This window comes from Vanellus vanellus, assembly GCF_965231255.1.
Source record: "Vanellus vanellus genome assembly, chromosome: 6".
Classification (NCBI taxonomy): Eukaryota; Metazoa; Chordata; class Aves; order Charadriiformes; family Charadriidae; genus Vanellus; species Vanellus vanellus.
Window position 1 is genome coordinate 64,680,474 of NC_138911.1, and position 131,544 is coordinate 64,812,017.

The 131,544-nt window shown below is 43.0% G+C and overlaps 1 protein-coding gene across 1 annotated transcript; it reads left to right on the forward strand.

Moving 5' to 3' along the window:
* Positions 1-17,267: 17,267 nt before the first annotated feature.
* Positions 17,268-92,685, forward strand: CLMN (calmin; the record flags this gene model as incomplete). Its single annotated transcript, XM_082484946.1, has 13 exons — positions 17,268-17,349; positions 72,472-72,533; positions 75,124-75,219; positions 76,749-76,832; positions 79,644-79,736; positions 81,078-81,268; positions 83,104-83,297; positions 84,294-84,376; positions 85,832-87,151; positions 88,181-88,362; positions 89,901-89,961; positions 91,051-91,112; positions 92,532-92,685. The coding sequence occupies 13 exons, from the start codon at positions 17,268-17,270 to the stop codon at positions 92,683-92,685; spliced, it is 2,664 nt and encodes an 887-aa protein (XP_082341072.1).
* Between the last annotated feature and the right edge of the window lie 38,859 nt (positions 92,686-131,544).

The window sequence follows — 131,544 nt, forward strand, 5'->3', positions numbered from 1 at the left end:
CAGGAACAGACAATTCTGCTTATGGACGTGTTTCCACTTAGTGCTGAGCACCTCGCTGAAGACATCTATTTTTATCAGGCATTTATTTTACAATAGCGGTGGCACCTCTAAGCAAGCCTGGGCCACCAGAGTAGAGAACAACCCCAGCTCCCTACAAAGAGACTAAATCAACTGATGAGTTGAAAGGGTTTCTCAGACCTCATAGGATTTTTCTTTGCTTTTTTTTCCTGAGTGGAAACACAGAAAAGCACTCAAGTGGACGGCAAAGTGTCTCACAAATATCTTGTATAATTTGGCAACCGCCATGTTCCACATCTAATTTCATTACAGCACATTGAATGTTTTGGGGTTTTTTTACAATGGTTTTTGCACCTTTAACAACATGTTGATTATTGCGCTTTGAAATAACTCACTTACTTCTTTAAGAATAACTTAAGTGAAAATTTCATTTAGAATTGCAACACCTGGAGAAAATCAACATCATGTGACTTGTAGGCACTTCTAAACAGGAAATACTCCATTTATTTTTTTAGCTGTGTTTGTGTAATAAAGTCTAGCATCCAAGTGTGAGCAACACATTTTCTTGTTTTATTAAACAGCATGAAAGGATTTATTACTTCTCCAGTGAATGCACTTCTGGCACCAAATGGAGCTGGACAATAATTGTCAGGCACTGAGTTTAACATTACGAGAAAACACCTTTGGTGGAGTTCAGAGTTTATTGTGTAATGAAAAACACACCTAGACCGTGAGGCTTCCTTTGAGAATTTGCTTGGTGAGTGTAATCTCAGGTACTGCTGCTTAATAAATTGGATTCTTCGAAATAGAAATTAAAGTACTGAAATAACATCTAAGAAGGTTATTTTTCTTTTCCTCCTCCAGCTATGTGAAGTTCCTTGAGAAGGAAAATAAAAATACAGGGAACGGAGAACACTTCTTTTACCACTCAACAGGTTAGGGCTGTGAGATGCTCTCAGAGCAGTGTATCGCCTTTTCTCCCCCTCTCCTCTCATCTCCCTCAACTGCTGTGGCTGCCCCCGTCCCCGTGGTTCCACCCCAGGTCAGAGCAGGGCATGAATGACAGAATCACAGAATCTCCTAGATTGGAAAAGACCTGTAAAATCATCTAATCCAATCATGAACCTAACACTGACAAGCCCACCACTAAAGCATGTCCCTGAGCACTATATCTACACGACCCTTAAATACCTCCGGGGATGGGGACTCCACCACTGCCCTGGGTAACATGTGAAGGACTTTCCTCTCTGTTTTTATTCCTTGTATTGTGAGGGAAATGTGCCCTGGGCAGGGTAGGAGCCTTAAAGATGGGCTTGGCCGGAGAGAAGAAGTTGCAAGAAGTGTCTTGCAGGTGTGCAGCATTATTGCGCTCTCAGGAGTTCCCCAGATGGAGACTGATGAGCAAAGGGAGAGATGCGGTTAAAATCCAAGTGCTGCTCTTCAGGGGATGAGCAAAGGGGACCGATCCGCAGCACTCTGCTCGCGAGTCCCCTGCGCCTCGTACAGGCAAACGCACCCACGCAAACTTCTCTTGACGCTGTCACAAATGACTGTTCAAGGTCGAAATGAGGAAAAGACCCTTTATATCTCTATGGTGCTGGACTGACAAATTCTCCCCGAGGTCTCAGTGGAGCACCGCAACACTCCACATACGATTCACGTTCTGCCGAGACTGGCGACGCACGGGTTAGAGGTTTTGGGGTTAACTACAGGAATGGGAAAACGCTTTACACGATCTCCAAATTAGCGTTAGTTTTGACTAATGAGAAAGCCCTCCCATTAACCGCCTTGCTCGGTGCGGGATGGGAGGCTGCGGGCAGGGCACCCTCCGGCACCTCCGGGCCCCACTGCCCCGGGGGGGCAGGCAGGGAGATGGAGAGGGGAGCACGGGCGGGCCTGATCCCCCTCATGCAGGGAAACACTGACAAGCTTCTTTCTGTGAATTACCACAGTCTTTAACACCCACCCACCCTTCGCCCTTTAGTGATCTGTAAATGAGTAAGTTGGGTTATAACCACGAAACCTCACTTTTTTTTTTTTTTTTTTTTTTTTTTGGCGGGGGGGGGAGGAGGGTGGAAATAGGTCTGCATCCTGTATCCCTGCAGTGCGGGTTTAACACTCCCACCCCCCGAGCCCCACATCTAAAATTGCACCCAGGCCACCCGGAGCAAGGCGAGATGCTGGGAGGCGCCAGGAGAGGGCAGCGGTGCCCAGGGCTGGGCTGCCCGCGGGGGGGGACGCGCCCTGCCCGGCGGCGGCGGGGGGCGGCGGGGGGCTCCGCTCCGCTCGGCTCCGCTCGGCTCGGCTCCCCCCGCCCCGCTGCCACCCGCACTGCCACCCCCATCACGCCCTCCCCCCCAAAAAATAGGGAGGGTACGCACAGGCAGGCATCGAGGGTGATTTTCTGCGTCATCCGTAGGGGCTACCGGTTTGCTTCTTGGCTGAGGGTCAGTGTTTCCTTTGATGGTGCGTTACTCATCATAGGATCATCGAATCGTCTAGGTTGGGAGGGACCTTGAGATCATCAAGTCCAACCATCAACCCAACCCCGCCAAAACCACCGCTAAACCATGTCCCTCAGCACCACATCTACCTGTCTTTTAAATACCTCCAGGGATGGCGACTCCACCACTTCCCTGGGCAGCCTGTTCCAATCCTTAACAACCCCTTCTGTGATGCAATTTTTCCTAATATCCGTCCTAAACCTCCCCTGGCACAACCTGAGGCCATTTCCTCTTGTCCTATCGCTTCTTACTTGGGAGACATATAGAAAACCATCTTGCGATGGCCTGACTGCAGTACAGGCAATTTCTGGAGGAGTTGCAGGTTTTAAGGTCAGGTGAGACCTTTACAGTGTGAGACTTCGCGCTCCTGTCTGAAATGGGCCTTGCGTTGTGATCCCTGCAAACAGCACAGACCCCTGTGGAGTCCTCTGCTGTGTGTTTGGAACGCGGAGCATGGTGGATGTGCAGTGGGAAAGAGGGGTCCTCCTCTGCCGGGATCTCCTCTGGTCCCCACAGAGCTCCCACCAGCTTGGTCTGGCCCTTCCTACCCTGGGGATACATGTGCATGTGTATTGCAACAAAAGCAGCACCAGAGGAGGGAAGGAGAAGAAGAGTGGCCTTTAGCCAGCATGGAGACCACCCTCCCAGAAATGCTACCAGGCTGAGAGACAAAGGGGTATGGGGCAGACATAGCAAAGGCACCCACAGATCAGGACTGGGGCAGAAGAGGTGGCTTCTCCCCTTCTTGTAAGATCAGAAAAGAGGACCTTGCCTGAAAAGTGAAGGTGGTAAAATCAAATCAATTATTCATCTTCACACAGCCAGGAGGCACAAAGGCTGCTCCTAGGACAAATTCTAAAGTTCTCCATTGCCCAGTCTAACCTGTTATCAGATCTGCTCATAGGTAACATGAATACCCAGAATTGTTAGCATCGACCAAAAAAAATCAGAAGCAGCGTTAAGCAAATGTCAGTTTTTATACCGGTCTCAGTTTTTATACAGGTGCCAGGAAGGCTCCAAAAAAACCACAGGGGACAGACTAAGTCATGTCTGCTTAGCAAGAGGTTCTTGCATCTTTTGATTCTCCCAGTGCCAGTCGGTTCCAGGAGAGGACACCGGACAAGATGCCCCTCCTGGCTGACCCCGTCTGACCAACCCTGTGCTCCATAGTGAAGAAGAGCTGCCACGTATGTTTTCTTTAAATGCTGTTTATTGTTTACTTTCAGTTGCTTCTTATGAGTTTAAATGATCCTTTTCACTTGGGTGGACTGCAGATCTCGCTGGCAACGCAGGAGAACCACAGGTGGAGCAAACTGGAAAGAAAAGCAAAGCCTGTCTATGCGCCTATGCTCACTGAAGGAAATACAGAGAATCACAGCCAGTAAATATAGTTAAAAGTAAGATAAATCTCCAAAATTGTTTATGCTTTTACACACCAATGTCTTGATCCAGAAAACAGTTACACACATAATTAATGTCACCACCATGATAACCCCGTCCCGGCACATTTGCTGTGGGTATTTGTATTTTTAGACAACCAGAGGCCACAATAAGCTCTTTTAGTTCTACCTCAGTTATGCAAGTTGCAAGATATTACATCCTTATGAACATGTGGAAAAATGATATTTTGAGGAAAATTATTATAATTAATAGATATTATAGGCACAAGACCTGGTTATGAATAACAAGGTCATTGCTAAAATGGGGATACTTTCCAAGCAGCTTTAAAATTGGTCTGGCAAAAAATAGGTCAGGTCACCCTAAACAGCGTTTGCAGTATGGTTCCAGGCAGTTCTGAAATCAATTTGGAGGAATGGATTTAAAACCTATATGGGATATATCATACAAATTCCAACCTGAGAGAACTCGCATTTATGTGATTCTGCTCTGAGCATGAGACAGTGGTATCAAAAAAAGCAGAATAATACCTGAATCTAAGAAATCAAATGTGGGGGAGAGGTGTACAGAAAATGTCCTGAAAACAGCCTTTCCTTATCCTAAAGGTATGCATGGGAAATGAAGGGTGAACTTCTGAAGCAGTTCTTAGGGCCGTCCTCGCCACCTTCATAATCCTCACTCCTCACAGATCATAGGTGTCCCCTTGGGGTCAGGCCCTGGGAGTCACTGATCCAGGACATCAAGCCTTCATTTGGCCGGGAAATGACTCCTGAGTAGTGCCATTGCTCACACAAAGGCACACACTGCGTGAAGGGCTGTTCCTACGGAAAAATGCAGCTGGGATTCGAGCCATCGCTTATATTTATACTTGCTGTGTTTTTTTCATAAAAGGTCTATCCCGTGTGATACTGATGGTAATTCTTGGGTGACTGGACAGCCCCGTGCCTGGAGACTGGTTCCACAGACAGAAAAACCTACCCTGACAACTCATCTCGGTGAAACTGAAGTCTGGAAGGAGTGAAAATAGTTACAAATATTTTTTAAGCTGTGCCTGCTTCCAAGTTTCCACACAGAAGTCTAGAGCTGGCACCCTCATCTCATGTTAACAGACGGGACATCGCTCCTGTCTGACGATCCAGCAAAGCAGCTAAGCATGTGCCTGGACGCGAATGATGGCAGGGATGGAGGGAGAGGGAAAAACATGATCAAATCAAATGTAGCAGTTCTTCCTGGATGGGCCTGGACCTTGAAGGCGTCTTGGGATGAGGAGGTGGTCATTAGAAATCAGGTCATTACATCAGAATTAGCCAAAAAAGATCATCTCTCGAGAGGAGAGGGAATTGGGAAGACCCACATGGCGTCGATAAAATGTATGACAATCTAAAGCCAAGCCAATAAATACATAGCCAGCCTCCGAGTCAAGTCCTCTCCAGCATCACCCCCGTGAAACTCACGCACACGGCCATAATTCCATCACCCCCGTGTCTGTGCAGGAAGAGGTTAATTCCCTCTCGGGCTTTATGGCACAAAGTAAAAGCTCTTGTTATTTTTGTTTTGTTTTTGTAAAAATCCTGTGGAGAAAGAGGCAGGCTTCAAATATTTGCGTAGGCTGCTTGGCAACAAACTGCATGTGATCTTTATGAAAACAATGAGTTCTCATAGAATTTACATTGTGTTTGAACTGGGTGCTAATGGCTGCTGACCAGTGCCCAATGGCTGGTCTGTGGGAAGAGACAGCCGGAGCCCAGTTATATTGTGCATTGTGCGTCCCTACTCCACACAAGGGAGACGGAGCTGCCAAAAGTTGAGGACCAGGGCAGGAATAAAGCTGGGGCTTCTGGAGAACCTAAAATGCGTTAGGTGAGAGCTGTCACCGGCTGTGGCTGGGCACGTCAGGCCACTGCTGAGGGGCGTAATACGCACACACAGCACCCCAAATATAAGGGATGGCCGCAGGGACGTCTCCTTCCGTCTCGGGAAATTAGCTGCGTACCCACTATTTTTCCTTCAGAAGCGATATCTACTTGCCTGCGGTAAAGGTGCTATTAAACAGATCGCAAACCTTTCCCTGTCAGCTCAGAACTGATTTAAAACGGAGATACCGTCTGCTCGGCCGCGCAGGAAAGGCAGGGCATACCTGTGCTTGCAGCTGCTCAAAGATCATTGAAACCAGCTCAGAAATCATGAGATTTCTCACAACAGTAAGGACTGCTTACTTTTTTCATTCTTTTTCTTCTCCCCCCCTCCCGCCCCCCCCTTCCATTTTGTCCTTTTCACCTTTAGGATACAACTAAAGCGTGTTTTCTTAGGTTTCTTCCATTACTGCTGAAGCAAAAAACATACTTGACCCCCCCAAAAATTATCCTCCTGGCAGGAAGATAATGACCTTCTAAGCGAACATCATTTGCAAAAGCAGTGAGAAGAAACCAGTGATGATTTCTGGTATTGGGGTTGCAACCCCTCCCATAATCTGGGGAGGCGATACCATTTCCCTGCACGGATGGCCTTAGGTTAGGACCTTTTGGACCATTCCTGGTGAGGGTAGAGGGGACATGCGGTACCGAGGGAGTTGCTCTAAAAGAGGATGTAAAAAAAGAGCTGAACAGGGGTGTATCTGACAGCCTATCTCAAAGTGGGCACGAATAAAAACTCTGATCACTGTCGCTTCACTTTTACCAGCCAAAACCCAGCCATTGCTCTCCGCGTGCACAGGCAATAATAAACCACACGGCTTTCCCGAAACTTCCTCCATGTGAAGACACGCGAGTGTACCAGCTCACAAGAGCTGGGAGAAGTAGGGCACGGTAAGCAACAGCATCCAGGCCCGTAAATAAGAAAATATGATTTCAGAGAAGTTAAGTGACTTGCACACAATCACGTATGCCCTAAGCCAGAGCCAAAGCCAACCCAATGTCCAGATTTTCCAAATTCAGGTGCTCTGAATTCAGTGAATGATGGATGAGAACTTCTTGCAGGTGTGTACTATTTGTGTTTTAACTCTCAGAACACACCTCAGCGGGGAAAAGGAGCTCTCGAAAAGCGTCACCCCGTGGCGAGGCACCTACCGACTGACTGAGCCTCTCTCTGCAGATATCACGGGAATGTTGGGAGTCTTTGTGAAGTTGCACGATCGGATCATGAGGCAGCGGCTCCTTGTGCACGGATGTGTACGACTGGTAGAGACAGCACCGAATGAATGCAGACGTGTTCATGTGTTCATGTTCCACCACCAACACTTTTCTCTTTACTCCTATATTCATTAATTCCATATATACGTGTATGTATATGAACATACATAGATAATTTTATATTGACCCGTGGCAGAGGGGATGTACAGGCTACATACATACACAGGTATGAACTGTGCTATAACAAATATCTAGCAACACGTGATTTCAAATGTCGTGGCAATGATTTTGTCTATAAATTCAGGATAACCTTGCAAAAAATGGACAGCGTGTCTTAGTGATGTCTTGCTGAATTGATAGCGGAGGATTAAATTATGACGATCGAACCATTCACCTTTGTCAATGGATCTAATCGCAATCTGTTTGATAGTGACAAAAAAAATGCCGTCTGACGGCAGCTTTGTAGCTTTGTGAATGAGGGAATTAGTTCCCACTGGCTGAGCACTAACTGCAAACTGTTATCACTTCGCAGTTGCTGTTACTACTTTTGTTTTACTCAATGGCTTCATTTTCCAAGGTAGAAATCTGTAAGGAATGGAATTAAAACTCTTTGACCTAATCTCTGTAAGAGCTGGCAAAATGAAAAACAAAACAAAACAAAACAAAACAATACCCTTTTAAGATAAACCTTCACGAAACTAAAGGCAAAGGACCATTAGACAGATCCTCTGATCTGGCTTTTATATTACGGGCTGTTACACTTCGCACAATTAACCCACTTTTGAATAAACTGTACTGTGTTTGAGTATGGCACATCTTCTAGAAAGGCATGCTCTCTCTCTGAAGACAGTAAGAGTTGGCAAATCGTCATTTCTCTGGATGACTGACTCACTATTAAAATCTCCTCATTTGGATTCGTCTTGGCTTCAGCTTCTGGCCACTGGTTTTTGTCTTTCTCGTCCCCAGTGCATTTAAAACCCCCTTGATGCCTGGTGTTTTCTTCTTACGAAGAAAATTAACTGTATGTGTGACAAGCCCTGAACACTTTGGCCTCTTCGTGAAAGACTTCAACGGTATTTCAGCAATCTTCATTAGGATACCTATTTTTTAAATCAAATTGTGCAATAAAATGCAGCGAGATGTGTAAAAGCAGGTAAAAATCACTGAACGCAAAAGGCAGAACTCTCCAGCACAATGGCAGGTGGTCACACTTTCACCGCATCCCGCAATCTCAAAGAGCTCCCATAGAACTTACTTTGAATTAAATGGCATAAGCCATTGACTTGCATAAAAACACATGCGATATAGATCTATATTAAAAAATCCTTCATTGTTCAAGCTTTGGGCAACTGGGCAGCCTTACCAGATCTTACCAAAGCTAGGAGGTTTGGCAGATTTTTACACTGGCAGTTCTACGGTCTTGGAAACTGTTACTGCTACTGGGACTTCCATTCAAACCAATCACTCACTACTGCGTTGGTTTGGGGAGGCAGGAGATTGCATCAAATGTCTTTTTTTTTTTTTTTCACCAATTCTTCCCAGGGGAGAATTACAGAGTGTTTTCCATCCCCAAACTTTCTTTTCAAATCACAACAGTTGAATTTTGTACTATGAAATCATCTGCCAATTCAAGTCAAGGGAATTATAACAAAAATGTATGTAGTCCTGAGCCTTTCTCAGAAGCAAAGTACCAACATCTCCATCAAAGACGACTTGAGGATATTTGCCAAGTGGTGATGCCACATACTCTTGTCTTCCTCCTTAACTGCTGTTCATTTTCGCAAAGCCGTTACTAAACCAGGGAAAACAATGCCTAACTGCATACAAATCCATCAGTTTCTTGGCCCCTCAACACTCATCCCTGCGATCCAGGCGTGACTGGGCGATGCAGGGGGAGGTTGGACTTGGGGAGAGGCAACATCAATGAAATCCCCATGCGGAACCATTGGCAAGTTATCGCTTCAGCCCGCCTTCCTCTGCTCATGCACACACAAATACCTATAAACCGAGCACAGGAAGTTCTTTTTGGTACCCCACACCCCGCAGATACCACTGTTTGCTTTCTCTCCAGATTTTTCCATTTAAAGGATGTGTTTGAAAGCCAGAGCTTGATTTTCATCTATTCCTGTCCCCCTTTACCGAATGCACAGGGATGGGAAGCAGGCAGCCACCTCTCACTAGAAACACGTCCTAACTGGGGTGTTGCTTTCCAACCCAACATCAAGGGCCCTGCTGGCCCCAGCAAAGCAGGGATGTCAAAATTTGCTTAAGCAAACGCTCCACTGTGTGTTCTCTAACATGACTTTTAAAGGGATCAGTCCTTAACATCATTTTAGAGGTTGATAAACCCTGATAGATGCTGTGGTCAGGTGAAGTACCACCAACCATGACTTCTAAACTGCCATCTAGAGCAACCACAAGGACATGCCTGACATCGGTAGCACTCCTCAAGGTCATGCTTTGAAACATGGTAAAGAGAAACTTTCGAAATCATCAGCCTCCTTCTGCTAAGGAATCACTGCCGGGATTTTTTTTCTTCCCTATTTTCAGAGGCTTCTGGCAGAACTGTTACATTAAATATTCAGTGAAATACAAGTAAGGTTTGAAAACGCCTGCTCCGAAAGAGCTGGGAACCATTAGTGCATCTCATACTGAAAAAAAAAAAAAAAAAAAAAAAAAAATGCCTGGCAGGTTATGTATCAGTCATCCACTTTTTACCTCAAAAAATGCTCATCTTATTTATCAGCTACAGGGAACTGCCCCTCTATTTGAAACATTTCTATATTCCTGTTACTTGCAAGGCTAATGGTTTTTTGGGAAGGCCATGGAAGGAATCTCTTCTTGAATCTCTTTTGACAGTCAGGCTGACTTGACGTTGGATGTAAAATTGAAACCACCTCTCCAAATAGAAACAACCAAATAGCAGAAAGGTTGAAGTACTTCTGAAGGGAGCTGCATCGATGGGCGGTTTAGCTGAATGTCGCGTTTGGAGAATATTTGACATCTCCAGTGCCGTGAAAGAGGTCAGGCAGTTCAAAAGGAGCCTTCTTGCTTGCTTGCCTCTAAGAATCTAATTCATGTTGTTATTATGACGACGTACGCGGAATAGATCACACATAATTCATTCTTCCACAAACATTTTATTGCAAAAATATGCAGGTTGTTTTCAAGAATATAAAATATTCTTTCAGGGGCTCGTAGATTTTGTTGCAGGCAGGTTAAGCCAGGAAATTACAAAAAAGTGCAATATACAAGAGATTTGAGATCTGCAGATGGAAAGCTGCGTCTAAAAGCCTGCAATGTTATCATTATTTTTATAGCATCTGCGACTGGGGTGCTTAACGCCGTAATAGCTACCTGCTGCCCCGCTTCCAGTCCTAGCATTCACGGGGGAACAAAACAGACCATCCAATCTCCATTTGCTACTTGAAGCATTTACTTCTGGTCGGTGTTGGAGACAGCTGATTTATAATTTACACTGTGTTAAATATTTGTAGCTTTGTCCAGAAATAGCCTTTGCCAGTGAATATTACTGCAGAGGCCTTGACTTGTAGCTGTTGTGTATCCAGTAAAAATACCCCGAGTGTCTCTAATTAAGGTAATTCAGGCCGAAGGAGGTAACCTGGCTAGCGAGGGTCACCTGAAGCTGAACGTTGTGCAGCAGAGTGAGTTGGCCTGCCCAGAGCAACGTTCAGCTGTGGTTGGATTCCTTCTTCCTGCACAACTTCGCCAGCTTATATAGCTCTACGGGATCTTACCGTCGGCCATCACCATCTACAGAAATATCCACCGCACCAAATCACTGCTGTGTTGTCCCCCTCTCCGTCATGAAGGAAGCCCCTACATGGCGTAGGCTCCTCTGTTTCTTGGGTCATTGTTCAAGCTGCTGCTTGCACCAGGCTGGCATCTCTACCTTTGCTCTAGGATCAGATAGGACGAAACAATGAAACTTATGTTATGGGAGAGGGTTGTGAAAGAGCTGGAAACTCCTAAGAGACATCCAGACGCTCTCAAGGTGAATGCCTTGCTTCATGGGTCTTTTTCCCGGCCTTTAGGGTGCTAGACAACATCTACACCTGGAAAAATGGTCCCCTTACTGCTACACATTGCAAACTTTGTTCAGTATCTACGGGGGCAACAAATCTTCATAGCGTGCTGGAGTGTACAGAAAGGAACCTGAAGGTCCTGAATTCAGTTGGTCACACACGACTGAGAGCAAGCCAGGCTGAAAGGGGCAGAATTGCACAGTACTGTCACATGGATGAGACGGACCGCATCCTGTATCCATCAGAAACAAAGGAAAACTAGGAAGGGGAAAAAAGGGAAAAATAACAAACAAGTTTCCAAAAACTAGATGGAGTTGTACTGTGTCAAGTCTTCTCTGAATCAAAGAAGTGTTTTGCCCTAGTAAAGGGGGAGAGTTTGAATTAAAAGCCCATGGCAACAGAAACAAATCAGCTCCACCAGTACATAATATTCAAATGAGTTTTACATAACTACCCTCCTTTTCTTCCAACCTTCAGACTGCATGAAAGAACAGCAGAAAACCAAACTGAATGTAAGAAAACCCGCCTGCAGGCCAGGGAAGGACCTTTCCCATTGCCTCTGTCAAATAAAGCACGCATGTTCTCAATAAATCACACCTTAAAATAAACCCCACTCACCAATGCAAATGAAAAAACAGCAGAGGAAGGACTGCGAGTGACCCACACAACCCTGCTCCCACCACACCGGCTGCCCTGGTGAAGAATCCGAAGGACCTCACCTGCACAGCTCTTCCATGTCCCTGATGTGAGACCATCACCCAAAAAGACCTGGTCTTGAAAATACCACTGCTCACAGGAAAATGCATTTTGCTACTGTTGGTACAAACTTCGTCTTGGTAGCAAGCAAATAAAACAAATTCAGCCGAACCCATCCAAGTTAGAAGCCACCAGAACTCCTGGCATTTTTTTGGAGGCTGTGTGGTAAAAATTATTTACAGCACATAGAGACCTTCTAGCAAATCCCATAGTCTACTTATTGCCATTACGTGGCAAGAGTTGTCATGGTTCATCAGTGTGGCCTAAGGGGTGGACTTCGGGGGGTCAATGAAGGAGGAGACGCGACAGAGCAGAAGATGGGAAGCCAGTCAACGTCCAGAGTTTCTACATGTGCTCAGCGGTACATTGAGGCAGGACCAACAGTCACCACACCTCCTCCTCTGCTGGCATCTGAAAGGCACCAAGATGAGGACTGGTTGAGTGAGGCACACCACTTCTGTTCCTAAGCCGGTATTCATTTTGTTGATTATATCAATTTATCAGTTAATTCATTGCTTGTTGTCAAACTTTGGTTGGAGAAGCAGAACACACATTTTAGCGCACCCTCCCTTGCCTTTAAAGAAAACGTCATAAAGTACAGTTTTTATCTTATTTCTTTTTTTTTGCGTATGACCTCACTTCCTCCAGTTGCTTAATCCTCTTATTACAATATCTCTCATTCCTTTTGCACCTTTTCCTGAGTGTCTCCTGTGTAGTTGGTTAAATTTGACTGTCTTTTTTCGCCTGACTTTTCTAGTGTTTTGCTTTGAAAGTCTGTTTTACATGGTACCCCTCCCGTTGTTTACATGTGTGTGGGCAGAGGAGCCAGACTAAGGGCTGGCTGCTGTCGGATGGGGTAATAGAAACGAAATCTTCGCTTAGCTATTCATCTGGCGCAGCTAATGAGTTTTTTCTCATGGTTGGCACTCCTTGGTGTTTCAGATACGGGCTAAACATGGAAAATGAGGTGTTGATGAGACCTACGGTGGCACGATTATTGCCTTGAAATGGAGTCATCATTCAGGTCAGGTTGTACTGCATCTGTAAAACATGAGAGTTAAATAAGAATCTGGATTACTTTCCTGTGTCACAGACTTCAACATTCTTCCCTTTTCCTCATTCAGCTATAGGGTAAGAACGCCTCCCTTTGCAGTCGTCTTCCAGGAAGACTTCAGAAAAATTCAACAGATTAAAAATTGGGTGAGATCCTCACCTTCTCTGGAGCCCCTTTGTAAGGAGCCAGGAGAGAGAGAGCAAAGACTCGAGGGCTACGCCAGTAATGTAGGGGCAGGACCCAAATGCCCACCGCCTTTCCAGAAACACCATTTGTCGTGGGCAGAGGAGCACCTCGCAGACCTGCGGCGTGCAACAAGGGTGTTTCGGGAGCGTGGGGCAGAGGGAGGTCCGGCAGGAATCTGTGTGGTGACATTTCTGCAGCTCTTTGACCAGAGCAGCCAGGGATGGGCAAGGCGTGTCTGCATAAGAAGTTACACTTCTGTGAGGTTTGGGGTGAATAGATACGATGTCCTCACACGGACGTACCTATTGCAAGACAGACAGCATCTTTTTCTAGTTACCGTTGGTCTGGAAGCCAAAAAAGAAGCCATTCCTGGAATGATTGTTCATACGGGGAACTCCGTTTATAAAGCCAAAGCAATTTAGCTACAATAGCATAAATATCTTCCTTAATTCTATAAATAGCTTCCTTTGCGTCAGACACCTTCCCCTGCCATTTTAGCAGGAGCCACAAGGCACCCTCCATCTGGACAGGCACAAAGCCTAGCTGTGGGATTTGAGGCTTTTGTTGCTACTATCTGACAATCTTCCAGTATAAAATTTCTTCTCAAACTGAGAACTCAACCCACTGAATCACTCCCAGGTAAGCTATGCAAAGGACGGTAAACGAAAAGCTTTTTAACGTCTTTATTCTGCATACACTAAAAAGAAAAAAGATGAAGGTGATGTAGAAGAGTGGTAAGTTCCCCATGACCTTCCTATTAGACTCCCTGCCTTCTCATATGTGACCAAAATCTTTTTCTAATAAACCTGTTATTATAGTTCAGAGTCTCTGCCAAGTGTTTACCGTGTTGCCCCGAGTAACGAGTCTGAGCCAAGGGACTTAATTAAATGTAACCTGCTTTTTCAGTTATAGAATTGTCCTTAAACATCAAAAGGCAAGTGAACTTTAATAATAAAATCTGCAATCACTTTTTGTTTAAGAGAAGCCCTTTACTCCTCACTGTATATAATCAGTTACTTCTTAGAAGGCATATAGTCTTTTCACAAATAATTTCCCATAAGCATTTACAGATTTTATGACAAGTAACATAACGTTTGGCGTTCTGGCTTTACGTGAGAATCTCAGATTTCATACTTTCTTCCCGAGCTGATTCATAGACCTCATGGTTGCAGGGAAGGATGTAAAAACTTAAAGAAAAGCGTTTATAAAGTATGTCCCTTTTGATCTCACAGTTTTTTAGTGTCCTCACAATTTTAGAGGCTCGGCTTTTCATTTTGGAGCACTTAAGTTCTGCACATATTGTGATTTATTTTTTTTTTTTTACAACCAGCTCAGAGGAGGTTCTACCTAGGAGGGCTTCTGCTAACCGCAAAGCTGGTTTGGGGAAGGTGCTGAAGAGCTATCGGAAAGTCTCAGGTGGCCAAACGCAGGAGACCACGGCTGCTGCCAACCTGGACAGAGCTGCACACCTGCTAAGCGAAGCCGGACCAGAGTTTTCATTCACAGTAGCTCACGGCCCAGCGAATTAACGTAAGGCGAGGTCAGAGCGGCTTTGTATGGATGTGCTGGGCTAGCAACCAGGGCCACCAAACCTGCCAGATGGACCTGGACCCCAGGTTGAGGTCCCACCTGACTCACCGGCAGGAGAAGGGCAGGCTGTGATGTTGATGCTCTTGCCTCCCGCTGGTGTCGGACGAGCGGGCAGTCCCAGCCTGCGCTGCCTGCTGGACCACTCTACCCAGTGCCATTTTGCCAGGCCGTTCTCCTTCGGAGGATGGGGACGCAGAGAGCAGATGCTTTCCCAGGTAAGAGAGGTTAAATGCCTTTCTCCTGCCCCTCCGTGGAAGTTTTAACTTCCCTGTGCCCACAGCGTTAATCATTTACAACATCCTAAACCCAACCTGACCCTGAGACCCAGACTGCGCAGGTCGAACGCCGCTACGCGGCAGGACTGGAGATGTCAGAGGCGCTGGAGTTGTGGTGGAGCTGGGCGGCTCTCACATAGGGGCAGGGGGCAGGCTGAGGGCGGTAATTAGCCCCAGAAAAATATGCAGCGAGCAATGAATCACAGCTGTACCATCACACGTCAGGTGGGGCTGGCAGCCAGGAGTTAACCGGATTGCTTCCTCTGACCTTTGCTCCTTCTGCTGCTGAAGGTTGCCCACTGTTTCACTTCTCCTCGTTCATTTACCCGCGCGGCATACCAACTCCCATCCTCCAGCTGGCATACCGACCACGGCACGCGGTGACTGGGAGGTCTCGCAAGCAGGCCAGTGCAGACTGGGACAGGCTATCTAGAGAGCTCACCAAAGCGCAGCCCCTGCAGCGTGCCCGCACATGATGAGAGAAAGCCTCAGCTGACCCCATCCACGCTTCGGGCAGCAGCGTGGACCAGAGACCTCCAGTCGTCCCTTCCGGACAGTATCTCACCAAGGCTGTGAAGGCATTCCCCTGCTTTTCCCACAGCCACACCGGCTCAGTTTCCAGCTCCACCTCTAAACGCAGTACTGATGCATTCAGCCCGCTCGGATACCTCCTGCAAAAACCAGGTCGTCCCAGCGCATAAAAGAAGCGATTTGTGCAGGTCTGGCTGATTTCAGACGCATTTTCCTTTTCACAAGCTGCTTCTTCCGCTCCTTGAATTCAGGCTCATAAACTCTTTGGTGTGGCATTCATCTGTCTTTACATTCGTGCAAAACTTTTAAGCCTTGATGTGGAAGCAGCAATAAAGCTGAAGTTCGCCCCAGACTCTTGGAAATCAGGTTGTGGGATAATTGCCTGGTGGGACAGTTGTCTGGTGCATGTTATAGCGGTGACGAATAGTTCACCTATCAGATGCTTTACGGATGGCTTTGCCTTCTCACCATCTCCATCTGATTTTGAGCCGTAACAGAGAAATCACCGGAGTGGGCTGTGGGAAGAGCGCCGCATTCCTGACTTGGGTGAAACAACTGGTTGTGCGGAGCAAGCGTTTGCTCGGGATCCCATTAACACTTCCAACTTGAAAGAGCCACAATCTCTACATCCCAGTTTGTTTATATTTAACTTTGTAGATCTTGGCTTGTGTGTTTTGCCGGTCTAACGAATGATGCCATACTAGTCGGACTGGATTGTGTCAAAATTTTCTGTTTACATTATACAGTCTTCACAGTTTGAAAACAGGCCCAAGAGTACAAATAGTGGTGTGTTGCAGTGAAATGCCTTATACGTAAAGGAAACGCTTGTGCCATTCACCAAGTTTGTAGAGCGCAGATCTTAGCGATACCGAAGAGCCCTTGGTAAGAGTTACTGCCCAATTTTGATGAAAAATGGTGTAAATGAAGATAGTCGACGTGCAAATTCGCCACAAAGGGAACCTGACAGCCTAACCGGGCGAGCGAGAGCAGGCTGAGGGAGTATGCAAACGGCTCGTTAGTGGTTTCATTCATAGTGGCGCTTGTTCCATCGACACGAGAACCCCTCTGCCCTTCAGACTTCCCCCTTCCCTTTCCGCCGCGGGTGGGTGACACTCAAGCCGGGGGAGGACACTTCTCCCCCCGCCCCCCCCCCCGGCCCAGTCCGGAGCCCGATGTTGTTTGCAGCCCCCCTTGCTGCCTCAGCAAGAGAACCGGTGTTTATTCCCGGTGCCCAGCGGGCCGGTCCCCGCCGGGATGGGGCGAGGGGCGACGGGGCTGGTGCTCCCGTGGGGGCTCCGCAGCGCCGGCGCCGCCCGAGGGGGCGGCCGGTGCGGGTGGCGCGCTGCCGCCCGCCCCGTTCTCCGGGGAGGCGATGCGGGGGTGTCCCCCACCGCCACCGCCGGTGAGAGAAGGAAAGGGGTGGTGGGGATGGACGGGACGACAGGCGGAGAGCTGCCCGCGGCGAGGGGGGGGTGTGCGGCCGGACCCGCGCCCCGCTCCGCCCCGCAGCGCGCCCGCGCTCCGCCACCCCCGTCCGTGCGGAGGGAGGGAGGGAGGCGGGCGGGAGGGGAGGGGAAGGGAGGGAGGGCCGCGGGGCGGGGCGGAGAGGGGCCGCCCCCCCGCTCCGCTCCGTTCCGCTCCGCGCCCGCCGTCGGTGCCGGTGAAGGCGGCGGTGGCGGTGTCACCGGCTCCCACCGTTTCCCCCCTCCCCCTCTTCCCTTCCCCCTCCCCCCTCACCGCGTCCCGACCCCCGGAGCGGGCGGGCGGCCCCCGCCGTCCCCATGGCCGGGCAGGAGTGGGACTGGTTCCAACGCGAGGAGCTCATCGGGCACATCAGCGACATCCGAGTGCAGAACCTGCAAGGTAACCCCCCCACCCCCCCGGGAGAAACCCCTCCCTCCGCCCCCGCGCCGCCCCGCTCCCCTTCCTCTCCTTCTCCTCCCGGTGCCGGTCCTGCCTCCCCCGCCTCTCCCCGTGCCCTCCCGCGGGCTCCCCACACCCCGGGCCGTCCGCTGCGGGCTCCCGGGAGCGGGGGTGGAGGAGCCAAAGTTCCCCCCCCCGCAGCGGGAGGGACGGGGGCGCGGGGGCTCCGCGGGGCGCGGGGGATGCTGCGGCGGCACAGCCGGTGTCCCCGCCCCCGGGGACACACACACACACATACACACACACACCCCCTTCCCCCACGCTGCCACCCACAGCCTCCTCCTGAGGGCCGTCGGGGAGGGGGCTGCGGGCTCCGGCTGACCGTCGGGGGGGACCTCTCCGTCTGGGCGGTGCGGAGCAAGCGGTGCCGGGGGTCGGCAAGGGCAGCTTTGCCTTTTGTGTCCCCCCCGGAGGGTGGGAAAGGCTGAGGGTGGGGGGTGGGGTGGGGTGGGGTGGGGTGGGGGGATAGAGGGGCAGAGCCCGTCCCGCCGCTCCGACCGACCCAGAGATTTGGGGGGAGGTCCTCGGCCGCAGTGAGGATGCGGCTCTGGGTCCAACCCGGAGGGAAGCCGGTGGCTGTCCGGGTACTCAATTTAACGTCCCTTCTCACAAGCTGCTGTTGAATAAACACGGGCAGAGCTTTTGGATAAAATCATCTAGGAGATGCTCTCCTAGTCCGGCCACAGGCTGTGCTGGAGGAAAGGATGCAAATAGCATGGGTTTGATGGTAGTTTGGTACCTATCTGGTAGTTCCTCCGAAGTTGTGTTTGCCCCTCACCAGCTAACTCTTGGTGGTGGGCGAGGGCAGCAAGAAAGAAGCAGCAGCAGCAGCAGCGGTGTTTTATGGGAGAACAGTTCGTTTAATGTACCGTACCGATCTTAATCAACAGCTCACATTATACGGCGATGCATCTTCATGTTCCGTAAAAATAATAAACTTGAATTATAGGTCATTATCTCTTCCTGTTTATGCATAATGATATTAAAGCACTGTCTACTGGCAAAGGCAGTGCAGTTGCTGGAAATTAGTTATGGTTTGGCTTGATTATAGAAGATGTATAATTTATCAGAAAAGAGACCCAAATTAGTAATCCTGTCAGCTCTGATGTTGTATTAATGCAGTTAACTGCTGGTGGGGTCACTCCACAACGTTTTGACCTGCATCGTCATAACCTCTGAAATTCAGATTTTGCTTACAGGCAGGGCTGTTGATTCCAGGGTGAACTCCCCTTGGGTTTTGACAGTCTCTCATTACAGCGTAATTCTACATTTCTGACTCCTGGCTCTGTCTCTTTCGATTCTGTGTGTTAGCATGGATGGCCTGCCTCTGATCTCTTGTTGCTCAAAACTGTAGCGATTAAAGCAGGTTTAATCCTTAATTCATGGGTTTCTTTTTTTTTTTTTTTTTGGAAAAGGAATAGAAATCTGTTCTTTAAAAAAAAATACATGTTTTTGGCTTTGCCTCTCAGTCATTTGTGTAAGAAGGAGTTAAACTAATTTCCCTTTCTGCAACTTAAAATGCATTTATACAGATGCACACAGCCTTGTCTAAAATTCCTATAGGCCTGTAGGAGAATGTCATCCTACAGGGCAAATTCCTTTGAATAACGCTACGTTCATGAAAAAAACCCTTCTGTTCCCTTCTTACCATACAGGAGGAAATTTGAGAGATGTATTAGTTGTCACCTCACTTGTACAACTAAATAGGGGTTTAAGAAGTTTTATGCCCCGTGTGGGCTATCGTAGGGGAGAACGGGCATTTTTTCTACGGTGCTGCTCCACAGCAAGCGATAATATCTATCACTTACGGTATATATGATTTGTAACACATACTTCTCACATTATCTTCTAGAGATGAAAAACATTTTACAGATGGTGAGTCTGATACTCGGGAGAGTGTGATTTTTGTCACTCGGGAGCTCGGTGGCAAAGCATGGTGCTTCTCTTCAGTATCGTTTCTTGCAAAATGGCAGCATATGCTCTGTGTTCGTATGTAGTAATTAAACTTGCTCCTGCTTTATAACTCAAAATTCATTCTCTCAAAACAATGCGGTCTGAATCACCGCTAGTATCATTGTCTATCAGCTGCAGAATCAGTACGGGTTTGGATGTGCTAGAAAGTCGTGAGTCTAGGGTGAAAACCTAGCCAAGCATGACGCAGAGTTTCCAGCAGCACCAGCAGAGCTCCTGGTGGCCAGGGCCACATGAAGGACCTCAGGTGCTGCTGCGTCTCCTGCTCTCTTGCAAGACCAGCTGTGTTTAGCGTAGGTGCTATGAAGTTGATGGTTTGCCTTATTCCAGAACGCTTCCTTTCAGTGGGACATTTTACATTGGTGAGGGTGCTTCCTGGTCTCTGGGGACCCCGTGAGACGAGTTTAGACCCGAGTGGTGTCTGCGAAGCACAGGGAGTGTGTTGTAAGAGGAGAGGATGGGAGGTAGCAGCTAAATATTTGCAGATATGAATGACACCTGAAAACACCATCATGTCTGTGTGCAGAGCCGGAGACTGACCGCCGCCTTCGGCTGATGCACGGAGCCAGCCAAATACGAGCTCTTTCAGGTCTGGAAGGCAGATAGAGGCGTTACTGGCAGGCTGCGTCCGAGCCATCCTGCCCAGCAGCTGATGGAAGAGCCCAAGGAGGTGAGCCCAAGTGGTGATGGCCATGAGAAACGGTCCCGCTAGCACCTGAGCAGCCTCACTGGCGTTAAAGTTTCTGCAGGCATCATACAGCCATCTGCTGTAGCAGTTTTCCATACCCTTTTTGCCTCCTTTTTTAAAAGCCAAAATTATTCATTTCACTTGGAAAGTTCTTCGTTATGTCTTAGCTAAGCTGTAGAGCGCCGCTGACGTAAAATACTATTTGAAGGTGGCATATGCTGTTTCAGTCTGTTGCATCTTCCCTCTCTAGTTTGGTAGTTCCACATGCGGGAAGGATCCAGGATGCCGGTTACTGGGAAGTGTCTGCTCTCACGGGGCTGCTTTTGCAGTGGTACGATCCCTCCGAATGCAGGGGTTGTTCTAGGTGCCTGTGCTGGGTGCAGAAGTAGCCTCAGGAGCTGTACATTCTGTCATGTAAGTGGTGGGTGAAATTCTGGCATGTGTGGGGTTTTCGGCTTTTTCACAGAGAGACTAACGCCCACAGCCAGGGGTGAAGTTTGCTAAACTGACTGGACACAGGGGGAGAAAAAGATGGTTTTAAAAATGGAATTACAGCTGGATGCTTAGACACGGGCATATGATGATGGGCTTCTGTTTTCCCTTTCCATCGAGATCTGAGATTTTCCATTTTATTTTTCTAAATGAAGGAAGTGATAGTTCAAAGCTGTTGCAGGTAAGTGATGCTAAAAGCCAGGCGTGCTGCTTCCGTTCTCGACAGAGGTAATTTCGGGGAACAGATGCAAAAGTGACAGTCTGATGGAGAAGAGGAGAGGGGGATGTAAAGAGGGAATAAGCATCAGGTGTGGTGATGCACAAACCAAGTTCCTCACTCCAGGTCTGTTCGGTTTCTAAAGACACTTAATAAACTGGTATTCTTGGGCTCTTTGTTCTGTTTGTATATTCTCCATAGTGAATTTCTCCACATAGTGAAAGAGAAAAATGGAAAGCCTGCACAGAATGTGGGAGCGCATCATCAAGCAGTGGAATGCTCAATAATTAATTTCCTGCCAGGAGATGTGTTGTTTTTTTTTTTTTTTCTCTTTCTTTCTTTCTTTCTTTCATTACAACACCAGCGGGAACATTTTGTTACAACACAAGAATATTTTAAAATCTTCCCTACTGGAAGCTTGATTTAGGATCATCAAAAATATACTCCCTTGTGTGGTGAATTGCACGAGCTAGAAAGAGGCAGCATCCTCAGCAGGAATTACTCTCTTTTAGATGGTATTTTGGCCCCGAATTCAGTGCTTTGCAATAGTCTGAATGTATATTTAGTAGTATGTATCTTTCCTTAAATTCCTTGGAGATTAATCCTTGTACAGTCAGATGTTTTGTCCATCTCTGGCAAACAAGTGCTATTACCGCCATTTAAAAATAATTATGGTTTGAATGTTCATTTCATATATTTATAATAGAGCACATGGGCTGGGTTGGTAGAACTCTACCATTCTTCTACCAGAGGAGCAGACAAGGAGCCCAAAGTCCTGCTACTCGCCGTTTTGCTGCTCGCTCCGGGTTTGATCCAGAACCCACAGAAATGGAGGGCTACACAGGAATATATTGCAGCGTTGCCAGAGATAATGCAAAAAAAAAAAAAAAAAAAAGTGATGACAGGCTGAAGGAAATAAAACAAGCGATACCAGCCCCAGCGGCTCCCCATCCTTGCCCTAGTTTGTACCTTTGGGTGAATCACTTAGTCATAAACTCAACAGCACTCTCTGATTTTGCTCCTCTTCCCCTTTGGATCCTTAAGATCTAGACTTTTATAAGCTTTGAACAGTGTTACTATAGTTGTTCCCAATATGAACCTCGGCTTCCTTTGAGATAACAGGGCCCAAACCCTGTGTCTTAAGAGGTAACAACGGGGGCTTAACTCATAATAGTTAACTCTTTCAGTAAGAGCCTCTACATATCCTTACTTTGGGGGGCTTATGCATCTCTGATGGACAACCAAAAGCAGGTGCTCGCGGTTGCTCAGGAACTCTTGAAAATGTTTTTTTTTGTTTATCCATTTATGTATGAAGCGTAATTCTTATGACTGCTGCACTTAACTACCGAGAGTAGCCTTTTCTTTTTTAATTACAAGATACAGCAGCATTCAACCTGGTTGGTATAGTTTGACGTGCCTTTCAAACACATGCAAATTCTGTCCGTGGAAGGGAACTTTTTTTAATGTATCCATTCACTCTGACAAAAGTAAGGTGCTGTAACTGCTCATTACTTTAACTCTTCCATAACTTGTCGCCATATTCGGCAGGATTTCACAGAATCACAGAATCACAGAATCACAGAATCATCAGAGTTGGAAGGGACCTCTAGAGATCATCTAGCCCAACTCCCCTGCTAAAGCAGGATTGCCCGGAGCACATTACTCAGGACTGCATCCAGGCGGGTCTTGAAAATCTCCAGAGAAGGGGACTCCACCACCTCCCTGGGCAGCCTGTGCCACTGCTCTGTCACCTGAACCGTAAAGAAGTGTTTCCGTGTATTTGAACGGAACTTCCTGTGTTCTAACTTGTGCCCATTGCCCCTCGTCCTGTCACTGGGAACCATTGAAAAGAGCCTGGCTCCATCCTCCTTCAACCCACCCTTTAGATATTTGTACGCCATAATAAGGTCATTCTGCCTATAGACATGTTCGTTTCACTGGAGCTCTTTGTCTATTAAGGTGACATTTGGAAAGATTAAATTGCCTGGAGAACCTTAGACAAAGCCCTGTAGAAGCACAGAGTGGCCCTATTCTATGAAAAAGTGCAGTTGAATAGGCCTGAGAGTTATCGGTGGGAAGCCCCAAAGTAAAGATTCGGATTCAGGTGTAAGAAACCCAAGGTAATGCTGGAAACGTAAGTCTCCTGGTGGAGGTGGTCTTCATAAGGGCGCGCTCATGCCTGACGGTATTTGTCAGTGACGGAAGGCAGACTTACCTGCTCCAGCTGGAGGAAACCCTGGCAGGGAAATAAAGGAGCAGCGAGAGGTAAGGCAAAGCACAGATTGCATGTTCCAGCGCGCAGTTCTAACACGGTCAGTGCCTAATTTCTCTAACAAATTAGTAGTCTGGGCTCTCTGTCCCATTGCGTGGATGAAATTACAGCGAATTCAAATCATGCCCGGTAGCTCCGCAGTCAAATGAACTCTTACGCCCGTGTATGAACACTTCCTCGTAAGAGGGACTGTTTGTGTTTGGCATCGAAGCATGGACTTGACTGGAGGTATGGGGTTGATCCGCTGTCCCGTGCCAACATCGCCTTCCGTCTTCCCCGGGCGAGCTGCTGCTCGAGCACCGGCCAGCCTCGGCCTCAGCTGAGCTGGTGACATCTCAGACCACGTCTCTTGCCTGAAGTTGAATGGCATTAGTTTAAAAACGAGGGTCTTCAAAGCACTGTGGTAAAACCGGTGCCGATTTAAAAATATAACGTACTTCTCCTAGGTTTTTTTCTGCTTGTTTTTTGTTTTGTCCACTCAGCTCAGACACAAATGCAAACAATTTTATTTCTCCTAAAGACGCTTTCAAGGTTATGTCACTTGCATCCTGCAGTATTTGTAGCCTTTACTTTGAAAGTAGTACAAAGGAATGACTTTGTTTCCTTTATCCTTTTTAAAGACCGCTTCCTATTGGTCTAGAAGGAGCAACCTTGGGCATTTTGGCTTGTCAGTGTGCGTTTAAACGTTATTTGTTTGTGTCCTGCGCTGTTTAAAATTACTGTTATTGCAGAATGATTGGTAAGGGGATGTGTTTAAAGGGGAAGAACCCGATGTTATCTGCCTCTTCGTGTAGGAGTCAAAAAGATTCTGAAGATTCTGTATTCAGGAGAAGAAATTACCAGATGAGCAGTCACATCTGTGTCAGTGAGGAGGTGGTGAAGGGCGTCACAGCACCTTTTAAGAAATAAGTGTCTTTTTCTACGTGTCCCTTTACCTGCTCTTCTATTTTTATCTCTCCCCCACCAGTTAAATACAGGGACTGTAGGTGGAGGACTGCAGGATGGATTTTACTTCATCGTAATTGCTGCATATTTCTGGGCAAAGAGCTGAGCTGCGTGTTAGCTGCAGTTTGAGGCTTTATAGCCACGAGCACAAGTTTAAATCGGCATCTTCTAAGGAGGCTCGTAACAGCCACAGCCTGGATGGGTAGGGTGTGAACGCCTGCGGACGTGTAACCTGCAAGCAGAGAGGGTTTGTTTCTAAAACCGGAAATCCCACTAAATCTGCAAAGATGTTATCAAAAAACACTTGAAAGATAACTCTGATCTCTATGCCCATTACTTAATTTGATGGGGCGATTCAAGATATAATTGTTAAAACAGTGTAATACTTTGAGGGATTCTGTTAATTATTTTCCACTAATTCAGACATATATGAAAACATATTTTATGCTGTAGTATCTTGAAAGTTACTCCTGGTATATATTTACCTAATTCAGACCTGGTGAATCTATGGAGAAGTTACCCTGTTTTTTATACTGTTTAGGTTAGCATCTTTTACTGTTTGTAGTCAGAAATGAGATCTTTCTAGATCTCTTTGCCCCGGTGAGGCCACATCTGGAGTATTGTGTCCAGTTCTGGGCTCCCCGGTTCAAGAAGGACAGGGAACTGCTGGAGAGGGTCCAGCAAAGGGCTACTGAGATGATGAGGGGACTGGAGCATCTTTCTTACGAGGAAAGGGTGAGGGACTTGGGGCTTTTTAGTCTGGAGAGAAGAAGACTGAGGGGGGATCTTATTAATACTTATAAATACTTAAAGGGAGGGTGCCAGGGGGATGGGGACAGTCTTTTTTCAGTGGTGCCCACTGATAGAACAAGAGGTGACAAGCACAAACTTGAACATAGGAAGTTCCATCTTAACATGAGGAGGGACTTCTTTCCTTTGAGGGTGGCAGAGCACTGGCACAGGCTGCCCAGAGAGGTTGTGGAGTCTCCCACTCTGGAGACATTCAAAACCCTCCTGGACACTGCCCTGTGCAACTGCTGCAGGTGACCCTGCTCTGGCCATGGGGGTTGGACTAGGTGATCTCCAGATGTCCCTTCCAACCCTGACCATTCTGTAATTCTTTGATCAGTGTTGGTGATTTGCTTCATTATGGAGATTTTTATGTTTTTCTCTTTTGGTAGTATAATTCTAGTTGCTTACAGAATAAATGCTCACTAAATATGTGCCACAGGATTAATTTCTAATAGCAACATTCATATTCCAGACCTTGTTGTCTGTAATGCATGTATCCCTTTGGATCTTCATCCCATGCTAATTAAGGTGGGATGAGTGCTGGTGTCCCAAGCTGGGCAAAGAAGCCTCTGCTCTTGCGCGGTGTCCATTACCGGCTGTTGGGTGGCATGTTCAGATGTACACAGCAGCCAGACCCCAGTCCTGCAACGCGGATCCCGCAGGCTGCGGGGCTGCCTCCCTCGCTCCAGTGATGCTCCATATGTCTGAGTCTATCCAGAGCCCTGCTAACGTCAGGGATGCTCTACCCATACCCACGGAATGGCCCAGATAGAGCAGACTGCGGTACCAGTGCCTTCATGTGCACAGGGATTTTAAGTAGAAGACCAAATCTTCTCTGAAGGCAGTAAATCATGTTCCACTTGTCCATACTGGTGGGTTTGTGGGTTTTTGGGCAACTGGACTTCTCAGTTTTCTGTTTCATGGTTGGGTTGAGTTGGAGGCTCTTGTAGTTACCTGGTTGTGAAACAAGTCTCGAGGGTCTAGTTAACCTCCATCACCGGGATGCCGTGGTGCTCCTGTTCTTATACTGGGGCCCCCAGGGCAGGTGCTCCACGCTTTAGCCAGACATATATGGAAGCTCAGATTTAGGTCTTGCACCTGGGATTATCCCTCAGAGGGACAGAAACTCTCTCAACCGGTGGTTGTCCACAGCGGCACAGCAGTTGCAGTCTCCAGGTTAACGAAGAGCTCTTAAAAGAAAGGCATTTTGTATGAAAAGAAAAGCATTTTGTATGTTGGACCAGGAAGAAGGTACTTACAGGAGAGAAAATGAACTTCAAATAAACTGCCTACGTGCATACTTTCCCTCCCCGCCCAGTTTACCCTCCCTGTCAGTGGTAACACGGCGGCTCTTACTGCTTTGGACCCGTCCCTCAGGGTAACTCATTTGTTGGTACTTCTGAAATCTGTGAAAGGTCTCTGATGTGCACTAATCTGGCTGGTGCCTCATAACTCTTAAGTGCTTATGGTAAAGCTACATTTTAATTCTTCCAGCCTGTTTTGCCTAGGTTTTCTTAAAGAAATTGAAATAACAGTACGGTAAACCCTTCGGTGATCAGGCGGCCGTGAGTTACGCGTGCGTTGCGAGAGCCGTATCGCAGCCTGAACCGTCCGTTTCAAGGGACTCCAGCTGAAGCTCTGAATTTTTGCCAAAGCACAGGGACTGGCTGCGTGCACGGGCCGTCCTTCTGTTGTGCACTAATGGTCAGAAGTACTTTGCCATTTTGCTTTCCTCTTTGCAAAGACCCCCCCCCCCCCTAATGTATATCAATAGTTGTTTTGCATATGCAGTCAGAGTAGTTCACAACTAAGGGCTGATTATGCTTCTCTTGGCTCAGTGAAAAATGGGAAGGGCGAGAGAGCCCTGGCACCACGACAAATGAGAGCAATGCCAACGAAGATAACTTTGTTAAAAACTGATCCTTCATATGACTGCGTCTGGGCACGTGGTTAAAGCTTTCTGGCTCTTACTGATGTTCGTGATAACCGTGAACTGCAGTTATAACTTAATAAAGATGGAGTCTTTATAAATAACTTAATATGCAATGTCAGACTTATTCTGACTTATTGTCTGGGTTATATGTAAGGAAAGAAACAGAAACCTTTCTGGGCTCTTTGCCCAGGGAGAGCAACCAGGCAAACAGAGGTGGGCAAATGGGGAAGAGCCACGGAAGAGCGGGGCGCCCGATCCCAGCTGCGTGGTCCTCAGGAACCCAACGATAGCGCAGGAAGGGCTGCGGCCAGCACCGTCAGGGGATACTTAAAATCAGTGAATCATGCAAATCCTGCCCAAATGAGAAGACGAGCTTTCAGAGGCAAAATTCCCATTGAGTCTCCCTTTTTGAGCAGGCACCTGGTAGGGCTGTTTCTGTTACAAATCCGGAGCGATTCCGGTAGGTACTGTTTAGAGTAGCTGGGAGGAGTTTGGTGTCTGTCCTTCTTCTCCGGTTCCGCGCCAGGTCGGGGACTTCCCGGCACTGGTTATTAATGCCACTGAACAGCATTTAGTTCCTGTTCTTTCAGGTTTTTTTTTTTTCTTTGGTTTTTTTTTTTTTTTTTTTAAGCTCTCCCAGGATATAGGGCAAGGAGTGATTTGAAGTTATAAGGACTCCTGCGTGAGCTTTTCCATTTCTGCCTGCTATACAGAAAAAAGTTTTTAAGGGACCTAACGTTAGTTAAAAAGAACTTGTGCTCAGCCTTCTTTCAGAAGTTAATATGATTATTGACCTTGGCTGCAAGGTATGAACCTTTGCTGGCTAAGCTGCATTTCTTCTTTTGAAGGTAGCTGGTCTTTTTGATGTATTCAATGTTGGCCTTTCAAAACTTTAAAACATTGTGTGTTTATCAGAAGGATCAAAGAAAATAGGAGATGTAATTGTCTTCAAAAACTGTGTATCAAGAGGAAGCACCATGTTTTGGTTGCTAACACAGCTACGGGACGCTTTAAAACCCTTCGTGTGTAATGCTGCAGTTGACAGTATCACTCATCATGAGTTTATTTTAATTTAAGAACTTGGAGGTCGCACCAGTGTGACTACTCTGAAGTCAGGAAGCAGTTGTGACCCTGGTGATGGTAGCACGTGTCTGCAGGAGAAGTACAGCACATGCTTCCCATCCAGTCCCAGGCATCACCGAGAGGGACCATCCTCCCGCGCTGAGAGATCCAGATGTAGCTGCGGAGGTCTGGAAAGCTGATACCCATCTGTCTCTCAAGACTGGTTTGCAGGTCATTAACACAGCCAGTTCTTCCCCCTGGGCTGAGGCAACCCCCGGTATCAATACAGGCTGGGGGATGAAGGAGAGCAGCCCTGCTGAGAAGGACTTGGGGTTACTGGTGGGTGAAAAGCTGGATATGAGCCGACAATGTGCACTCGCAGCCCAGAAGGCCAACTGTATCCTGGGCTGCATCAAAAGCAGCGTGGCCAGCAGGGTGAGGGAGGGGATTCTGCCCCTCTACTCTGCGCTGGTGAGACCCCACCTGGAGTACTGTGTCCAGATCTGGAGCCTTCAGTACAGGAGAGACATGGACCTGTTGGAGTGGGTCCAAAGGAGGGCCACAAAAATGATCAGAGGGCTGGAGAACGTCTCTTGTGAGGACAGGCTGAGAGTTGGAGTTGTTCAGCCTGGAGAAGAGAAGGCTCTGGGGAGACCCTGTAGTGGCCTTTCAGTACTTATAGAGGTCTACAGGAAAAATGGGGACAAACTTTTTAGCAGGGCCTGTTCATAGAATCATAGAATGGTTTAGGTTGGAAGGGACCTTGAAGATCATCTAGTTCCAACCCCCCTGCCATGGGCAGGGACACCTCCCACTAGACCAGGTTGCTCAAAGCCCCTTCCAACTTGGCCTTGAACACCTCCAGGGATGGGGCATCCACAGCTTCTCTGGGCAATTTGTTCCAGTGCCTCACCACCCTCAGAGTGAAAAATTTCTTCCTAATATCTATTCTAAATCTCCCCTCTTCCAGTTTGAAGCCATTCCCCCTCGTCCTATCACTACATGCCCTTGTAAAACGTCCCTCTCCAGCTTTCTTGTAGGCCCCCTTCAGATACCCTCAGCTGATCAGATCTTGGGTGCCTTTCAAAACCTTGACTTCCTTGGGGGAGTGGGGGGTGTCAAAGCATTTTTTAATTATCTATCCCACAGCTAACTCTAGGGCACATTTTTTTCATGCATATTGAGTCCTTCACTTTTATGTTGAGACTGATGACGAAAGCCAGTTGCAGAGGTGGTCTGGATGCCTACAGCAAGCTCAGATGAGACCCCTAAGTGCGCCACTCAGGCCAGTAGACAGCTTTGTCATTCAGGCACTTAATTACGAACTAAATGTTCACTTGACCTCTTATATTCTCATTTCACTAATGAACCAAAACTTATAAAGAGTGACTGACAGCAGAGCTGCTGTGGTTTGGGCTCTACGAGCCAAAGTTTCCGCTCATTTAATTTATCACACTAATGATCAGTTTTGGAGCCTTAAACACAGGCCGCCTCTCAGGAGCTGCACTGAAAACACAGCTTAATGTGCTAACCTGACGTCCACGTGACAAAAAGATTGGCATGGGCTGCCGGCCGCAGTTTGGCTTGCTGGTCCTGTTACACGTGTATGGTCTTGCACGCTGTATCCTTCCAGAAGGTTGGGGCTGCTCTGGATGTGGAAGTAGCGTTGAATAACTCTGGTTGTTCAGAGAGGGTCCAAGCTTGAGTTCTGATACTGAGATAATTAATATTGGTGCATGTAGGCTTTGTGTTTGTCTTGACTAAAATGTTCCTAATACATTCTAGCAGGGATTTGTTTCTATTTCTTTAGTATTTGAGTGTCTGGTGGGTTTGATGTATTTCTCTGGATGACACCCTTATGTTAGGGTTGGAGATCGAAGCCACATGAAAGCCAGAGGATTTATTTCAAAGTTATCCAAACAGCCTAATAACATGCTTTCCTGTGTGTGAACATGGAAAGTGTCGGTGGAGCAGGTCTTGAACCTTGGTGTTCTCTTTCCAACGTGACCATTGTAGCTATCTGACCAAAGTCCTCTCCACATCTTCTTTTTCTCTCCCTCACTGTCTGGCAGCAAAAGCTAACAACGTCATCTATCAATTCACATGAACTGTAATATATATATATATTGCCTTGCCTATTGTAATTTTTTACAACTTGCTAATTCGCATGAAGTTACCAACTCAGCACATGGTGTTCCTGTGTTCAGTGGCAGGTGGTTTCCTTCTGGGTTTGCTGGTGCTTGTTGGTGTTCTCTCCGGCGCCCACCAGTTGGTGGGAAGGCTAACTGAGTGCAATCAGATTTCATTTTGGCTTGGCTTAGGGTTTTTTTAATGCAAAAACAACAAAATGTGGAATGGAGTCAACCTGCTTTCTTCTACATCTCCCTATTTGTGAAGATGTATTTTTTGAAGACTCGTGTTGATCATCGTTACGAGTTACTATTTTATCATCTTCAGGTAAAACCTTTTTTTCTCCAAGTGCTTTGGAATTCTCTCAGTCAAGATCCAAATCAGCTGTGCTCCCTCTGCCTCTCCTCACTATGCTTTCAGTTCACCCCGTTTGTTCCAGGAGTTTTGTTTGCTTTGGTTTGAGTATGTGTTGCTAGAAAGGAGATAAAGCGGAGCTGGGGAAGGAAGAAAACTTGCTACTAGAAGCTGGAAGAGGGTAATTCATGGTGAACATCTCCAGGAACTATGATTTGTTTTCTTTGAGGAATGTATGCTAATAAAAGCTTTCCGTTTGCATGCATAAATGAATCAGATTAAATTTTATCCCAGGCTGAACTTGCTGTCAAATCATACTTTTCAGTGCAGTTCTCAGAATCAGCCACATGTTATTTTAACAGAGAGCAGTGCCACATCCCCTGTCCTGAAACCCTGTCTGCCTTCTGCCTGGGTCTGGAAGAGCTCAGCGGGGTAGAGAGGAAGACCAAGGGAGAGCTTGCTTAGAGCATGGATGAGACACATTAATCCTGCACGAATGTAGAGAGGTATCTACCCAAAGGTGTCCGTCTGCCCTGGGTGATTGTAAGGATATGTTCTGCAAGAGAAGGAAGTCGGAGAGTTAACAGAAACACGATTGGAAATAGGAGAGCACTCAGATTCTGTTTTTCCTTTCTGCAAAGGTCATAGAGGAACGAGGCAATTAATTGCCTCACCTTGAAATGTGGTATACGGTGGAAGCTCTGCGATACCTGAGAGCGTAAGCTGCCTTGACTCGAAGCCAGTTGCAGCCGGTGTCTTGTGGAGTTACAGCTTGATAAATAAGCCATTCTGACCTGCACCTGGAAGACTCCGTTTCTTCTTCTCCCAGTTTCTCAAGCTGTTTTTTGGTATTTGGCTGGTGATCTCCATCTAGGCTTGGCTTCATGGCACGAGCAGAGGAAAGCATTGCTCTTTAATCTCATGATTCGTAGAGATGAGTTATTTAATACGTAAAGGAATGAACAGATGACAGGTGTTTTGCTGAGCCCTTTCCCCCCACTTTCTCAATCTTTCCTCCCACTGGGGCATGGGAAGTGCTGAGACCTGGTAACTCCTGAAATAGCCCAGAGTCTTCCCTGGGCAGGGCCTCCCCACTGCACGCGGGCGCTGACTTGTGATCGGCATGTGCGTAGGAGCTGATCCATTGCTTAAGGCTTCTTTGGGAACCCCAAAGAACAATAATATCCTGTTGACTAGGATTTTACTATTTATATCCATCAGCTGAGCAGCCGCCTCCTCTGCCTGCTCCCTAGTTACCAGTCGGTAAATCTCTCTTTGGACCACGTTGTCAGTTGCGTCGTTGACGATATGATTTTTTTTTTTTTTTCCAATTTTGAGACAGATGTGTTCGAGGCACTTAGAAAGGCAAATGCATTGGTGAAGAAAGGTGCCAGCTTTTCTCGCTTCGTTCACCCGTTAGCTTTTTGGACATCACGCAAAGAGACTGGTGGGAAGCTAACCTAAAAATGAGGGGTATCGTTAGATAACGGTACAAACCTATAGCAATGCAAAGAAGAAAACAGTTAGATCCCTTATAGATATTTTTGTGGAGACAGGCTGGCAGATTAAAGACTGAATCCTGCCACCCCCATCCCCTCCCCTCCCCTCCCCTCTCCTCTCCTTCTTTCCCTCTTTTTTTCCCCATTGTTTTCTGCAGCAGATTTTCAATCCACCTGGGTAGCAAAGGCGTCATCTTCTTCCAGAAAAAAAAAAATATAACCCTTCCCTGGCTTTGAAACATAGGGAAAAACATGTCAAATTTCCCCTGGTATTTTCTAGGCTGCATTTTAAAGGTGAGCCTTTTAAGAGAGGCTGTACAATTTACTTTGAAGAGAAAAAAATACAGTCAAACCTGTGGGAGTCTGCTAGTGTGAAGTGAAAAGAAAGCAATTATTTCACCATGACCTTTTTATGAAGATTTTTGAGGCTCCTACAAGAAATGAAAGCGTTTTAATAATGGACTTAGTTATGAAGTCCAATTGCTTCGGCTCCGGTATGGATAAACCCCCTGGAGGAGGGCGGGGGTTAAACCTGATCTGAATCAGAAGCAGCCGCCGCTCCTAGTTCGAGCTGGTTTTCGTGCTAGTTCCCTCGTTTTGCTTCGGGGCCACCCTGCACGCAGGTCTGTGGGCATGCCTTCCAGAGACCAGAGGTCTTTCCTGAAGACCCTGCTGGTGTATCCACCAGGGAAGCGCCATATAGCTCTTGGCTTCCCACTTCCTTCTTCTTCCCACGTTGGGGATGCGATGGTCCTGTAGAGCTCCCCTCTGCCCTGCTATCGCTGCCCCACTCTGCCTTTTGAGGTTTTTCTAGTGCACGCACATCCTCCTTGTTAAACCACTGCAAGCAAAATACAGGGCATGTTCAGCAGTTAGAAGTGAACTGGGAATACTCAGGGAAACCAGTATATTTTCTGAAACCATTTTTTAATTATAGTGAAAGCTTTGTGCTTATAGAAAGTTTTAGAGTATTTTTGGTACCATCTGGATACCTATGCTTGGTCAACAAATCACTTCTGACATAATGACGACAGTATATAATACCGTGTTCTTCTGACCCGTGTCTCATTAATGTGGAAGCACATGGATTTTCCTGCAAAATGTTGATTCACCATCTGTGCTAGTATTCTTTGTATGAAGTGAAAGACTGCCCTTTGTGTTGCGATTGCAATGGACCCATTCTGCTTTTAATGATTTCTCTCTCTTGGACTGAATGGGGAGGTCACAGCAAAATAAAACTACACCAAACAGTACTTACTGCTAATGGTTATTTACCTTACTTCTGATGTGGGAGCTGTCAAAATTTATTGAAGGTGGAACTTAAACTTTAAGTGACATTTTTCTGTTGTTCTCACTTTCCTTTTCCCATGCTTTGGCTTTCATTTGCTTTTTTGGGCCGTAAGCCCCTGGTCTTGGGGAGACTGTGATTTCCTTGTATGCCCCTTGTAGGGGTCAAAACCTAAATGGGAGAGTGTGTAAAGGACAGTAACGTTGCTAGAGTTAAAACGGTTCAGGTAGAGTTAAAATGGCATAGGTGAGAGTTGCTCATTGAATGGGTTGCAGCTTGGTCTGAGTGATGGTGCTTCTCAGTTATAAAGTAGTGTAGAGGTTATTTACCTTCACAGCTAGGAATTGGCATTTTGAGTGTGGTCTAGGTCTGGGGATCCTCAACTTCATCACGCTTCTCCACTGACTTTTGAACTGCTCTTTAAATTCTTCTGCCTTCATTGTGAGGCCTTTTATATTTACAGATTGATTGTTCAGATTCATATATAGAAGATGTTGCAAAGCAGTCTGTCTCTTCACCATCGTGTGAGTTGAAGTGTCACAAAAAAGATTTGTTACTTGCTCTGAAACATTATTCTCCTATCATATAATTGGTAACTTCATTCATGCTACTGAGTTTCACAAGCCAGAACTGATGGTTTCCAGATGAAACCCATCAAACCCAGGGATCTTTAACCATCTTATTTTTATTTCATCTCTCTCGAGTCCTTCTGCTTTTTCATATTCTCGACCTTGAGAAATAGATGGAACATCTTTAAATAAGTAAATGAGTAAATTAGCAGCAAAAATGTAATGTGTTTTAGTAAATTCATCAATGTAGTATGACTCAGACCAGTACAATTAAGGATCAGATTCTGTTTTCTTGTACTTTCAGTAGTTTTACTTCTGCGACGTCATGGAGATACGCTGCTTTATGAAAGATATTGATCTGCATTTTATTAATGAGGTTTTAAGGTAATTTTGATACATCAGTAAATAATACCACAGGGGAAGGAAAGGGCTTAAAAAGAGATTCTTCCTGATGCGTTGTGACATGGGATGCAGAGTATCAGTCGCAGGGCTGAGCTTCTCCAGGGACGCAGCAGGGGAAGACGGTTACAACAGGGCAGCAAGAAGAAGACTGCTCCGGAGGGGCTGGAGCCGGAGAAGCTGGTGGAGCAGGAAGGCTGCTGATCCCCCTGCTCTAGGGGCAAGTCCATCTCTCTTCAGAGACAGCGAGTGACTCTAAGTGGATTCTGTAACAAATTGGAAACAGCCATAGCGAAGCCTTCCTTAGCTGCTTGAGGCTAACTTCTGGTGAAGTCTAACAAAGTGAAAGCAGCAGTGGCTGGCGGCCATCGGCAGGATATTATCAGAGAATTGGCTGGAATAGCGTTTTCAGAAATGAGAGAATGTGAATAGGAGAGATTTGAACATGTAGGTAGATAAAAGGCGATGATTTTGCCTGCTGGGATGAGAAAATCCAAGGGTGTTTGCTGGGGACATGGAGGAGGAGGCGGTTATGGCATAGGAAGCTGAAAGATATTTTGATGTCCTGTTCACGACTTAGATCCACCACATTGTGCACATGCTCAAACCTCTGTAACGATAAGCTGCGACGCTTGCCTTCATCCTCCCTACCTGTCATGTTAATACCTTTGCCTGCAACCGGCATCTGATCTTGCACCCACGGGATGTTTCGCCATCGAGTTCAGTGGGGCTAAATCCGGCTGCGACGGCGGAGGGGCCGCTCGTCTCTGCTGGTCTCACCAGCACAGAGTTTCACGGTACGGCTCTGAGCACGCGTGGAGGGTCCTCCAAAGGGCTACGGCATGGCCGCAGGCGGTTCATGTACATCTAACTGCCTGCAGTCCAAAAAAGTGAATATACATACCAGAATTAGATCCGGCAGCACATCTGCGCCCCAGGAGTGATGTGGAAGCCCCTGGGTGGATGCTACACCAGCTTTCAGTATTTCAACAGTATTTGCCTGGGTGCAGGAGGCCTTATTACGGCTCCTGGCCTACTTCGCAGCACGGCAATTAGCAAGTCCGAAAGGTCTTGCCTCAAGGCTCTCACAAACCCATGAATTATGCATTTAATTCTGTACCCTGCCTTCCATTTCTCTAACAGGCTCTTTCAGAAGGTTGTGCAATGGCTTATTTCCCACCCCCCCCCACTCCACCCCCAAAATTTGACAGCCTGGTGCCCAGAGCAGGGCAATAGGAAAGCCTTTTTGTCATCTCTTTGCAACATACAACTTTTTTTTTTTTTTTTTTTTTTTTTTTTTTTTTTTTTTTACTTCAGGTGGTGTTTATGAAAGAAAATGCTTGTTGCCAGACAATAATATCTTTAGACTATTCAGTACCTTCCCTGATGAGAGTCCTGAGAGCAACAGCGATCTGCCGGGCGTTCGGCAGCTGCTGCCTGCCTGATACCGTTAAAACACGGATTTAGCATTTATTTACAGTACCACGGAGCAACGAACCTGGCCGCTGCCACTCTGATATGGCCTAGCTAAGGACTAACGTAGAGTGCGTCTACACGAGTATGCTCAAAAGTTAATCCAAATTAACTTTGCCAAAAGCCGATTAACGAAACCGCTCCGGACGCCGGTGCGGTGGCTCCTCCGCGGAAGGAAGGTGGCTCTGCCTCAGCTGTTTATAGTTAAATGTAAACTGAATTAAGGGTGCTTTTTTCTCCTCTGCTAGCGTTTCACTCGAGACGAGCTGTTAGCGGCGCGGGTCCGTCGCTGCCTGTTTGAAGCCCACCGCAGCCCTGGCGGCGGAGGTGGATGCGGATGTGGATGCGGAGCAAGCGGCGAAGGTGACAGAGGAGGGGACCCCGACCTCCCAGTTCGGACCGTCGGGCCGAGCGTGTGCTTTGTACTGGGATCAATACGTGTGGAGCTGGGCTGGGCCGCAGGCGGCGGGGCTGGAGGCTGTGCTGGGAGAGGCAAAGGGAGGAGCGGTGGAGCTGGAAAGGCTGAACGCGGCGCCCTGTCCTGCCGGAGCCGTGGGGCTGAGGCTAATTTGTGTGTAATTCCGGCTTTTGCTTTTGTCGTCGCCTTGAGGCAGTGAGGAGGAGTTGTGTGGCTACTCTAAACAAAAATAGGCTCGGAAAGAAATTAATGAGCGTTTCCCTGCATTTCTGTCCCAACAAGAAGCTCCCTGGGGATGCCCGAGCTCTTCTTGGTAGCAAGGATGCTGAAAAAGGGCCGTGTATCGGGGAGGAGGGAGTACGTTTACTGTGCAGCTGACAAGGCAGGGTTATATACCTTAATGTGCTTGGTTCCTGGAAGCAGTTTATTAGTCCTCTCCAGACTTTGGGATGCTGCAGGGAAAATTCCACTTCCCTAAGCTCTCCTGGGTATCCCTACGCTGCCCCATGGCTATACATTACCCTTTCCTCTGCTGATCCGTGGGATACAATTAGTTCCTCCAGCCTCACAGAAAATGCTCTCCTAATGCAGTGCCGTGACAGCGAAAGGAAAAATGGTTAAAAATGGTTTTCAGCCACTTCAGGAGCTTGTTGCCGCTGCCTCTCAGGAGTCCCTGAGGAATCTTGCATGCCTTCGAGGGAGCCAGCTCGTCTCTCAGATCAGTTATTTGGGATACAGGCCCACCCACGCTAGCAGTGGTAATTCCAGGCAGTGTCAACTGGGAGGTAATTTGGTCCCAGGCCCATCGTTTTGCTGGGATTGCAGCGTGTGGGGGTGAAGGAACTTGCAGATCCAGTGCCCACGCCGGCAAAATTACACAAGCTCCGTTTCCAGTACCGGTGTTCCCATGCTTTCTTTGCCCTTCTGCACTGAAAATCTTCTTTAGTTACAAAAGCCACTTATAAACCGAGGCTGGAAATCCCTGACTTCCAGCAAATGGAAAATTTAATTGTTAGGATGAGAAGTATTTGGGTAGTGAAGCTGCTGCCGTGATATAAGCAAGGCAAGGTTTGTAGGCAGAGGTAATGTCTTTTATTAGGCTGGCTGATAAGTTGCTTTGTTGTTTTTCCAAGTCCTGTTTGTTGGCCTAATAAAAGCTACTACCTCACCTCAGACTTTCTTTTTTTTTTTTTTTTTTTTTTTTTTTTTTTGTGGCGTGCTTATCCGAGTCATGGAAATCGTTGAAGCTAGCCTAGTGCAACCGGTCACGTTTCCAGCCTGGAAACTGTGAAACAAACAAATTCAAGGTTAATTTGTATGAATCCAGATTATTTATTGCCTTGCATATGTCACTTATGACCACTGAGGAAAAAATAAATCTCCTCTTTCATTTATACAAAGTAATCTCTTGAAAATACTTAATTGCTTCAGTAGCATGACTACAAATAAATAAATACAAATAAATAAAGTTACCGCAGTGAGTGAGTGAGAATGAGTAGTAAGCAAAAAGCCCACCCAGGGCCTGGCCTGACCGCAGTGGCAGAATGTGAAATTTTGGCCTTGTTAGGTAGCGAATGGGCGGATTAACGTTAAAATGCAGGCAGGAGAACATTGTATAGCTAAGCTGCCGGAACCTGAGTTTTCTGGGGTCTGCCTGGGCCCTGAGGAAGGTCACCCAGCAGTTTTTCACGGCGAAAAGTGATGCATGAAACGCAGCCACGTCTGGTTTGCAGGCTTGTTAGTATAGTGTATATCAAAACAAGAAGTTTAATTGCTTGAAATGTAAAGATTACAAATCATTCATACGTTTTGTTTGACTCTGCAGGGCGAGGTCTATGTGAAGTTCATCCTACCTTAGTTTACTCACGCATGGGGAAGCACTTGAGGAGTACTCCAGGGAGGGGACACGGGCGAAGGCTGGGAGATGCCGGAGTGTTTCCCGAGCCCTCGCCAGGCTGTCAGCGTTGTTCCAGGGTCGGATGTTCCTGGGAGCAGCCGCAGAGTTGAGTTCACCTTTTCTGTCCTTGCCATGGCCATCAGAGCAAAGTGGAAATGTGCTTTAATTTACTAAAGCGAGGCTCGATTTACTAACGAGAGCGTCGGTGCAAACAGTAGGGAGGTTGCTGGAACTGCTCGCTTCGAAACTATTTTGGCAAATGTTTCCTTGATAAAAATACAGTCTACTCCTATCTGCAGTCACCGTAACTGCTGGTATTATGCGCCTGGAGGGTCCCTCGTCTTGACTTAGTGCTCATTAAAGCTATGCGTTTCTCGTAGCTGTGACTCGTAATGACAAACGCGTTGAGTCGTGGCTCTTCATAGTGGCTGGATGCCATTCCCCCGCCTCGCTGTCCTGGCTCCTGAGACCCCTGGGACTCTCTTTACAATTTTGGCATAATGGGTGGCATTTCCCTCTCGTAAGCCCTCGCTGTCTGGAAGTTGGATCCCCTCAGCTAATCGCGCAGACTTCCTCTGGAGCTGTGATTTTTCCCTGGTTTTCATGGCTGTTTGCAGTACGTGCGAATGTGGAATGCTGAACGCCGGGCTGGGAAAGGACTCTCATTCGCGGTGGGAGAATTAGGCTCGATTTCTGCCTCCCCTGTGACTCTGCAGGCACAGGAAAAGATTTGGGACCGGTAATGTAAACATTGCCCGCTACGGCGTAAGCCCCGCTGCTCCTGGGATGGCAGGAGCGGCGAGGGGGGCAGAGGTCACCCCGATTTCTTTTTGGCAGAGTCAGCAAATGCTGATCCGGGGAAAGTTGCCCCACTCGCCGCCGTGGAGCCCTCGGTCACCTCAGCCCATGTTTATGCACCGCACAGGGCACGAGAGCAAATAAAAGAGCGGAGTGTTCTCTGCTGAGCCCCCCCACATCCTACATGAATGCCACCTTGTTTAGGCAGCTCGGCTAGTCATTTGTATTTCATTTTGCCGACATAGACTCCGTTCCTCTTTTTTTTTCTTGTGGTGTTTATAGAAGAGTGTGTCCATCTATTACTCACACGTGGTCCTTGCTCGCTGTGTCCGCCTTGGAAACCTCCAGGTTTGCATACCTGCACTGCTCTGGGTGAAGACCGTAGCGTTACTGGGGGGAGTCGAGTCGCCCCTCCACTCTGTGTTCTGAATTCAGCCTTATCTGCTTACCCACATTCCTTGTTCTCTTTCCTAATGCAGACTGAATATCAAGTGCATATCACAGAATCATAGAATTATCATCAAATTGTCTAGGTTGGAAGGGACCTTTAGGATCATCAAGTCCAACCATCAACCTAACACTGTCAACACCACCACTAAACCATGTCCCTCAGCACCACATCTACCCATCTTTTAAATACCTCCAGGGATGGTGACTCCACCACTTCCCTGGGCAGCCTGTTCCAATGCTTGACAACCCCTTCTGTGAAGAAATTTTTCCTAATATCCAATTTAAACCTCCCCTGGCTCAACTTGAGGCCATTTCCTCTTGTCCTATCACCTGTTACTTGGCAGAAGAGACAAACCCTCACCTCTCTACAACCTTTCAGGTAGTTGTAGAGAGCAATGAGGTCTCCCCGAGCCTCCTTTTCTCCGGCTGAACAACCCCAGTTCCCTCAGCTGCTCCTCATAAGACTTGTGCTCCAGACCCCTCATGCACAGGTAAAACTGTGTTTGTTAGAATTAACTCAATCAGGTTAATGCTGAATAAACGGGACAACTAAGTGAAAAAAAAAACTTGGGTATGGTTGGGATGTTCATCTCTGGAGCAAGGCAGGGTGCTCTGACTTACTTGGCAAACATCCATTCATGCCCAAAGAGCATTTTGCTGTGAATAAGAACTCTACCAAATCTTGAGTTTCTAAAAAAAGTCACTGGGTGATTTCAGATTTATTTTTTTTCCATGCTCTTACTTTGTTCCCTTGTCCTTCTCTTCCCTATCCCACCAGCCTGGAATCATCAAATACCGTTAAATAACTTCTAACAAAAATCGGAGCTCTGATGGTTACAAGCCTGTCCTTGCAGAGCTCATTGCTTTCCATAGCAAAGCATGCAAGTGTGGAGCAGAAGGCAACTCTAGTCCTTCCTTGCTGAAAAAAAAAAAATCTTTCCTAGGTCAAAGAGAGACTTTTCAAGTGCAGAATTTAAATAATACTCCAAACGTAACCTTCTGATGTTAACTGCTTTTAAGCAACGCTTAAAGTGGTACTGCAGAAATACCCAGTGGAAAGCCCCCTCAACACCCATCGCGTAGGTGCTAACCCTTTCCAAGAGCCACCTGGCTATGGTTTCCCTGTCACTTCTACCTTAGCGTGGTGTCCCACCTTGTACCTGTCTAAGCTATGTTGAACATGTCTGGAAAGAGACCGGAGGTGCTTCAGGGGAGCAGCTCTGTATGTGTGTGTGTATAGCTATGCAGTCTGGATCAAACTCTCTTTGATTTTAAGCTCTGCTAATAATTAACCCTCAGCTTGTAATAACTCTCCAGCATAATGATAACCACACCGCTGGCTCTTGTCCACAAGGTTATTGGTTACGTACTACCCAGCATAGCCCTTCCGCTCCGTGCCTGAGAGCTGATGTCTGGGAATGTGAATACATGCGAAATCATCTAAATTAGGGTCACTTTCCAGTATCTTTTTCCAAATTCTTTTCCTTTATAGGCAGGTCTCAGTTCACCTGTCCTTTGACCTGCTACGTCATGCTTGGGGAGCATTCTTCTTGTAGAGACTTCATTAAAGCTGTCGAGCGCACATTGTGGGCTATGCTCTCCTGTTTGCATTAGTGATGGTGCTTTTTCGTGTTAAACTGGTTTGACCGTAAACTGTGCGAGATTAAGTCCACATCTGTTTTATCTAGATAATTTTTTCCTACTTCCATGCTGCGTGAGGGTGGGTAAACAAAGCAGTAGTTGGGTCGCCGTGTTTCTAACCACTTTCTCTCCGACTCCTTGAGGTACGGGAGACGCAAAGAGGCAGCAAGCGCGTTTGTTGCTGCCGATCGCCCATGCTGTGGCAGCTCATGTAGAAAAAGCTACTCAGAGGCGCAGAAATTAATGTAATTTTTGCTTAAAATTTCATCCGCTTTAAATATCAGCTGCTCTTTCTTGTCGCATGGTTTCCTTTGCCTCTAGCTGCATTCCCTCGGCTGATGGTCATCAGAGCCGAAATCTGGGCACAGGGCATTCGGCTGCAGAGCTGCGGGGTTGACTCCCGTTCTGGCGGCTGAAACTCGGCGAGGAGAAACCAAAGGGAGCTCGCACCGGCCGGGAAGGAGGAAGGGGAGCAGAAAACTCATCTTCCTCCCCCTTGCCTGTGTCCTGCCCCGGTGCGGTGACCCCGCATCTCGCTCTGCAGGTGGCCTGTCCTGAGTCTCCCAAGTAGCCGATTTGCAGCCTCTCCTTAAGTGCCTGTGCCAAGGAAGGGGAAAAATGAGCTATAGTTAATCTCATGTTTCTAAGCAACCAGGTAATTCTCTGCAGCCGATCGCTAAAGGGAAATTCCCGTTTTCCTGCGCCTCTGCTCAGCTGCGGCGGAGGACACCTTCCTCTCTGCCATCTCCAGCTCCGGGGACCCGGGGCTTTCCAGCGTTTTTCCAAATGTCGTGAGGGAGGGCGAGGAAGCACAAAAAGGGAGCTTTGTTAAAGGTTTGGAACAGGTAAGGGATGTTGTTTGCAAAATCGGTAGAATAGAGGTGGGGCGAGAAGTTTAAATGTTTTACCCAGGGCTAAACTGAAAATCACAGCCCCGAGTGGGGGCTTCCTCCGCTCTGAAAAAAGCGTCAACATGTCTGAATAATGTATTGCAAGTCCTGCTTACACTGGTACCTCGGTTTGCTGTGAAGCTTTGGTGATAAAAATGACTGAATCCTGTTTTGAGTGTGTCGGAAGCCCTCGGAGTGGCTCTAAGAGATTAGCCTTTTGTTAATAAAAGATTGCTGAACTTGAGACTGTCGACATAAGCGTTGGAGGAAATAGAGATCAAATGAGATCGCTGAACGCTTCCACCATCTGAAGAACGTGGATGCCTGGTTGGGGCTCCAGAGTAACAATTTTTAGGCCTTTTTTTTAAGGAAGCTACATGAAAAATACACAAGCAGTTATACTACAGGGACCTAAATCTGCTCAGCTCCACTACTGAAGGTGATACGTGGTGGAGCCAGAGGTGTGCTGGAATGGTGTGGGAAACTGGGTGATTAACCCGAGTCCCGGGTCCAGCCTCAGAGGGGAACCTCAGCGCCTGCTCAGTGAAGCAGGGCTGGAGAACTTGAGAAATGTTCCTGTGGGTCCAGGGACATGTTTCTGTCTTGCTGAAGGCTGTCCGTTTGACCAAATATAAATGCTGGTTAGGCTGGGAAATAAAATGTGAAGGAATACAATGGTAGTCAGCAGGAGGGAATATAGTTAGGAGAAATGGGCACGCCTCGGCCATGTAGGACAGATACATCACTGATTCAGGGTTTGGCCTTTTTGACTTGCTTGGTGTTTGATAATCTGAAGCTCAACTGAGAACTGGTCCCCGTTGTCCTTTGTCCTGTGTATTGACAAATATGTGCTATCAGCAGATGAGATTCTGGGTCAGATGGACGTTTAGGTCTGATGCAGCCTTATCACTGTCCAGAAAAACACACGCTAAACCACCCTGCATGAGGGCTTTACAGCTTGGTTAATCAGATGCTGGGAGCACATTTCTTTAGAGTAAGTCTATGAGTCTGATGCAGTTAAGCCTCTAATAGGCATGTGCTTTTACAGGGTGGAGTAGTGGGGTAGGTAAACTTTTGACAATATTGCTTCAAAGTGCTTCGTTTTTTGAGTGGTAACCTGTGGGGAGGGTACCCATGAGATGGACGTGCCTTTGGCTAAGGTGCCGACCAGGCATGGCGCCTCATCCCGTGTACATCCTCACTGACCCCAGGAGAGCCATGCTTCTGTAGGGGCCGAGGAGCTTCTTCATCCCCCATCGCCCTGGCATTTCACTGGTTTGCTTACTTGTAGGGCAACTGGAGGTTGAACTAGACACGACCGATGGAAGGACTGCCCTGCACGGGCTCACCTTGCAGGGGGATACACGCAGCAACGCACCCAGGGCTGCCCGGAGCTGGATGGTTTTTATTTCAAGGCAGGAAATGTTGTCAGGGCCGATTATGTGAAATGGCCGGGAAATCTTCCAGCAAACTCATTTTAATCTCGAGTCTGCATATGTTTATCTGTTTTCGTGTAGCCGTAGCAGAGCGTGCATCGCAGGGCAGCGTGGTCCACAGGCTTCTGCTCCAAGTCCAGTTGTGTAACGGCGGGTCCCGTGCCATTACGTGAGGCCACGTGTAGGTAGGTGCCAAGGAGGAGCAGGGGCTGGCCGGTATCTGGCAGCGTGAGCGGAGTAATAGGAAGCTCAATGAGCTTCTTCCTCTCTCGTAGCTTTGTTGAAGATCTGACCATGGGCGAAGGGAAAGATTAATGGGTAGGAAGTGCCCGAGAAGACAGAGAGATTAAAGCTGTTGTAATTTTGGTTTGGGAACAGGGCAGAAATATTGTAGCTGACACCACCGGAGTTGCATTTGAGGTAGCTGTTTTCTGTCAGGCGTGTCTCCTCTCAGCACCAACGTGGGCTTTCATCTGTCCCGAAATTAGTGTTAATTACAAGTCATTAATTTTTTTTAAAAACAGCAAAATGCAGCTGAAAGCAATTACCTCTAATTGCTAATTTGTGTACATACACCCAAAACGGTAATCTCTTCATCTGAACACCCCGTTCTCACTGGAGTCAGTCAGTGTGTTTTTGCCACCATTTTTTTACTTCAAGTTTGGATGGCATGATAGTTACTTTTTTTTCCTAACTTCTCTGAGAGCTTCAGAATCTTTTTCTACAAGTGCTGGGATCTTCCTGAAAGCACGACCTTGTTAACTGTTAACAAGGCCAGGGTAAAGAGATGTTCTTTGGTTTTGGAAGTAAAGCTTAAACGGCAGTCATTGACCTTGGGAATTAACTCAACTGAATTCTTGCAAGTTCTGCCCAAAATGCACCTGAATTTCTGTTGGATCTCAAGTTCATCTGTGAACGACACCATCCTTTTTCAGTAAGCTAAAGGCCACACAGACTGCTGTTCTCGTGCTCATAAATTCATGGTACAGTTCAACGCTGACCTCTGCAATCCTAGGTCTCAGATTGTTTTGGACTTTAAAAAGTTAACTCCGAGATATCATGGCTTCTCTTTCCATCTGCGTATTTTCATCCCTTGCCAGTGTAGGAAAGATTCAAAGCTGCCAAATTCTGCCAGTGGGAAATGGCCTTTCTGATACTGCAGACACAATCTGGTGGAACAGATTGTTAGGTGGGTTGAAGACTGACGGAACCACCTTTGGCTGGACTCTGAAAGATCAAAGGGCTGACATCCAGCTGGCACCAAGCAGTGAGCAGAGTACTCTGGGCTTGGTGCTGCGGTCCATATTGCTCGACATTTTCATCAGCACGTTGGTGAAGACACAGAGTGTGCCTTCCCCAAATGTGTTGATGGCACTAAATTAGGGGGAGCAACTGACATGGCAAATGGGAGAACCTAAATCCAGAGGGATAAACCTGGGGATGAGGCCAACATGAAGCTCGTGGAGTTCAGTAAGAAAAAGTGAAATGGTCTTCACCTTGGCCAGAACAACTGCCTGCATTGGTGGAGGCTGGGAAGTGACTGGATGACTTCTGGCCCAGCTGATACCGACATGGGTGTTATTGTGGATGCCAAAAGATGCCAGTAGATATGAAAGTTGCAAACAACCCAACAGCGCACCCTGATTGTGAATAAGGCAAACCCTCTACCAGGCTACATTGAGAAGGTCATGGCCAGCAGACTGTGGGAAGTTACAATGCTCCTCTGGATGCTGGGGAGGCCACCATTGGAGTCCTGTGACCAGTTCCTCCCCCTGCCCTCCGGTCAAGAGGCATGTGGAGAGGGTCCAGTGCAGGACTAAAAAGATGGTTAGATGACTGGAGCACGTCCTAGGAAAAGATACTGTGGGCTATGGGCTTCCAGAGGTCCCTTCCATCCAGCATGCCTGTGACCGCGCAAGCAGTGACCCGATGTGCATTTGCGTGGTCTGTGGTTTCACACTGGTTGTTTTTTTTTAACTCTGCCTGTTTGCAGTTCCAAAGGAGACCTGAAAAAATATTCATATGCTAAGGCAGGAAAAATGTTAATGGGTAATTACAAATCGTTGAAACAAAGGCTTTTCTTTGTCTAAAATAGCCCAGCTTTTAAAAAGAACTGAAGGAGGAAATACAAGTGATTTTTATGCCATCTAATCTTAGTGATGTTACAGAACTGCTGGCAGTGTTTAGAAGAAATGCAGTGTTGGAAGCTCTCGGGAATTTCTTTCCAGAGGCCAAGACCTGCACCTGAGCCCAGTGCCCGCTCCGCACGCTGCCCGTGGGGCTGCCGTTCCCACAGCCGGCAAAGGCCAACCGCAGTGTCATCGCTCCTCGGAGGATACTGGTTGTGAGAGATGCTGAACAGCTTCGTCCTATGGTAGCGAGGGGGCAGACAGAGGACGCTTCCATGATCTGTCTTCAGGTGTTTCAGTTCAGATTAATAAGCTGAGTAGTCAAAGGGACTTTATCTTCAAAAGCTGTTCTCTGATTTTTCTTGTTTTCATGCCCTTGCCTCGAATGGTAGAATCATAGAATCATCGAATTGCTGAGGTTGGAAGGGACCTTTAAGATCATCAAGTCCAACCATTAACCTACCCTGACAAAACTTCTAAACCATGTCTCTAAGTACCACATCTACCCTTTTTTACAACACCTCCAGGGATGGCGAATCCACCACCTCCCCGGGCAGCCTGTTCCAATGCTTGATAACCCTTTCGGTGAAAAAACTTTTCCTAAGATCCAATCTAAACCTCGCCTGGCATAACCTGAACACATTTCCTCTCGCCCTATCACTTGTCACCAGGGAGAAGAGGTCAGCCCCCACCTCTCTACAACCTCCTTTCAGGTACTTGGAGAGGGTGATAAGGTCTCCCCTCAGCCTCCTCTTCTCCAGGCTAAACAGATCCACCTCTTAGCCTGAGGTACATCCGTAGTACTTTTCCTCCCACTAAGAAGGATTAGAGGACTTCTGACGGTGCCACTGGCACTTCAGAGCTGTCAGGCTGTTGAGGAGGACGGTGCAGCTGCCGGCTTTACTACAGACCGTGCACGTGTCTGTGGGCAGCAGAGCCAGCCTCCACCGCCGGGCTGTAACACGGACGTTTCTGGAGCGGAGAAGGATTTGTTCCACCCCTCGTCCTGCCTGGGAAGGTGTGGGTCACGCTGGTGTGCCCGGCCGATCTCCGTGAGCCCCAGCAGGGCTGGCAGCACCGAGCCCCTTTGGAGGGGCTGCCAGGGACGGCAGCTAGCGGCCAGCTTTGCTGCTTCAGTGGCAGCAGGGATTTTTGCGGGCTTCACCGATGGAAAGTGATTTTGCAGGCGTGGGCTATATTTAGCCAGCTTCTGTTTGTGCCGCATTAAGTCACTGGAACAAGATAAGTTTATTGTTTCGTTTCCACCGGTGTGGCATCTTGCGGCTAATGCAAGTCCAATCCCACACCGCGGGCGCAGCTCTTGTTTAACCCTGTGGCACATTTCATCTTGGAGCAGCTTGTGAAATTAAATGGAAAAAAGAGGGAATCTTGACAGAATCACAGAATGGTCAGGGTTGGGAGGGATCCCTGGAGATCACCTAGTCCACCCCCCCCGCCAGAGCAGGGTCACCTGCAGCAGTTGCACAGGGCGGCATCCAGGTGGATTTGGAATGTCTCCAGTGTGGGAGACTCTCCCACCTCTCTGGGCAGCCTGTGCTGCCACCCTCGAAGGAAGGAAGTCCCTCCTCACATTAAGATGGAACTTCCTATACTGAAGTTTGTGCCCGTTACCTCTTTTCCTATCAGTGGGCACCACTGAACAAAGACTGTTCCCATCCCCCTGGCACCCTCCCTTTGAGTATTTATAAGTATTGATAAGATCCCTCCTCAGTCTTCTTTTGAGAAGACTGAAGTCCTTTCCTCATAGGAAAGATGCTCCGACCCCCTAATCATCTTTGTAGCCCTGTAACGTGCCACCCAGCGTGGGGCAAACAGGGCAGTAGTGTGAGTGCTGCGCAGGGCAGGGCGATGCCGGAGCGATGAACGCGGTGCCCATCCGAGAGCCCCCATGGCTCAGCACCAGCGGGTGCTTTGCGTGTCAGAGCTGGGCGGCCAGCCGGCTCGGCAGACGTCAGAGCGACAGATCTTCAACTCTTTTTCGTACGTATCAAAGTCTTGATCTGTTAGGTGTAGTTCTGCTCCTAACTAAAGTTTTAATTCCTGTACAGAATACCTTGTGCTGTTTAATTATTCATTCCTTCAGATACGAAATAACCAATATAGAGGATCCTTTTATGGTTAGCTGGATTTAAAAGGCAGCAGCCCCTTGTGATTCCGATATTTAATGCATGAGCAGGAACCGAATCCTGCGATCAGGCCTCCTGAGATGGTGCATCAGCTGCTGCCTTTGGGCAGCGTAGTGCAGAGATGCCCGAGGGGCGTTTTGTTCATTTTGTCCTGACCTGAAATGTTATAGCTGGAGTGACTGGGTATGTGTAACGCTCCTCCGACCACAGCTATCTCGGAGCAGCATCGCTTCTGGTTTTCTAGCTTGTTTTCTGGTAAGGAAGGGAACTACCTCTGTAGGATCTGTGCCACCTTATCTGCTGTGAGACGGAAAGAGCGAACAGAGGAGGGAAGAGGAACAGATAACCGAGTACCAAGATTACAGACAAAGATCAAAGACCGAATGGGGAAATCAGCAGTAGTAAAACAGGGGGGTAGGAACGATAAATGCAAAGCAGGCGAGGAGGTTCTTGAGCCTGAGGTCTTCAGCCACTTGCGCAAAACAAGTTCCTCCATTTGCATCATTGGGAGTAGGACTGGGATGAGAAGCTGACAAAATGCGTTCTAAAACTGTTCTAAATCAACCGTATGTATACTTTACTCTGTGGCTTATCACAGAGTAGGTAGAGGTAAGGATTAGGGACAGGAGGGAGAGAGAAAATGAATGAACTCTTAAGGTAAGGACTTCTCTTGTAGTGCGGGCAGGGTGCCTCTGAGCAGCCCTGCAAATACACAGGAGAGAATGGACAGCCACCCTGTTAACATACATTACGCTTACTTGGTTTGTGGCACAGCGCTATGTTACATTTTTAAATGCTTTTAAGAATCTCAATAATCTGAAAGTTTTGTCAGCTGCTTTTTTATAGACACGCCGTCAAAAGATGAGTGTTCATCCCGAGGCCTTACAAAGTGCTTATGAAAGGTGGTGACACTGGCGAACGGAGACGAATTTCATAGCATCACAGAATCACAGAATGGTTTAGGTTGGAAGGGACCTTGAAGATCATCGAGTTCCACCCCCCTGCCATAGGCAAGGACACCTCCCACTAGAATTTGTTTGCTTTTCTCATGTTGGTGGTGTATCTTGGCAATCCGCTGCTCTCACTACCGGACTACAAATATTTCTGAAAATACAACCATTATATAAAGCCCTTGGATCACTGAATATTTGATTAGACATATCATAATTTTCCACCCTGTGTGAGGACTCAAGCTTTGTTTATGAAGTGTCTCCAGTCTGGACAGCAGCAAAAATCTGTGTGATGTATGTGTGACTCAGGAGACTAAATAAAATGGCTCAAGGGCTATTAAGACATACTTTTACATACAGTTTAAATAGAAATAAGCCAGTGCTGCTGCCAAGACAGGCAGAGCTGTAACACACCCTTTTCCCCCTTGGCTCGTTACAGGCACGGTGTTTGTGTGACTGTGCAGTGAATTGGATCGAGTGACCAAGTTAAAATAAACCCTTTTGTCCACCAGGTTAATTTTAGCTGACATCAAATCCTGCGTCTGGTTTCCCATAGAATCACAGAAGGATTTAGACCGCTCTTCCCTATCTGCCACTTTGCGCAGGCCGTTTGAGTTTGTGAGCTCCTGGAGAACATTAAGCAAATCTTTGCGCAAGGGCTATCCGCATGCCCTTGTCAGGTATGTAAACTGTCAATCCGTGATAAAGGCAGGGGAAACCAGATGTGGCACTCCGCGTCGAGTTTCGTCATGGAGCCCTAAAGGTCAAAAAAGAAAGCAAGTCGTCATTCTGTTGGGTCTTTTCTTCCTGATGAGATACCGGATTGGTGTTGCAGACTGGCAGTTGTGAAATGAGATACGTATTATGTGGCTGATGAAGCCTGTTGCAGGCAGTCAGTTCTCCATTTCTGCATTTCTGCTTTTGATGGCTTACCAGGATGAATGTTTGAATCCATCTACGTTAACGTTTCTAAGTTGGAGAGATAGTTTAATGTTTTAGTTACAACCGCTGTTTCCAAGTCCAGGTAATAATGAATGACGTGTGATTGAGTTATAAACCTATTCGAATATGATATTCGTATTAAAAGTAGGAGATAAAACTTCTTTGCTTTTACAGTCTCTCACTACCTTCCGTGAGAGCATCCCTTCCCTTGTGAGTAAGCTCTGATCCAGGCTCTCCCCAGCCAGTATATTTACAGGTGTGAGGGCTTTAGTTTGCTTCCAGACCTTCATGGGCAAGGAACGGAGGGCAAAGCGAGGGAGGCAGAATCTGCTCTTCTTGCTCTGCCCTGGGATACCCTGGGTGGGTATAAAAGGCAGCCTGAGGCTGTCCTGGGTTGGGGAGCAACTGGCCGTGCTAAAGCACCAGATGAACCAAGAGCAGATTTGACATTAAATTCTCCCCTCCTCCTGTTTGACGCCGGGACGTGGCGCACGGGCTAATGGGTGACAGCCTAACTCATGAAGGAATTGTTCCCTAATGCCCCAGCTCATTAAACCCGGGGGTTATTTTAACGCTACCTCGCCCAGAGCTGTTAATATTGAATGTAAGTTGCTACTGTACGATAAAGCAACACGGAGGTGATCCAGATCACACGTGGGCTTCACGTCTCTGCTGAAGCCACCAGAACGTGCCAGGGAGAGTTGGGCAGCTCTAGGCTTACACGCCGGCTGCAGGAGACCAGATAAGAACTGATGGCTTCTAGAACTTGGTGGTACAGAGTTAACGTGCAACTTGTTTTAAATAATAAAGCTGCTAGGTTATGTTTATATTAGTTCAGCATTTAGTATGATGTGGGTTTTAAAAAGAATCCGGTTCTACAAGCTTTAGGGTGGATTTACTGTACTGTTGAACTACAGTGTTGTTCTTTGCTGCTTATGTTATTAAGTTTATCTCTGAAGGTAATGAAAATGAACTCAAAATTGACTTTGCTTTGCAAAGCTTTTAGGAGGCAAACTCTTGGCTAGGGAGACCGGCCTCAATCCAGTGTTGAGAACACATTTTTGAATGCTTTTCTGCAAAAATTATAAAACCTGCATTTGGGATCCAAATTACTGTTGGGAATAGAGAAATTGAATGCATATGGGGAAAAATCACACTCTCTAATTGCTTTTCTTGTCATGTCTCTTGGAACATCAATAAATGTTAAAACAAAAGACATTTTTGTCAGGGTAGGGGGTGCATTTTTCGGAAAGCATTAAGCAAATACTTCAGCTGTTCTCTGAATGTAGCATAAAAACTAAGCTGGCAAAGGAATACAGGAAGATGGAAATAATCCTGTTAAAAAGAACATGTGCAGGAAACACTGGCGGCTTGCTAAAGAAATATCCAGTGAGTCATTTCAACAGTTTGTTAAACAACAGGTATATTGTTTGGGCTCCTAACATGCAGGTGACCTGAAATCTCCAAATAATGCTTCGAGCTCCTGAGGTGCGCAACTATCTGTCCTTTCCTGGGAACGCCACCACACTCTTCCTTTGGTACCATCTTATCTCATTCTTTTCCTGCTGGTGTGCCAGGAGAGGAGTGTAAGGTGTCTGGCTGCAAACGTGGCTGCAGGGCTTTTATACTAATCGCCATTTTAAAGATATTTTGCAACTAGCAGGATTAGACTTGGGGTTTTGTAATAAAAAAGTTCCTTCTGATAGGCAGAGAGAATGGACTAGTTAAAAAGTCAACAGATCTCTGCATTCCTTATGATTCGATAAAACTTAATACGCTTTGCATTTTTTTTTTTTAACGAAAATCAGAAATGCAGTATTAAGCTTAACCCAAACTTGCAGAAACTTAATGTTTCAGTAAATTGTGTCTGGATTGGATATTCATTCTTTGGAGCTGCAAAAATATCTGAGATGCTGACACTGATGCGAAGAGAAAATCTAGAGACGGGTATATACTTAATAATGTGCATAAATCCTTCCTTTTCTTCCTTCCTTCCATCCATCCATCCATCCATCCATCCATCCATCCAGAATCCGCTTGGCATGGAAAGTGTTATTTTCTGTCACTTTGCAATTGCACGGCCCTGTCTATGCATCACACTTCCACACTTTTTTCATTTGGGGGCAGAAACTCTGAGCTGCTCATTGATCTTATTAAGGAGTTGTACCCAAATTATACAAGAGGAGCCAGCGGTCCTTTTGGAAATCTTGATAAATGGTGTTTTGTCAGCTGAGGAGTACTGATGAGAGTGATGCTTTTTAAAAGAAGTGGCAGACGTAGCTGTTTCCTTATTGTTGAAAACATTTAAACTGAATGCAGTTTAAAACATAATGCTGCTTCTGTGGATGCTTCTGTAGAGGAACCTTTCACGTCCATGAATTATTTACAGTGCTGGTCTGCTGTGTTTGCTTTTCTATCTGCTTTTCACATGTGTGCAGAAAAAAAAAAAAAAGAAATATAAAATGCTTATGATTTGCATCCACATTTTTTCCTTGCCCTTGAATAAAAGGAGATGATTTTTTTGTCACAAGGGTGTAAAGGGGCGTTCCTACTGGAGGTCAAATTATCGAAGCTGAAGAAAGAGCCAGAGAATGCAGTATGCCTATGAGGAACCGCGAGAACTGCTGAAAAGCAAGATGGAGCAATTTACGTTCCGCTTCGAGGAAGAAACACAGGTTGCAGAGAGGAGGAATTTGGAGAGCACCAGCAAGACAGCCTGTGTGCACCTAGTGAGGTGCAAGCCATCCTTGCAGTGCTTCCATGAGCTGCTCTTGGAATTAACCCGCGTCCTTCTGAAGCCAGCCTTTTCTGATCTTCTCTGAAACTTGGTGTTTTCTGGTATGTGTGATAGAGCTGAAGTGGTCAACGTAGCAAATAAGGAATAGAAAGGCAAAGCAAAGTAACAATACAGAGAAAGACTGTACATCCAGCCCAAACTACCTGGAGAAATGGGCTTCTTGGCAAAAAATGCTTATGTGCACATGGAAGCAAGAACAGAGCCTGAGTGCCAATAGAACCATAGCAGAAAGCAAATCAAAATTAAAAGCTTTACTTAATTTTATCGGGTAGTGGTGGAATAGTAGAGGAGATGACAAGCTGGTGAATCTGCAGTACTTCTTTCTGCTGTTTGTTGCATGGGTTTTTAATGGGACGGAATGTACTTTTTGGGAAGAAAATGGTATGCAGGTTGTTTTTTCTTTCCTGACTTGATTCAAGAAGCAGAAGAGGGATGGATGGTGGGATAATCTGTGGAACATGTGACTTCATATCCCAGGAAAAATTTAAAGAAACAAATTCAACCCTAGAGAAATGCCTGTAAATAGCAAAGGCAGCTGAGCTCTTCGGGGAAAGGATAAAATAATACCAGTCACTAGTGTGGAAAAAGCTTCCAGGCTGCAATTAAAGGAGTTTAAAGAGATTAACAAAGGCAGGAAAAGTAGCATCTTATCCCCTGTGCGCATTTTAAACGGTGGCACGCAAAGTATGAAGTAAAATTCCTCATTGCCGGTTGGGGTGAAGGAGGGAAGGAGGGAGGGAAGGAGAAAGGGAGGACAGCACCACGCGTGTCCCAGGCTGGCAGAAACCCCCACAGGGCAGCGCTGGTTCTCTGCAGGGTCTGGGGAACTGGGCTCTGGGCAGGCACGGTGCTCCTCCAGGACATTGCCGCGCACGTGGGGCCTCCTGTCGGGGCTCGGCCATTGCGGTTCTACGGGTGGGTTAGCAAACGGGGATTGTTTCGACAGAACTGGGTTAGGAGTGAGTTTTCTCGGCAGTTTTGAGAAGAATTGGCAAGAGGGTACAAATCTGGGACGGCGATCTGGGACGCTGACGGTAGCGATGTGGAGCACAAGCGCATGGGTCGACGAACGGGCACCCAGAGGACATGGGGACAGCTGAATTAGGCCTCGCTGGGTTTGTAACTTCATAAGGAGGAAGAAACTTCTTTTTCTGTCTAAAATGACCGAGTAGAGGACAGAAATTATCCATTTTCAAGGACTGATGTGCCTGATACTACTCATAACGCCAACTATATTCAGGGCAGAGGGTTTCCCTGTTTTAACCCAGGACGGAGCGTATGGTTTGCAGAGCTAGCTGAAACACCTGATGTCACTTATGAGCCTCTTGAGTAGAGACAACTGCGGACATTAACTTGTTTCATGGATGTTTTGGTACAATTTGCAGCAAGAACTAGAAGGACATCTAAGGGAAAAGCCTGAGTTGGTGCTTCCAAACTGAAGGTGAAAATTCAGGTGTGCCATACTGGCCATTGACCTCTCGTTGATCCATGTTACAACCTGAGAAACTATAAGCTCTTAAAGAAATGTCTTCTCTAAAATATATGGATCGCTGACAGCATTCCTCAGTGTGGAACAATTCCACCTTCTCACCTCCATGTCTGAAGTGTATACGGAGTCTCAAAGCCATAGGAAACTGCTGATGAGTGTCTCCAGAGCAATGCAGATCATTTGAGGTTCAAGGACTACAGCATGAGATGTTCCTGCCCAGGAGCTGCAAGCGGTGGCAGGTACACTGAAGGGGACGTGTCCTTGGGAGTGCAGCGCAGGTGGCTTTGTGGCAAAAGTGCTTGGATATGCACCTTATCTGTAGGTCACGAGACAGGTAGTTGCAGCAGTTGGGGACTGAATTGCTTCTTCAGTAAGAACACAGAGTCCTTTTTGATAACTGTGGGGTTCTTCTCTTTTGCTCCAGGTGCAATTCCTGAAAAAATATCAGTTAAGAAATACTTTTTATTATTTTTTTCCCCCTCAGAAGAGAACAGAGGCAGCAATGAGATGCTTTGAATTAAAAAAAGCATTCTCATATAGCGCCACACCGGCAGAATTTGTCAGAGTCAAATTTTTAGCTTGGTATCTGACTGATAACTTCTCTGCCCAGAGCTTACTGCAAAGCCCCAGGATGCCCTCATGGCCCAAAGGCAAGTGCATTGGACAGTAGGTGCTGGCACTCCTGGAGCTGCAGGTTTCTTTAAAAGTGCTTCGTTGATATTGTAATGTTTCCATTTAAGGCGAGTAAATACAATGGTGAGCTTGACTGTCAAGAAATTTCATTGTTAGCAAAACCTTTAATAGCGGCGTATCCCTGGCTCTTCAGCAAATCACGGAATTTTCAGAGTTGGAAGGGACCTCTGGAGATCATCTAGTCCAACTCCCCTGCTAAAGCAGGATTGCCCAGAGCACATTACTCAGGACTGCATCCAGGCGGGTCTTGAAAATCTCCAGAGAAGGGGACTCCACAACCTCCCTGGGCAGCCTGTGCCAGTGCTCTGTCACCCTCACCGTAAAGAAGCGTTTCCGTGTATTTGAACGGAACTTCCTGTGTTCTAACTTGTGCCCATTACCCCTCGTCCTGTCACTGGGAACCATTGAAAAGAGCCTGGCTCCATCCTCCTTCAACCCAGCCCTCAGATACTTGTACGCCATAATAAGGTCTCCCCTCAGCCTTCTCTTCTCCAGGCTAAAGGGTCCCAGCTCTCTCAGCCTTTCCTCATAAGGCAGATGCTCCAAGCCCTTAATCATCTTAGTTGCCCTTCACTGGACTCGCTCCAGCAGTTCCCTGTCCCTCTTGAACTGGGGAGCCCAAAACTGGACACAGTATTCCAGTTGTGGCCTCACCAGTGCAGAGTAGAGGGGGAGAATGACCTCCCTCGACCTACTGGCCAAATCTCCACTTCAGTACAAGAATCTCTCCCGATGAAGGGCGGGGAAGAAGAGGGGCGTTCATACAGCCTTGTGAGCCCAAGGCAGAGCAGGGACAGCAAAAGTGGTATTTTCTGGTGTCCGAGGTGCAATTAGGGGGCAGGCTGAGCTAAACCGGTCTGCAAGGGGATGGAGACGCACACCTCCGGAGGATGCTGGCATCAGTGAACTAGCGCTCGCTGTGCGGGTAAGAGAAAGCAACTGCTCTTTGCATTTTAGTCCACATCAAGCAGGCTGTTTCTGGTCTAAAAATATGCTCTGTGGTGACCTGTCTGAGAATAATTTTGTATCACTTTCCCGACTTTATTTCTGGCGTTTAATTTCCCATGGAGATCTGGAGTCTGATGGATTAGACCCGGTTTCTGGGACTAATTGCGGCAGTCCTGTCTCGGCAAGGAAGGGCCCCGTGTCTGGAATGAGCTTTCCTTGGCAAGCGCTGGGTGGTGGCAACCTTCAGGCTGTGACAGGAGACCTATTTATTTACCTTGCTTCTTATGCTTACTGTAGGGGTTTTTCTCCGTGTGTCCAGCTTCGGATGCCAGTACTTCTCTCCCACCCGTGGGCTCAGCGGTAGCTATGCCCTGTAAGACATACACTGCGGAAATTTTTCACGGCTGTTTTGTTAACAGTCAGGCTGGTTTAACAAGGCCAGCTGTTTTATAACAGGGTAATATATTTTAAATTAATAAAGTAATTTGTTAAAGCAGTTGACTTTAACAAAGGGTGTTACTTTTTACCGGTAAATGTGAGTGAAACGCTCGTGGAGCAGGTAGCCAAAAGGGTTGTCTTATCCGGGTCCTTCCCCCCTCTCTGCTTTTTTTTTTTTAATGTTTCTATCCATCTAAGGGTGGAACCATCCAAGATCTCTCAAAGAAGACTGTAAATTGATGTCAAACATGGTAACGGTCATCTGCTTAATCTGCTTATCTGCAGTGGAGGAGGTCCTACTGTAGATTGAACAGAGCGGGCAATGGTAAGAAAGAAAACCAAACCCAAACCTCTCGCCTTCCCATGAGCACGTGGATTGCTATAGGAGCATGAAACGACAAAGGTTTCTCACTTCTTCTCTACCTCCCAGGGCCTTTTATCCAAAGTGATCTTTTGCTTCAGCCTGGGGATATGACAGAGTGCCTTCAGCCCAGGTTCTCTCTGGCTTAGCCCACAGCTGAGACTCGTCCACTATAATACCTGATAGAAGAACGTACTGGAGGCCATATAGTCACACCAGAGGTCTGTCTAGCCAAGTATCTCTATCTAACAGTGACCAAAAGGGGTTCCTAGTATAAGAACAGGGCAATCAGTTTTCACAATTTCCTCATCTAGTCTGCAACTGTTTGCAAACCGGGGACTTCCAGAGCCAGCAGGGAGTTCATTGTAGCTGATAACCATGGGTGGATTTCCCTTCTGTGAACGTGCCTCCCCGTAAGCCCTCACTAAATGTGTTGAATCCACAGTGTCTGGCTGTGAGGACTTCCACAATGCAACTATGTTCTGTGTGAAGAGGCAGTTCCCTTAATTTTGTTTCTAAATCTGCGTCCTGATGTTTTCATTGGATGTTCCCTAGTTCTTTTGCTGGGAGAGACAACAACAAATTAGTCTTTCTCAGTGCCGCTCATGATGTTACAAACCTTGCAGAAAGAAAAAAATATTCTGTCAAATCTTAAGTCTTCCTTTCTTTGGATCAAACTTGCTGCCTCTCTCGTATCAAAAGATAAAAGAATTGTTTGTCACCCAAAAAAATCCACCTGCCAGGTAGGTAGTCACAAGAAATTAGCGTGATGTCTTCCAGCACCTCTGTTCTGGTAGAGCATAAAGAAAAAAGGGCGAAGCCTGGTGACACCCACCTACTTGTTTTCAGAGCTGTCTCCTCCTAGGCAGAGACACAAACCAGCAAACACTCTGCCAAACCCACTGCAACTTGGAGATCTTGTTAGGAAACATGCCAGGACCCGTGCTGCCTCCTAGTTGTAGGTGGATATTGGCAAGAAGTTTGATGCAGGGTAACCAGAAAGGATGCTGGAAATATGCAGCTCCTTCTTCTTGTACTCTCACAGCATTTATGCTTTATCCTTGAAAATACTAAGCCTAATACTTACATTAGTGCCTGGGCAAGGACAGAACGCATCTCCTGTGACCAAGCAGCGCGGTGACTTCACCGATTTCACCCACTGGTTCCCAGGAGCTCCTCAGAAATGGGTGTTTCATCATGGCTTAGCTGGGGCAGCTCTGAATCCTTCTTTTGTTAAGTGATCGGTGCTGCAGTGTGCCAGGCGTGGTACGGAGTCAGGGGACAGTCCCTTCCCTGGCGTGCCCGCCGTGCCTGCTCAAGCATCAGCGGTCTCAGATTTGAAGAGAGCAGCGGTGCATCTCTGTTTTTATGCCAGAGGTCAAAAATGCAGTAGTGCTCTTCTGAATGCATGAGGACTTGCATCCGTTGACTTTTGGAAGTCACTTGGACCACAGGTTACTGTTACTGCTCTCTCAGTTATTAAAAATAGATGGATCCTGAGAAACGATGAGATTTGACTAGAGAGGGCAAGTTTCAGCACTGATTAGCCCATCTCTGTACTTGAAGAACAAACCGTTAGTACAAGAGATGAGTGGAGCAACTGTATTTAGAAACATGTTTCCAGGGAAACATTAGTTTCTCTGGAAGACAACCCCGAGACATGAAATTTTATGTGACTCTTGGGACAAATGTAAGTTTGAAGACTTTTTTTTTTTTCCCCTTACTTTTTATAGCGAGTACATTCTGCTCCAAATTTATCCGTTTCAGACCTGCATGGTAAAACCTATTTTAACCGTGGAGTCCAGTATCTCAGTGGATTTCATTAAGAAAAGGGCCCACACAAGCTGCAGCTTCAAAATCGGTGGCTTGCATAGCAACTGAAACCAAATCAGCGCTTTCTAACATATCCTTACATACCATGCAAAGTGTGACCTCAAGAGCAAGGCTCAGGTTGTAACTTGGCTTCTTGTGTGACATTAGACAAGTCGGTTAACCGTAACGCGTTCGTAAAATCAGTACAGTGATAATGTCTTACCTTTGGCCCTAAAATTGCAAGGATCAATTTATTAAGCTTCTAGAAAGCCAGAGAAAAGGGGCCAGTTTATACTGGCTGAAAGTTTTTCCTTTGATGAGCTCTTCCTCCTGAAACCAGACCCAGTTTCGTCTCTTAACCCCTTGGCACCTGCCTTACCAGGCAAGTTCTCTAGAAGACTGTTGGCGCTTGCTTAGCGAGCAAAGGTTATGTTGTTTGTACCGAGGAGGTTTCTGGTGAAATTGCAAATACTATGAACTTGTCGAAATGCTCTTTGTCGTAATTTTGTAAATTGTAATTTACTTATTCAGAAACTCAAAAGTTTCTTCTGGCCTGCATGTTGGCTGTGACAAAAACATATCTTTTGCGCTGTAATTGTACTTCTATACCCGATTGTATCTTTTTTAATTATTTTTTTTTTTCAAATGGAGAGAGTGGTCTGGAAGTATATAAGTGAAAAGAATCATATAATTAAGCTTTAAAATCCTCAGTGGATACAGAAGTAAATCAATTGCTTATTATTTTTCCAGCAGAGACATATGAGCCAATACTGGCATTTGTAAAAGTCAGCATTTATCTCTGTTTTTAGTTTTCTGGCCAAGGTAGGAGAGGGCAGATAAAGGTTTTCTTGGGATTCCGAAAGGCCCGTGGTCTTTCCTTCTCATCTGTTAATGTCCAAAAGTCTTTGTTTGCTTACACGTGTGAGGTTTCATGTCACCATCTGTAAAACAGCAATAAAATGAAACCTTTTCAGTGTTGAAAGAACAGAGGAGCTATTATTTATGTCGTAATAAAATGGACCACAGATTAAATCTGTTTGTTTTAGCAGACAAATAAAAGCTAAATCTGTCTTTAGCTGTGGGTACTGTCAAGGACGCGTCTCTGCGGGACGCCGCTGTGCCCAAAGCGCGGCAGCATCTGAGATGAGTGGAGGATGAAGGCTCTCCAGACCTTCGAGGTGTGCAGCATGTTGTGGTGTCATAGCATCAAATCCTGATTAAATTATGTGCTTAGGGATTTCTGACAAGCTTTTCCTACTTAATTGCCACCCACATGTTTCATCTGGCATAGAATTGCAAGTAATTATATTGCTGTCTTTGGTCCATACTTGCTTTCCTTGCTTTTATCACCGGCTCATCTCCAGCAAAGCAGGAAAAGCCCTCTTCTGACGACCTGTCTCCAGTCAGATGGTTCCCACCTACTCTGCCCCCACCACAGAACGTGAAAACGAAGAGTGTGCATGTTATTGGTATTGCTGTTGCTGACCGTTTGAAAACAAACAAAAAGTGAAATAACTGGTCTGGCGGCCAGACGCAGCTGCAGTCAATAGTGTGAGCTGACTGGCAGTAAAGCAACATGGAGTGAAGTTATTTTTCAATCAAGTTCGGCTTTGCCGTACTAATCCACTGAAACTGCAAAGGCTGTTTTCACTAAACTCGTCACTTTATTAAATGGGAGCCAAAGCCAAAGGAAATCCACTTAAGAAAGAAAAGTTAAACAATGTAATTCCGCAGCTGTAGAAATAAATTGAAACAGAGAAGGTATATTTTCAAAGCCGTTCTTACAGCTAAATTGCAGTCATTACTAGTAATGGAGACATAAACTAAGAGATAATAATGAAAACTTTCACCCTTTTCTTCCAAGGGAAGTTAGATCAAACAAAATTCCCATCCTGACTTTTCCGGTGACTTGCTTATGAACGTAATGTTGATGAGCGAGGGAAGGATGGTCTGCTGGTGAAGTTCAGTTCTAATTTTTTCCCCTCAGTTACTTCCAGCGTCATAGGGTTTAGCTTTTAAAAGGTGTTGCTGTCTTTGCAACTCTTCTGCCCTGGGATTGAATTTTATACAGGTGCAAACAAAACTAAGCCCAAGAGTGGGACGCTGTTGTATCCAGTCCCGTTGTCATTCCTTTCTTGGCAGGGTAAATGACGTTATCCATCAGCAGTTGGGATATTGTTAGACAGATGCATCACAGAAATCATCTTACGAACCGCTTATTTTCTAAACATTAGGGCCCGACAGGGCAGTTGTCACCAAAGTATCTGACTGCCTTTGCAGGCAGCGCTTGTGCGTTTAATTTCAAGATCCTTTCAAAGCATGAATGATTCCACTGTTTAAAATGAGAAGCACAGAGATCATGGAAATTTGCCCAAGGTCTGAAAGGGATTCCTTCAGTCATTTAAGACTTTGAGCCTCCTCCTCTCCGTCTTCTACCTAATACTTTTAAAAGAGGTCATACTCTGGTACCCGTGACCTCCCTAGCAATATGCTGTAGCAGAGTCTAAATGCTGTTTGGCGTTGAGAGTCCTTTTATTTTTTTTAATGATCCCTCAGTTTCAAAGTAGCATCTTTTGCTTAAAGACTTACTGTTTCCCCGTTGCCATGCAAAAGGCTGCAATCAGGTAGTTGCGTTCCTGATTTATTTATTTTTTTCTCTATGAAGATTTCATTGTGTTTCTAATCCTGAGGGGAGCTGACTGTACGATCATGTTTTAGTCATGATTACTCAATTCTCTGGTCTGACTTTGCTTCTAACCTGTGTGCTGGAAGTGCTTTGATGAAGCTCATTGCCATGCACGCTTCAAGCCTGCCAGAGTTCTTGGAATACTTAATAATGTCTTTCCATGACCCCAAAATGACAGACATGGGGGATGTATGGCTCTCGAAACCTGTGAGTCAGGTCTCATTTTCCTGAAACGTTTGGCTTGCCTTAGGTCATTTCATACAGCTGTAAAGAGTAGAAACTGTTTGCCAGAGTGAAGCTTCTCGCCTTAAAACCAGGCTCTCAAAATGAAGCAGTTGCCCAATGGTGTGGGCAAGACATGGCACTGAGTGCTGGGCAGGACCTTCACCATCTGCAGAAGCTTCTCAGCTTAAAGTCTCTTGGTCTAAGCATAGACATGGCCTTAGTGAGGAGAACGTCTCGTCATCCTCTGTCACCCAAAATTCAATGTCCATGGTTGTACTAGCTCGGGCGATCTCAATGTTGTTGACAAGCCATCAACATGTTGGTGATGTTGCTGACATCGGAGGCTGCGTGTAGGACAGCCTTCCTGGTGCTTTTGGTGTCTTCTGCTATTTTACTGGATTGTCCAGCTGAGTTGCCATAAGGAACTGGAATGTGTAGTCCTGCAAGCAGCAGTGTCCTTGCTATCCTCTTCCATTGCTCATCCACCCATCTCACATCCTGCAGATGAAGAAAAATGGAGGCCAAACAGTGATTTTTCTGCTGGAGAGCACTCACATTCCAGCTCTGTAAGTACCTGCAGGCCCAAAGAAGGTAGTTGTATCATCTATTAACCATATCCAGCGCATGCCAGCGGTCCTCGGTGGTGAAATTGGCAGGTGTGCCCATGACAGTGACAAAAAGAGGCAGAACAGGAGCTGGCTGATTAGAGCCCTTCTGACTCCCATGGAAGTAGGAATGCTGTCAGTCCTCATGCTCTGCGTTATTCCCATTGCACAACGTTCATGGTTTGATGTGGCAAATGGATAAAAAATGCGAGGAGCACACATTAAACCAGAATCCTGGCGTTCGGGCTTGAGGCGAGAGATGCAAGGCAGCGTGAAAGCAACGTGGGGCGTGGAGAGCGAGCTAATCTGATAGCGTTTAGATGTATGAGCACTCTCGGGCCAAGGGTTGATGTACACAGTAGGCCAGTTCTGCTGCCAAAACGCTGTTTGACACCCTCCTTTATGCTGGCCGAAGCGTTTGCTAAGCCTCATAGTGCCAGTTCAGAGCTGTACTGGGTTAAAGAGCATACGAAACTACGCTTCTGCGTGGTGCAATTTTGAAGTCCCACCAAACAGGGGGCTGTGACTGAATGGTTCCTTCTCTTCATCTCTCTAATAGTCTTGGGGAGTAGCCAAGAGCACCAGGAAGCTGGGGAAAAATCATTTTAATTGGCATTAAAAGAAAAATAAAAGTAGAGAACTGATTCAAAGGGCGTAGAAACCAGACCCTCTGACAGAAGCTCCCTCTCTTTCCAAAGTGCCTTTATTCCTCTAGAGCTATGGAATAGGACATATATTTGAAGGTCCACCTTTCTCTGGAACGTCTGATTACCATTCTTCTGAGTACAAGCTAACATAGCAAATAAAATGGCTTACGTCCTATTTTGAAGTATATCTCTTGAATCCATCTCAGGAGGGATCGTTATGCACGTTGAGCACAGTTCAAAGCAACAAAATACGTGTTCTTTCCATGAGTTTTTTTTTTTTTTTTAAACTTGCTGTTTGGAAAGGTGTGATGCTATATGAGCGCCATTGAGTGTATTAAAGGAAGGGCTTGTTGCTTGCATGAGAATTAGTTCCTGAAGTTCTCGGTGCTCCCATGTTCTCCTTTGTAATGGGAGACAATGCTAAGTCCTGTCCTTAAGGTTGGGAAAGCCTGATAAGGAGGATCACAGAGTTCATCGGGTTGAAGGTACTGTGCAAAGACAGAGTATAGCTATGTAGTAACGGGTTTTTGCTTGAAAGAAGATTGTCTGAGTAATACTGTACATGAGGAATGCTTCTCTGCTAAATTTTGTTTCTGGAAATGTCCGTAAATAACACAAATATTTGCTTGGCACTTAAGTCCAAATTCTTTCATGTTTGCTTTTTCTTCCGGGTGGATATTCCCTGTGGGCCATGAAGGACAAAGGGTGAGTTTTCATGGTTCCTGCCATGTTCTCGTTTGAATTTTGGAAGAGAGTTGCGAAAAATAGAGAAGTAGAAAGGTGGTTGTTGTCCTGGAGGTTACCGGTGAACTATTTGATGAGAGAGTCAGGAGGCATGACTGTCAGTGTTGAAGACGCCCACAGTGTCTACAGCTCATGGGGCTTTGGTCTTTTGGTGGCATTGGTTTAATGCCATAAAATGGTACTATTTTAGTGTTGGAGCCTCAGAAAAAGAGAACCTGTATACACATTTCTTTTCCTTGGGTTTTCCTCCTGGCAGATTTGCTGAAACCTGCCTTCAAGCATAAAGCTAAAACTGTGGAGGTCTATCAAGAGCTTCAGTCAGTCACTTGAGGACTGCATCGCCACATTCTGGGAGACTCTTAGGAAGAACTGGGATCCTGAGTGTTCCAGCAGGCCTCAGTCCAAGCCCAGTCCGAGATTTTGTCTGACACCTTCTAATTTTGATTAACTGGTAAGCTGTGCCAATGCTATTTCTGAACGATCTTCACATGTTGTAGCCTGGTTTCAAAGCCTGCTGGAGCAAAAGAAGTACTGCTGCTGACTTCAGGAAGATAATTTTTCTGCTGACTTTTAACAGCTGGATAGCATCACCCAGAACAATTCCCAGGGCTTCCAACGCATGGTTCCCTGTGCTACCTAAAGCAGCGCTCAGCAGCATGCAGAGGGGACCAGGCTGTGCTGCCCACGAAGCCTGCGTCGGGGTTAGAGGAGGCAGAGTTAGGGTCAGAGTCTCATGGAGGAGGCTGTATGATTGACTTAGCTGAGCACTCAGAAGTTTGCCATCCTTGATCTGCCCGTAACTTCTTCTGTGGCAGCTACCCTTTTCTCAGAAAAGCGGGTGTGACTCTCTTGAAGAGTACCTCCTAGAAGGTCATTTAAACCACATGGCAACTCCTCAGGGGTATCCACTGGTCTCTGCTAGGCTCTTGTGTTTTATAATGCATCTTTAAAAGGACCTCTACTGTAGTTCAGCTTTCTAGCCATTTTCATCTAACTTTGGCAGCTTATACTCTGCCTTCGTCCATTTTCAAATGGCAGTTGCCTCGCTCTGCGACCCAGCACCTTACAGCCTAGCTCCCATCCCTTAAGTTATGTTTTCGGTTTTGTTTTCCTCTCCATACCTCCAAGAATGATCTCGTACCCTCTACTTCAGATCACGTGTCTGGCCCACAATGGACAAAGCATCTGCTTATTCCTCCAAAGCCACAGGATTTTGCGCTAGTTAATATTAATCTCTGTAAATCTCTTCAGTCTTTTGCTCCTAGAGTTGTATGTGTTTCTGCACGTTTCTAATATTCATCTGACTACTGTGCGCCTCGCTCTGTTTCTTCTATCCTGCTTAGTGGCTTTGATAAGAGACATTAAAGGGATGGATAAATGGGAGAGCGGCAGAACACAGTGTGATTCTATATTTTTCACTAGGGAGACCCACCTGAGGCCCCTTCCTTTCTTGAGCATACCAGTAGGTTCTGGTAGAACATGCAGTGGGTTACTCTTTCTGGCTTTTAATACCATTTTTGCAGTACTGCACATGTATAATTAAGTTTTACTTCCGAACCTCTTCTGAATCTCTGTGGTATCCTGTTCAGAAGGCTTCATAAGCATTTCTTCGTTTGGTTATATACTGGTTGGGTAATGTCCCCGAGTTGTTTGAGGACAGTGAAGGAAGCAGAAAAGAGAAATCCAGAAGCCACAGGCACCCCAACAGGTAATTCTTTGTGATTTCATGGCTTCTGCAAGGTAGTTCTGTGTCACACCACGTTTGTGGTTGCCTTTCTTTACCTGATTTCAGAAAATGAAACTACTGTCTTCTAAGTACAAGTTTCCCACAGGTAAAGGCAAATTCCAAAGAAGATTATACGTCTCTGGCAGTTGTCTCCTCGGCCCTTCTGTACCATCCCGTAGTTCTTTGAAGGTCCTGGTTACTAATTGTGAGAGTTCAAATTTTGTGTTAAAGACTGACTCCTGTAAAGTAGCTCAGGAAGTTGCCCAGGACTTCTGCTGGAAGTGGATGTGTTGCCCGTCTCCTGCACCTGCATTTTCTTCCTTCTACAAGCAAATTCGGCTACAACATTTTCAAATGCATGAAAGTACAGTTAACCACCAACCTATTAACATTAACTGACGAATATAGGAAGCAGTGGGAATCTGGGCACACGCTAGTTCTCATCTGACTTGGAATGTCAAGAAATAACCCTGACACATAGTGTGGGTTTTGTTGGGCTTCGTTGCTCATCTCAAATTATTCAGGCTTTAGCACTGTTGTCAAAACTGATGTAAAGCAGAATATCTTGTTGCATTTCAGCTTTTGATGTCTCAACAAAATTAACCAGCCAAAAGGATATTTTTTTTTCCCCTCTGTCTCTGGAAGGGAAAACCACAAAATATAAGGAATGTTTCACAGTGTAGGCTTTCTAGGTTTGCCACGACAAGTGAGGGTAGGTGCAGAGCACTGGAGATGAAACGGCCTGGCCTTTGTGACTAGCCCTTACTTGGTAGGATGGCTTCTGGAAGCTGTAGTTCTTTTCTTCTTAGATACCACAGGATGGGCACTGAGATCTTCAGTTAGAAGTGATACATAGGTATTAGTGCAGATACTGGTATAGGTATGGGGCATTCTTCTCCATGTCGGTGGGAGGGAAAAGGCCGTGTTAGTGCTGGTGAAACCATGTCGGTGTGAAGTTGATTCAAGAGCCGTTCCTCTGACCAACAAGAAGATAGGGCTAAACGGTACCTGGCTGAAAGCAGTGACTACAGTTTTGTTATTTTCAGAAGGGCACTCCTGATTTTATTTTTGAGCAAGTGGAGAGAATCAGCCCTGACATACTCAAGTAGGTAGAAAAGGTGCAAGAATAGGTTGAAACTGAAGTTGTGCAGTGCCCTTTGAAGGGGAGTTCAGCACTCTGGCAACGGCAAGGGTTGGAGATTTGCCCACTGCGGAGCTGAGGACCGAGATACCTCCCAAGAAACACTGGCAGTCCCAGGAGGTGAACCGTTTGTAGAAACCAAGACTAGTGCAGCAAAACAAATTGGAACGCAGTGAATCCCGGAGCAACTCTTGAGTTGCGATGATGTAAAAGTGCATTGCTCCTTAATGGCCACTGCTGGTAACAGCAAACCCTGTTAATTTTCATGTACAGAAGGAGGTATTATGGTCCTTGTACAGCACGCAACACACCGCAAGAGGTGGTGCGCACAGTCTGAAAACCGCTTGCTGGGTCAACGCTTAAATCACTTGTTAAATCAATTCCAAAGCCATTGAGTTTAACCTAATTACTACTTGGTTGGGTCCAGTAACGTTCCCAGTAAACACCGACGTTTGTTTCATTCAAAGTGTTCAGAACAGAATTGTATCTCTGTTTTTTAAAATTGTCAAATTTTGTTTCACAGGAACATTCCTGGTATGTAAATGAGAAATTTAGTTGATCTGTTCGATAACATTTTCCATGTGTATAAAAAGTCATGAGAACAAAGATGTTTGCTTTGCGACTGAAGGGTACAGGAAGGGGAATCTTTACCATCTGCCACTACCAAATTACTTTTCAACTGGGAAAAATAAATCCCTCTCATTGGAAGCTATTTTGATCAGCTCTAACAGTAATATTTTATGTAGGTTTTCTCTTCCAGAGCCCAGTAGAATTTACAAGAAAATTCATCTCCTTAATGCTTTGGTAAGAGGAACATCTGTCTCAGACATTGTGAGGATTGAAGCATTAAGAGTTTTTTAGAAATCTCATATTCATCCTGAAATATTTGTCTGGTGTACATAATCCTAACATACCAATTGCAACAGTAAATATTTTTCTAAAACCAGACACTGAACTCCAAAAGAAACCTGTTTAGCTGCAGCTAATGAAAATGCAATGCCTGTGATCCAGCGATGTTTGTGTTCTGCAGCACCAACCTGAGTTTTAAAGAATTTTGAACCAGTAAGACTCAGACTCTGCAACTTTGATGGAATGTAAAAGCCTCAAGCTTTCAACACCTGCCATAGAAATTTAATAAGGACCCTAATAAATGGGTCGGTTTCAACAAACAATTAACTTAACAACTTCATCTGGAAGGCTTAGAGGCCCTTTTTCATAGGAGGTAACTTGAGAGCAGTCTCATGTTATATAGTGTAGTTAATGTTTCCTTTAGAAAACCAGAGTTTTTAAGATTTAATATTTCATGTGCTCCAAATTACATCAAATTGGCATATGGTACACAACAAAGCCTTCAACCCCTGTATAGATCAAAAAGAAAATTTATATTAATCTTCTAAGCTGTTTGGGAGTTTCTTAAGCACAAGGAAAATATACATTTCCCAGGAATTCAGAAGCTTATAAAATGAATTTTGTGGGCAATTTGGATAAAATTATTCCTTATACTTTGATTATGCCATTAAAATTCACACTCCTACAAATACTGAGATTTTCTTGTAAGTACCGAGTACTCACTGAGCAGCGTAGCTGGACTGCACCATATAGACTCAAAAGGAATGTGTTTTCCTACGTGTTGTCTTATGTTGTGAACTATTTTTTCAGCCTCTTGTAAAAATATATAACAGAGATTAAGTCTCTGAGGGTTCATTGTTGAGATGAAGCAAAAGGAGAAAATCTAATTGCACTTTTCCCTGTCTTACTTCCCACCTTTCATCTTAAACTCTCCATTTACTTTGGGGTCAGTTGCTACCCCCCACCCAGTCTCCCTTTCTCACACCCTCTTTTTGTTGTTGTTGGGTTTTTTGTTTGTTTGGGTGGTTTTTTTTGGTTTTTTTTTTTTTTGTTACAGCTCACCTCTAATCACCCTTCTCATGTCGGATGTGTTGCTTGCGTGTGCCCTGTCTTTTGTCTTCGCAGATGAACTTTGTCCCTCGTGTCGTGTTTGAACAGTAGAAGGTCTCGTGGAGAAGGGTCCCTCCATCTTTACAGCTGTTGATATCCCGTACCCGACACCAACATCCTGTACCTCACATCGGGCCTCTTATTGTAACTAATGGCATGGCCTTTATTTGCCTATATGGCATATGCAATTTCTGGCATCTATATAGGCCAAAAAAAAAAAAAAAAAAGATACGACCACCTAATTAAAAGAAAAATCTAAGAAGTTCTGTTTAGTCAATGGTATTGCTGGCAGCTGTGTCACGATCGGTAAGAACTGATGGGCTTTCATGTCTGGAAACGCACTCTTCAGTGTCTGAGACATAGTAGCAGAAGCTTGGAACATTGCGGGCAGCAAATGAGCAATTTTAGGTAAAATCCATTTTATAAGATGTCAGTCTGGCTTCGTTCATGAACATTAAATTTGCAGAGAAAACAGTATTCGGACTTGATAGTATGATGACTAGTAATCAGCAATACCTTGGCTGAGTCACAGTGCAGGAACTCCATGAAGCCCAGTTCAAAATCCAGTTCTCGTTTCATTTAGTGGCCTGGAGTTTGGGTAGTTCAAAAGTAGATTGTTCAGTGCGTTTTCGTTAGAGACTGACTGAAGGTTTGGCTGTGTCAACTGGGCTTTTGGGGTGAGGAAGGCAGAAGGAGAGGAATTTGCATTTCCTAAGACTTAAGGTGTCTGAACCTCATGTTTCATTTTGGAGTTAGGCTGCAGTGTTTAAATACCACACATTTGCCCATATATTTTTGTTGTGCAATAAGAAGCGCCGTTTCCTCCTGATCTGAGACTTTGGCAGATGCTCGGGTGCCTCCAGAGCCATACATGTTATGAGCTGGTTCTGCGGTGGCCATCGGTTACTGATGAATTGGATATGGGATGATTCTCCTGGCAAGTTACCGCCTCTGAAGCCAAGGGTAACCAAAGCATCCTCTTTCAGTTAGGTGGCCAACACCACCATATCTGTCTTGAACACTTCCTTAATGTTAATAACAGGTATATCTTGTATCTGTAGAGGTTATAACTGGCGGTAGAAACAAGGAAGCTGGCATTTGTGCGTGTTATAAAACTAGTAGTTAGCAAGCTGTCTTGAAGGTAAGTTGCAAGTGGATCTAAAAGCCAGCTTGGCCTGTTGTGAAGGTTTTAACATCATCTGATGATGATATCCTGGATGAAATGCTAATAGGTTTGGAAACAAATTTAAGTGACCTTCTGCTTTGCTTTCGGAATATCCATACATGCAAATCAAGCAGTTTTCTCAAGCTATGTAATTACACGCTGATGAGTGTCCCACTCAAATCAGCTTCCACGTTTCATAGTTCCTTCATGTGCCCAGCCCCGTGGTGGTGTGCCTCCGAGGATTACTCATAACTGGTTTGGCAACAACAGAATAAATAGTATTTAAAAGCAAATCAATATTTTCCATCTCCAATTTGCTGTTGAACCTGGAGGCTGTTAGGGGATTGGCTTCTTTGAGGTATTGCAACAGTGGTGACCTTTGAGGAGATCTGAAGGAGGAAGAATTGGCATTAGCAGTAAATGCCTGAGGAATTTCTGGGCTGGTGGGGAAGGAAATAGTGCCACAAAGGGAAGCAGCCGAACTCTCTTCCCCATTAACAGCTTAACCTTGAATTTTCCCAAGTGGTTTTTGAACTAGCTTAGTTTTACTCTGTGGCAACCTGGTTCAACCTGGTTGCCTTTGCCATAAGGTTTGACAAACCAGAGTATATATCTTTGTGAATATTCATTCGCAAACTGACTAGGGTGCAGACACTGTCTGAGCCAAATTCTGCCAAATTCCGCTGTCCTCGAGGACGCAGTTGTGGGGCAGAGAACTGTGTGAGTTCATCATCCTCCCGGTACACTTTTTCCTTCCCTGGAGGTTTCTTCCCTTCTAAAATATTGCAGCTACTGCCTGTCAGCGCCTCACCTGTGTACTTCGATATAAATACTGCGCCTCTGCAGCATCTTGGGCCCTACTGTGAAAGCACGTTGCAGTTGAGCTTACTGGAAGAGTGTGGAAGACCCAGCTTTTGTGTGGTGGTGCAAATTTCTCTTTCTAATCTTTCTCTTATGTCAAGGGCTGAGCTGAGCTGAACCCAAATGGCAATTCCTAACGTTTTACTACCTTCCAGCATTACATCTTTGAATCCAACCCGCACAGCAGGCATCCTTCTTTGCCAGCATAGGATTTGTGTGCAGGCCAGCCATATGGTGTGTGTAATTATAATTTTATAATGGTGTTATTGCTCTCTAGCTGCCCAGTAAACCCAGTGCAGTTTCAGTAAACTATATACATAAGCACAAGAACTTTGGACTTGAATGATTTGCTTCGCTTTTATACAATAGTAGGTGCAAAGGAGAAAAAAAGATTCCATTTAATTTATAGAAACTGTATAAAGTTTATAGAGTCTCTACAATCGTCTCAAATGAAAAGGTTGTGGAGAAGAGGGGCTGTACCGAAACTGGGAGGTCCACAAAGCTGGAGAAGAATAACAGTTAAAGGCACACATCAGTAAATACCTGTGCTGAACTTTCCCCATTAACTCTACCGTCGAGCATATGGACTGCATTAAGGGTTTGTCTGCCTTGGGGATTTTATAAACGCGTTTCCTCCCCTTTCCTCCTCCCCGTCCAGTTGCTATTGCTTTAAACTATTATGGAATGGCATAGTGTCCATGCTGGGGTCATCGTTCTTACTGGAAAGAGGCTGTTTGCTGTAGAAACATTCACTGATTAGTGTCAGAAACCTGTGTATATATGCAAGTGCTTTCCTGAATGTGCCTTTTTTATTTTCCTTTTCTTGGTGCGTGAGCTTCCTAAAGCAGTCGTACCAGCTTGGCTCGCCCCTCCTTTCGGGCATATGTGCAACTCCAATTTGCATCGATGGCAGAATTTTTGCAGCAAAATGAGGAGTCGATGTGTGCTCAGTTTTATGGATGGTCTGTAAATAAACACAGCTCTCTTCTGCATCCTTATTTACCCTGAAAATGAACGTTGCCGAAGTGACTGGGGAAAAACAGGACAAGAAACCAAGAAACCAAGCCGCCGATGAAATCAGAAAACATTCGTTTTGCTCCTGTGTACTTTTCTGTGTTTCCTCTTTGATTTTGGCCGACATTGGAAGTCTGTATATCCAGCCCATTTGATAAGGTCTCCCCGAAACCCGGCACTGCCCACCCGCGCATTCCTGGGCGTAAGAAAGAGGCGGCCCCCTTGCCTGCCGCTCGCTCCTGCGCCGGGTCTGCCTTCCCCTTGGCACCAACGCGTGGATTTAAACAAAAAGAAGCGTCTCTGGGAACAGATCTGGCTTAACGTTAACCTCCACTCCACCCTCAGAAGTTAATTTTAACAGGTCGATCGTGGAAGTTACACCCGAGGTGACACGTAGGACGCGTGGCGGGCCAGTGCTGCGGTCGAGGTGCTGAAGGAAGGGAAGGCCCAAGAAAGATGTGACACGGCTCTTGGTTTAGTGTACTTCGAGATTTGTAGGCGGTAAATGCTGTGGGGTTTTTTTACAGATATTCTGGAACCCTAATATAATTTACAGTTTCATTTGGAGAGAGCTGTTTCAAATCTGTGCGCATTCTTCTAAGATATGTTAAAGGAAAAGCCAACAGCAATAATTAGTTTGGCATTTTCCATGTTTTCTAAAGCACTTAAGGGGTAATGACTTTTTTTAACCAATCTTACATAAAATCAGGTTTTACAGGAATAAGAGGACTTAAAAGGCCCGAATGGCCGTCAGTGACATGTAATTCATGCTGAAAGCTCTATTCCAATACATCAAAATAAGGAAAACAATTCTACATATGATTAGAGGCTGCTGACCCTTCAGTTAAAATGATCAAAAAGAGCAATATTAAAATTTGATTTACGGAAGCTACTACTTAGCCTATAATTAGTCTGACCAATAAAAACAAACCAGACTTTTACAGAATGTGATTTCCCAGTAGGTAGGTTAGCTGTTTTTGTAGGGCTGAAGAAACACAAAATGGTTTTAAAATATATTTGATACGGTCTATGAGTAAATTGAAATACAGCATATAACTAGTTTTAATGGTTTTTTGTTCATAAATTGCCAGATTTCCTTAATTCAAGTGAAATTTGAGAACCACTTGAGAATAATTGTCTCTAAAATGAAATATTACTTCGTCAGTCCACTTCATTTATATTAAATATATGGTTTACTTTTTTATATTAGAAGGTAAATGAAAGTTGGTCAGTAATATGATTCCCCTTACACTTCTGCTGTAGTTCACTATGGAAATGGATTCAGGAAATGGCAGATGTGATTAAAAACTCTTCAGCTGGCCCGAGAGCTGTTTGTACAGCACCTAGCGTACAGCTCTTCTGGCAAGGAACAAGCACTCCTCGTCTTATTGCAATATAAATAAAATGATTCTTCAGTGTAGGGACTTGGAATTTCAATTTTAAATGCAGTAGTTAGGAGATTGGGAAGAGGAGATTTGGTGAGGCTTTTTCATTCGTAAGAATGAAGACAAAATTGTTGTGCTGGCTAATGCGGTCCTGTTTCCTTGTGCGTGCAAGTAAGTACATTGGAATCCACGCCGGCCCGATTTGCATGAGGGTGTCGGAGCAATCATCCTATAAATTGACATAGAAGGGTCAAGCTGCCTGCTCAGAGGCTAACATCACTGGGGAGCTGTGCACAACGCATAAGTGTTCATCTCTCAAATGCTACATTGGAGATCGCAAAACTACGAGAGACTTCTTCCTATGTCCTGTAGAATGCATCTATATGTGTAGAGCTCATGTCTGGGCAAAGAAATTGAATAAAACACCATACCTCCACTTTACATCTCCCGATTTGGAATGTATTTGTTTTATTCACGGGCCTCTCATTAATTCTGACTTTTTTGTGGATCAAATTTTGAAATTTCCTACCAGCTTTACCTCTTCTGGAAACTTAAGTGCTGTTTTTTATTTCTGATACTTCTAGTGGAACGGGAAAATGTACAGAAGAGGACCTTTACCAGATGGATAAACCTACATTTGGGAAAGGTAAGACTGACAAACAGTCTTGATACTGAGATACAAAGACGCAACCATAGACAGATTGCAGTTAATTCTTTTTAAAGTAGTTAAAATTTGGAAATAAAGTTGCATATGGGGACGTTTGGAGGAGAATGAGGGGAAGCTGAAAGCATGATTCTGGGTAAATGAAAATTGCTTGTCAGGTGCAATGAATGCTTGGCTGGTTTATCTCAGGTGGATTTCAGTCTTCAATGCTACTGACTGTTACCATGAGGCTAGAATCTTCCCATAGAATGTACCCACATAAAATCAGATGTGGTTGAGGCTGCTCTGATGTGGTGATGACTGTTTCTCCCCTGGACTTGAAGTTCGAACATCTGAGGCATCACGGCCAAAGACAGATGTTCTTCAGAACCTGACTTCATCTCAGATCTGCAGATGGGAAACATTAATTCCTTGTCAGTCATGTTTGTGAGATGGGGGCTGTATGATGGGATCTTTACACATCCACTTACATTAGAGAGCTAATTTTTGGACGTAATTTCATATTTTTAAGATGTAATTGTTTCTTAACCACGCCATAATATGGCTATTAAACCTAATACACTGTTCTTATTCATAGCAGGTAAGTACTAACTCTCCTGAGTAGTCTGCCATCCAGAGAATGGTTTTCCTGCTGTTGAGGCCGAAAAGAGAAAAAAAAAAAAAAAATCTTAATATTACTGAGACGGTCGCAATGCTTAGTGCAGGATCAAGGAATGAGACCAGCTTCCCGATCTAGACGAAGTCCTAACTCGGACTGGAGTTTGAGCTTCCCAGTGCTTTTAGTATCTGTTGCTAAATTTCATGAAGTACAGATTGGGACAAAGTTTGGGCTTCAAGCTGACTCTCAGTCTGGCTCCTGTAGTTCTTGGGAGCGATTGCATTTCAGACATAGTAAAGCAAAGGAGCTTTAGAAGAAAGGCATCACATATATGGTTGCTTAAGTCCAGTACTCTGCAGTGAGTGTTGCTGAAGGTATAAAGGGATCCTCTTAAATCTCACTGGAAAATCAGAATAAGGCTAGTTGCAAATGTTTTGACTAGCAATTGTTCCCAAGGGTCTCTCAGAACGAAGACAGTGTTACACGATTCCTTCGTGAATCAAGCTCTAGGGCTTTAAACTAACTACAGTTTTGGAAGTTGTCAAAAAGGGTTGTCAAATATGTGACTGTGGAGAAGGACTTTGATTTACAGAAGGAATTAGATCATGAAAAAGGCTATAGGGTGCTGTTAATTCTGCCATGCCAAGCATATGAAGTCTTAGAAACTTTGTGGGCAGGTGAACTGTTTTCTCTGGAGCACATACAAATTTTTTTTCCTCTCTGATTCAACCAAAAAAAAAAAAACGCTTTTCTGAAGAGAGGGCAAAAGTCTGCTGCTATTTTAATGTTTTTCCTGGAAGTGGCATAATAAACATACCCATGTAAATAATGAGAGCTTTGCTAAAGCTCTCTCTAATTACAGGTGATTCCCTGAGGACTCCTACTGAGGAAGGTGGCTTTTGCCTTTATCCTCAAAGAAGCACTTCTTGCAGAGTGGCTTCTTTCTTTTAAGGGCGGCAGTGAAGTCTTCTTGTACTTCTTCAGGAAACTTATGGTGTGGTGTCTCCTGTTTTGGAGCAGACCATCCCATTTGGGTCATCTTTTGAGAGGAGCTGGCTCTGCTGGTCACGGGATAGTTGGGAGTAGTCTGCATCTTCTGAGTTCTGGGGGTTCTTGTCTTAAGTACTGAAAGAACGAAAAAGGGTTGGGTTTGAGGCTTTCAGACAGGTTATTTAATCTTGAAATGAACAATATTTTTCTTTCTTTAAGTATGGAGCATTGTTTAGTACTCTTGGCTAGATTAAAGACTAGTAACAAAAATGTATGGATCCAGTTTGCCAGAAGCTGCTTAATTGAGCAGTAGGGCATTGCCCAACTGAAGATAAAAAGACTGGGCTCTTTAGGGACAAGAGAGCGAGTGACACCTGAACCGAGCGTAATTGCTGCAGCTGAGACTTCCCCTCGGGGCTGAGCTGACTTGGCTGTGTGCCTCACAGCGCGCTCCTCATCAGACACCTCGGTGAAGTGAGGAGATGGTTCCCTTTGGAGGAGTTTGCTGAGGAGAGTCACAACAGAAGAAATTGCTTTTTAAAAGTACGTAGAAAATACTGGGAAATAGGAATGGCACCACCAGAAACATTACAGAGGAGACAGGACACTGTGGCCAAGCTGGATCCTGGGCTTATTAAAGGGGGATTCACTTCTGCTGGGCTCGTCTTAGTCTGAGGGATCAGCACCCCACCCTGGGGTGGTTGCTTCCTGGGCAGAGTGTTTCGGGTGAGATTCCGTTATGGGAAATCTGGAATAAGTCCTTGTCTGATCTCAGTTACACGAGTACTGTATCTCAGTTTTAGCGCCGACACGCCTTGGGCAGAATTGCCACTGATGTGAAGAATAGTCAGCCCTTTCTTCCCGCAGGCTGAGATTTATTTCCAGTATCTGTGTCTTGTAAAATTCTCTTTCTTACTCTCTGAAATCATGGTGTCGTACCAAGCAGTACTGCTTTAAAGGCTACCTGGTTTCTTTTCTTCACAGTGCAAGCCTCCTCTGAAAGTGAAAGACTTGTTTATTGATATACAAGATGGCAAAATTTTGATGGCGCTACTGGAAATCCTGTCAGGACAAAAGCTGGTATGTATACAAGAGGGAGCAACCTCTGTAGGTATGGAACTATGTTACGAGCAATGATGTCTGGACATCCAAGGAATAAGGGTCAATTTGGTCCCGTGTCTTGGGTACAGTAATAAGAATTTCAGCAGCTCTGTTGTGATTTCCTTATATTACAGGCTGGTGTCCTGAGTTGTAGCTTAGATTTCAAGGAAATATATGACAATGAGGTGTAAATGGTGTGCAATCACTGTAAATGTTCCTACCCCTCAGGTTTTTGTAAGGTTTTAATACGTTAATGCTCACGTTTTCCATTTGGAGATCACCCAAGTCACATTACCAAGAAAAGATATATTTACTGTATTATTTTTGTAATCCATAAATTCTATTTTGTCTAAGATAATTATGACACTTAATAGATCTGCTGATGCTTGGTGTAGTTGTGAGTTTAGTTCCGGCCCCCTGGCTCAGGTTTCATTAGTCTGACTGATACGGTCTAAATCAGAAGGGCAAAGCTTCACTTATCAAAATCTTTTTCTCTCCTCCTTTCTTTGTAAGAGCTGTATAAAGTTCCACATACCAGAAATGGAAACACCCAGTGCAAATATAAATGACCAATTACAGTGGACCTTAATGTTTTCCTTCTACATCAGCCTTGTCAGCAAATACTCTCTTCCGTGTGGGTGTCACGCTTGGGTAAGAGGCGAGACCTGCCCTGCAGCTGTCCCACTGCTGCAGATGCACTTGTGGTCCCCTGGTGATGCTCTACAGCGACTGGACCATCTGCATACTGCAGCATGAATGTCCGCTGTGGTGACACATTCAGAACCACCTATTTTTTAATATTCTTGCAGTTTTGGGGAGCTGTAGCAGAAGCAGCAGCGTTTGTGTGTATTCAGACAGATTGCATTGAGAGCCGGGCTGGAAAGGAATTGATGGGGAAATCACATCCCCAGGCTGTGCCTCGGGAGGTCAGGGAGAAGGGCAGGGAAGGAGGTAAGGTCAGCCGGCCAAACTTGTTGCGATGGCAGTTAGGTGTTCCTGCACACGCGTGGTAAAAGCAGCGTGCCAAAGTGGTATCACAGGGAGACAGACGTGCAACAAATCTGTTCCATCTCTGCCAAAGTTAAAGGTTTCTGCCTCCCACCTGCCTTTGCCTACTACAAAAACTGCTCTCGCTTCATAATTAGGATCATTTAATTTAATTCAAGACTAAAAAAAAAAAAAATCCGTTATTACACGTTTTCAGGTAAATTTGATCCTGTGACTGAACGTGGTTGGGGAGTGACTACATAAATTATCAACGTGGCAGGTCCAAGAGAGCGATAACATCTAGAGAGCCGGGAAGCTGGTTGCTAGCCCTGGTTTGCTACAGCAAGGGCAGATCATGTAGTTGAAGCACTTTACCGATCAGAGAAGATGGCAATAATTTTATATAGGTAGATTTCCTCAGCTGTATTTTGCCTCTGTGTTTGTAGGTTTTCTAAGCTTTGCATGTAGTGGTGAATAACTCCACCGTTTCTAAAAACAGCGCGGCTCTTCTTTATTTTTAGATGCACGAGTACAAATCTTCAACCCATCGCATTTTTCGTTTGAACAACATAGCCAAAGCACTGAAGTTCTTGGAGGACAGTAACGTGAGTATTTTCAGAGGCTGGTCTTAATATCTTCGCTTGATGTATATGGCAAATTGTAATTGTTGTAATTGTAACTAGTCTGTGTGCTGCGTGCGCGTCAGAGGAATGTACCGCTCAAAGGCACTGGGACTTACCTTAGCAGCAAGGCTGAAAAGCCACATAAAACTGCCCAATGAGAACACCTACAGAGTCTAAACCAAGGATTATTTGTTCATTTTATAATGTAAAAGTTCAACAGGATTAAAGGATCAGGAAGCCAATATTAAAAGAAAATAAAAAGAAATGCGAGTAATCTTTATGAACTGGGTCTTAGCGGCATTACTTCAGTTATGCTGAAGGTAGATGACTTTCTTTCATCAGAAATATTTTCAGTATTATAAATCGTGTATTTTATCTGGTAAACTGCTGCAGCAGCTGATCATGAGTCAAAGGCAAGAGAAAATTAAATCTGGGAACATGACATAAATGCATAATTCCAGGAATCAAAACCTTATAAGGATGTAACTTCCCGCATAGTCCATGTGGCCCGACTGCAACGTGACTTCCTAAACTTCTTGGTGACTGAGCAAGATCGGACCCTGTAGCTTGAAATGATTCATTCCTTTTTTTATTTCTCCCATTAGGGCTTTATTCCAAAGCCCTACGGATGTGGCCTGTGTCTTGAAAACTCTCTGCTTTTGGAAAATGTTGAGAAGTAATGGGGTCAAGAGAAGTCCCAGCCACGTAACAACTCATATCCACAGTCTACCTCAATCTTTCAGAAAGAAAGAGGACCGTGTCCTATAAAGGACCAAAGTCCTATAAAGGGCTGCAGCATTCTTGCTGTACTGAAAGATTTTTTTATCGAGTACCTGAAAGAACGTTTTGCAACTCCTCCACTATACCAATGGTCTGGGAAGGAAATGCAATTGATGATCCTGTTGGCTCCAGGGTGCGAGTACTCTATAGGGTTTAAACTTTACAGGGTTTAAACTTTATGGGTGAGGAGGGATCCGGTGTGTGCACAGGGGCAAAACCCTGCCTTGCATGGAATGCCACAGCAGCAACTGATGTCACTTTGCTGCTTCCCTGCAATGAGCTCAGCTCTTGCCCCAGAGATGCTGCAGCAGGACTAGTCATGCGGCAGAGTCTCTGCAACCCCAGCGCAGGAACGAGCGTGCAGTGAGGCCTTAGCACATCAATTAAGGACCTGGTAGGTGTGGGAGGCTTGACCTCCTCTGCCTTTTTCCCCAGGAGATGATGGGAAAGGTCAAGAAGTTGTCCAGTAACTTCCAGCTGTTCCAGTCTCCTTTTGGAGTCTCCACCAGTAGGGGCTGCTCTGGCCCTAAATGTGTATGTCTACATGTTCTGGTATAGAACTGCTAAGGAATATTTTACAGGTTCTCAGATTTCTGAACAGTTTCCCAATTGATGATTTCTACCCAAATCCAGCTAAGGCCTACTGGCAGATGAGGTGTTTTTCTCTCTGTCGATAACAAATGCACTGCAGAGCTGCAGCAGAAGCACAGCTGGTGGCCAGGAGCTCACCAGGGAACAACCTGGACCCTCAATGAGCAAGGCCAGGCAGGAGGAACCTTGGACATGGGCAGCCTTTTAATTAGTTGTGCTAAAACACCTACTTTTCTATGGATTTCTCGTTTTCTTAAGAGTAAGCAGCCAATATGTTATAGCCAGGTATCTCTGCTGGGCTGGGTGGCAACCGTAGGCAGTGGTAAGAGGACAGAGCTGACACCGAGAGCGGTCTAATGGTAAATGCCACTTGCTCCCTGTTTTGGAGAAACTGCTATTCAAATGTACTAGGTCTTGAAGGTTTACCCATGCCCAATACCTTGGAGCTAGCAAGAAGCCTGAGCCTTGAAATAGGACAGAGCTCTATGAAATATGACAGCTAGAGGTGTCTCCTTGCTAAGACTGAAAACTGTTGCACGAACCACTAGATAGAAAAGTTATTTTGCTTTCCTTTTTCCAGTTTAACCAAACCGGCTAGTGAAGGGTGGTGATGAAAGTGTTGGCAAAATGCCTGGGCTGCCAAGAGCTTCAGGGTTAAATATTAAACCACAATGGGTGGAACCCATCAGCGTATGCTTCTGTGGAACCGGGGCAGCAGGGTAAAGCACGGCTCAGTGATTCATCGTGTAGGAGATTTCTCAGTGATAAATGGGGCTGTGTGCTGGGCTTTAACTCGGGGTGGGTCTCATGTGCAGTACTGACAGCTGCCGTGCTTCCTCCCTCCCCTGTGACCTTTGCCAAAACCAAGTCTGTGTCCTCTAAGAGAATAACATCCTGGTCTTATCAGGTGGAAGAAACCACAGTGTGGGAAAGTCCAGAGTTTGCTTGGATTAGGCAGCGCTATCCTTTGCTAACTGATTTAATCAGGACCCTGGGACAAGCTGTGTGAGGTGAGATAAGCGAGGAGAAAGGAGATGAGTAGCAAAACAGAAGTAAGCAGATCTTATTAGGATTTTAATTTTTGTATGAGAATCGACTCTCTACTTTTTAAGAATAGGCTCCACTGGAGGGGGCACCATCTTGTTCCATTTTTGTATGGAGGAAACACGTTTGTGGCCCTGAGGATGCAGAACTGGGCTCACCACTGTTCTGCAGACCGTGCTGGGGCCTTGCGATAAGAGTTCCATGAGCAGGATGGTTGTGATTGGGGCAAATTCCCATTAACACAAGATTTCAGTCTTGGTTTTTGGCTGGCCTCTCGGTGGCAGAGGTGTTCTGGCCATATCCAGTAGTTTCAGTACATTTTTTGCAGTTACCTTGCTGCATTGAATTCAGCCGCTGAATTTCTGATCTCTCCTACAGGTAAAGCTTGTTAGCATCGATGCAGCAGAAATAGCAGATGGAAATTCCTCGCTGGTACTTGGACTAATATGGAATATAATCTTGTTTTTTCAGGTAATAAAACTTGAATACTTTATTCATAAGTGAACAATCTTCATGGTATCAATCTATTCCAGCTGAATACCGATTTTTAAATTGATTTTTAATCCTAAAGAACATAATTACGCATGCTAAACCTGAGCTTTTCCCTCCTAATAGACGCTAATTTTATGCCTGCAGCTGCTTTCGTTTTACTTCATTGGACCTATTTTGGTGTAAATAGGAGATAATTTAAGCCCTTGTTTGACTTGGACTGGAATTAGAGCTTCAGATTTCTACTTTCCCTTCTCTCCTGTGCCTGCTCAGGGTTCTGCTCCAGATTCCCTGGACCTGAACCAACATCTTGGGTTTGGTTCCAGGTCACAGTTTATTTTCTATAACTTTTTCTGGATTTGGGCCAACGTGGTGGGAAATTCCATGTAGAATCACTGATGTCTGGAGACTTACTCAACATGGCAAAAATTTGCAAATGATGTGGAGGGCCAAATGAAAGATCTTGAGGGGCCTGGAACTGATAAAAGTCATTTGAGCCTGAAAATTGATTTAGCCCCAGGCTTAGATTAAAACTGCTCCCTAATCTACACATATCTTGAAAACGTCCTTCTAGACAATACCGAATTCTAATGAACAGAGAGAGACAGAGGGAGGGTTTCTGCAACTCTCGTAAGACTGTGAGGCTCTTTCGTTCTCCTGGACTCATTTCTAAAATGGGTAGCGGCTTAAAAAATAATCTCGAAGTTGCCCTGGGATTTCTCTTCCTGGCTGAGCTCCTCAAGCTGAGCAGCGGTGCACAGCACCGGTTTGGCCAGGCGGACTCGCAGGTGGAGATGGAGTGACCAGAATCTGTCACCCCAAGCAGCAGAGGGAGGACATGGGGGACCTAAAAGCAGCAGAGTGGATGATTGGACTCAAGTATGAACGCTGACCAGGAGAGCAGCGATGCTGCAGGTCATGATTCCTTGACTAAAAATATTTTGCTCAAGCGAAATATCCTCCTAATATATTCTCCTGGGAAGAGAAAGAACAATGTCAGTAAAAACAACTTTTCTTTCAAGGACATCTTTCTTTGCTTTTTGTTTAATACGAATTGGCTCCGTTCAGGCTGAAGTGATACTGAAGTGATGCTTCAGGCTGAAGAAATTGCCCTTTCTGTGTCCTGGGGCTGCCAGCGAGGCTGCTGCTGGCTCTCACGCCTGTGCAATACAAGTGGAGAGCTATAATGGACAAGTCTATAATTACCTCTTAAAATTCAGTTATGGCGCTGTTATCTTTCAAGTCTGCATGAAAACAAGCACTGGAGTTCTCCGTGCAGCCGGTGTTAAACCAAAGCGCTGAGTGTTTCGCCTTTTATTTCAGATTAAGGAGCTGACAGGTAACCTCAACAGGAACTCCTCCTCCTCCAGCCTGTCCTCCGGGCCCAGCGGTCCCGAGTCAGACACGTCCCACCCCAGCACACCCAGCGTGGAGAGAAACATGTCCATTACCGTGAAGGATCAGCGGAAAGCCATCAGAGCCCTTTTAATCTGGGTTCAGAGGAAAACCAGAAAGTAAGCTAGCAAACCCGCGTGGAAAAAATGTGTTTCGCCACCTGCCCTTTTGGATCTCTTTTTCTCCCTCCTCCCCCTGTCCCCTGGCTCCCCTGCAGTCTGTTTGGTACCTTTTGCTCATTAAAGGGTAGACGTAAACAAGGGGTGAACTGAAAAAAATAAATATCTTGAAAGACTTTAGCCTTTTGAATGAAGCAGCAGCCCCGAGGGAGCTTCTCTCTGTGCCGCAGAGTGCCTCGAAGGACAGAGCCCCCATTAGGCTCCCTCTTTCCTCAGAATTAAGGGGGGAGGGAGCGGATCTTGGGTTGCTTCTCATGAACTTGTAACATTTGGGCCCGTTTCCATTGCCCAACCCATCTCTCTCCTCTTTAATAAAAAAAGCAGTTCTTTTGCCACAGCATTTTGTCTAGTAATGCTTTCACCTGGCAGAGTTAAAAAACTTTAGGTTAAAAAACTTTAGTGTGAGATGCGTAGTACAGGTGTAAATGCTTGGAGTGTGTTTTACATATATTGTTACCCGAAGCGATGACTGCCGGAGAGTTTTAAAGAGGGCATGGGTCAAACTTACTTATACAAGTTGCATAGCTGAATATTGGGCATTTTTGTCTGTTGATGGATTTATAGCTGCCTGTGTACACCAACGTTCTGTGTCCAGTGTTGAAGATAAAAATTTACATGTTAAATACTCGGTCCTGTGAGCCACATCATCCCTTGGGTATCTCCAGTGAGGCTAAGGGTGCTTGTTATGCAGATATACTTGTCCCATTGAGATCTGTAGTTCCCTGCTGCCAGCGCAGCCCGCAGAGGAAGCACAGTTTTAGTGCCAAAATAATGCTGATAGTGTCATTAACAGAGAGGTGAGTGAGGACCAGAGAAGTACAGGCCATAGACTTTTCAGTCCAGTCAAAGAGTTCAAATTGAAAACATCTAAGAGGAGAAAATTGTTCTTGCAACTGCACTATTAAAAACATAATAGCGTAATTATGATCCTCTTATCCAATGACCTGTGCAGAATTTTCCGTTCTGGAGCTGCATTTCATTGCAAGTTTGATGGTTGTTTTTTCCTCCAAAACTTTGGGCATCTGACACACTTGTGGTTTATACATACACTGACACCATTTGCATTTGGCAAAGCACAATTTTCTGCTATAGAAGGCCAAGTACACAGGAATGTGAATCATTTATGCTTATGTTTTTAAATACTTAAGTGCTGGCAGTCTTCCCAAGCTATGGCATTAAAATGCTGGAGAGCAACAGAAACAGGAATCGCAGAGACATTTGGTTTTGCAAATGTTAAATGTGGTTGCCGAGTTCTTGAGGGCTTCGTTTTTACTAACTACTTCCTACAAGGAGGTTGGTGTCAGCTGTTGGCCACAGCAATCCAGTTTGTGAACCCTTGTGTTTTATGGATGTATTTTGTGCATTTCAAAATCCAAAAAGGTCGCAAACGTGACTAGTGCAACTCAGCAACCTTACTTTACAAGAGGAAACGGCTTCAAGTTGCACCAGGAGAAGTTTAGATTGGATATTAGAGAGAATTTCTTTACTGAACTGGTCATCAGGCATCGGAACGTGTTACCCAGGGCAGTGGTGGAGTCCTCATCCCCAGAGGTATTTAAGGGTCGTGTAGATATAGTGCTCTGGGACATGGTTTAGTGGTGGGCTTGTCAGTGTTAGGTTCATGATTGGACTAGATGATCTTACAGGTCTTCTCCAATCTAGGAGATTCTGTGATTCTGTGATTTTAACTTTCAGGAGCCCTTGAAAGCGCTGGTGCCTTTACTTTGTATTTTGTAACACAACCACCCATGTAAACTGTATGTAATTCTGTTCAGGTACGGTGTCGCAGTTCAGGACTTTGCCAGCAGTTGGAGGAGTGGCCTGGCTTTCTTAGCTATCATAAAAGCAATAGACTCTACTTTGGTAGACATGAAGCAAGCACTGGAGAAATCAGCTCGAGAAAACCTGGAGGATGCTTTCAGCACAGCACAAAATAAGCTGGGTGTTCCTCGGCTCCTCGAACCAGAAGGTAAAACGCCTACATCAGCTTTGTTGGGTAACATTCAAACTGTAATGAATTCATGAATATTGCATTGTGATACCTACCAAAAAACCTCCCAGTGACTCGGTTGGCGATGTGATCAGTAGGTTGGGCTGGTTGATAAGAAAAACACAAATGAATTGGTCAATGGCTTCCAGTCGTGATTGTAAGCTCCTCATGGGAAGAGATCTCACCATAGTTTTAGCTATGTATACTGGTCCTGGTTAATGTGTAGACACTCTGTGACATCCGCATTACTAGCGGGCATTCATCCCCACCCTGTTGTGCTGAGAGGTCTCTCCACGCATCAGCACTATTTCCGAACGCCCGCAGTCTGCAGAGACTAAATGTTGCTCCAGGATGAAGTGTGCCAGTCTGCCATACCAGCAAAATGGGTAGATAGCTATTCAAACGTATTATTGCATATCCCGGTTTTTCCTTTGAAATGCATATATACACAGATATATATTTATATATGTAAACATAAGCATATATGTGTGTGTGTATATACAAATGGAGCTGCTTCTTGCAGTCTGTTTTACTGCACTCTACCAGACAGGTATTAAGCCTTGATTTTACGACTGAAAGCACGGATTGGTTATTTGTGCTTTCATGGGTCACCTGTTAGAAGACCGGGCCATCCTGCTAAAAATAAAGCTCTGTGCTGTCACTCAACAAGAACACTGTCTAGTGACAACAGCATAAATGACAGTATGAAGGTGGATGAAAAGGGACCCTGATCAGGGTTTAGTATGTGTTTGGAAATAAGAAAAAATTAATGTGAATAAGATGTTGAGCACTCTTTCGAGTACCATCGAAAGTGAAAAGCATTCTACCACCCTCTCTGATCTGTCAGAGACAGAAAAGCCTTTGTAGCTGTTATGTCTGTCATCATAAAGGCAGGATAAATGTCTGACGATCTGTTCCTCTGCAAGAGCGTTTTAAAGCCGTGTGTGCTCAAGTTCCTTGCCTCTGTCCCCACAGATATCATGGTGGAATCACCCGATGAACAGTCAATTGTGACGTACGTGGCGCAATTTCTGGAACACTTCCCGGAGCTGGAAGGGGTATGTATTTACTCCTATGTCACGTCATTTTTTTAATTTGCTTTGGCATACTTAATAAAGTCAGATATTGCTGTATTTATCTTCTAGGTTTCTTTCTAAACTATTTAAAACAAACCACAAACTCAGTTTAAATTTTTCACATTTTTGTTAAATCCAGTCAAGTGGGCTTTCACTGGTGATCACTAAAATGCTTTAGGTAGAACTGTGCTTTTAAACATTTACGAGCAATTATAACTTTCAGAGGCTAGAACTGGTTACTACTTTGCTATATTAGTCTCAGAATAAGGCTGAAGTTTATCCCTTCATCTGTGATGATTCGCTGGACTTTGGAGTTCATTTTGACTTCTGTCTTCTCAAGTTGGAGAGCCACAGTCAACCTGAATTTAGCAGATATCATATCAGACGTAAGATACCAGAGGTTGAGTCCTGCCAATGGAGCAGTCAGAAGCACTCATTGTAAGCACGAAACAAACTACAGCTTAATGGGCCAGAACTGTAATGCAGACTTTATCAAAAAAATACAGAATTGAGGAGCAAGCAGGGACCGACAGTGCCAGGGATTGATGAAGGTCTTTTGGAGAAACAGAGGATAAACTTATAGAGGAATTAAAGGATAGGAGACAGAAAACTTGAGGAAAAATGTCCCAGGAACTGGAGAAGAGATCTGCGTTAAGTTGAAAAAACTGTTCTGGAGGCTGCTCGTACTTCCAGACAAACCTAGTTCAACACGGTCGTTTTGGTTTGAAAGGGTTCCCAAGGGACTCAGTGTTCCTCGAGTATCTGGGTAAGATTTTGTGCTGGAGGACCTGCACATAAATGATGGGTCCTACACAAAAGTCATTTCCTCTCATTTCTTGACTGAAGGTGCATTGGTTGGTATGCATTTTGTGGCTTATAAAATTGGTGGGCATTACTGAAGTCACTGGAATTAAAATTACTATAATAATCTAATTATGATTATTAGATTAGATGAGCATTAAGATTTGGTGGCAATAAGACTTGTGGGCATTTTAACGGACAAAGAAAAAGCCTACCTTTTTTTTTTTTTTACATAGTCTGTCGGAATGGAATAATCTAGTATATTAATATATTTCACAGTGGATTTAGTGGACTTGTTAGATTTATTTTATTCCCAGGGTTTGGGATTGTGTCAAAAAGCCAAGTCAGTTGTCTCCACAGGTTCAGCAGGGAGAGATGAATGCATTAACAACTGCGGAGTAGGCTTGTCTGCATTCTAATCACCCTGTACAAGTGGCTTCTTGACATTGAGCTTTGTTCAACTCACTTGACTTGCCAAATTGGTTTCCCTACTTCCAAAATAAGTGAGTCATTAATTGGCCATTCACAAGGTAATGAGGTGATGGGCTAGGTAGTTGCTCTTTCTGTAGTGTTTGGGAAAAGTAAAATGGTATCTGAGGTATGATTTGTCTTTTAATGGTGTGTCATCACTTATAGGAAGACTTTACAGATCCTGACAAGGAGCTTCCAATTGAGTCCACGTACGTCCACATCAAAGACACGCCTTCAGAAGAAGAAGGCAAAATCTTGATTTTAAGTGAAAGTGAAGAAAACATGTATACTGTTAATCACGAAAGGAGTCATCCTGCTCCTCCAAAGGTTCATATTCATGACACACCTGAGAGCATCCCATCAGAAACTGTTCCTGAAAAATGTAATGGGAAATTGAGTCACGTGTTCAGTGATGCACAGGAAACGTCTGAAGAGGAGCCTCAGAGGCCTACCTCACTGAAAATTACAGGATCTGTCAGTTTTGATTCCAATTCTTCTTGGGAGGTTCTAAGTGATAAATTCATGCCAGGTGAAGGGGGCATATCTAATGATCCACTGAAACAGAACGATGAGCTTTCTCCAGCTGTCCTGACAGATCAGAAAAATTCTGTTGACTCTTTTGAAGACTACTCTGAAGAATTAACTAAGGAAACCTCTACGGAATATGACAACGAAACTAAGAGCCTTTCAGCCAATACTTCTTCTTTGAGTCCATTATCCTGGACTTCAGGTATACTTACAGATGAATCTATAAATAAAGTAGAGGAGAGCAAACCCCAAACTTCAATTCTTTTACCAGAAGATACCTCAAAACAAGAAGATACACATAAGTATGTTCTTCATCTTCTAAATGAGGAACTATTGAAACTTCCAAAGAATGAACATACAAAGCAATCAGCTGTCTCTGAGACAACAGAAACTAACCATTGTTCACTGAATGGTTCTAATCTCAAAAGCCAAGAACTATCTACACAGCATGAAACATCTGATGACTCTCTCTCTGATGTACCTAAAAATCCAGAGGACCTGGACAGCTCTGATGAAGTCGAGCCTTCAGCTGAAGCGCTACCCAGTTCTTCAAAAGTATCTGTAATACCCCACGATCTCTTTTATTATCCACATTATAATGTTCCCATATCAGCAGTTTTGGACGCTTACCTTCAGCCTTGTATTGAAGGTTACGATACTGGAAATGACAAAGCTTCTTCTGAAACAGTAACGGATGTTTTAGATGAGAAGGGCTTACCAGAACAGAACTGCAAGGAAGATGCTCCAGAGCCAGACTTAGGGGATAAGCTAGGTGGTATCCCTCCATCAGAAATAGATACTGAGGACGGTGAGGAGGAAACAACAGATACTAAAAGTCACATGAATTCTTCTGATGAAAAAGAAGTGCCATTACTAGCAGGAGAAGAGTTAGAAATTGAAAAAGATGGCAAAAAGGCCACCAACCATCAAGATTCCATGATTCCACAACATCCTGAGGTATTTTATTTTTTTATTAGCAGCATTTCTTTGTGTATATATGGAGGATTAGCATCTGACCTCAACGGTTTTCATTTGCTTTCATTTTGCAATGCTTTGGCAAAATATGTAAAATGTATTTGGTTTCCTATCCAGTAATGCTGTTTGCCACAGCCCTCTACTGGAATGAATGGAATTGCAGATCCCTAAGAAGATCTGACATTAAAAGAGAGAATAAGCCCTAATACTAATAATACTGCAAAAATGTGATTTTTAATTATGTTTTAAAGTAGGTGAGGCTCCTGTATAATCCCTAGGCATAAAAGATTGTCACAGAGAGTATTTTAATAATTTGTAATGAGATGAAGAGAAAGTAGTACTGCTGATATAGAAAGGATAAAGGCAAAGGTAATTTTTGCCTGAATCTAAGTTTGCCTTCAAAAACTTAAACCAATTTCAGTCGGATAAGTTCCCTGGGTAAAATGAAGGCTTGTCTACACTGGAGGAGGAGAAAGAGGGGGGATTTTTGGTTATTATTCTGTGTATTGGATTTAGGCAATTTGCTACTGCATCTCTTCTTGCAGACACTGATTTTGAGTTGTCTTACATGTTTTCCAGCACAGTAATTTCAGACAATGTTTTTCAGGAACGCATGTCCGTTTAATGTTACTCTGCGTGTTGCTTAGACAGGTTGCTTAGACATGTTTTGGTCCTGACACTTAAGAGTAATGAAGTCAATTTGCTGTTAGCTTCAAAGACTAATTGGGGATAGATTAAAAAAGTTTTAGCAGATTACTTCAAAGAGCGATGACTTCTTATATAAAAAGAACTGGCAACTAATTGTGTGTATGGTGAACTAATGATACTTTATAGCTCAGTGTATCCAATATGATTTTTCAAGAAACTAATTGCTTTTTATTCTCTTCAGTGAGATTTTAAATCTTGTACTACATGCAATTTAGCATTTGAGTAGGCTACACCACTAAGAGATTTAGAAGGGTAGGGAAACAGTCTTGTTGTCTAATGCAAAATGTTTCTTAATTTCAACAGGCCATAGTAGACCATCTGGAGGATTTATCAATAGCCATAAAGAGACCAGAAAAAAGTAGTAATAGGGAGGAAGAAGGGGAAAATATGATCCAAGCAGAAGACTTGCAGATCTCAGAAGTTGCCACTACTGCTCTGTCACAAGATAAGCTGGAAGAAATTGCTGATTGTCAAGAATTATCCAGGTATTTCACATTAATTTTGTCTTAAATACACCTAACTGCTGTGAATGCCTGGTCTTTTGAAGTGTTCCCTGTCCATTGGATATTTCTTGTAGACTTCTTTTTGGAGCAATGTACTGGGACTCGTTGGCTTCTTCCTGGGTTTATCTTAAACATGAGTGATTCAGTGCCAATGGAACTTGATTTGACATTGCTATACAGACTTTGCTATGCAAAACCCAACTGGAACCCCAGCGCATTTTGAACATGGCAGTGTTATAACTTTTTCCAACAGAAAGAGTGTTTTGTAATGTATATGAAATAATCCATGCGCATTGTGACACTATGTGGAAGCATGACACTGCTTCATTCCAACAGATACTTGTTGGCCTTTTTTTCTGTCTATGAACAAGTGAACAAGACTGTGGTAGGTTGGCCTTTGCTGGCCACCAGGTGCCCACCAAGTGACTCTCTAACTCCCCATCCTCGGCAGGACGGGGAAGGAAAATAAGATGAGAAACTCACGAGTCGAGGTAAAGGCAGGTTAATGAAGAAAAGCAATGGCCATGTGTGAAAGCAAAGCAACAGGAGACCAAAAAAAAAAATAATATTTACTGTCTACTTGCCATCAGCAGGCAATGTCAACCCACTTCCTGGGAAATAGGGCCTCAGAAGGTGTAGTGACTGCTTCAGAAGACAAATGCCTTAATAATGAGTGTGAGTGTGTGTGTCCCTCTGCCAGCTTCCTCCTTTCTCTTAGTTTTTATTGCTGAGCTCAACACCATATGGTATGGAATATCCCTTTGGTCAGTTTGGATCAGCTGTCCCAGCTATGTCCACTCCCAACCTCTTGCCCACCCCCAGCCTTTGCAGGGGGTTGGAGAGACAGCCTTGGTGCTGCGTAAGCGCTGCTCAGCAATCACCAGAACACCGGTGTGTTATCAGCACTGTTCCAGCTACACATGCAAAGCACAGCGGTGTAGGGGCCACAATAGGGAAAGTTAACTGCACCTCACCAGCCCCAGCACAGAGACACTCAGCCAATCATACCTCATTCACTTCTGTTTCCTCGTACGTTCTCATTTAGTTCTTAGGTAATGTGGTTGAGTGGGACATGAACTGTAATTTGTTGATGCTTATCGCTGTAGCACTCTAATGAATTTGAAAGAATTTGCTTAGAAAAACCCATTGTCTCCATCAAGATTTCTGTACCCTGCAAGGTCTGTCAATTTTTTTATTTATACAGACAGCCATAAAACCTGGGGTGCACTCTCACTTAAATGTAAATGATGTCAAAGGTGCAAAAACCCCATCAGATACCATGTTTCAGAAAAGACTCCAATTTGAGCATATGGATGTTTTACTGTGGGTCAGGTTTTCCCAAAGCTATTTTTTATGAAGTTACTGAGAAATTCAAGTCCATGTTCTAATACATGCAACAATGCATATTTGTGGTTTTGCCTAACTTAAAACTAGCATGTGCAATTGCAGGGGCTTTCTTTGAAGTCAAACCAAAACTTAGCTTTATGAATTTTAAAAAAATGGTTTTACATCCATTTCAGAATCAGTGACAGTGATTCCAATATTCATCTCCGCAAAAGATTTCCTAATCCTTCTGAGGAGGTAAGTGTGTGGAAATTTACCTTTCTACCACTGTTTCTCTATTTCTCTTGAACTCTTCAAGTTCACGTAGTGTAAAAGGGTCTACTCTATGGATAAGCTCTGTGATAATCCAAAAGCCCTGTGGCTTCTAACAATTTTATTACCAAAACCAGGCATAGCTGAAAAGCTTTATTGAACTCTGCCAAATACATGGAACTGAACCTCACCGAACCTTGAACAAACCCACAAAGGAGTACCCCATACTACAATTAAATCTATTGTAACTGTGAATCTATTGTAACTGTGATGCTTACTTTGTCATAACAGTATAGCTGCAACATTTCTCCTCTTTGAAGCTGCCTTGATTTGCTGCTCCAGTTTATTTTAGTTTTTGAGTTCTCTGTATGTATGTCGGTGACCCACTCACTGCCCTGCAAAAACGCTGAGTGTCTCTTGAAATGCACTTTTTACAAAAGATTGGGCTCCTTCCCTCTCCTTCACCGTAGTAATGTATTATATTATCTCAATAGCAGCAGCTAACCCTAAAAGAATTTCAGTTGTAAAGTGAAACTGCATCCTTATTGGCAGATGTAATTCACATTGGTTTCTTGAGAGCACCGTGTACGACTGAGCTCTGGATTTTTGTTTTTTAACTCGGAAGGAAGGGACAGCAACAGGAGCCTGGGCATGCTGAGCAAGGACAGGATTATGGCTCTTTTCAGCACCAAATAAAATTCTGACCTTCTTGGAGTTCTAAAGAAATGCTGCCACCAATGTTCAATGAAATGGAGGTTTCACATAGATGCTGTAGTTTCGCAATGCTGTCAGAGCTACCAGAAATATGCATGAATGAGGGGAGCTTTATTCAACTGAAGGAAAGCAGCTGAAAGCAAAAACAATCTTCTTTTTTCACAACTTTTTTCCTTTTCTGTGTGCGTACCAGACTGCAGCAGCAGATGTGCAGGCAGGGAACAAATTTATAAGCACACTTCCACTTGATATGAGCAAACATTAGACATACTCTGCAAAGGATGCACACACAACTTCGCTCTTTGGGAGATGCTGAATTTTATTTGTTTATATAATCTATTCCTGCTTTGTTTGTTTAAGGAAACTCATGGTGAAAACAAGCAGAAGATGACAGATATGGGTGAAAATCCATTAATCATTAGGTGAGTCATTCTTATTCAGACAAAGCCTTTTGCAAGGAACCCATAACTTCTAGGTACTTCTAAGAATGTTGCAAAGGGAAATGAAAATTAACTTATAATGGTAGAGACTGACTGGACATTGTGTGTAAGAGCTAGGAGTCCTTATTTACCATAGGTGTAAGGTTCAAAACTTTTATTGCTAGATCTCCCCCTTGACTAAAATGCTTTTTCTTGACTTGAAAGATTCAGCTGCCTAAGCAAGACTGTAAGCACTGTCCCGACATGGTGGGTATTTCAGACCCAGAAAAGAGTGGGAGGACTTAAAAAATGAGGCCCTCCGGCACTGATGACTCTTTCCAAGTTTGGAAGACTGTCGAGACAATGTTTAGAGTAGTCAGTTCTAGGGAAAAATGTAGGGTCTACATACCTATAAGAAACAAGGATGGCTTTATGTTTTCCCTCTCAGTTGATACTGAATAGTATGTCCCGGAACTTTGAGTTCAAATGATGATTGCATTTAAATGCAGAAAACATGCAAAATATTATCAGGATCCAGGGACCTGGTCTCACTTATGCTTCTGTAAAAAAAAAAAAATATGAACAGCTGTCACAGTTATGTCTGTTTGCAGACTGCTGATAGTGAGCAAGTTTATACTTAAGATATATATCCAGTATAACATGTGAGCAAGCGGGATGCCCCAAGCCAGAAAAAGGACTCATTAAAACAGGCCAAAACCCAGTTTTCTCCAAAAGTAGATTACAAAAAAAAGTCTACCAGAGGGTGATTCATACAGTATCACAAAGTTATAAAATGAGTGTACCATCTTGTGTGTTTCTAAATAAGATCTTTTCTTGTCTTTGTGAGTTCTCAGTGGTGCTGGCAGAGTCCATCAGGCTTTGCCCTTATGAACCACAGCTGGAATTTTGGAAAGCTGGAATTTTGGAGTTGTCCTGTAAAACCCCAACTGCTACTTGGTTTCTGGAAGTCTGGGGCTTTTTCTGTTTAATATTCTGGTGTCTGACATGAGATGATCTGAAAGTAGATGATTTGGGGAAAGTATATCAAGTCAGATAGTGTCTAAGTAAAATCATGGAAGTGCGGTATGTGTTGCCCAGAGCTATGTTTACTGTTGTGAATATAAAAGGGCACCTTTTTGACTGGTGGAAATCACCTTACATCAAAGGACTGTACTGTAATGGCATGTATTTAAACTACCTGAGAATTTGTCCGGCATTTTCAGAGGATTAATTGCTATGCACCTTGGCTCCTAAGGAAACACACTGCTAAAGCCCATAGTCTAGTGTGCACTCCAACTGACGAGATTGAAATAGTTCATTAAAATGCTGTCTTTTAGTTTACCCTCTGATCTTGACAGTAGATGTTAACAGTGAGGTTTTCTTCTTTTTCCTGCCTCTTAGCAAATTCTCTTCTGTTTTCAGGAAGAAAAAGGACTTGGAAGCAAGTGAGACTCCAGCACCAACTCATGAGATTACAATTGCCGAGCAGCCAGAGCTGTTCTACTTCATCATTTTCTTCTGGGTGCTGGTCTACTGCCTTTTACTGCTTCCACAGCTTCTTAGCAACAAAGTTTGATCTCTGTGAGGTGCGGAAAAATAAAGGACGGTGGCTGGATTGCTTTGTTTATCTGCATATGAACATGTTCCTTCAGGTGAAGCACAAACAGAAATGTAGGACCTGGTATTTTTGTTTATTATCAGGTTGTCCTCAATTCCTCTACTGTTGTGCTATGACAGTGTCTAAGCACATTTTATATTATGATAATTGTGTAAATATATATAAAAATGATCTGATTTAGTAGATGCGATTTTGTACATTTGTGCCTTGCTTTATAAGATGCTAAATAAAACCAGATAATTATCAGTAGAAATATGAGCAGTTCAGAGCTCTAGTCTTCAAAAATTATTTTCCTGGCTTCATTTCCTTATGTAGGTCCTGACAGCTGTGGAAGAAGGGTGGTGTTGACTTGCCTATGAATCTGGCCCACCCGCAAGGGCAAGGCTAGAAATGCTTTTTCACGGAATGGAATTCCATGGAATTTCCATGGAATTCTTCAAGAGAGCTGGAGGCAGAGCAGAGCTGCAGGAGGTGGAACACACTGACCCCGGGAACTGATTACAATTCTAATGGCAATCTGGTGGAGTAACAAAATCAGGCTGAGGGTTTGTTTGGGTAGGGAGTTTGCTTTTCTAAGATTTAAATTCATTTTTATCCTGCACCTTTTGTTACGTTTAATTTGCAGGAATAAACTGGGAGTGGAGAAATGCAAAGAACATGCAGGCTGGCCGCTTCTTAGGAGGGATCATATGGGAAATCTTAGCCCAGAAACTTCTGTAGAGAATACCTGAAGAAATACACTTTTTGTTTGTTACTGATGGTGGCCATCTTTGCAAAGGTGTTCAAGAAGCTTAATAACTTTATCTGGAACAGATACCACGGTTTTGTGGTTTTTTGTTTTTTAAAAGTACCTCACTGCTTCTGAGGCTGCATCTGCTCCCTTTTCTCTGCTGCTTTTATTTACCTGATCATGTGAAGATTTCTCTTCTTTGAAGGTACAAAAAAATAATTGGTAACTTAATTTGCTGAGGCCACTGTTAAGGCACAAGTGCATGGTAAAAGGATTGGAAATATCCTTTAAGTGCCCAAATCAATAGAGAAAGAAATGACAGATGTGAAACTAAATACAGAGAAATGCTGACAGCCGGTATTGCCTTTCTAGTGCACCTGAAGAGGCTTCTGTGGCTTGTCAGGCACAGTTGAGCAACTTCTGCAGCTTGTAATTTTTGTCCACATCAGTGAATGCCTCAGGATACTCAATTTAGGATTCTTGACAGAGGAGGTGTACCCGTGCATTACAGGACAAAAAAGAATTCTTCAAATTCAGTTTAATAGCAGCAACTTTTCTCTGTGTGACTTTTAGTGTAGTCACTATTTTTCATTGGCACATTTTTAGTTTCATAGTATGCTTTATGAGAGTACATCGTGTTGCTGCTTCCTCTTGAAAATTCCTAAGGTTGACTGCAATGGGCTTCATAAAATGAGGGCTTTCACGATTTACATTGAGTGAAAATTACAACATGTGACTATAAGTTTTACATTATTTTGTTTTAGCCTAAGGTGTATCTCTGCCCTGGCATAGTTTTCAGCTGAACTAATAGTACCTGGGGTCAGGACAGATCAGAATATATAGCAATTTATTTGCAGGTATTTAAAACCTGTTTGTAGTGGGGTAATCCTGACTGTCCATCACACTTCATTCTTCTTTATAAGCTTTTTGTTTCCCTGGGATTTTTCTTATGAGCTGCAGTTAGAATTCAATAGCAGCAGTATGTGGTAGGAGATCTTAAAACATTGCAGGTAAAATTCTGAACCTCTTTCAGTCAACAGAAAGCTGAAATCTTTTCTATTCTGTCCTGTCACCATTGAATAGAGCTTGATTCACCCCATGAACCTAAAAATAAGATCCTTTGTGCTTGGTGAGGAACAGGTCCAAACTTTGCAACTTAATTCAGTGTAAACAGATATAAGTAAACAAAATAGTCTTTCATCTTGCTGATGAAAATGTTCAGCATTTTGAATCACCTGATTTTGTAATGTGTGAACCTGCTTGTGCTTGTTGATGAAAACAGTGATACTTTCTTCCAAAAGAAAACCTATGTTGGAATTTTTGAAGATGCTTTCTTGAAGTAGGCTAAAATATAACATTGAAGGGCTACTGCTTTTTCTCTGAAAGAATAAAACTTAATACAAGAAACTTAATACAAGAAACTTAATATCCTCATCCTGAAAACGAGTCAATACTGGGCTGGGGCATGGCAGCCATTTAATAGCAGCAAGTAGCAAAGTACATTAGTTTGGAGCAAAAGTGTTGACAGCTCTTCATTATGTGCCACTCTTCATAGGCTCCTTTGGTTTACGACAACTTTTTCTGAGCCTTTGTATCTTATTCTCTGGTTCTTCCGCGTTTCTTAGTCTTCAGCAGAGATTATCTGGAGTTGGATTACAGTATCTTCGCAGAACTTTACAGCTATCAAAGTTCAATCAAATAAGCTCCCTTCTTGCCTTCTCTCCTTCCTTCCATGAAAATTAATCAGAATGAGGGGGTCTTTGGATGTCTCATCTAAACAACTTGAATCCATCAAGAATGCACTGATGCTGGCAACTTCATTACATGGTATTTGCTTCCAAAAGGGAGAAAACCCAGAATTTTCTTTCTTGCCTTCCACCGATGGACAGTGACTGAAACAGTGAAGCGGGCAGTTGAAACGTCAAATGGCATCCAGCAATTGTCTTGATCATCTCACCCAATGTTTAAACTGATGTACGCTTTCCAGCCTATCCCATTAAGAGTTGGAGATTTTCTTCCACGCCCAATAGATGAAAAAAATACTAAATTAGTCCATGATACTTGGTATTAAGTCGCCTTCCATATTTGGGTTGGTTTGGTTGTGGTTTTGCTATAACAGAAACAGTCTCGGTGCACCTTACTCAGCCATGACATGGGTGAGAAGATCCAGGGTTAAGAGTTAAAAGTGATCATACTGGTATGGTCAACTGCGCATGAAAAGAGACTGAGCTCTTTAGGACTTTTGCCATTAGTTGGAATAGCAAAAAAATTACATCTGCATAAGCATCAGCTCCCCCCACTTAAATTGACTTGTAAGGCTGCATCTCTTCTTCCACAGCGCAAGATCCAATCCCTCAATGCAAGCGCGCTATTCTGAAAACATTGCTTGTTGTTAGACTTCGCATCCTATTCTGAGCTCACAGTCTTAAAGCCTGATTGGGAAGCAGTCACTATGGCAAAACCCATTTTAACTTGCTGGCTAGAGGACTGGTTTGAGGTGGCAGGACTGGTTTGAGGTGGCACAGGTTATAAAGGCTAGTGGGCAATCTATCATCCAACAGACACATGCTGTCTGAATAAGGAAGTTTTTCCTTAATTTTTGCCTGCGTGTACGAAAAATGCTAAACTTGAACTGACCGCATTTGGTATTTTGATTTAGCAGCAGAATTAAGATACACAAGGGTATTGATCTGTTAAAACTATTTCTAAAACCCGTTGTTGTTGAGAAAATGTGGGTAGCAGAGAAGTGTGAAGTGTAAGTGTCAGGAGGTGCTTGAGGGTCACTGGATAAAGGGTGTTTGGTGTTCACAGAAGCACCATTAAAGACTAAGAGACAACTGTAATAGGATGGTTCAATGTTATTGTAGTCATGTAACTGAACAGCAAAGTGTTTCATTGCAATTTTATAGAAAGTGCAAGTGCTATTCAAGACAGAACCCTGCTGAACATTTATGGGGCAGATGCCTTAGAGTTGAAGAAATGCGTTAAACAGTCACATAATCTACAAACTGAATTGAATATAGCCTTTGCCAAATTGTAGGAAATGATCAGTGCAAAGATAGGGCAAGCACAGATTACAGTAAAAAAATGACAATCACTTTTCAATGCCATGAATATTTTTGATGGATTGAGCTCTAAAATGTATTTTTATTGAGTTTCTAGATTGTAATGAATGTGTCTACAGAATTTTATGCAAAGCTTGAGAGTTCAGCTGTTTTAAAATGATTTTTTTATATAGCAGTGATTATTTTATCTATATATTTAATAGAACTGTAAAACCATTTTAAGAGTACCTGTAAAATTCTATGTATGTGATATGATTATTTATTAATTATGACTCATGAGAATGAACGTTAAGCTATGCATCAGTTGCATTATCCATTTGAAAACTGGAAACTGCAAACACGAGAAAAGTTTTTAATGAACAGTAGACTTGAAAAACATGGGAAATGATTGAATACAGTTGTGTGATTCTGAAAGCTGCATAGCAATATGTAATTTTGTGATGTTAAACTTTCAGCTAAAGTTACAAAATATACAGAGTGATTATGCTACTTTCTTCCATTAAAACTTCCTGAGGCTGAAATTTCTACATGTTGATATTTGGTGTCTAAACACACTTAAATCCTCTACATCTTCTGGAGACTGTCAATTTACTCCAGTGCAGTATGACTCTAACGTCTTTATCCAACTCCGTTGAGTTTACAGGGGTACTATGATACCCAGGGGTTTTTTTTTTTAGGGTTTTCTGCACCAATCCCCACAGAATCAGAGCTTTTGAAGATTAATTTGGCCATGTAACAAGATAATAGTTATACTAGTGCATTATCACTTATGCTAGCTTTAAGTACTTGGAGTCCCTTCTTGCCAAGCGCAAACTTGAATGCATCCAGTGATGTGTTCAGTTCCTCGACTTCTGTGGAAGTCAGTGCAACACAACTGTGTGCTAAGCACACACTGCAGGATCTGACCCTGAGGGGACTTAAATCAAGGTTAATCACATAGGCCAGGAAGTAGCTGAAGCCTATGCATTGCCCTTAGGCTGGATCCCCTCAAATCCAATGGTACACAAACAATCTCACTGACTTCAGTTAACCCCTCTGTACGCATAGTATTTGTTTGCCTAAATTCTGCAGGATCAATCCTCTCTTCCTTCTGGGAAGTTAACATCCATGTCCATTTTTTATTAAGAAAACAGCAGTGAGGGAACGAATGGCTGGAAGATGAGACTGATGTTACAGGCTGGAACTTGGCCATGAAAGTTCCCAAACCGTTACAGGTTGGCCACTGGTTTCCATTGAGCTAATACGTAGTGGATCTGAATGGAGGTAACAAAAAGGTTTTTGTTTTTCCACACCATGCAGTTTTTTGTCAGGTAAATAACATCAAATTCTTCCCCTCGGCATACCACTGATAACACTAATTTACAGCTGCCCAACTTATGATTGTTCACGTTCCAGGTTTATATCTCAACAGGACTTGCAGTGCGGCTTGTTGCCACCCCAAGATGGCGAAGCTATTCCTGCAGGAGAGTGTGAGGTATATACACATTAAATGATATGGAAAAGACATATTCTAAACGGGGTAGCTTGCTTATTCTTTCCACCGCTTCACACAACTCTGGAGCTCACAAAGGGTGAAAAATGAACCTTTTTACTCTCAAGTCCATTTCAGGGTTATCTTAACTGAAATTGGGCAACATCAGTATTTCTTTCCTCCTCTAACTGTGAGACATTGAAAGCTTCCTTCCACCTCAGTGGCACTTTTGATGACTTCCTTCCAGGCACCTGCTACTGCTGGTATTGGAAAACGAGACCTGTGTTATTTTCTCACCATGAGGGGAGTGTCCAAGTTTATGTCTCTGAAACATAAAATTGTCCCCTGGGTGATTAATGTACTTCTTTCTTCATGAAAAGGTTAGAAGGCGCAATAAAAATAATTCATTTTCCCTCAATGAGAATTACTAAAACCTACCATTCCAAGAAAGGCTAGATACTGGCCTTCGCTGCTGTGTTCAGGTCAGGTAATATTTTATTCTGAAGGTAGTTTCATGACTTTCACTGGGCCTTACTGGAATCTCTTTAATTGACAGAATAGATTTGCTCAGTGTCCAAGGACCAATTCGTACAGGGGGGTCCTGATCCACGGCCATTATTAGACTGTAACAGAAAATCACCAGTGTTCAGTTAGAAATGACTGGTCAAATTTAAACCACATAACTTTCAAATTACATGCTGCTTATTTTTTGAGAGAAATAATACAGTCATTTTTTAATGCCAAATAACTTTCACAAGTCAAATAAGTCTATTTTTATTATAATTTAAAAAAATCGACTTCTGCTTTTGTCTTGAACAAAACAAAAAATATTTTAGTAGGCATACCACTTTGTGCTATTTTACTCTTCTATGTATAAAGCTGAAGAAACTGTTTTACCCTTCTTGTTAAAGCTCTTTTAAGGTTTAAAACATAATCTGTAAAGTGCTAGTTTGCTAAAAAGTTAATGAGGGACTTTAAAGCTGAAGAAATCATTTGTAAGTAAGTAATGTAATATTTAAAATACATGTTTATCTTTGGCAAGCAGTAAGGAATAATGCTTATTTAAATGAGAAAAAATGCTGGGAGGACTTGACTGATACTGAAGGAGATGCATTTTTGTGTACTTTCAAATACATTTCTTCTGAATGCTTTCAATCAGTGCTTTGTATTGAATGTTTGCACTTGCTCAAAGCTATTTTTTGTGAGAAATATATTCTTGTGTATAGTTGGTACACTAGAAAAGAAAATGTTTTTAGAAACTGTTAAGCTGTAATAAGAATAGTATTTACTAGCAAATAGTTCCACTTTCTTTTATAAAATCTCAGATTTTGAAATAAATGGACAGGCTTCCTGGATATAATCTGTTAATCTGTGAGTTTGTCCTTTTCCTCCCAAGAAAATATCTTCAAACATCTCAGTTCAGGAGAGATCACCATTTTGTTCTCATTTATGTATTCATTATTACCATTACATTACATAATGCATATATTATATATTTATATGTAATATATAAATTATTTAATATTAATTTTACTTATTTATTCATTTTTATGTCCAGAAATGATACTCACTTTTTAGCTGGGAAGACCTCAGTAAACAGAGCAAATTCATAAAGTGTATTGTTTTCCCACATACCCAAAAAGTTACTTTTCATTTCAGAGGAAGAATCTAGACTTTTGTTCTAGTCAACAAACAGAATGAATTTTAATTTTTTATAAAGGTGGAAGATTTAGTAATTTATTAATGCATAGAAATTGGCATTATGAAAGCAAGCCATGGTAAAGCTTACAAAAACAGTTGTGCTGAATTATATACTGTTCAGTTTATCATCTGGCCTGTTTCTATGTAAATGTTTAGACTTGTGGATCAGTAAATTACTAGGTCCAGTACTGATTCATATTTACTATGTTCCTCCCCCTACACCTTAATTCCCTTTGCAGTGTATGAGAAAAGGAAAATAAAGTACAACAGAGATGCAACACAGTTCAGAATCAGCCCCACGATCTGTCTCCTGAAAAAGATATCTAAACTGGATAAACATAGAGAAAGAAAACAGTATTTGGGGAACAGAGTAGGAGTGCTTCTTCTCTAATTAGTTTGATGGGTATCACGCTTTAGGAATTGTAGATGTTCTCTCTTCTTTCTACAAAATCAAACGTGCTTCTCACCACCCCTGCAGTAGGTGATAGTTGTCTATCGGACCCTCCTCCCCCACACCTAATGCTTGGAGCTGCTAAGAGAATATTCAAAGTGCTGTTGAGAAAATGGGAGATTTGGTAAGTCAGTCTTGTTAGCAGTGCTGACTTCATTACCACAACTTTAAAATCTCTAGATACTATTTGAGACCAGTAGCTTTTACTAGTGTCATCAGTCATGATTAAGTGGAGAATAAAAAGTTTGTGGTTTGTTTTCTTTTTTTTTTTTTTAAATTGGGTTATTTTTTTGCAACTGACTGATTGGGAATTTGCAAGTGGACTGGGGAGATGATGAAATTCAAATATGCAAGATGGGTCCACTCAGAACATGGGAGTAGAGTAAGTTTTTACAAAACCATGAGATCCTAACTTTAGTTCAAACTCACACACAGTGTGAATAGGAATTGTTGGACTTGATTTCTTTTTACTCTTCTGGGATAAAAGTAATTCTGGTGGAAACTATAAAAATAATCTCCCTTATCACTGCTGTGTAAACACAATTTTTGTAGCTTAAAGTGCAAGTGCAGCACAGGAAACATACCCATCTGGATCACAGCAGCAACAAAGACAAGCACGGGGTTCACTTCAGATAAGGAATCATACGCAAGCATGCATCCCGAGTGTGCACGCTCTGGTTGTGCAGGAGCCCACACCTCCTGAGGATCACCTGTGGACATCATGCATATATTCCGCTTGCTAGTGTACATTGCAACCTTTGTTCTCCCTTCAGTGCTTCTTTTACCTGGTTGGTAAACAGAAGCCAGCAGGGGCAGGAGTACCTTCAAATCTGCAAGCAGGTATAACAAAACCTTAGCTTGAGCTGTGATTTCTATTAAGACACGGATATACAGTAATAATCTTTTCTTGAGTTGCTATTTCTATTGATGTTACAAGGATTATTTCCAGGAGAGTTAACTGCAATAATTTATGAAATGCCTTCTAGTGACTAACTCCATTCCTTGGTTAGACGGTACCACTGGCAGTTCTCTGTCCTTGCCAAACCGTACACTTTACCTGGGGATATCATGTAACATATGATCAAAGCAAAATGTATAGCTCCATCTGCTGTAAATACTTTGAATTGATTGTTTTTGCATTACTTTTTTATGGACTATCTGTACCCTGGGGAACAAATTTATCACTTTGCTGATACGTATTTTCTGCATGTTAGCAAGAACCAGCACAAATACAGCAAAGTACATTTATACATTGCAAAGTGATATCTCTCAGGCAAAAAGGAGCACAAAACAGTGTGTATTTCAAGGACATTAGGAACTTTTTTAAATTATTGTATGATAGATCTTTTGTACTGTGTCATTGCAGCTGCTTGTGAAATGCAGAAATTACATGACTTGCTTACATCAGTGATGGATGAGAAGAGATTCCCAATTACACTTCTGCTAAGTGATGGATTTTCACAATCAGGACCAGCAACATTTTTTTGGGCAGTAGTCATCAATGCTGAGTCCCTGCATAGGAAGAGCGAATGAGTTGATATCCCATTTTTTATTCTGATTTAAAAAGGTAAAGTAGCAGTTTAAAGTGTCAAAAAAGACACTAAAGCAGTTAAATTATTGACATTTCTCTTGCACTAGGGAAAACATCCTTATTTAGAGTTATGAAGTCTGGGTCACTGAAGTGTGAAAGCACACCAAAATCTTTTTTAAAATAGCATCTTAGGGGGAAACAGAAAGCTTGTGCAACCTAACACCTTTTTAAAATCTTAGCTCCAGTTTTAGGGATGGACTCTGTTCAAAATAGGTTCTTTCTTTCATCCAACTTCCTTCTCCATAACCATACCTGCAGCTTTTTCTCATAATATATTGCAGATGTTACTATTAGCACCATGGTTTAAAATGTTTGCAACTGCTCTTTTCGGCAGCGATTCACAGCTATGAACTGAAAAACCTGGTAGCCAGACTAGGGGCCGTTTAAGAGGAAAGTCTCAAGCTAAGTTTTTTCAAGTGGGGTGCAGAAAAGACACATCCTTTCTTGGTCAGAAACTTGAATGCAACACTTCAGCCCGTATTTTCTTGATAACTGCCAGCTTGTTTCAAAGCGCATTATTGAAATAGTGGGTGATGCAATGACAAAATAGCATCGTGGCTGGTATCAACAGGAGGGAACAACAGAGGTCACCATTGTCTCACGGGAAGGCATCTCCTCCGAGTCCATTTTAGAACCTGATGAGATGCGTAGAGCCAAAAAGCACAAAGCCTGATTTCTGCTGGCATGATTACACAGTTCTACAGCATGAACAAAGACAATTATGTGTGACGCAGTGATTTTTTTTTTAATTGCAATTTTGCTGTTTTCTAACCCAAACACATTTTTTTCTTACTCTTACCCAACAGGAAAAAAAAAAAAAAAACAGAAACACCCCACCTCATCCCTTACTGATATGATTTTTTAGAAAGGGGAAGGGAGATAAATGCCTCTGATTTCTTGTCTCACAACATCAGTATTTTCAGTACTAAAGATATGAGGAAAGCTGTAATTTGGTACACTATTGCTTATGCTGTTCTGGATTTTAATTAGTTGGGATACTTTATTCTTTTTGACCAACAGCCTGTTTGCTTTGGTTTTATGGTTGGTTGTGTGGTTTCTACCAAACATTGAATGCTGAGCCGTTTGAAATATGTGGAATTTTTTAGAGCTGTGTATCATATTGATGACTTCATCTTACTTTTTTTAAAAAATCTTTGTAAGAAATTTGTGAAATCAACATAAAAGTTGATTTTTTATTTGGACTTAAACGCTGAAGGTTAGCTGTCCTTATACAAGCATATGACATAAAATATCCATTTACAAAATGGATTACAAAATATCCTTACAAAGGAGAGAGGATAGTGATGATAGAATAATAAGGAATAGCGCAAATTTTATCCTAACTGTGCTTTTAAATCAAAACCGCCTGTCAGCAGGCAGGCTGCAGGAGGAAGTAGCTGTGAAGAAAGACACCCTTTTCTTTACATGAAAATAACTTCCAGAATTCTCATGGCATTCCTGTGTTTTGTTTCTGTGTTTTAAGTATTCTGCTTGCTTTCTCTTTGAACCTACTTGAATTGGATAAAATTCATTATTTAATCATGGCCTGCAGAGGATTAAGGAGGGTTTCTTTCTGCTCTATTTTACATTAGAAATAATCAAGAATGCCAATTTCCTTCGGTACTTCAGCTAAAATTGGAAAAATAGACCCATATGTTCTGACAGCTCCCACTGGATAAGACTGAACAGCTGCTCCTCTTCCTAAGCTTTTGTCATGGGATATAATTATTCTTCCATCCATAAAAAACGGAAGGATGCCCCTTCGATGCTATAAAAATACCTAATAATGTGATATTTAACAACATGAGCATTACAAAAGACTTGCTATAAATAGCAGCAGAGGTTTGAGCCAAGAAAACACTTAATTTGATAATGCACAAGGCCTCTATATCACTTCTAATCAGAAATAATTTTACTGAGATTGGTTTAAATCAACCTTAGAGTGCTCCAGTTAGCTTTATCTTCTCACACTGACTTTGTAGGCACAGTTATATTAAGGAAGATGGCAAGTGCCTGGTAGAATGCAGATGGAATGAGGGAGGCTGGACCGCTAGTGACAGATCTTCCGTTGCATACACACTGCCTTCAGCTCAACTTAAAAGGGGAGTGCCTGGCCAGGAGTGGCTTTGTATTGCATTTATGGTTCTTGTCTTCTTCTTTATTAGGCAATAAGGACGATCTCCAGTCCTTGTGTAAATATATGTGATCTTAGGAGACTCCAAACTTGGTCACCTGGCCTCACACAGGTGTAACTGGTGTTATACCTGCACATCCGACACATCTTGCAGGGTTTTGCAACAGGGCAAATAAGATCAGCAAAATACAGCACGCAACCAAATCCATCCACCATGGAAAGGAGGTGCCAGGAGGAGGCAGAATGGTGCCAGCAATGTATATTTACATTATTTAAGGATTTCCTTCCACAAGAGAGACCGCATTGCCCATATGTGGCTCTATTTTTACATTTTTGGTGTGGTGATTTGTATGACCAGTCAGTCCACAGATCTGACCACTCATTAGCACTATAGGTAAGCCTGTTCTTCTGAGCTTTAAGTGTGTGTATCCCACCACAATGGTAAATTATGGTAAAGTATAGTCTTTTGGGTTTTTTCTTACACAAAAAGTAAGAAAACTACTGAAAAGTAATAGAGCTTTTGGACATGTGTGTGAGTGAAGGACAGGAAGGATGAGTTCAGCTTCAACACTGAATTATGCATTTAGCAGTTAAAATGACACCAAAGCAAACTGTGGTCCCTAACAGTAAAGAGTTTCACCACTTATGCCCATCTTTTGGCACAGTTCTTTTTTCCGTGGTACAAAAATAAACAACCAACCAAAACCAACCTACAACCAAACCCTCTCTTTTTGGTCAACAATTTCATTTCTCCATAATGTAAATGAAACCCTGAGAAGGGCATCAAGGTAAAAAGGATGAGCTGGTAACTCCACGGAGAGTAATAGGGATAATCTTAACAGCTAAACATTGACACTGACAAACATCCACCGACATTGCAAAAGACAAGCACGATGTGTTGAGGAACAGGTAGGGTGATTTGAACCAGACACAGAGTTTTCATGGTCACTTCCAGACACAGCTCTTCAGGAGCAAAGCAGCAGTTTTGTGCTCCACCGCTATTGTAATTGATGACTAAATTGATTAATAAATTCAGCAGGATAGTTCCTGATTGCATAAAACTACCATGTATTTGGGGATGTGACCAGCTGCGAGTAGGATGTGATTATAGCCTTCAGTTCTACCATGATCCATCAGGACTAGGGCAAGGGACTTGCAAAGTCAAAATTTGAATTTACAAGAGTTATCCTTTTTTACCTCTTGCCCTAAGCATCTGTCTGTTCCAGACTGTGGCTGTGGATCTAAGTCATGCAGTAATCAAGGCTAGAGGTTTGGTTATCAGCTACACCTCTGTGAGAAGGGCTCAGTCTTCTCACTGGTCATAAAGAGAATGGTGTTGGTAAGTGATGACATGGGTAGTGGGAACTAGGGAATTAAAATTAATCGAGACTGGAATTAAAATAAACTGTACCATAGCTCCAAATGTGCTAGTTCTTGTAAACTGGTACACTTCAGTCCTATGTCCTACCTTACTGATCAGTTCTTCACACTTACAACTAAAACTTCTCCTACATCAGGCATTGTATGGCAGTCCTGTCATGCTACAGCCTAGTTTAGGTAGATAATTTGCTCAAACTTTTTCACTGTGTTACAAGTTTCCCCCCTGTTTTCCAGGGAAACCAGCCTGTCAATTTTTGTCAATTTTCATGGAAATAAAAGGTGGAAAATGAGGTGCAAGAGAAATTGTGTTCCCATGTTTCAGCACCATGCATTTCCCTTCAGTTCCTCATCTGTGGCTTAAGAGTTTTGATGGTGGAAGAAAGTTACCCTACATCAGCTGTTTAATCTAAGGAATTTCTGGACACTTTAAAAAAACGTAGTAGTAGCTAGTAACGTAAGTGAGTGTTGACAAGGAACTGGAGGGAGACCAGTGGTCCTGCTAGTTAACAATCTGGCTTAAACAATCACAAAAGGAGATACTGCTTAGGGAGTACACATAAACCCAACAACCTCCTGTGAGCCATTCTTCCACCTTCTGGGCCTCAGCAAGGGCTGAGGGCATCAACTCCCTGGTGGAAAAGCAGCACTTTGCCTTTGGCAGGAAGGACACTCCTGATGGAAGTGACTGCCTGTGTGTATGGAAAGGTGGGATCCTGCTACACAGAGATGAGAAAGCTCAGGGCCACTCCGGCCCACTAGCCAAAGCCAACCAGCCCTCTGTACAGCTGCCAAAGCGATCGCCTGTCTCCCAGAGCTTGCCTGGAGCACAACCCCATTCCCTCTGATCCGCTTTCTGTGACTGGTGCTGCCTCAGAGAGAAGAGCGGGGCGCTGGAAGCGGCCCGGGCACCTCCACACCCGCACCGCTCCCGCCGCCCTACCCCCCCCAAGATGGCGGCCACCGCCCTCGCCTCAGCGCTGCCGCCCACCGCCTCCCGCGCGCGCGGGACCCGCCCAAGCGAGTACGCGAGGGGGGCCGCGAGCCTCGTAGTCCTCCAGAGGGGGGAGGGGAGCGCGCACACACGTGAGCCCCTGGACCACCCGGCGACTCCCCGGCAGCTGCTGTATCCCGCTCTTCCATTGGCTGCCTTGTGAACCTTTCACCTTTTACCCGGCTTTCGCCGCCAATCGCCGAGTTCCTTTTATAGCGTGGGAATGTGGAGCGTGCGAGCTGCGCAGGGTGGAATTCTCGGAGTGGACTTGCGTTGTGGGCGTTGGGCCGCCCCCGTTGGTATGGGCGGGAGGGGTGGGGGAGGTGCTCCGTTTGCGTAGGGCCGGCAGCGCAGGGGGAAAGGAGGGGGAGGAGGAGGAGGAGGAGGCTGTCCCGGGCCCAGGTGAATGGAGGAACCTGACAGTTGGGGGGAGTGAGGCGGCGGCGGCGGGGAAATGGCGGCGGCGGCACAATGAGACGCGGCCTGTAGTGGGGGGAAGCGCCAGGCTGGGTCCCGTCCGAGCAGGTAGGAGATGGCGGCCCGGGCGCGCCTGCCCCTGGCCCTGGGGAGCTGCATGGCGGCCGAGTAGGGCTGCGGGAGCCCCTCCGCTCCGCGCCGGCCGGAGCTCCCTCAGCCCCCACCGCCGCCGAGCGGGGCGGGATGGCGGTGGTAGCTCCCTCCCGCCGATGGGGCCCGGTTAAGTCTGCCCCGCCTCCATCCCCGCGGGGGCCCCGCCGGTCCCGGGGCCGCTAGCACCGACCCGCGGGCTCCGACCCCGGCAGGGCCCGGGCTCCGCGTGTGGGGCGGCGGCAGGGCTCGCGGGGCGAGCCCCTCTCGGCTTTGTCTCCGCCGCCCTCCCAACCCTTCCCCGGGCGGCCGCGCTGGAGGCCTGCCGGGGTGGGCGCCCGGAGGGGCCTGGCTCTGCCGCCCGGGGCTGGGGAGGGGGGGGTGCCTCTGGAGCCCGCCCGCCGGGCTGTGAGGGGCTGGCGGTGGGGAAAGCAGTGAGGGGCGGTCAGAATTTCCACTCCGGAGCGCTCCTGTTAAAGGCGGTATCATAAACTCTTAGTTGTTCGCTTGGCTTCCTTGCCGTCCGCGTTCAGTTTTAAGTGAAGGCAGCGCATGGAGTGAGGAGACGTAGTGGCAGCGTGATTAAGGCAGACCTTGTGCTGTGTGGTCTGGAGTTGAAAAAACAAAAGGTTGAAAAAGGCCATTACTTTAGCACTGGAGTCTGTTGCTGTGTTAGATAACCTAAAAAAAAAAAAAACTCCGAACGAGTAAAAAATGGGCTGTGATAGTGATGCCTGAAAAAAAGAAAAGAAAAAAAAATTTGGTGTATTATCATTAATCAGAAATTATTGTTTCAAAAAAGTGAATCTCTTAGTGGTTCAGTTAACTTCAGCTGCTGAAAGTCTGGAGGATGTTTGGCACTTCAGATGATCAGTTAGGGGTATTTTTGATGTTAAGATTTTCAACTTCAAGTTATGTGGTGGGCTCAAGTGGTGAAAGTGTGTAGGGTGGGAGGTGATTACCACTTTTAGACAAACCAGACAAAATGGAAAATCAAAACAGAATTAACTTTGCAGACACTCAATTTACACTATGCTGTATTAAGTTTTATGCTTTCACTTTTTATAAGCCATTTTGGATGCTCTATTGAAGTGCAAAATGCAGGTATATGTTTAGTAAGTTGTGTGGTGGTGTTTGTTTTAACAAATTGATGTAGACACAAACTGAAATTGATTTCTATTATGCCATAATTATTCTCCTAAATCCTTCTCTTAAGAGAGTCTGTCCTATTGTCTGTGTCGACAAGATAAGCTGTAATCTATTAAAAAGGTTTGGAGACACTACTAGAAGTTTTCAGCTGGAAGATGCTTTCACATGTATAATCTTTGGATTGTTACTTCGTTATTTATTAATCTATAGGATTAAAAATATACATGTATGCATTCAGAAGTGCTGAACCCTGAATTAGCTACTGCTGTTCATGAAAGCATCTTGGTGATACGGTTTTGTGAAAGAGGCAGCTCAGTACTTGACAGTCAAAAAGTGAGTAGTGCTAGCATTAACAATTAATTAAGAAAATGGCATCAATTTGCCATTGTATAAATCCTTTCTGGGGCCATATATTTAATACTAAATGCAGTTTGGGTATATATCCCTTCATCTCCCCCATAACTCAGAGAGATGGCATTAGGCTAAGAGAAAGATGGATCGAAAACTGACTACAGCTTTTCACCAGAGGAAAGAGATACCAGTGGGGGTTAAGAGATGTTATGAAACTTAGAGTCATGAAGAAAGTAGTTAGGGAACTGGTTTGTGTTTTTGTTTGTTTCCCATGTCTTTGAAAGTTGTCTCTATTCTACAGATTCAAAACACATGAGATATTCCTTTATACCATGTGTAACTAAAATACCTGGTGCAGCAGCATATTGGGAATGCCAAAAGTTTACAAGGAAGTTGTAACAATTAATTTGTAGGGAAAATAATCAGAGATAATCAAAGGAGTATCTTCTCAGACTTAGCAAACATCGAGGTGACTGACCAGTGGAAGGCCCTGCTATTATACTCCTTCGTACATGTCCTCCATTGGTTACTAGTAGAGGGAAGCCAACAAGCTAGAAAGCTATTTTGTCTGACATAGTATTATACTAACATTTTTTCACCCATTGTCACTTTCAGTATGAACTGACTAAATGGGCATTGATCTGTAACTGAATGCAAATTACTGGCAAAACCAAATACAAAATCATGTCTGTTCTTCTTAGAAGAGCCAGGAGCCATTTAGGAAAATGGATATGGTAAACCTGGAGTTGAAATACTCTGATTTCTCTTTGGATAAGCTGTAGAATATAAGTGAGACCAAGAGCTCTGGAAGATTTTTGAAAAGCATTGTATGCTTTAGGAATGATGAGCGTTCCAGTAAATGCTAAGCCTACAGACAGGAGTTTTATTTCGGGGCATAATCTAGTCTATCAGGCAGCAGGTAGAACACAAAAATGTTCTTTGAGATGGGTTGTTCCATTATTCTGTAATTCTCTGTGAGGAAATCCAGTTGTTTTTTATCTCATGTAGGTGATACAAACTAGGGAGTATACTGAGCTTGATAGATTGTTGGCAGAACAGCAAGATGATTCCTATGCTCTGCTTCCCTCCTGTCCTAGTGCCTAGCTGTGTAACCACTGACCATCTGTATCCCATCACCTTCATATGTTCAACAGTCATTTCTTCAGACTGATAGCACAGAAGTTTGATTTTTATTTTTTTTTCCAGGAAGTGGCTGCCTTTAAAGAAAGTAAAAGTATAATTATGGTATTGTAGAGAACAGGAGCCTCTATATAACTGTGTGCAATATGCTTTTAGAACACTCTACCCTGAAGGCTAAGAATGATTGGAGTAGAGGAGTAAGCATGATTTTTCTTCACACCATCCAGGCATCTTTCCTCATCCATTAGCTTTTCATGACTTCCATATGTATCATGATAAACCAGAAGAGAATAAACGCGATATATAGTAAAAACTAAAAGTTCATTTTTTAGCTGAAGTTACTTCAGTCTTTGGTTGGGATTTGAAGGTTTGGTGTTCAAACTGTTGATCATTTGGGGGGATGGAAGGATACAGGAATGTCATTAAAATAACCATTCTAAAAGACTTAATTTACAGGACAAGGCAGTGCCCACATTAATGTATGCCATGTTATTATATTAGGTGAACTCTTGATTTTGGTAGTTTTTGCATGCTTTACCTAATAGTGTCACAATTTTTCAAGTTTGAATGTTGAGCAGTGTATCTCAAATTCCCTTGTTATTTCTCCTCTATATTGCAGACTGCATTAGTTAAGAAAATTTTCTGTGATGTTTGTCACCTTCAAATTCCTGCAGCTTTTGGAGTCATGAAGCAGAGAACTGAAACTAGCATCAGCGAATTTACTTGTATTGTTGAACAGCTGGAGGTGTTGAAATGTGTTTCTCTTGGGAAGAGAAGGAAGGGAAATATTCTCCAACTTCTCCTTGCATAAATACTCCTGAATCCAAGACACTTCAGTACCTCTTGTCATGGCTTTTACTTAAGTGTAACACACTCATGAATCTGTGATCCCTTTTTTGGTTGGCACAGGGAAAAGAACCAAAAACGTTCTTACTTGATACTTGCTAATACAGGATAGTATTGTAGAAAAACTGGTTTTGCTCTTTTTTTTTTTTCCTCTTTATGTCAGTGGCTCAATCTTTATGCTGTGTAAGCTGGCATGATCAGTTTCTGCCCATGTTTTACATCTTGTATTACTCTTCATAAAGGATCAGTTCCTTTGGGTTCACCAAATAAGTGTGAATTTATCTGAGATGCAGGAAAGGGGCTGCTGACTTGAGGGATTGGTTGCTGGAAACAGGTGGTCAGGTTGGGACTATTTTAGCTGGCACTGGAATGTTTTTTTTGTTGTTGTTGTTTTGTTTTAAATTGCTCATTAGTATCCTTGTGTTTGTTTGTTTGTTTTTTTTTTTCATTTGTACACAAAAAAAAAAAACACCTTAAACCTCTTACTGTTAATTATTAAAACCTGGTTTCCAGTGCCTCTGTTGTCTTTAGGAATCTGATTCCTGATAAATTATCAAGCCATGTACCAGCCTTTTCCTCAGCAGAGATGCTAATAAGTAGCTGGGTAGTGGTAAAAAAATTGGTCTCTTTGAAAACTTAAGAACTTAGGATTTTTTTTTTTTAATCTTTTATTTTCGAAAACTGGTTTGGTGTTTTAGATTTTCCCACATACTGGTAGCATAAATTTCCTTTCCTTAGGAAGTAAGGCAAATACAGCTTGCTTTTTAAAGTTAATTTGTTTGACTCCATTGAGATGATTTGGCTGTGCAAGCGTGTCTGGGCTGGCTAACTTTGCCATTCATGTTTCTCTTTTGTTTGCTAAGTCCGCTTTGTTTCTCATTTAGATCAAGTTTCTTAGAGCTTTCTTGCAACTGTTACTGGCTCTTTATGATGACTTTGGCTGTATATGTCCTTGTTCAAAAAGCAATGAACAAGGCTTACGTACCTAAAGGTAAAGTTGCTTTATAGTTGATAGTAAAAAAAGTCTAGAGGTGATCTAGTGGTTAAGATGTTGTCTAGGATTCAGAAGATGAAACTTCTCTTACTGAGTTTTGGCAAGTTAATTCAGTATCTCTCTTCTCACCCCCTCCTTTGAGTTTAACTTTCAAGTGCTTAAATCAAAGACAATTTTTAGGTGTTTATATTCTGCCTTTGTATATTAAGACATTTAGAAGTATTTAAGCTGACTTATTAAATGTGAATTCATAAAGCTACAGTGTTCATGCATTATATATTTGATCATCTTTAATCAGGATATTAGTGCCTGGGATCAATCTCAAGACTTTTAGTTCCTCAATTAAGCTTTGTATTTCTGGGCAGACAAACCTGTCTGTCTTGCTGTCTTCATGGTCAATGGCTACTAGGCTTTCCGTTTTAGAAGAGAACATAAAATGAAAGAAAGTGCTTACAATACAACTAAATGGTTTGGCCTCTCATTTTTTCAGTCCCACAACCTTTTGTCATCTTTGGACTAAAGCTAATTGCCTATATTGTCAATTTGCTATGTAAAGTTATAAAGAAGTGATATGAGGTCTGTGGAAAAAAAATTTTAGGAAAAAGAAGACATGCCCCCTCCCCCTCATGTTACTGAGGATCATTTTTAGTTATTCTTGCTTTCTAACATAGTCCTGTCTCAATGATCTCCAAGACCTTAGAAACCTAATGACTATTGGAGGTGGATAACGGGCATGAAAAAGTACACTACTTTTTTAAAAAAAAAAAAATAAATATTTGAACCTTTGTTTCTGCTGTATGTTCTATGAGTAGTCCCCCAGCAGATGTGTGTGTTCTTCATTTATTCTTCTTGTTACTTGTTCTTTTCTGTTTCTGTGAGGCAAAATAAGAGGAAAATTGACCCCATGAATTGAATAGTTTCTACCAGTATAGTGAAAGGAGTCAGCAGGAATGGCAGAGACTGTAAAAGGAAAGTGACAGAAGCATGTTACTAACCATGGGGTTATCATCTCTCTTTATCACTATTTCTACAGTTATTGTAAGCAAGATCTGCATTTTCTGTTTGCTTATGCAAATTAAACAAAATCCCATGGACCACCTTATAATTTTTTACCACTTGTAAAAAAAAAAAAAAAAAAAAAAAAAAAGTGGTGGTGGGGAAGCTTTTCCTTTTTGCATTGTTTCCAAAGAATATTGAACTCTGTCAGTCAACTCCTGAGTTAAGTTACATTAACACTAAAGAAACATAGCAAGCTGTAACTGATAGGGCAAGAGAAAGCTGTGTGTCTCTGTCCTTTCAGAAATTATAGATTAAGAAATTATATAATGATTAAGAAATGTATACCTAGGTATTTGAGGGCATAGGTTTATATGCTGAATAGATCAATTGATTTGTTTACTGTGTAATCAGAAAGACTATGATTTACTGAAGTCTTCCTCTGAAGAAGTGTGACTGTACCATGTACTGAGGAATTTGTCTTGGGATTTGAGAGGAAAGAGTTTGAGCTGTGACAGGTGACAAAGCTCCAGAGGAGGAGGAGGAGGTGTAGGTTTTGTGAAGGTAATGGGCAACGTAGGCCTGCGTTTTTACCTTGAAGTAGTTCATTGTAAAAGGACTGGGAGAACGCCAAAAACATTTATGAGCTCCCTGGGTCTTTGAAAGACACACGATCAACTTGAAGGAGATGAGTAGTTTTCCCTATGGTAATCTTTGCATAGTTAATACTCTGCTCTGTAGAAGTTGAAGTGAAACCTGCCTTGATTAATACTGAATTGTCTGCAAAATGGTTTTCTCAAGACTATGTGTTACCTAAACTGAAGGTGAGTCTTCAGTGACATAATTCCATCATTTGTTAAAGCTGTCTACTGACTGGTGGTTGTATCAGGGGATGAGGGTCTACAAGGAATTACTGGATGATTTTAGGGCGTGTAGTAACTGGCATAGTGATGAAGCAGGTGCTGATTTCGGGTAAGCTTTTTTAGTAGCATGCCAATAATGTTACTAATGTATACATTGCCACCTATTAACAGTTCTTAAAATCTTATGTGTTCATCCTGTTATTGCTGTCAGCTGCCAATAGGTGTTTCCTTTTGCTGCATCCAGTTAGATTTGGACTAGACAGCAAAAAGTTTTGTTTCTGCAATTTTTAGGTTTATTCTCACTAGTGTAACACAATTCAGCAACAGTTGGCAGTAGAGAGGAGAAGCTGATGTCTGGTTTTGAGTGACAGTCAAAAACATGTTGAACCTAATTTGCTTGTTTTCTGTAATGTAGGCAGTCTCGTGGCTGTCAGGATGGATGACAACTGTCTCCTCATGCCAGATCTAATACTCGTCTGATCCCCATCAACTACTTAATTCAGCTTGCTGAACGAGCAGAAAACTTGCCTAGGTCAAGAAAAAAAAATCACTTGGTTAGTGTGCTGAACTGTTTTTCTCCTGAAGAGTCATGCAAGTGTCAAAGCTGTTTAGAGAAGGGAAGGAGTAGCGAGAATGATGTTGCTTCATTTAGCACTAGGTTGCCATGGGATTGGATCTGCAGTCTTGTGAAATCTAATCCCAAAATATTACTTTCCACTTGGGTTGTCTTCCTTACTGTATGAATATTGATTTCTCGCCTATTAATTAAAATTTTCATATTTTTCTCAGCCTTCCACTTTCTCACTTATTGTTAATAGCTGCTGTTATAAACAGGTGTATTATTACAGTAATCCTGTGGCTTTCTTATATGAAAATAATCTGTGGTGAATCCAGGATACGAACCAAAGTGGAGGGGAAAAAGCTTTTGGTGTGTTATTCCTTTAGATTTAACTACATTTCTTTAGTGAGTAATATTCTGAGGCTTTAACAGCTTTTTAACAAAGGTAACAATCACCAGAAATTGCAGTAATCAAGATGGAACATGTAGACTCAAGCAATTAGCTTGGGAAATTCAGATCTGAAGTTATGCCTAGTTTAAACCCTCTCATTTCTATCTAGTGGTGATCTGTAGTCATGACTCCGTAATTAGGGAATTGTGCAAGAAACTGCTTAAAAGCTTAGGACATCTTTTCCAGTTTTCCTTAAGTGTAGTGATTATGTATTCCAAGATAGTAATATAATCAAATACAAATTGAAGCCTAGTAACCTAAAAAATGAATGTTTTCCCCTATCCAGTTTTCCATTCTTCTGAATGTGATAGGATGGGGTTTTTTTGTAATTGTGTGTTTAAGTTCTCAGGCATACTTTGATTAGCTTTAAAAGCTCTTGAAAGCAGAGTGGTTAGGCTTCAGTGAGGGAAAGGTAAATCATTGTCATGATTTAAACAAAAAAAAGAAAATAATCCCTACCAACCCAAAAAAAAAAAAACCACACAGAAACAAAACTCAAAACAAAACCAAACAACTCTAGATTGTTTACCATCAATGTTAGAGATTTGTAATCCATAATTTGAAATTGAAAGCTTTAGGACCCCATGTTATCCACAACAGCAGTCTTTAAATAATTGTGTGGCAAGTTCAACAGTAACAAGTTAAACTAGTTGAGAGAGGCAAGACACCTTTGTAAATCAGGAAAACATTCAGATTTTTCTTTTTTCTCCAACTTGAGTAGGGTTCTGTTTCTTCCCACCCCATAAATTTGTTTTCAGAGTAGAACTGGGGGTGGGGTTAGACTATACAAATTTTCCAGACTGTGGTGTTTTTGTTTTTCTTTTTTTTTTTTCTCAAATAGGCTAAACAGAGTTTTATGGTGAAAATTGTCTGCAGTTTTTGTTAAAACATGTAATTGAATGGTGATAGTACAGTTAAGATACATTAAATCCTTGAGCAAGAATATCCAAAATGTAAACAATGTACCTTTCAATGTTAGGAGTTCAGCACTTAAAATGTGGGATAAACTTTTGTATCCCATTGGATTTATGGGATAAACAATATTTACAAGTTTCCATTTACAGGCATACTTCTAAGAATATTGGTTGACTGTATGTATAATTTTATATGAAATAGTAGCCAATTCTTAAAGCAGGAGTATTTGCAATTGATGTTATGATAGTGTCTAGAGGGTTAATGAAAAAGACAAAGGCATATGTCTGATATAAAATACTGATATTCTTTACAAGTTTCCATTTTAATTAGGGGATATATGATCATGGAGGTGCTACTCAAAACAGTAAATCCCTTTTCCTTCCTGTTAGACATCCAAGGTGCATAGGCTGTATCTTGGGCTGTAGTTTGACCTGCATTTTAGATGGCATTTCTGCCTAGAAATACAATACCTGTGTATCTTCAGATAGTGGTAATTATTGTTAAGCTTTATTGGTGCAAGCATTTTTGAAGCTGTAAAGTGGATTAAGGAGACTAATTAATCTAAGAAACAATTTTATTCTCTGTGGTTTCTTTATTCTCTTGTGGTCTGCCTCCAGATGTGGTCACAAGTTGCGCTAATGTAAGCGAGGGTTGGAGATGGCATGTAGGTTGAAAAGTGAAGAAGAATCTCTCTTGTGTGTGTAGCAGTGCCATATTAAATGCATATTAAGCTGTGATTTGGGAGCCTTTATAATACAGCATTTTGTCTTGCTGCTGTTTGAAAACAAAAGTGATAAAATACAAAGTGACTTGCCTGTATTTTGTCTACAACAGAGATATTTCTTCTGTGATTATTTTAGAAAAGTTTTGACTATACAGCCAGACACAGATTTTTACGAGCATATTTGAGAGAGCTGAAGTGAAATGCCAATCTGGTGAAATTATGGTATGCTAAACCTCTACATATGATCTTGTTTAATCCTACTAGAAGAGGAATAGTAAGGTCACTCTTCTCAGTGACAGCTTGCCCATAAGGGCTTAATGCACTTTTACTTTTTGAATTAACTTCATTGCCTTAGTTGACTAGTCTCGGTTTCTCTAAGCTCTTGTCTGGGCAGCAAAGACAAACTTTTAAAAACAATATACCTTTAAAATTTCACTTCAAAACTGTTTCTATATTGCAAGTCTTAAAGGCTTAGACTTATAGCCTGGGATGTTGTTTGGTTTGGGTTTTTTTCCACCAGTTAGTTTTAGTATGTGTTTGAAAGATGGTGAAGTAGCTTGAATTGTAAATGATGAAAATGGCCATTTTTAAATGAATTATATGTAGTTGTGGAGAAAAGTTTTTGAGTGTCGAAATTTTATCCTGCTTTCTCTAAGCATCTGTCTATTCAGTCTTTAAAATGGTAAAAGCTAACTATTTATCCAAATAATAGTACTTTTGATTTTTGTTGTGCAAGAAAGGTGTTGTAATTATCTCTTAACTGAAGTTAGAGATTTCCTCTTGTTCAGGGTTGAGAAAGCAATGCTGAGGAAGAAGTGGGAAATCTTTCAAATGTCCATTGAAAGTTAGTCATGTAATCTGCTTATATCATTCTGAAAGTCACACCAGTCATCTGCTTCTTTAGGCATCTTAGTGCATCTGTTTATACCTACTCAAGTAAGTCGGCTCATTAACTATAGCTGATGTAAGCAAATGATTAGTCAATGAAATTGAAAGCCAGTTGTATTTAAATATTTATTTTGCATAATATAAAGTTTTATTTATTGTTATAACTTTAAGATATGTTTGCATTAGTTGAGTTTTAAATTCTTTCTAAACACACCTTAATATGCACAACAGGTGGGGGGAAAGTGTTCTACATAATGGATATACCAATTGGTAAGCTAAATGATGTAATTACTTGAATGTTAATAATGGGTGTGACACTACCCTTCTAATTGATCAGATGTGTGTATTTGATAGTTGCAAATCAAGGTAAATAATACTGATATGGAAGCATTTGTTTCTAAAGAAAACTAGAAAAACAATGTTTCTGATTGGTAGAAAGGTTAGTTATATAAAAAACCTTATGTATGGTTTTCCAATATAAATCAAGATTAATTTAAGGAGTATTAATACCTTCAATTTAATTAGACTTGCTGTATTGGGATGTTATGGTGGAGCAATTTACCTTAAAATGTTTGATTATTCCTCTGCTTTTAGAAGGAATTATTTGGTATTTTAAGACTTTTAGTAAGGTGGTTTTTTGTGTGTTGTTTTTTTTTTTTCTTTTTCTGTGTTTTTTTTGGTGTGGTGGGTTTTTTGGGGTTTTTTTGTTTGTTTGTTTTTTTTTTTTTAGCAGAAGTATTTCTACTTTTCCAAGGCTTTGATTGCCTTTGTGTTTTTCTGGTTTGCTTGTAGAAACTTGCTGCTTTCCTTCTCTTCCCTCGTAACTAGATTGTGTTTTTTGTCATTTAAATGCTGGCAGTATTTCTTCTGATCCTACTAAAAGGCTACGGATTCATTACAGCTGCTCTGCTGTCCTTCCCCCTCTGTGCTGCTCCATGGATCCCTTTGGAGAGTCTGGATTTGATTGACTTCTGGAGAGCTGCATTGGTCATTGCAGGGTACTGTGAGAATAAATGAGGGCAAAAAAGTACTCCTAATCCAATACTCATTGCTAAGTGAAAGTATTGAAGTATTTGCAGAGCTGCCCAACAAAAAGGTATCCAGGAATGTTTCCACAATGTACCTGCCCTAGAAAGAGTCATAGTATGTTGACCATTGGATTTTTTCAAGTTAACCCAGATTGGAAGAATGATGTAGTGATAACTGCAATAGATCTTGTGTGACTGTGTATTTTCTTTTTCCAAATTTAAAATGGTGGAGATGTGTTCTTGTGCTTATCTGATTTTTCCTGTTACCTCCCAGTCTAGTCTTGTCAGTCACCAGGATTTCTACAGTGAATGTACCTGCTAGGCTGTCACTTTTTTTTGTAGGTCCTAATGTATCCAGAGTAGAAGCTTAGGACCAGCAGAAAAGGGAGATAGTCCAGGATCTGCTGATGCAGCTGTCAGGTAGACATGGAATCTGGCCGCATTAATACATTAAAAGAAGTAAAAACTGTTAATTGACACAACCTCCTGAAGTCTTACATTAGTTTATTAAACTGTAAAGAAAGTAAAAGGATGATCATGTTCTATTCTAAATGCATATACTTACATGAAGAGAAATAACTGTATCTATAAAATGCTGTAGCTTTTTAACGTGGTGTTCATTTTATTCAACTAGGTATGTATTACTTAAGTACCTGCTTCCATGCTGAGGCCTAACACTTCAGTAGGATATAAAAGCCTCTGCCTTAAAAGATTGCAGTTTTTGTTAGTTTGACTCAAAAAGCATTAATTACTGCTGTTAAGTTAAAGTTTATTTAAATTTTTATAAGTAGAAAATTTAAAATACATGGAAACTATGTAAAGCGCTTCATGGTGCGTGAAGTTTTTTAGCATTAATGCTGCAGAATGCATTGCACTTGTTGATTTGAGATTATTGTCACACAAATAATTAACACTGGTGTCATTGAGTCTCAGCTCTTAAAACAAGAAATGACTCAACATAAAAGCCTTTTCTGGCTGCTCTGTACAGTAAGTTGGGTAGCCAGATGTGTATGTTAAGATACTAAGAATTTCCTTTTCTAATGACCTTTTCCATTTTTGGAATTAAATCAGATCATTTTACAATTGGACACGTGGATTCTTTTCTTGCAATCATAACATGTGAGATTCCTTCACATCTTGTGTGAGGGTCCTTGCAGCATTATTGCACAGACCATTTTCATCTATACCTTTAGACATTCTTACATATCCTGAGGGGAAAAAAATGATGGGCCTATGGAAATGTCTTACCAATGAGTCTTTTTTTTTTCTTCAATAAAATGAAAGAATAAATGAGGTATGTTTTGGGTTGTGTTGTATTTTTGTGTGTTGTTTTTTTTCCTCTGGTGTCATCCCTCTAGAGATTGGATTCTGTGGCACCTGAGCAGCTTTGAATGTCTGCTGAATTTGGGAGCAAAAATGGTCTCTTTATACTACATATTTTTATGAACTTAATATTGACTTCATCCCAGCTTCATGTAAAAGAAAATTCCAGGAGTGTGCTTACAAGTTCTTTGCACGGAAAGAACGCGTGGAGACATGTAGTGTAACTGGGGAGAAGTCTTTCCTTTTTAGGAAGACAGATTAAAAACTACAAAACCCAGAATGTAGTTGGACTAAATAATGTGCTAACCAGTACATAATACTTCTGTATTTTAAGGTTGCATTGGGATGAATTAGTTTGCACCTTTAATAATAAATACATTCTTTTTTGAAAATAAGCCAATTGTTTGTTCTCTGATTCTTGGGTGATACATAAATTGATGTTATGACCAACTGTAGGAGATTTGAACTGTCATTTTAGACTTGGTGGATATTCTTGAGGGTGACTTAAACCCTAAATATCTGCAGGTCTTGTATCACACGATTAACGGCTTCAGAGAAAGCCTTTTGTAATGTAGGACTCAGTAATTTTGGATGTTCTGGCACAGAGAGAAGAGAAAACTGTCAAACACCCATGTTTTGGGGAGCTTGACTTTTTGCCACATGGAGAGAAAGGATTTATGTTTATGCAAATAATGGGATTGAAATACCCACATGGGGTTGTATTCAGGGGGCAGCTGCTGCTTTTACTTATGATAAGCAAGAATAATTGGTGCTTTGGAACTGTACTTGCCTCACAGCTTGTGCCTGGACTGGGGCAGAGAGAAATCCCTGCCCTAACGTCTGCTTAATTGCTGCCTTGTCGAAAATCAGAGGTGCCTGAAAGACTTGAACGTAACCTTTAAATAAACTAAATAATCACAAGTAAGTAACTTGGTACCCAAGTAAAGGACCAAATGATAAATAAATTCAGATATGGTCAGTAATCCCTTCTTGTGGCACTGATATAATAATAGTACAGTTACCTACATACATTTGGATCTGTAAACTTAGATGTAAGTTTTCTGTGGGTTAGTTTTCAAGCAGCAGCTTGAAGAAAATTGAATTAAATATTACATGGAACAATTTAATTCTAATTGCTGTTAAATCTATTATGTGTGTTTCAGAGTGCTCATATAGCTCAGATTTTTTTTTTATTTAGAGAGATGTGTCCTAAACAATTTTTTTCCTGACGTCCTTGGATGCTAAGAATATTTTGTTTTGGAGTTAATCTGAGGCAGTAGGGAGTTTGTATTGTGGTTTCTGACTAACTTTGTTTTTTGTACCATAATAAACCAAAGAAAAATATTTGAAATATAAGGTTGCTGGAAAAACACATGGAAGAGAAGGATGAGTCTTGTTTTGTAGTCACCCTTTCCCACACTCTCAGCATCTGCGACCAGCTGTAATAGTAGAGAGACAGGATGCCGGCCCAGATGGACTTTTTCCTCACAGTCATAATGGTAGTTTTTATTCACCCTGGAATTCATTTGTATTTGCATGAAGATAATTCATTTCATTACAGCTCTATTGTGAGCTTAAGAGTCCAATTGTGTAGATCGTCTTGCAAGATAAGAACTTAATTTTCAAGTTGTTAACAGTGTGAAAAGTTATTTAATTAAATATGAACATCATTATTGGGATGGAGAGAATAGTTGTTTAATTTCAAGCTGTAGAAGATGTGAAGAGCCAGAACATCGATAGTCTGTTTCAGATTCAGCTTGTTGCCTGGGGTGTATTAGGAGGTCTTTTACTTCTAAAGTTTCAGTCCTCCTTTTTCTGACAGTCTTTTTTAATAGCAACAATTAGGTGTCACATTAACATGATTCTTTTTGGATACTGAATTACAAAACCAGGAAATAAAAATAAAACCTGCTGATACGTTCTTCTGTATACTCTTTAATATATTTGGATACTTTGTTTTTGCATTAGCATATGTCTAAGTAGCAAATAGCCGAGATATTTGAAGATATTGGCTGAGATTTGCAGAAGTAACTAGTGGTTGCTTGCGGATTGCTAGAGCACTGGAGATTTGCAGAAGTGACCGGTGTGTCACTTCTTGAATGCTTCTCTTGATTTCGTTATAGGAACTGGTATTTGTTTCAGTTTTTGTTAGTGTTGCAGCTTTATTCTGTGAGTATTTGATGTGGTTGTGGTGTGTCTAGTTATACCCTCCAAATGGCTAGTTATCTTGGAAGTCCCACCTTCTACATTTAGACAAAATATGTGAATATTGAGCTCGTAATTTAAAAATAATAATAAAAAAAAGGCATTACTGGTCAATGGAAGACATTCTGGAAGTCTTAATTTTTAGCAAAGTCAATGTCATTAATTTTTCCTTTTTATTCCTTTTGCTTTACTTTAACAAGATCCCTGGCACTGTAGAGTAAAAGATAGATTTATTTATTTATTTAACGTGGCAAAAAACATTCTTATCAGAGTTAAGTGTTGGAGGGGTTGGTTAGTTGCTGGGAGTGGCAGCCCTGGCTGTGTCCCTGGTGTGGCCAGGACCATGGGCAAGGGAAGGGTTGGCCATCTCCTGCAAACAGGCCTTTGTCTAGGTGGGTGCACCAACCCCATTTAGATGCTAATGTGCTAGAAGTTTGCTGTTTTGCACTAGAACTTTGACTGCGTCTCAGGAATGTGGCCTGTCTGGTTTTATGTTGGCTTCAGCATTAAAAGGGCCTACTGTAATTCATGGCTGCCCATCGATTACAGCTGCAGTCTTCGGGTTTAGGGCTTTGATGTGCCAAAGGAAATTGTTGGGGTTGGTGGAGAACTAAATACTTTTTTTTTTATTATTATTCTCTCAGATCCTACCTGCTGATCTGTGTGCCTTTCATTTGCCATCTACAATTAGGGAGTAAAGTAAATTTGCTATGTGAAGCCATACGTGGCATTAGCTTTCCTGACAGACTTGAACTTTTTTTTTTTTTCCTCTTCATGTTTGTTATATGGTGGGGTAACTAAATGCTCTATTGTTCCTTTCTGCTTTTCCTGCAAATGTAATGTGGAGTATATTTCTGTATTTTTACTGGAGATGTGACAGTTTTCTGTTGTTAGGTTATTTTCGGGTTCAATGGAATACATATTCTGGTTCACGTTTTAGAGGCGGTGAATAAATGAATAACCTAGGCATAACAGGCACATGTTACAATAAATTTAAGCTCTAGTGGCTGCATCCTACCAGCAATTTGCTGTATGTTGTGCAGAAAAAAAAAGGATGTGTGTATGGTGCAAACATGAATTTAAAAAATAGCCCTGGGAATAAAATTTTTGTAGTCCTGTTTTGTATGAATGCAGTATTCATCAGATTTTCTGTGCTGGACCCCCTACATGTTCTTGCTGTAAAATAAAACGATAACTGTTTATTTTGTTTTCTCAAAGCACATTTCATTCTTTAAGATTTTTTTAAATGTGTTGAATGATAAGTTTCTTCAAGATTTCGTTACTGTATGAGGCAAAACATGCATGGAGGGAACACAGGGAGGAAAACTGTAAATCTAGTTCGACTCAGCTAGCAATTACTTTAGCAGATAAAACAAAATATGCAAATATCTCCTGAGCACTCTAAGGCTGATCCTTCAGACACTGACTGTCTGTATCCCTAGCCAAGAAAGGACATATGATAATTAGATTTCGAAGGACCATGTGCTGTTGCTACAGAGCTAAATATTAAAATGCAAGAAAGCAGACTACCACATGGCACAATTGATTTTTATGGCAGTTCATGTTAAAATGCTTTCTTTTTATATTGCCTTTTAGGTTACCTAGGGTGAAACAAAATTACAGGCTTGGAGACTCTGGAAAAGCTCAGCATCAGCATTTGAGGTAAAAATGAACATACTGAAGTAATCTTGGAAGTGTCCTTCTTGTTAACTTTATGAAACTGATTGGAGTAGAAATTTTCATCAAAATCCATTTTGCATTTAAGTTTTCAGTATTGATTTAAAAAAATTTGACTTCAGAATCTCTTTTTAGGTCTGGGAAAACTCATACTTTAGCTGAATATTTTGTGTTAATTTTTTATTTTAGAGCTTTGAGATAATTGTAGATATGCTTAAATATGGTGGTTTTGGTTTAAGTTATAGTTTTATAGAATGGCTAATATGTCTATGAAATTCTTTGTCATAAATTACTTTCCTATTATTTACTTACATAGCGAAATGTATTTTTATGTAAACCACCATCTTAATTGCACAATATTTTTGCTTTTATTAAAAACTACATGTGTGAATGTGCTAAGGAAAAAATGGTTGTTGCTTTTTCTCAAGTTTACCGTATTATTTGTGGCTTCAAATTGTAATACTTAAATTTGAATTCCAATTTTTTTTTAACATTTGCATCAAGTGAAATAAATACATGTGCATGGAAAAAGCGGTGCAATTATACAGAACATAGTAGAACGTTCTACGTAATTTACTACTGTATTTCTTGCATGAACTGGTTATTAACATTAATCATAGTAATCTGTTTAATAGGATTAGGTAAGTATACTTGTACATTTAAACTACCAAAAATTAGCTTTTAAATCACACTTTAAAATTTTTGTTTCTAATACTAAACTAAAATTTTTCATGTTCAGAATGGACATAAAATAATTTTCTGGCAGCAAGTTATAGTGTAGGGTTGACACATTTAAATGTTTATAAGCAACTGAATTGCCACAAATAGCTCTGCTATTGTAGTTCCCTTTTCAAACTATTTTTATAGTTCATAGGTTTTGTTGTTGTTGTTGTTTTTAAGAGGTGAAGCTTGCAAATTATGTGATTAATCTACAAGCTGATATCATGATGTCAAAATGCAGTTCCGGAAGCATAAACACAGAGACTGCAGAAATTAAAACGGTAAGACTATGCTGTGTTGTATGGGAGAAGCAGGTTTTTATGTATCACTTCACTGTATTCTCCTATTTTATATTTAAGGCTTCTTCAGGACCAAGTAACTTCTGTGTGTGAAGTTATAGAAACTTACAGTGAATTTCTGTGGAAAGAGTAATGAATGTAGCTACTCTATTTTATCCATAGATGGTTAGATACAGCAATGACATAGGTAAAAAATGTTTGTCGTGAAATGCATGTTTTGATGTTTCTTATGAAGTTGAATATGATTAGAAATGTATTCTGTTTTTTAAAAGGGCATGTGTGTTTAAATATTTCTTGTGAATTTTATATTCAAATGTGGCTATGTTGGTGAAATACAACCAATTTAAAAAAAAAAAAAGAAGTGGGAAGAGGGAAGATACAAAGGGTTGGAATTAGAACTGAATTTATATGTTATTCCATATACGAGATACAAAGTAAGTGGTGAGGAAAGTAAATGGCAGGTAAATTGTTAAGGCCTTAGTTTCAGTAGTATGCTTCAGTTTGGGTTATGAGTTCAACAAAAACAGGAAAAGAGGCTATCCAATGAAAGCTATATCGAGGAAAAATTGATACATGTTTTGATAACATAGTGAAGATGGAAATGTGTCTAGTTTCACTGGTCCTCACCTTGCCTTGCATCTTAGGTGCCATACACTTCAGGGTTTATCTTTTGTCCTCTGTGTTAAGGAGGTAAAAGAAGAGGAATCTGCATAGTTCTGCACCACTGATTAAGCAACTATAGTTAGAACTGTTGCACAGGACCTTATACACACTGTTTTAAAAAATGAACCAGTTTGTTTCAGGATCTGGCTGCATGTCTGTATTTGTTAAAGGAGAAGCATCCCCTTTCTAAACTTCCATTCTGAATGTCTCATGTACTGGTGCCACTATCAATATGCTAGAAAACTGATCTTTGTTTTCACATTTTATTTCAGTACTGGTAAATGCCCTACAGCCCATCTATGTTATGCACATATATACTGGTATAATCCTTTTGCTTTAGAGACTGTTACAGTGTACAGCACCATAACTTTGGTGTGAACTGTGTCTTGCTGGCTCTGTTGATAGAGCTAGAATAATTGCAACAGAAAGTGTTTATTAGGCTTTTGCTTCAAATTTAGGTTTGATCATACTGGTGACTGAACGCTAAGTGAAGAACTTCAAGGGGTTGTGTGTTTTTGCAAGTCTGCTAAGTGTCATGTTGTACTCCATTTCTTTCCTATATACAGACGTTTAGGAGGAGTCTGCCAGGAATTCCAGCTGTTAACTATACTGTATTGCTTGTAGAAATGCTTCAGAAGCAGCTCATTCAAATGTAGAGCCTAAATGTAATCTTCATTTAATAAGCTCTTTAATGAAACTTTTCAGAACAACAGAAAAGAGCCTTTGCTGCTTTGGTATGTCTTGGTGTGCTATTAGAGGCCAATGTTATGCTTGTGCTGTTAAGACTGGTTGTATATCAGAAAATTGGAATAAAAATTTCTTTTAGTTCAAGATGAACATTCACAATGAATGTTGATAATTGTGCAAGGGAAACTGGGGAAGCTTGTTCTTATAGGAATGCTTACATTTGAGCTTTGTAAGCATTTATGCATTCTGTTTGCCCTTCTTGAAAGGGAACAAATCTGAAATACGGGGTTTTTTGTTGTTTTTTTTTTTTTTTTTGCTTTAAGAATATTGTAAGACCAAATATAAAGACTTCTGTTAGGCGATGTACGTGGTGGAGGTCTTTTGAAGAGTAACAGATAGGGAGTGTCTCATGCAGCTGTGTTGTATGTTAAGTACAGCATAATATGAAAGAGAGACTTCTGATTCACCTTATTGAATAACATTGTTTGACAGTATTTCCTTTAGACTTTCTGGGCCGAATGATGTTGTTTAGAAAGTTTGAATTTTGAGTTGGGAGCAGAAATCTCAATGCTTAGTTTTCAAAGTATCCTAGATGTCAGCTGCTAAAAGAAGGGGAGGGGAACCCTTTTCCCATGAAAATGAAACTTTTCTGCTTGTTTCTGAGCTGTTGAGTTTTGGTTTTGTTTTGTTTTGTTTTTTTTCCCAAATAAAAACTGGGTGTGTTTGGTTTGGGTTTTAAGTTCTCTAACAGAACTGATTTTACAGGAGGAATATTCACAAAATATACTTTTCTAATGCTGTTGGACTATCAAAGGAAAAGTCTAATCCCTTTAAAAGGTATACTTTTTAAAAACAGATTTAGAAACCAGATGATGTAGGAATCTTGTGTGTTGACCTTCACTTAATCAAAAACAATTTTTGCCACTGAATACTTATAGTGTAAGTAGAAGTCACTTTACTGCAGACTTTGGCAGTAGTTGGTATAGAATATCCTCCGTGAATATTTTACATTTTGTAGGTTAACATTTACATTCAGTTTCTACTCTGTATTTTGTATTTGTAATGTTTTACAGTTGGTTTTTTTACCTGTTCCTCCTTTACTCAAGTAAGAATTTTCTGTGTTAGATCCTTCAGCAAGTTAATGCTTCATGTAGCATTCAGACATAAAACTTACTATAAAGAATGCGATATTCGGACTTTTCAGGTGTTCATGTAAGACAGTATTCAAGCAGCAAGATTCTATTCATATTTTTGCATAGATTGTGACTTACTTACTTCAGAGTAGGTGGATATTTTTTCCACCCCTTGACTGATGCTGAGCATGTTTTTAGAGAATAAATTAGATGTTCCTGGACAAAGATGAAAACCTACAGCATTAAAACTAATTTTTGTATCTTAAGGATTATATTTGGTACAAATTTTCAAATCAACATTAATGAAGAAAGCAGATGAAATACATTGCGTATGTCAGTAATAAATTTTTTTTATTAATAGGAGATAGTCATAGTTTTGCATTAACTTGGTATGAATGTAACGCATACTATAAACACAAATGGTGGTAAAAACTTGAAACATGTGTCCCCAGGGCTCTAGTCTCTTCTATGTTTACTTCAGAGTGTCATTCCATAAATGTTTTAAACAGTCCTTGGAACAGGTCTAGATCTGAGATGTCTTATTGCAGGTGAGTGCCCTGCTTGGTTTGGCTTGTATTCCTTAGTGTTTCCTTGAAACTTTTTTGTGCACCAAGGGACTGCTTCAACTTGGAAAAAGTCCTGTGACTGAAAAAGTGAAAAATCACGGTTCCCAAATTACCGTAGACTGGAAGAAACTGCTATTAAATGTTGCTGGCTTTTCATTCCATACCTTGCAACCTTCTGAAATAAAGTTCTTTAAGTGGTGGAACAAGGGATTAGTTTTAGCTCTGCAGTTCACTGTCTGTTCACATAAATGCATTAAAGTAAGGACATCAAATTGTGCATTTTTCTCTTAAAACTATCAAGACTGGCCATAAAACTGGAACTTCCAGTTTTATTTTAGTAGAACAGATAAGCTTGGACATTGTGCTGCTTTGTCCAGCTTCTGTAAACTAGTCTAAAGCCACAGGTAGAAGGATTTGTTTCCTGTGTTTCTCCCTCCGAATTGAGCTTCATCAAGTTCTTACAGTTTCTTGTTCTATCCATTTTAAAAATTACGCAGTGGATAAAGATGGAGCATCTTAGCAGGTATCTTTGTTACTCACAGTGGCTGAGCAGGACCTTTCTGTTTTTTTCTGCTTCCCTGTTAGTTAGTTTGTTAGCTAGGTTCAGTTGACTTCTGACCACAAATTCTGAACACATGTACTTACATCTCAAATGTTTTTAATTTAAAACCTGTTCTTCAAGTAGATGTGTTTTTTCCCTTTTTATTTCTAGATGGTCTTGTACTGCTTTTCTTTTATTGAAGAACTTGATATTTTCCCTTGCTATTGAAATAGAGACTTAAAATGATAAAATTACTTCATTTTTCTGGCTTACTCCTGTAATAATGTTGACATTGATCTTGTCAGATCTTATATACTTCCAATACAAATAATACAAATGAAGGCCAGGACTAGGAAATTTTAGCACAGCAGGAAGTACCATTGATAGTTTAGGGAGGAGAACTTTTTCTTTTTACCTGAGTTAGCATACAGTGAGAGGGAATTCAAGGTATTTCAAGTGTGTTCTGCCTCATGTGAGCTTAACTCTGTTGTTTTGCTAATGATTCGTGCAGTTTATCATAGCTAAATTCTCTTTTTTTTTTTTTTTTTTTTTTTTTTTTTGTCAGATTGCAAGGTAATAATGGTATAGGTAACAGTGGCAGGCAATGTTTGGCTTGTTATTACTCTTCAAGTTACAAATGTGCCTGTACTTCTTCCTTTGCACTTCAAAGGTCTTTTTTGAAAATGCTTTTTGATCTCGATGAGAAGATTTTACTTTAGGGCAGGTCTTTCATGAAGATAAACAAAAACGAAAACTGTAGTTTAGAGTATATGTTTCACAGCTCTTCCAGATAAAGCTGGAACCACAGGTAAGTATAAATCCCCTTGCTTTTTGCAGTGGGTTAGCCAAGCTAGTACCGCTGTCATGAAGCATGTAGCAAAGGAGATATGCTTATTTGTGAATATTAGATCCTGTGCTTGTTTTTTATTAGCAGCCTTCTCAAATAAGGTTGGTTTTGTTTCCTTAATTCCCTCCTGGTGATGTGATATAGCTATTTTATATGTTCTCAAAGTTATATTTATGATTTGGAGAAGAAACACAAAATAGGTTAAACAAAGAGGAGGCACTGCTGTTCTAAAGTAATTTATAAAACTGAAGTGGCTGGGCTTAGATACAAGAGTGATTTGGGACCAGTTGTTTTTTTTTTTCCTGGTCCCTTCTAACCTAAGCAATTATGATGGCTGTGACCAGGTCTCATTTTAAACAAAGCAAATGCTTCCACATGAGTTGTTACATGTAAGTAGAGAAACATGTCTGAGACCATTTTAACAGGGTATTGTAGTCATGATAAAGACACTTGTGTTCTTGAAAGGATATTTTTGTATGTGTTACAAATTAGCATGATACTCAGAATATAAAAAGAGAAGCTAGATATATTAAAGGGGAGCTTCATGTATAAGCTTGGGGAGGACTGGGGATGATGCACCTTTCCCTATATTTTTTCCCTTCTCCTCTGCTCTTATACACCTGACCTGTCAGTTGGTATAAAAGCTTGACTTATGTTAGCAGCATCCAGAGTTTCCAGATGCTTCCTGCCAGTGGCTGGGGAAGATTGTGTATTATGCTACTGTTCTTGCCATGTGACTGACTTAATATGATTAGTCACATCCTAGTTACTGTCAGTACATTTGATGTGCAAATGCTCAGTAGATCAGAATGTCAAGGATGATCATCTTTGTTACATGCAGCAGTATAGCACATACACGTCTTTCCTGCTGGTTGTCTCCTGTGACCCAGAGCTGTGGAGTCCCAGTGGAGGAATAGCCCTGAAACCACTAGTTCCGGAGAGGGATTGAACCAAAACATCTTTTAGTTGTACCAGATTTGAACGCTCTGTAAAGTTACTAGTTGAATTGTTAGAACAGAACCTGCATGTGCTTGTATGCGTTGTCTGAAATGTATAAAAACAATTTAAAAAACTACAGGAGGGGGTTTTTGGTATTATAACTGAAATGAATAATGATGTGTTACTGGCTTTATGATGTGTGTAGACTGTGTTGTTTTCTATTTGCAGCTAAATAAAGCAATATCCTATTGATCCATTTTATCTATTTAGATAATCTGGAAGACTCAGGCTGAAACAGTTGCTTAGGTTACAGGACTGAAAAAGTAAATGAGACGATTTGCATGAATTCGGAGATTCATTCAAAAGCAGATGAAAAAAATCAGATAAAATGTCAAGAGCATTCTTTAGTACGTCCTCTGAAAATGTACATTCATTGTTTTTTTTTTTTTAATACATCTTTTCTTTCTGGACTTTTCTCCCCCTGACAGTTTCTGTGAAGCTCAAACTAAAATATCAGACAAGATTCCAGCAATATCAACACAGTTCTCTTAGTAAAGAAATACTATTTTTGATGGAGGGGGAAGCACATTGGTTGCTGAGCTAAAGACCAAGAAGTTACGTTTACCCTCTTTCACTAAGTAGCATTTACTACTGAATGTTTGACTTCAAAAGAGAAATGATTCTTTATAATGGAACAGGACGATGTTACAACTTAACCACACTGTCCTTTGGGACTCCCCTTATCCCTTTGGGAAAAACTGAGACAAAGCTTTAACTCAGACTATTTTCTCTAAAGTGGCATTACTTCTGCATGAATCTGCAAAAGAAGTGGTCATGTAATTCAATGTATTACTTTCTTTTTATCTTATAAGATATACCTGAGATGGAAAACTAGACTGAATCAGTTTGATCGCTTTTGATAGAACTTCCCATAGTTACTGAATATTAGTTAAGTCAGAATATAAATCAGTGTTTAGACATGGCCCAAATTATAATATTTATCTTTAAAATGTGACTATACAGCAAAGAGCTGCAGTGTTTTATGAGTTGATGATTATGTTAAATATAAAATACAATTTCATCTTGGTACAAAAAACAGGAATACTTTTTTTAAATTGTACTGCTTTATTTGTAATCTCCTAAAGCAGTTATTTCTCATAACCATTAATGGTTAATATTTTCTATTAGATACCATATCGTATTCTTCTCAGTCTTTCCTTCCCTACTGCACATCTGCAAAGCTTTACCGACTTTCCTGTTATATAGAAAAGCAAGGACATTTATGTTCAATAGGATGATAATTATGTTTTCATAGAATCATAGAATGGTTTAGGTTGGAAAGGACCTTGAAGATCATCGGGTTGCAACCCCCCTGCCATAGGCAGGGACACCTCCCACCAGACCAGGTTCCCCAAGACCGCATCCAGCCTGGCCTTGAACACCTCCAGGGATGGGGCCTCAACAACCTCTCTGGGCAACCTGTGCCAGTGCCTCACCACCCTCACAGTGAAAAACTTCTTCCTAATGTTCAATCTGAACCTGCCCTCTTCCAGTGTAAAGCTTTTACCCCTCGTCCTATCACTACATGCCCTAGTAAAAAGTCCTTCCCCAGCTCTCCTGTAGGCCCCCTTTAGGGACTGGAAGGTGGCAATAAGATCTCCCTGGAGCCTTCTCTTCTCCAGGATGAGCAGCCCCAACTCTTTCAGCCTCTCCTCATAGGAGAGGTGTTCCAGCCCTCGGATCATCCTCGTGGCTCTCCTCTGGACACGCTCCAGCAGGTCCATGTCCTTCTTATGTTGGGGACTCCAGAGCTGGATGCAGTACTCCAGGTGGGATCTCATGAGAGTGGAGTAGAGGGGCAGAATCACCTCCTTTGACCTGCTGGCTATACTTCTTTTGATGCAGCCCAGGATACGGTTGGCCTTCTGGGCTGCGATCGCACACTGCTGGCTCACGTTGAGCTTCTTGTCAATCAGCACACCCAGGTCCTTCTCCTCAGGGCTGCTCTCCAGCCATTCCCCACTGAGCCTGTATTTGTGCTTGGGATTGCCCCGACCCAGATGTAAGACCTTGCCCTTGGCCTTGTTGAACTGCATGAGGTTGGCTTGGGCCCACCTCTCCAGCCTGTCCAGGTCCCTCTGGATGGCATCCCTCCTCTCCAGCATGTCTACCTTGCCAAACAGCTTGGTATCATTGCCAAACTTGTTGAGGGTGCACTCGACCCCACTGTCC